Source organism: Lontra canadensis, unplaced genomic scaffold (genome assembly GCF_010015895.1).
Source record: "Lontra canadensis isolate GAN:19392208 unplaced genomic scaffold, GSC_riverotter_1.0 scaffold16, whole genome shotgun sequence".
Taxonomy (NCBI): domain Eukaryota; kingdom Metazoa; phylum Chordata; class Mammalia; order Carnivora; family Mustelidae; genus Lontra; species Lontra canadensis.
In genome coordinates this window covers 4495780-4637142 of record NW_022631010.1, presented here as the reverse complement: position 1 = coordinate 4637142, position 141363 = coordinate 4495780, and the positions used below count along the sequence as shown (strand labels likewise).

The 141363-nt window shown below is 51.2% G+C and overlaps 5 protein-coding genes, 1 non-coding gene and 1 pseudogene across 7 annotated transcripts in view; 4 read left to right on the top strand and 3 right to left on the bottom strand.

Annotated features, from left to right (window-relative positions):
* Nucleotides 1–5299, top strand: part of SLC52A3 (solute carrier family 52 member 3) — an 11086-nt gene extending 5787 nt beyond the window's left edge. For both annotated transcript variants that reach the window (XM_032858991.1, XM_032858992.1), the window contains exons 2-5: nucleotides 137–888; nucleotides 2131–2636; nucleotides 4313–4436; nucleotides 4908–5299. In XM_032858991.1, the coding sequence (XP_032714882.1) occupies nucleotides 322–888; nucleotides 2131–2636; nucleotides 4313–4436; nucleotides 4908–5120 (1410 nt within the window). In that variant the 5' untranslated portion in view covers nucleotides 137–321 and the 3' untranslated portion in view covers nucleotides 5121–5299. The remainder of the gene's footprint in view (nucleotides 1–136; nucleotides 889–2130; nucleotides 2637–4312; nucleotides 4437–4907) is intronic.
* A 21580-nt stretch (nucleotides 5300–26879) lies between these two features.
* LOC116868781 (atherin-like) lies at nucleotides 26880–96626 on the bottom strand. Its single transcript, XM_032859421.1, has 2 exons — nucleotides 96356–96626; nucleotides 26880–26968 (listed from the first exon to the last, which is right to left on the bottom strand). The coding sequence occupies exons 1-2, from the start codon at nucleotides 96624–96626 to the stop codon at nucleotides 26904–26906; spliced, it is 336 nt and encodes a 111-aa protein (XP_032715312.1). The 3' UTR covers nucleotides 26880–26903.
* On the bottom strand, nucleotides 32182–32957 carry LOC116868553 (annotated as a pseudogene).
* On the top strand, nucleotides 71627–83957 carry SCRT2 (scratch family transcriptional repressor 2). Its single transcript, XM_032858988.1, has 2 exons — nucleotides 71627–72217; nucleotides 83078–83957. Exons 1-2 carry the CDS (start codon nucleotides 72085–72087, stop codon nucleotides 83869–83871), a joined length of 927 nt encoding a protein of 308 aa, XP_032714879.1. The 5' UTR covers nucleotides 71627–72084; the 3' UTR covers nucleotides 83872–83957.
* On the top strand, nucleotides 96519–102747 carry SRXN1 (sulfiredoxin 1). The gene is made up of 2 exons (XM_032858990.1): nucleotides 96519–96846; nucleotides 100536–102747. The coding sequence occupies exons 1-2, from the start codon at nucleotides 96625–96627 to the stop codon at nucleotides 100737–100739; spliced, it is 426 nt and encodes a 141-aa protein (XP_032714881.1). The 5' UTR covers nucleotides 96519–96624; the 3' UTR covers nucleotides 100740–102747.
* A 15499-nt stretch (nucleotides 102748–118246) lies between these two features.
* LOC116868809 lies at nucleotides 118247–118353 on the bottom strand. The gene has a single exon (XR_004382891.1). It is a non-coding gene; the product is annotated as a U6 spliceosomal RNA (small nuclear RNA).
* Nucleotides 118354–132369: 14016 nt separating this feature from the next.
* Nucleotides 132370–137901, top strand: TCF15 (transcription factor 15). Its single transcript, XM_032859375.1, has 2 exons — nucleotides 132370–132963; nucleotides 137495–137901. Exons 1-2 carry the CDS (start codon nucleotides 132430–132432, stop codon nucleotides 137567–137569), a joined length of 609 nt encoding a protein of 202 aa, XP_032715266.1. The 5' UTR covers nucleotides 132370–132429; the 3' UTR covers nucleotides 137570–137901.
* The last annotated feature ends 3462 nt before the right edge of the window (nucleotides 137902–141363 follow it).

Here is a 141363-nt window from a genome sequence, read left to right as displayed (position 1 = left end):
TTTATCTGTTTTAATATTTATGCAGTTACATATGTTGGACTTTTCTTTGGCGGTCTCTGGAATTATGAGCCACCATTAGGGAAGCTCACTCCTCTGGAAAGGTTAGTTATAAAAGAATGTGTCTGTGTTTTCCTAGCATAAAAAGCCAACTTGCTCATGAGAAGGGAAAAAGATCAGGGGAAACCTGGGCTCCCCGACATCATGTTTTGACAGTCTTCGACCCTGACTTTGCTCCCCTGGCGTTCTTCTCCACTGGCTCCACTGGCGCCCCCTGCAGGCTGATCTGGGAGGTGGCGGCTTCCGCACGGGGCAGACATCACCATGGCTCTCCTGATTCACCTCCTGGTCTGCACCTTCGGGATGGGCTCCTGGGTGGCCATCAACGGGCTGTGGGTGGAGCTGCCCCTGCTGGTGGCGGAGCTGCCCGAGGGGTGGTATCTTCCCTCCTACCTCACAGTGGTCATCCAGCTGGCCAACGTCAGCCCACTCCTGGTCACGCTGCTCCATCACTTCCAGCCCGACTGCCTCTCGGAGGTGCCCATCATCTTCGCCGTGCTGACTGTGGGCACCCTCGCCTGCACGCTCTTCGCCTTCCTCTGGAATGTCACCTCCTGGGTGCTGGATGGCCACCACAGCGTCGCCTTCATGGTCCTCACCTTCCTCCTGGCGCTGGTGGACTGCACCTCTTCGGTCACCTTCCTGCCTTTCATGAGCCGGCTGTCCGCCCACTACCTCACCACCTTCTTTGTGGGCGAAGGACTCAGCGGCCTCCTGCCTGCCCTGGTGGCTCTTGCCCAGGGCTCAGGTCTCACCACCTGTGTCAATGTCACTCAGCCGTCAGACACCACCCCAAGCACTGAGACCACCGGGAAGGAGGTTTTCCTACAGGTACCTGGCATGATCCATTACGGCTCCCCATGCTTGGTCATGGAAAAGACCATGCAGAGGGCTTGTGTTTCCCAGATGTTGGGTAGACCGCTGTTCTTGACCTGACTGTGTGTCAGATCCCCTTCCTGGGGGAGCTACTGAAATACAGCGGGGGTCCCCACTCCATCCAAACCAATGGAATAAGACTCTCTGGGGGGTGGGGCTTCTCGGAGACCCTTGAGGTCCCAAGTGTGTTGGAATCTGGAGTTTCGGATTTTAGAACCCGCCTGTCCTGATATTTAATAGCACCTGTGACGTCACTGCCTACAGCCCTGGGGGGGGGGCATTCCTGCCCAGGGGCCACATTAAGGCTATAAATAGACGACCTCCATTCAAGTGTGACTGCCAACTGAGGCATGAAATAAATCCAAAATTTCAGAGCTTTTTTGCATTTTCAAATTGCAAAACAGGGATGGTAAACTTTTATTTATTCAGAAGTCCTCAGGTGTGGCTAATGTACTGCTGGGGATAAGAACTGTAGACTTTGGGCGCCTGGGTGGCTCAGTGGGTTAAGCTGCTGCCTTCGGCTCAGGTCATGATCTCAGGGTCCTGGGATCGAGTCCCGCATCGGGCTCTCTGCTCAGCAGGGAGCCTGCTTCCCTCTCTCTCTCTGCCTGCCTCTCTGTCTACTTGTGATCTCTCTCTGTCAAATAAATAAATAAAATCTTTAAAAAAAAAAAACTGTAGACTTTTTTTTTCTTTAAGATTTTATTTATTGAGAGTGAGATCAAGTATGCGCACGAGAGAGCACAAGCAGGGGGAACTGCAGAGGGAGGGGGAGAAGCAGCCTCCCCACTAAGCAGGGAGCCCAACACATGCTTAACCATCTGAGCCACACAGGTGCCCAGAACCGTAGACTTTACACATTGCTTCAGTTTCCTTAAGAAGCAAGTGGACTGGCTTTCCCACGTACTCCCCGTGAACCTCAAGGAAAACGAACCATTCTGACACTCCCCAATCCTCCAAAACGGAGGCTAATGGTGCCCACTGCACAGGGCCATGAGGAGGCATGCATGGGCTGACCTGTGCAAAGGGCCAGTGCCCAGTGAGCACCATAGATCAGTACCTGAGGAATCCTGTGTATATTATTCGGCCCTTACTAGCAATGTATGCTACTGATTGGATATGATTATTCATATTGTTGTCACCCATGTCCTGACATCTCCCAGGGACCAGACTGACCCTCGTTTTGTCTTTCCCCAGGGAGCTAATGTCACCTTGATGTCTGACCTGACCGGGACGACACAGTCCGCCATCCATCTGGAAAGCCGCTACCTCCCAGCCAACTTCTCGCCCTTGGTCTTCTTCCTCCTGCTCTCCTTCATGATGGCCTGCTGCCTCACAGCTTTCTTTGTCCTCCAGCGTCACCCCAGGCCCAGGGAATCTTCCATAGAAGACCTCCTCACCTCCCAGGTCACCCTCCACTCCATCCGGCCACGAGAAGGGGAGGACCTGGGCCCCCCAGACCCAGGGGCTTGCATCAAGGCCCAGGGGCATCCAGAGGAGAAAACAGACTCCAAGCACCCAGGCCAACTGGCCTTCGTCTACATCCTGGTGGCCTTCGTGAACGCACTCACCAACGGCGTGCTGCCCTCCGTGCAGACCTACTCCTGCCTCTCCTATGGGCCTGTGGCCTATCACCTGTCTGCCACCCTCAGCTCCATGGCCAACCCTCTTGTCTGCTTCCTCTCCATGTTTCTGCAGCTCAGGTCTGGCCCAGCTGGCCCTGGGTTGCTCAGAAGGCAGAATTCCAAACCCCAGCTGTCAGGCTCTGTGTATAGAGCCTGGTTTCTAGGGTTGGACCACCTGGGTTCGAATCCCAACTCTGCCACTTCCTGGTTATGTGGTCCCGGACAAATCACTAACTTCACCTCTTTGTGCTTCAGGGAAACTTATCTGGAAAATGGGGATAATAGGCATTCTGCCTCCTAGGGTTGCTGGGAGCACAAATGAGCTAATTTGGTAAAGATTTTAGAGCAATATCTGTGCATATGGCAGATCTAGTGTAGGTACTGACCGGCCCCTGGCCCTTAAGGAGGAAAGTGCAGGCAGGAGATGGTGTTCCCATTTACAAGGGGGAACCCCGGGGCTCACAGAAAGGGTCAAATCCCACGGTCTAGTTCCCAGGACTTCAGCCCTGTCCTCCTGCCTCCAGCTCACGTTGGCTCCCTTATGGCTGCAGATCTGGAAGAATGGCTAGGCAAATTGATAAAATGCAGATTGAGCCAGCCTAGATTGGAACCTAGATCTCAAATGTTAGTAGGCAAGTGAAGCGGTTCCTCTTCAGGGGTTCAGAGCTTGGGAGGAGAACCACGGACTCTGGGGTCATGACACTGGAGGGCCCACAACCTCCCAGCCACCACTATGCCCTGTCTGCCCTCTCGGGCCTCTATGACCTGCTCACACCTGCTCCCTTCCCCCAGCCCAGGAAGGAGGGAGAACAAGGAGAGGAGAGTCAGATGGAAAATGTCACATTGCCAGAGAGCTGGATTTTCTCCCTTAGGGCTTGAAACTGGAGACTGGAGATTTCTGGGGAAGCTGGAGATTTCTGGGGAAGCAGAAGCAGAGGCCACCGATGTGTGGAACAGGAGAAGCCCAAAATGTTGGACATAGCCGGTCTGAGACGCAGGGACTCCAAGGATCTTGGAGGAAAGAGTTCTTAGAGGCAGGGACAGGCCCTCCGCCCCCACCCAGGACCACAGGCCAGTCTTGGTGTTCGGAAGGGTGTGCACAGGGAGGCCCTCGGGGGTGACGACCTCTAATGAAGGACAGGGTCCTCCGTTGTCACACCTAAAGCTGACATGGGAGGCCACCGGTGGAATGCATCCAAGCCAGCTATCAGAGCCCCTAGATCAGGTAGACCTCATGTCGTAGATGCCACCAGAGGGGAAGGGGTCGACTGAGGTGGCCCAGCTCAGCCTGCAATGCCAGGCTCCAAGCCATCTTGTCAGCCCAGCCTCCTGGCAGAGCTTGGGAATGTTGCAGGAGGAAATGGAAGCAGACAGAACACTGGGTGGGGCCCTGGGCAGGCCCCACACACTCTGTTCCACAAGTCCCAGCAGCCATGCAAGGCTCCTAGTGCCGGTGAGAAAGCAGGCTCAGGGACCAGTCTTGCAGCTTCAGTGGGAATTGGGATCTGAACCAGGTCCCCATAGCACCAGAGTCCATTCTGTTTCACCTGCCGTGAATGCTCAGGGTGACTTAGACCAGTATCGCCCCTCAGAAACCTCGTGGACCCACTTAAGGCAGGTGGCCTGGAAGCTTCCACGTGGATCTGACCTCTAATCCTGGAGACGCTGACCATCATTCTACGCAGTGCCCAGGGTAGGGGAGGCTGAGGTCAGGCTGCTCATCTCCTCCATTCTCCTCCTCTTCTCTGCCCTAGGTCTCTGCCATTCCTGGGGATCCTCACCGTGCTCGGGACTGGCTTCGGGGCCTACAACATGGCCATGGCCGTGATGAGTCCCTGCCCTCTTATGCAGGGCCACTGGGCTGGGGAAATCCTCATTGTAAGTATCTGGCCTGTGCAGCTGCCTCCCTCCCTACCCTTCACCTAGCCAAGGAGCTTTCTATTAGCCAAAGTCTCATGTTTGCTCCAGAAGGAAGCCCCAGGTGGGGCTGGGCAGGGGAAGGGATAGTTCTCATTTGGGAATGGAAGCTTAGGAAAGTGAGGTGGCTGGTCCAAGGAGACATTCCAGCCTCTCCCGTGAATGTGTACCGCAGCCCTGGCCTTCTCCCCGATGCCCTGGACTTGATCATGGGGGCCACAAAGGCTAATGGGTTCTCCTTTGCCCTGGAGGTGTGTGTCAACTCGTGGGGCCCCCTTAGCCCTAGGGAGAAGCCCCCAGATACTATTGAACATAAAGGTTATTCCATGGGGTTCCCTTAGCCCAGTTTGATCACCCTACAGGCATCCTTCTCCCTTGGGGCTCACCCCAAAGCCGCCTTCACTCTGCATCTCTGCCGCCCGGTATCCGCAGGTAGCCTCGTGGGTGCTGTTCATTGGCTGTCTGAGCTACGTCAAGGTGATGCTGGGCGTGATCCTACGCGACCGCAGCCGCAGCGCCCTTTTGTGGTGCGGGGCGGCGGTGCAGCTGGGCTCCCTGCTCGGAGCTCTGCTCATGTTCCCGCTGGTCAACGTGTTGAGGCTCTTCTCCTCGGCTGACTTCTGCAGCCTGCAGTGCTCCGCCTAGAACACCTGGCGAGGTCCAGAACAGGGTCCTGACCCGCTGCCATTACTAACACCTGGAAACTTGAGCAGGGCACGTGCCCGAGGCCACAGGGCAAGGGGCAGGGAGCTAGGAAGCAGAGGCTGGGTATACCCTCAGGCACGGTGGAGAACGCCGCAAGACCTCCCACAGGACCTGGAACTGCAAAGCACAGCCCTACTCCGGTGCTGAGTCACAGTGCCCGCAATCCCATTGCAGAGCTCTTTCGGACTGTTGAGAGCTGGTTTGCAGCCCCAGCTGGAGGCAGGCTCAAGGGTGTCAGAAGGGAGACCGCTGAGGGGGTGAGCAGCCCTCACAGACTGTGTGACCTTGGGGAAGTCACTTAACTTCTCTGTGCCTTCCTAAAATGGGGATTATGATAAATAGCGCCTACCTCATAGGCTTAGCACAGGGATAAAGGGGAGAAGTGCCCAGGACATAGCAAGCCCTCTTGGGCCATTTCCTGATCTGATGCCCAACAGAAATAACAAGGGACAATTTACACAACCTGGAAGTGGCCAGGGTGGTTGAGAGAGGACCCTTCCCCCATTTCCTTTTTCCCACCCTCCTTGAAGAGAAGCTTCTGGGACCCTTGTGGAACCATGGGAATCCTGACTCCTCGGTTCCCAGTATGGATGGACATTATACCCCACACACCCCTTGCTGTCACCCCTCCTGACCCACGAAGTCCTGCTCCTTGGAAAGTGAGTGACCTCCTGGGAGGCAGAGAGGTGGCGGGCGGGGTGGCGCGCTACAGCAAACCTCGGGAAATGAGTCCCATCCCCTCTCCCACTCCCCAGGGCCAGGATTGGACCCTGAGGACCCTGGGAAGTCTGGGAAGGAGTGCATTCACTACCCGACTGTTACTTTGTTCTCTTTTTTTCTTTTTCTTTTAGATAGACATTCCCTGCTTTTACACTAAGATCAGCCCTCCCACAAAAATGTCTAACATGAACCCCAAAGTCAATATCATCAGTCTTCAGTTAGTTCTAAGGTCAAGGCTAAGCTCAGAAATGAACAGGTATCAAGTGTTCAGAGAACGTCTGGTCCTGGGACTTCTTTTCTTCAGTGTTTGGTTTGCTTGCCACCAGCCCTCCTTTAATTTATTTTGAAGAGATAGTGTAGTCGCATGTTTCAAAAATCAGAAAATATAAAATGATGTTGGGCAAAAAAAAAATTCCTTCTCTCCTGTCCTCCATCTGCCCAGTTCCTCTCAACACACACAGATACGCACGCATAGACACGTACACACACACAAGGACTTTTATCAGTTTCTTGTTCACTCTTGGAGAGATTATGCAAGCACAAACACAGGCTCTTTTTACCAAACTACCGTGTACCTTGCACTTTCACTCAACAATGAAAGCAGAGAGAGGGTTCTGGGTCTTTGTCATGACCACATGGTATTCCATGGTGGGAAGCTACCAAGTTTATGCAACCAGTCTCTGGTAGAAAGATAAGTGCAGGTATTAGAGACAAAATCTCCTGCCAACCAGGAAACCCCTCTACAATAGTAAAAGAGAAAGAAAACCGTCTTATACCGAGTAGACGTTAAAGTGGATTATAGGTCGCGGCACAGACAATCCAATGATGAGCTTGCAAAGGCAGAAAGAAACCTCACCTTTCACATCGTCCAGCAGATACAATCTACTACATCCGTATTCCCAGTTGGTAGTTGGTCCTCAAGTGAGGGTCACATCATTCTTCCTGAATTCACCTGGTAATCGGGCTGGCTATCTGGGTTAGCCAAGTGTCTTTGCTGCAGGAAAAAGAAATTCATCTTTTTTTTTTTTAAGATTTTATTTATTTACTTGACAGAGAGAGAGAGCCAGGAAACACAAGCAGAGTGAATGGCACAGGGAGAGGGGGAAGCAGGCTTCCCACTGAGCAGGGATCCTGAAGCGGGGCTCAATCCCAAGACCCTGGGATCATGACCTGAGCTGAAGGCAGATGCTTAACCAACTAGGCCACCCAGGCGCCCTGAAATTCATGTGTTTATATGAGGAGGCTTTTTGCAACTTGAAGCCAAACACTGAAGTTAGGCTCCTGCCCTCCCCCAGAGGCTGGCTGATGGGGACACTGACTTTCTTCCCATTTACGTTACAAAGAGATGGCTTCTATGTCCTTCAGAAAAGTGATTCTGGGAGGTAAAACTGGCTAGAGGCTTATTCCGCTTTTTTAAAAGACTTGAATGCACCTGAAAGGAGCAGGGAAAGAATTTACAAGTTGTCTAAAGTAGATGCTCTAAGAAAAGGAAGAGGGGATTTCTCCCTTTTCAGCACCAGGGAGAAGTTTTATTTGTATTGGCCCTGACAAGGGCATTTGGGTTGTTTTCAATTGTTCCCTCCCAGACAGGATGCTGGAGTAGATAATAAGCAAGGAGACGATCTCTCTGTTCTGATGTGAGAAATGTTCTGAGATTAATTACACACGCAGAGGAAGGAGATGCAGAAGAGCGTGCAGAGTATGGAGTTCACCATGCTGATGTGTTCTGTCGAGGACTAGGGGAGAGGGTGGCAGGGTGGCAGGGAATCTGGAAAAAGCACTTCCATGAATGACGATGTTGAACTTCTTTTCACGAACCTGTCAGCCACAAGTATGTCTTCCTTTGAAAAATGTCTGTTCAGGTCTTTTGCCCATTTTTTTAAAAGATTTTATTTATTTGAGAGAGAAAGCAAGAGAGAGCACAAGCTGCGGGGAGGAGCAGAGGGAGAGGCAGACTCCCCATTGAGCAGGGAGTCTGATGAGGGGCTCGATCCCAGGACCCCATGAGAATGACCTGAGCCGGAGGAAGACGCTTAACCGACTGTGTCCCCCAGGCACCCTCTTTTACCCATTTTTATTTGTGTTTGGACCTCTCTTTGGTTTTACTTTCACCCACCATCCGTGGAGGCCTTTCTGACATTGACAGCCTTTAAGCGAAGGTGCATGGGTCCCCTCTCCGCAGTCTCCTCCGTGCAACGGGGACAAGAAGAGCATCTCCCAACCAGGGTTGCCCTGAGGGCTGGTCAACTTTATTAGTAAATGCAGCGAGCTTAGCACCACACCCGCAAACAGCAAGTGCTCAATAAATGTCACTAAAAGCTTCCACTCTCTGAGAACATCTACTAAGGACCCTGGACAGCCCTTCTGCTTAAACCCGGTTGCTAGGGTGACCGAGTCACCTGCTATCTCTGCCCTCCAACTAAATAAGTTGATGAATGAGCTCAGGACTTTCGATTTAGCCTGGGGCAGGCAGCAGGTGGGCGGGTTCTCCTAAGATGCCCCTGACTGGTATCTCCAGGTGGTGGGAGGGAAGGGGGCAAAGCCAGAAGGAGGATGCATTCCTGTCCGTGGAAACCGTGCTTGCAAAAGCCATGGGGTGGTGGGCAATGGGTTTCATTCCAGTCCCCCACTCCACCGCGGGGGAGGCCAGCCTGCTGAGCCCAGGTGCAGCCTGTGGAGGGAGGGACCTTAGAGGTCAGGTGGAAGGTTGTGTTAGCCTGTGGGGGGTCTGCAGGGGTCTGGTGAGTGACACTTCAGGGACCTCAGCAGGTGCAAACAGAATCAGAAGCTACTGCAGCTGCCCTGGGCAAAAAAAAAAAAAAAAAAAAAAAAAAAGCCAGCATACCACACAGACTGAAATACATGATTTGTCCTTTCTGCGGGTCTCCTTGGAATTTTTTCTGGAGATGGATGACTGACTAAGGATAATGTCTGTATAGAAAAAGGACAGAATGACCGTCCTTCCACCCTAGGGCAGTGAATGGGAGCTAAAGGGGTAGGAACATGAGGCGGGGTTGGGGTCCTAGCCTCTGCCCAGAGAACCAGAACCAGAGCAAGAGGGACTTCTCTGCTCAGAAGCTGGCCACCCAAACTTCTGAATTGGCGGTGGCGGGGGGAGGTTCCCGGGAGAAATTCCCTCCCATCATTTTTCCGGAACATTGTACCCTGAGACACATTTACCATGGGCCTCCCAGACCCCAGCATAGAGAGTGCCTCTCCCTAAGAAGGGCTCAGCAAATATTAGGGGTGAGCGGAAGGGCACCTCCAAGGATGCATACACCCCAATTCCTGAGACCTGTATATATGTTATATTGCATAGCAGGAGGGACTTTGCTGATGGAGTCAAGGTTACAGACCTTAAAACAAATTATTTTGGATTACCTGGGTGGGCCCAGTCTAATGACATGAGACCTTAAAAGCAGGGAATTAGAAGAGAGTCAGCAAAAGGTGGGAAGAGAGAGACAGGATTATACAACGCAATATTAAAAAAAGAAAAAGAAAGAAAGAAAGAGAAAGAAAGAAAGAAAGAAAGAAAGAGAGAAAGAAAGAAAGAAAGAAAGAAAGAAAAGAAAAGAAAAAGAAAAAAATTAAAAATGGGCAAAAGACTTGAACAGCCATTTTTCCAAAGAAGGAATATTTATGGCTGACGGGTTCATGAAAAGAAGTTCAACATCATTCATCATCAGGGAACTGCAGATCAAAACCACAGTGATTCAGCACCTCACATCTGTTAGAATGGCTCATATCAAAACGACAAGATGGGCGCCTGGGTGCCTCAGTGGGTTAAGCCTCTGCCTTCGGCTCAGGTCATGATCTCAGGGTCCTGGGATCGAACCCCACATCAGGCTCTCTGCTCAGCAGGGAGCCTGCTTCCCCTCTCTCTCTGCCTGCCTCTCTGTCTACTCATGATCTCTGTCAAATAAATAAATAAAATCTTTAAAAACAACAAGAGATGACAAGCATTGGCGAGGATGTGGAGAAGAAGGAACCCTCGTGCACTGTTGGTGGGAATGCAAACTGGTGCAGCCCCTGTGGAAGACAGTATGGGGGCTCCCCAAAAGGTTAAAAATAGAAATGCCATAAGATCCAGCCATCCCACTTCTGGGTAGGTATCTTAAGGAAACAAAACACCTCTATCAAAGAGATCTCTTCACTCCAAGCTCATCGTAGTGTTATTCACAATAACCGAGACACAGAAACGATCCCACTGTCCATCCATAGATGAATGGATAAAGAAAAGGTATTATGTATATGCGAATATTATTCAACCTTTAACAAAAGGGAAGTGTTGCCGTTCGTGGCAACATGGATGGGCCGTGAAGGCATTCTGTTAAGTGAAATAAGTCAGAGAGAGAAAGACAACTACTGTATGATCTCACATGTGGGAGCTAAAAAAAAACAAACTCTCAGAAACTGAGAGTTAATGGGTGGTTGCTGGGGGCTGCTGGGAGCAGGGGCGGTGGAGAGCAGGGGAATGAGATGTTGATCAAAGGATACAAACTTACAGTTATAAGATGAATGCTTTCTAGGGATGTAATGTACAGTGGGGTGACTATAGTGAACAGTACTGTATTGGATACTTGAAAGTCGCTAAGAGAATAGATCTTAAATATTCTTAACACACATGCGCACATGCACACACTCAAACTCCTCCCCCTTTGGAAGTGAAAAGAAGGGACAAGGAATGAGAGATTTGTAGGCAGGATAGGATTTACCCATGGGCAGACTAATGGTATCATTTTAAGAATGATCAGCAGACAGAGCGAAACCTGCCAGAGAGGGGCTATGACACACATCATCATCTTACGGCTCTGATGTATGAATGGTCTCTCCTGATTCTCTTCTTGATGTCTCTGGGGAAAAGTCTGGAGAAAGTGCCTGGCAAATGTTGATGTTGCCAGGACTCTGCCTTTCATCTGGAAATGGCTTTCGGTTGAAAATGTGCCAAGGCAGCTGGCTTCCGGCTGTGCCTTAACAAAGACAGTCTGCTCTACTATGACTGGCAATTTGGCCCAAACCAGCATCCTCCTGCAGGGTTCAGTGGTTAGAATGTAAGATACAGAACTGTCTTGATGGAGGAAGCTGTTATTATTGAGAGAATGAATTCCATGATGTCCATCCTCTCATTTCTCTCACGGTCCTAAAACCCATGACTTCCAGCTGGGTGCATGGCAGCCCAGAATAAAGACCACAGTTCCCAAGCTTCCCTGTAGTGAGGGAGGGCCATGTGGGATGTGGGATGTTACCAACAATGATGTGCCCAGCTTCTGATTGCATACTTAAAAGGAAGAGGCAGGGCCTCAATTTTCCATTTCCCCTTCCTGCCGCTGGTAATGCAGATGTGATAGCTGGATCTGGAGCAGCCATCTTAGACCATGAGGAAGAAGACACAGGATGAGATAATATAGCAAGATTATAGAAGGAGATTGCAAGCTTGATTATGGAACCACCATTCTACCTAGGACCCAGATTTAATTTGGCAGAGAAATAAACTTCTATGTTGTTTACGCTTCTACAATGTGTGGGACACTTAGAACAGCAGAATTCTCATATTCATATGGATGTTTATATACATATGTATATGCTTACACACACTCACACACACACACACGGTCACACACAGAGAGGACTGGAAAGACATATACCAACATGTTAGCCTAGTTAATTCTGGAGAAAGGGATTTCTGGTGATTTTTTTTCTTCTTGACACATTGCTATACTCTGAATTTTTTCTTTGAATATGTGTTATCTATCTCAAAACTCAACAAAAATAAAAGTCTAAAGAAAGGGAGGGTCCTATAAATAGATCCTATTGTTTAAATCACCTTCATCTGCTTCATATGAGCCTGTATAAGTCTCTCTCTCTCTTACACACACACACACACACACACACACACACTCACTCACTCACTCTTAGATTTTATGGAATATTTGGCTTTGTTTCCTGTGGGTTATGGAACTTTTTCTTCAGGTGTTCTTTTTACAGAACAGAATGTCTTGAAGACAGTTCCATGTCCCTGTGTATATGGTGACCTCGTTTCTTATACCAGCACAAAGCACTTCCTGACTTGGCATGCTAGGGTTTACGAACAGCTGCTGTTGGTGGGGCATCGGCACTGTTTCTGATTTTAAACAACACAATGACGAAAGACCTTGGACCTACCTCTCTGGGCACTGGTGTGAGGCTTTGAAGTCTAACAAACATGGGTTCTGATCTGTCTCCCCTGCTTATTTGCTGTGTGACCTCAGGCAATTTACTGTGCATCTCTGAGTCTCTGTTTCTTTACTATATAATAAGGAAAGAAGCTTGTCCCATAAAATTATTGTGAGGATAAGAATAACTGAAACTTGGGCCACCTGGGTGGCTCAGTGTGTTAAAGCCTCTGCCTTCAGCTCAGGTCATCCCATGGTCTCAGGGTCCTGAGATCGAGCCCCGAATCGGGCTCTCTGCTCAGTGAGGAGCCTGCTTCCTCCTCTCTCTCTGCCTGCCTCTCTGCCTACTTGTGATCTCTATCAAATAAATAAATAAAATCTTAAAAAAAAAAAAGAACAACTCAAACTTATCACATGCTTACAGCATACCGAGTACTTTTCCAAGTGCTTCCCATGAGTTCACAAACTTAACTCACAAAAGGGTGATGTGAAATCATGCTTAGACACATGCCCTGAAAGTGTTCTAGAAACTTCCATCTTCTTTAACTTTTTTTCACCTTTTTTTTAAATGATTGCTTTAGGCTTACCATGTACATCTTCACATGTCAGAATCTCCTTCAGATTTAAACTACTTTAATGCCAGGTACAGAAATGTTACTCCGATAGAGCCATATTCCTTCTCCTTTGTGTAGTATTCTTGTTAAATACATGACATCTCATATGTCACCAAACTCACAACATCCTTCTAGCAGTGCTCGCTGGCAAGAAGGAAGGGGAGGGGAAGGCAGGGATAATTGTTGGTTAGATCACCTGTCTCTCCCCAAAACTGTCCAGACTCAAGAACTAACAGCAACCCTCCCCCGGAAGAACTGAAGGAGGTCCTTGTCTCCTAGTCGCCATGCACATAGCCTGTACTGGCTCACAGACTCAAGTGCTCAAGACTCCATCCATTAGGGCCTCAACCTGAGATTTCACATTGCCCTTGTCTGAAGTTCCCCTTTGACATTGCAAATCCCGTCTGCATCACCCCCTTTCCTCAGATGGGGAAACAAGCACCTTCCCCCACCTTCTAGGCTGATTTGGAATATTCATAAATAACATTCATTGAGAGAGCATTTATATGGATGCTTGCATTGAATCCCTAATGAAGAAGAGAATTGTCTTCTGGATGAACGAGGCTCAGAGAGGTTAAGTAACTGAACCAGATCACACAGTTGGTAGGTGATAGAGCTGGACTATGAACACAGGTGATTCCAGAGACAATAGGTGTGATCACTCCACCATGCTGCTCCCTGGAGGTGGTCCCTAGAGGACCCATTTTCTCCTGGCTGCAGTAAATGTTTAACGTCTCTAAAGGGGAATCGTCCTGGTTGTACCCTTGCCAATTTCCACAGTCAAATACTCTCCCTGTTGCTGATTTCAATGACTATGGTGTTGCTGAAAGCAGAGTTGGCAGATATGCACACCATCAGCTCTCCCAGATTGGTGCACCTCTCCGTATGGGGCAGACTGAAAGCCTGAGGCAGAGATGAACAGGAAGTGGGTGAGGGAGAATGGAGGGTCTTGAAAGAGAGCTTGCCTGCTGACAGTTCGCTGGGGCCTCCAGCGATCAGAAGCACTGTGACTCCAGTCTGACAGAGGAAGACTCTGGGGCTCAGTGAGCCATGGGCATTTGTCCAACAATTACTGAGCACACACCCTGAGTGGGTCCTGGTGGGAAGAGACCAGCTTTGGGGACATGCAGATGACACAGGAGAGGTTCTAGCCTGCCTGATGGAGTTTGTGGGCTTACAGCAGACCCACAGACATATACACATGCCTCTCATGGGTTTTCCATTCAAGTGAGTAACAGGACAGTTAAGAGTGTGGATTCTGGTCCTAGACTCCTTGGCTTCAAGTCCAGGCTTTTCCAGTCAAAGGCTGCGTGACCTTGGGCTAGTTCCTTAACCTCTCACTACCTCCATTTCTCCATCTGTAACAACAGTACCTACCTCAAAGCATTTTAGAAGGATGATAGGAATGAAGGCAGGTAAAGGGCTCAGAACTTTACTTATTATGATGCATAATAAATGTTCCATAAATGTTAGCTGTTTTTATTATGTAACTTCAGAAATGCAACCGTGTGTGCCCAGAGAGAGGGAGAGGAAGGGAGAACAATGTACATAGTGTGCGTGATTCTGCCTGGACATAAGCCCAGCAGGGATCAAGGGGGTGGGGGGAGCGGGCAGAATCCCGCACATCTGAGTGAGAGCTGAATGGAAAATCAGAGTTTGCAAACCTCTACAATCGCGGCCACACACTGTCCGTCTTTATGTCCAGGGTACTTATTACTGCAAAGGACTCATTCAAAAAACTGTACTTTATGGGCGATTTAAAGGATTTTTTGGAGTTTTAGAAAATTGCCTATTTTTATCATTTTCTCCACACATTAGAACATAATGCCCTTGTTAAATGCTCACCCTGCAGTGACTATATTAAAAATGATAAGGGCTAAAATAAATGGGTAAGGATTTTCCAAAGGTTGCTCTGCCGGTGTTTGGTGGAGCCAGAGTGACAGGGGATTCCCTGTCTAGTGCACTTCCTTCTTCAGTCTGGGTCCTGGGGGACAGCCCTAACATTCTCCCCAGGACCCCAACCTCAGCTCCTGGCTTCTCTCTAAGTAAAGGGGTAGAAAGGTCCAGAACTTGAACTTGCCCTGGGTGGGGGTCTGGAGTGGGGGGAGAGGGGATGTGAACCCCAGCTGCCCAGCTTCACACCTGGTTCTGTGTGGCCTCCTTTGAGGCTCAGTCTCTACAGAGAAAGGCTGATACCTACGTCCGTGTCGTGTGTGTGTGTGTGTGTGTGTGTGTGTGTGTGAGTGTGAGTGTGTCCATCTGCCTTTTTGATGAACACAAGCGCCCAAGACTATCCCTTTCCTTTCAAGCAAGCAAATGGCTCTGGATGCAATGCATCTTTCGGCCAGAAGGTGGCGCTGCAGTCCAAGAAGCGGAAATACGGGGCCAGAAAGGAGTGTGCCTGGAAGGGGGATCTTTTGGGGTCCTGCAGGAAGGGGCGCCGTTCAGAGTGGTGTAAGAGTCCAGGGTATAGGAGTGTCTGCCCATGGCCACATAGGCAGCTCCCCAGAGGCTCCCATACTTGCATAACTAAGGACCAACCTTGAACCTGAGGGAGGCCTTCCCATATGGCATCTCCTTGAATCCTCACAACGGCCCTATGGATAGTGCCAATATGATCCCATTTTACAGGTGAGAAACTGAGACCAGAGAGACAAAGTCACCTGCACAAGGTCACACAACCTGTCCATGGCAGAGCTCGGATTCGATCTTGGCCCATAATAATATTAGGAGACAGCCCTTATGTAATTCCTTCCTGGCTAATATTGTCCTAACCATTTTGCGCGTATTAAGCCATGAAATCCTCATCAGAGCCCTGTGAGGTATGTATTAGTATTTTTAGTCTCCTGTTATAGAAGAGGAAATAGAGGTTAGACAAATTGCCCATGGGCACAAAACAGAAACACAAGAGCTGGGCTCTGGACCACTACACATGCCCTGCCCCGGCCCTGCAGGGAACCCACACAGGCACACTCGCTTCCCGCAAACGCCTAGCCAGGAGGTGCTCCAAACTGTACCAAGTCCAAGGCCCCTGAGTGCTATGAAGTGGCCAGGACCACACCTGGTGTCGACATCACCCTCTCTGTTATGCCGCTTCAGGAACCACTCCTCCGTGTGGGGTACAGGAGACCTCCCCTCACAAGGTCTGTCATAAACATCCTGTTTCCCCAAGAAGCCCTCCTCCTCAAAGCCTCTTGTAGCCCCCCAGGGACCAGGGGGTCACCTCCCTTGGTTGTTCCACCCATGCAGTGATGGGCAGGAGGGAGGCAGGGAGACCAACAGGGAGGCTTGGCAATGACCCAGGAGATACCGATGGTGGCCACGGACAGGGTGGTGGCTTTGGAGGTGGGAGGAAGTAGTCCGATTCTGGATATGTGTTGAAGGGTGAGGTAACAGAATCTGATGAACCCAATGTGTGGGTGTGAGAGAAGTTGTTATTATATGTAATAAAATGTATTATATACATTCCATAATAAGGTACTCGTTGTCAGATACTGTGAAACAAATTAACTCAAAATCTAATGACTTTCTCTGCAAATAAATACCCTGCGAGCCGAGACAAGTCCCCCAGTTCGGCTCTCCTCTCTTTCACTTTCTCCTCCTTCTTCGACTCATGCCAAGCCCTGCCCTAGGCTGGGGATGCTGTGGGGAGCAAAACCCAAAGGTGCTTGCCCCACAGAGCTCATCGCATGGGGGACTGGACACCAACATGGTATCAGATGGTGACAGAGCAGCTTTCACACCAGGGGACATCGGCAGACACACCAGGGGACCACCCAGCCCTTACACCTGGCATGTTAACTCCTTGAAGCATGTTCTAAAAGTCTCCAAGAGTTTCCAGCCCTTTCAAAAAATGAGGAGACAACGTCAACATCTAGATTTACAGCTAGTTTTGAAAAATGGAAAGCTCTGACCACGTGGGCCTCCTTCCCGCCATCGCCCCCCAGCAGATGTCACCTGGATCAGGGGATCAGACCCTACATGCCTTCAGCGTTGGCTGCTGATGGTTGGTTCAGGTGAAGGGGCTGCTCTACGTAAGACTTCCCCTCCCCCAGGAGCAGTCACTCCAAAGCCGGTCAAGGCAGGGTGAAGAAGCCTGAACTCCCCGTGTCACAGTGTGACATCTCTGAAGGCTGTCCCAACTCCAGAGCAAATGCCCGACCCCGCTTTCCTCACTCCCCTAAGATCCTAAGGGCACTCCCCGAAGAGCCACCTGCGCTCAAACCTCTACCTAGCTGTTTCCTGCAGACCCCGACCTTCAAGATGGGAACGTGCCTGCCAGCTCCCCAGCACCCCTGCCTCACCCACCTGGCCCACCTGGCCTTGGAGTTTTGCAGCCCTGGTTCTGTCCTGGCCTCCCCGCAGGGATAACAGAAGAAAGAGCTGACATTTCTGAGGCAGGAGCGCGAGCTATCGTGCGAGGCATCCTTCTCTGCAATAGACTCGTTCAGTCCTCGCGAGAACTCTGTGTTCATTGCATGCTTATGTAAATGACCAAGATGGTTTTTTTCATCTGACAATACTAGGCGCTGGTGGGAGTGAGAACTGGTACAGTCCCGTTGAAAAAGTTCATCGGTTTCTAGTGGAATTATAAATATGCTTACACTATGACCCAGTAATTCCATGGTTGGATACCAACCCTAGAAAAGGGACACGTTGTTTCCCCGAAAAGACCTGAGTGCACAGGCTCATAGAAGCATTACCTGTAATCGCCCCAAATTAGAAATGACCCAAATGCCTTTCAACTGGTGAATGATAAACAAGTCGCTGTGTCTCCATACGTTGGAATACTACTGGGCAATGAAAAGGAACGGACTTCTGAGAGATGCAGCATGAATGACTGCCAAATGCATTATGTCGAGGGGAAGAAGCCAGATTCAAAAGGCTACAACCCATAGGGTCCCGTTTATCTAACATTCTTGCAAAGGCAAAACTATGCAGACAGAAAACAGGGCGTGGTTGCCAAGTGTATTCAGTGTTTAGAGCTACTCTAACAGAGTCCCACAAACTGGATGGCTTAGAACAACAGAAATTTATAGTGAATTCCCAGGCTGAAAGTCTGAAATGACAGTGTCTGTGGAGCTGTGCTCCCTCGGAAGGCTCACAGGAGAAGCTTTTCCTTACCTCTTCCAGCTTCTGATGGCTCCAGCCAGGCGTTGGCTTGTGGCCACATACCTCGCTCTCCGCCTACATGGTCACCAGTCTCCCTTTCTGCAAGTCTGCCTCTCCGTCTCTCTCTTTCTTCCTTTCTTTCTTTCTTTTTTTTTTTTTAATAAGCTCTATGCCCAATGTGGGGCTTGAACTCGTGCCCCCAAGATCAAGAGTCGAATGCTCTACCAGCTGAGCCAGCCAGGCATACCTGCTTCTCAGGGGATGGCACTGAAAGTCCACCTGGAAAATCCAGTCATCTCATCAACCCCAAGATCTTTCATTTAATATCATCTGCAAAGATCCCTTTTCCAAATAAGGTAACATTTACAAAACTCAGGGACTAGAACTCCATGTCTTTGGATTTGGGGGGCCAATATTCAACCCGGGATTAGGGAAAAGAGTATTGACCCCAGAGGTGATTGAGGGAACTTTCTGGAGTGAGGGGAATGTTCTATAGATCAGTTGTGGCGATGGTTGCATAAGTGAGACATTTGTCGTGACTATCCCCAACGTGCCCCCATTCTCAGGGGCAGGACTGGGAATGATGAATGATTTAGACTGGCACCCAGGATGCTCTCAGGGTAATCGACACACTATTTATTATTGGCGGAGAAAATGAGGCAGGGGTGGGGGCTCTGGGTTCTGATGCTAATAATTAAGCAAAAAAAGTTTGACAGCGACAGGAATAAATGAGCTCCCCCGCCCCGCGGTGACATTTCATGATTCTATAATTCTTTGACTTTCAGACTGTGCTTCAGAATTCCGTGAGGCTTAAGATGCTGCCCACTTTGGAGCCCAGAGGGCAGGTGCCTAGGATGCTCTAGCTGGGAGGGGATGGGAGAGGAAGGCAGAGGAGGGGAGGATGGGGACGGATGGAAATAACAGCAGGGGGGAGGGCTCTGACCCCTATCCCCACAGAGTACTCCGGGGGTCCCCAGGGACAAGGCCTCTGTCCCCTCCATTCACTCACCCCAGCTGATGCCACACACCCCCACCAGAAGCCCCCCCCCACCTCCCCCTCATTGTTGAAGGGCTCAGATGGAGGGGCAGCCCATTAACCCCTTCCTGGCCTCATTGCTTCACTCTGCAGCTGTCACATCCGCAGCCTCAGGCCCGAGCAGGGAAGAGGACCCAGTAGTTAATCACAATTACAGCGCCTGAGTGTCAGCTGGGAAGCTGGCCTCCTCCATCAGCTGCCAGCCGGCCCCGGCCAAGGGGTGACCCGCATCAGCCCCACAGCAGGTTCTAAGACCTAAGGAGGCAAAGACAGGACAGTCCCTTCCTACTTCAGTCCTGGGGACTTCCCCCAAAGACCACTGACAAGGTGTCTGCCATTGTCGGGCCTGCATCCGGTAGCTTTAAAACACGCCAAGACTCTTGCCTGCCCCCAGCACCTCCGCCTGCTCCTCATCTTGTCTGTCTCCATTGAAACATCACCTCCTCCTAGAGGCCTTCCCTGACCACCTCAACTAAGGTGAGACTGTTCCCTATCACTGCCTGTCATGTGCCCTGTTTCCATGTTTTGTTTTATTTTTCCAAAGTGCTCATCACTACCTATAATTGTCTTAGGTGTTGACTGGTTTAGTTGTAAAGTTTCCTAGGAGTGAAGTCACACATTACCACAAACTGGGTGGTTTAAGGCAACAGAAATGTATTCTCTCCTAGTTCTGAGGCAGGAAGTCAGACATTGGGCTTTCGGCAGGGCCTTGCTCTCTCTAAGACCTCCAGGGGAGGACAAATCCTGGCTCCTTGCAAGGGATGCCTGTGGTCCTTGTTGCACAGGGGCCTGTAGACCCGTCACTCCACTCTGCCTCCATCACCACAGAGTCCTCCCTGGACGTCTGTGTCTGTGTCCAGATTTCCCTCTTATAAGGAGGCCAGCCCAAGGATTAGTGCCCACCCTCACCCAGTCTAAGGTCATCCTTAGACTTCACATCCGCAAGGACCCCATTTCCAAAGGTCACATTCACAGGAACCAGGGGTTAAGACTCAGACATATCCCATAATCCCACAACGGTGTGTTTTTTCTACATGTTCCAAAAGGCCCCATTGGTCTTGTCATGAAACGTACTCCCTGGGCAGCAAGCACTTACTTTTAAAACAACACATTTTATCAAGGTCTCTGCCATGGCCAGAGCTGGGCCTGGGGAGAGGAGACTCTGTTAGAATCTCTGGGCCAGAGAAGCCCTCTATCTGGCGGAGAACAGACATGGAAGCAGGTTTGTCCCTAAAGAGGGCTTCCATCTGTCTCCAGGGATCCCAGGGGCCAGCTCACAGTCAGCACCAATAAACACAGTAATCTGAATGGAGGAGGAAGGAGTGGGGTGAGTACAGCAGGACCATGGGGGACAGGGGAACCCACTCAGACCGGGAACTGGGGAGAGCTTCTCCAGCAGCTGAGCCTTATGGGAGAGGAGCAGTTGAGGGCACAGCATGGTCACAAAGGACAGAGAGCCTGGCGCTGAGCTGTCTGTGGGTAGTGGTAAGTAGCTGGAAAGGGTACTGTCTGGGGGCGGTGTGGGGGGGGAGGGAGAGATGGGGGCGGCTCAGGCCAGGTGAGGCAGGGAGAGCTCAGAGTCTGAACTTTGCCCTGATGGCAAAGGGGAGCCACTGAAGGATTTAAAGCAGGGGCTTATCGATGTCAAATTTGCACATAACCCATCTCTTCCTTTTCAGTTTCTATTTACATAGTACATTCACCTGTGTCTTTCAGGGTCAACAGTTGCAACGGGACATGGGGAAAAGTCTCCCTCTTTCTCGGCCCTAGCCACCAGTTCCCCTCCCATAGGCAACCACTGTTACCAGCCAGTCCCAGAAAGTCTAAGCAGATACAAGCAAATTTCTAGTCATTTTAAACACAAAGGCTATCATAATTTACTTGCTGTTCTGCACTTTGCTTTTTAAAACTGTTGACGTGTAATTTACATACAGAGGAACACATTTGTGTAACCAAGACCCAGTGGTGATATGCAACATTTCCAGCTCCCCAAGTTTGTTTATTCCCCTTCCCAATCAAGCCCCACCCCACCCCACCCCCGCCATTCCCAGAGGAAGCCACTGATCTGGTTTCTGGCACCATGGCTTGACTCATTTCACCTGTTGTAGAATTTGACATAAATAGCGTCATTGTAGCAAGTTGTTTTTTGTGTCCAGCTTGTTTTTGCTCAGCATGCTTTGAAAATCTTCCTAGTTGTTGCACGTGTCAGTAGTTCACTCATTTATCCTGCAGTGTCGTATCCCAAGATACAGATCCATCAGTTTGCTTATCCCTCTACTAGCTGATGGACCCTGGGCTGTCTCCAGCTGTTGTCTATTACAAACAACTGTTATGAACATTTCCAACATTTGCGTTTAAGTCCTTGTGGGGAAATATATTTTTATTTGGTGGGGGGTGGGGAGCAAAAATCTAGAGATGAAGTTACTGGGTCATGGGTAAGTGTATGTTTAACTTTATAAGAAACTGACAAAGTATTTTCCAAAGTGGGATATGTGAAATACCATTTCATATCCATGCATCGTGAGCTCGTTCATTTGTGTTCATGGCTGCATAGTGCTCCCTTGTACAGATGTCCCCAAATTTGTTTAACAAGTCCCCTATTGAAGTTGTTTCCAGTTTTTTGCCATCACCAACAATGCTGCAGTGAATGTAGGTATGTATTGTAGGTATGCCCATGGCTGAGTGCACCTGTAAGACACACTCCTAGAAGTGGAACTCTTGAGTGTGACAGAGACAGATAGTTATCTCCAATATCCAGGCTCCATTTCTTCCTTTGAAAGAAAACTCCAATTTTTTCTGGACACAAGATGCCTGGAACCACACCGTATTTCTCAGCCTCTCTTATAACTTACCGTGGCCATGTAATCAAGTTCTGACCAATAGAATATAAGTAAAAGGATCATATGTGACTTCCCTCCCTTCTTGACCCCTTTCTCCTTTCTGATGACTGGAAGGCTCTCCATCTGGGATGCAAATGTGATGGCTAGTGTTTGAGCAGCCATATTGGGCCATGAAATGGCAGTTATATACTGAGGATGGCGAAATAACAAGACAGAGTCCAGTTCCCCAAACTATGGAGCACCATGCCAGCCCTAGACTGCCTACCATCAGACTTTATTGACATGAAAGAGAAATGTCTCTACTTTTTTAAAACAAATTATTATTAAGGCTTTTGTGTCACAGCCACCCGGTTATAAATGTTGTACATTATGACTTTGAAAAGTAGTGCCACATAGTTTTGCTTTTAGAAAGGTCTTTTTGGAGAATAGAGTGCAGGCAGATTGAAGAGCAAATTGAAGGGAGTCATGGAGACAATGGGACAGTGGTCACGGGAGGATAATGTAAGGTCTGAATCCATATGGGAACAATTTAGATGGGAGTAGGGGCAGCCAAATTCTCCCCAAACATAAAGGAGAGAATGATAAACTGGAAATGATCTGATAGGTGTTCCGGGGCCACCTCAATAACAGCGCACACTTTCATCTGACCCCAGCCCACTTATCCACCTCATTGCCCACCTCCACCCTCGCACAGTGAGTTCCAGAATCCTCCCCCAGCAAGCTGGTCTTCCAAGAGTGCACCTTACTGGCTCTTTGCACAATGGTCCTGCACCTGCTGAATCCTTTACCCCGCAAGGCCTTAATCTCCTATGCCCCTCCACTCCCTCACTGGCTAATTTCCACTTGTCACTCAGGTCTTATCTGAAACTGGGCCTCCTCCAGTAAGTCCTCCGGGATTCCCTCCTTTCCCAAAGGTTCTCCTCTGGAGCCCTCACCCCGCGATGCTGCCCTTGCTTTAACATTTGCCAGGCTGCCTTATAATTGTCTATTTATAAGTCTGCCTCCAGCACCAGGCTGGGAGCCTTTCGCTGGTGAGAATGGAACCCAGAGGGGCCCAGATCAGGACACGGCATTAAAAAAAAAAAAAAGAGTGTCCCACTTGCCACAGGGTCCTGTTCTCAGCTTAAGAACTTAACGCTCTTACAATGCTCGGTAGAGCAACACAGCAATTGAGCGAGGGAGTGAACTAATGAATGAGCGAGGGAATGAATGAATGAGGTACCCACCAGGGGGCGATGGCGCTTTGCCACGGAGTCCCTGGCTGCCGAGACTGGGAAATGCCGCTTTCCCACCGCCCCCCTCCCCTTCGGGTCTCGCCACTCCCCCTACCCCAACCCACCCCCAATCCCAAGAGGGAATCGCCAGGGCCCTGCCCGCCCCCTTCCCGCCTCAGATAATTAACTCGAACCAATAAAACGCTGATTGCGGCGCCTTTGTACGCGCCGCCTTGGCATTGTCATGGAAAACGGGGTCCCCTCCCCATCCGGGCTGCTAGCCCCTCCCCGGCCCCCGCAGCTGGCCCACAGTCCGCCCGAGCCACCTGGACGGGACCGGGGGACCCCCGAGCCGTCGGGCGCCCCGTCCATCTGCTCCCCACCCCCACCCGCACCGTCAGCTGCGGACCCGGCCCACCCAGGGGGGCCGGCGACGGCGCCCTGCGAAGCCAGCACCCCTTCCTCCCGCTCATCCCGCGGGACCCCAGGGGGGCCGCGTCCGGAGTCCCCGCCTGAAAGCCTGGGCTCTGTCCCCAGAGACAGCGCGGCCGGAGTGGTGTTCACGGTCGGAAATAATAACGATGATGAGAAGCCGAAGAGTAGGGAGGAAACCGGTGGGAAAGCTCACCCCTCATTCCTAGTCCCTGGGACAAGCTTCCAGAAATCTACCATACACGTATCCGTACATATATGGATATATTTTAGAGCGCACACAGGAGAAGAGTAACAGGGAGACAGTCGGGGGGGGGGGGGTCACCCTTCATCCTCACACCCCCACACTGTGAGCTGGGGAGGGGTGGTGTTTGTCCAGAGAGCTTTCTCTACATGCACACTTAAAATCAATGTATCTGTGCTTGCAAGTACAGACACATTTATACTTCTAAACCTATGCACACCACGAATGCACATACCTACATACACAGACCTACATGGGATCACCCCTACTTCTCATCTACCAGCTGCTTTATTTTACTTGAGTAGTGATCTGCTGGAGATCTTTCCATGGCATGGCTATTTACACAACAACCAGGGCCATAGGCCCCTTCTGCTGACCCCCATCCCCACCCCACTTCAGCCCCGGTGGATCTGCTGTCTGGCCAGTGTTGTCCCAGACTCTCAGTTGTGGGCGAGGGCTCTGCCCTTCATCCTCTGTGAAAGGGACGGTGGGGTCTGTGTGTTCCTTCCAAGGAAACTGCAAGCTCTGTGAGCTGCCTTTCTGCAGAGAGAAGTCAAATCATAATCATAGTAGGAGTGGGGGTGATAACAGATGTAAAGAAAAATATCCAAAACAGGAACATAAGACAAAAGGAAGCCAGTGTGCCCTTTCGAGGTCATTCTAAGACACTGATCAGCCTGACTGGGTCACCTGATTCTCTAGGAGAGGTAGCTTTGTTTGACTTTGCTGTTTGTTATTGATCAGACTTCCCACTCGGGGAAGTTACACTTTAACTTTTAAAAGATGCGCAGTTGCAAATGATTTTTGCCCTGAACTAAAAATAAAGCTGAAGCTTATGGTTTTGTCCCCATGTAAGACCTTAACTGGTTTTGTATCTAATTTTGCCATCTTGCCCTCCAGTGAACTGTCCGGCTGGTTCCGTCATTCATGAGTTAAATAAACCTTTGACCCATGCTCACTATATTTCCATAAGATTCGTGTTTTCAAACTTTCTGAAGGAATGCTTTGACTACGTCCACCCTTCTGGAAGGCTCACTCTGTGCCAGGCACCATCCTCATGGCTTCACGTGGAAGGAGTGGCTGAAAAGAGCCCCTCGGTGAGACAAACCTGGGAGGGAATTCTTCCTTCTACCACTCACCTGCTGTGAGACTTCATGCCAGCCTTTATTAACCACCAACTGTGTACCAGGTGCATTCACTCTGTCATCTCATATTCAACTCAAATTGCACAAGAACGCTGCAAGATGAGATTTGCCTGCATTTCTCCAGTTTTGTGCACCTCCCTCGCGCACATCTGTCCTCGTTGAGCCTCGGGGTTTCCGGCTGTACGATGGGTTGGTAACAGCGGTCTCCCAGACCTTCGTGAAGATGTAGTGTGACCTGCTTGAGAAGGCAGTTCCATCATAAATGTGTCTTGTTACATATGTTTCTGCTAACGGGTTGCTCAGGAAGGGCGATTCATGTACCCAAAGTCGCAAGGTCCCAAAGCCTGGGCTGTCAATCCTGCTGCTTTAGTCACTTAAAATCCCAGAGCCTCCATTTCCACATCTGTCAAATGGGAATAATAAAACCAAGAGGAGCTGTGGCCAGAGGAAAGCAGATCTGCCTGGCAGTGGGATTGGCAAACTGTCCCCTTTGTGGTTGGGTGACACTCTCGAATGTGCTGGTGTCAATCAGGGTCATCTGCTGAGGTACCTTTTTGGTTCTTGCTCTTAGAACTGGCATCAGACAAATATTTTTCTGTCTCCCACCCCCATTAGGGCGAGCATTTGGGCCCCAAGCTCTGGGCTTTTGCTGGGACATCCTCGGCCGCTTCTCTGTATGTCCGGGGTTTCTCTCCTGAGACGGACCCCACCCAAGTGCAGGGTCAAAGGTGGCAGATCCCAGACCTCAGGCTTGGATGCTGCATTTGTTTTCTGGGGCTGCTGGAACAACTTACACAACAAACTGGCTTAAGACCACAGAAACGTATGAGCTCACAGTTCTGGAAGCTGGAGGTCTGAAATCGAGGTGTCAGTGGGGCCCTGTGGGGGTTGCCAACAATCCTTGGCACTCCGGCTTGTAGGCCCGTCACTCTGTTCTCTCTCAGTCGCCACATGGCATCCTCCCTGGATGCCTGTGTCTGTGTCCAGATTTCCCTGTTCTCATAAGGACACCGGTCATGGGACTAGGATCTACCCTCGTCCAGTATGACTTTACCTTCACTTGATTACATCTGCAAAGACACTATTTCTAAATAAGGTCACATTCTGAGGTTTCAGGTGGACATGGTTTGGCGGGGGGGAGTTATTCAATCCAGAAGAGACTTTAAGCATCTCCCTGAGCTCCTGAAGGGAGCCAACCTGCCTCACATTTTCTGGATTGCAAAAATCCCAGGATTCCTGTGTTTCGTCCCTCTGGATGAAGAATATCAGCTACCTGGCCATCTTGTCCCCAAGGAGCTAGGAGCTGTGCTTCCTCTGATCGGACAAATAAAGCACCCATGTGCTGGGGGACATTGGCAAGTGCCCACTGCCCTGATCTCTCTGCTCAAAGCATGTGCAAAGGTACCGGGCTCTGAGATGCCAGTGGGCCAGCCTCCCCTCTCTGGTCTCTACATAACTCATCAATCCCATGGGCATGATGACGACAATTGCACTTATCTGAATTTTGAGAACAAGCAAACTTTACGATGACAAAAATCAGAACAGTGAACAGCAGGACCTAATGTAATATTGTGAGTCAACTGGGTGAATCAAGGGGTTCGGCCTCTGCCTTCAGCTCAGGTCATGATCTCCGGGTCATAGGATCGAGCCCCACATCAGGCTCTCTGCTCAGCACAGAGCCTGCTTCCCCCTCTCTCTCTGCCTGCCTCTCTGTCTACTTGTGCTCTTTCTCTGTGTGTCAAATAAAAAAATAAATAAATCTTAAAAAAATAAAATCAGAAGAGTGGTTACCTGGGGGATGGGCAGGAGAGACTGCGCTGGTGCCCGAGAATGTTCCTCGTCTTCATCTGGGTGGTAGTCACACAGCTGTGTACTTGCATAAAAATTCACTGAATTGCACACATTAGATGTTTGTGCTCCAGGTATTTTATTGTATTTTATATCTTACTTACAAGTCAGGTAGCCAGGCAGGTAGGAAGGAGGAAAGAGAAGCGAAGGAAGAAAGGTGAGTGCAGTGATCCCAGTCAGGCCTGGCTTCCAGCACGAAGTGAAGATGTCTGTGCTTAGGCCTTTCTGCAAATGGTGGGCAGAGGGGCAGCAGGGTCAGAACTTGGCAGCAGAAACAGAACGGAAGAGTGGCAGCTGGCATGCCCCTGTCTTCACCACCCCCTGCCCCAGGCCTCCACAGTGGAAGACAGAAAAGTAGAACTTCAGTCACATGTACTGTCCGTGTGACTTCAGGCACGGTCTTCGCCTTCCCTGGGCCTCGGGCTTCTCGCCTGGAAAGTAAGGGCAAGCCTCTCAAAGAACTGTGAAGACTGAGACACTGGCAGGAGCCTGCTGCTCTTTCCAGCCTCGCCCCGCACAAGGACGGAGACCAGCCCGGCAGGGCTGCCAGCTGAGAGGGACCAGAGGATCCCCCGCCTCACATCGTGGACCCGGACTCATCTTGTTTCCTCCTCAGAAAAATGCCTTCCCTCCTGCAGGTGTCCTTTCCTCCCCCCAGCCCACCTCGAGTAATCGATCGCCGCTTTTCTTTGACTCGGTTTGCTCATCTCTAAAATGGGCAATGGTACCAGTGCCTGCCCCATCCGGTGGCTGTCAAGATGCAAGGAATTTGCACTCACGGCAAGGACAGGAACAAAGCAAGGACTCGGGGGTGCTGATACAGCTATCCATGCCTACCCACTGCCCGCACTCCCACCGTGTGGCACCCGGGGGGGCCCTGTGGCGCTGGGCACACCCTTTGTGCAGGCGAATGGCAAGGGCACCCCAGAGCACCCTGCCTCCTGAGGCCACTGCCTGCCAGGCTGAGCAGCTCAGCTGTACCAGGGCCAGATGCATGGTTCTGCCAACCACGCCAAGAGAGGCTGTCACTCGGTGGCACAAAGGCAGCTCCTCGCGCTCGTGGTGGGCGGGGCCCAGGGAAGCGCTCCAACCACCTGGCTGGGCAACTGCTCCTGGGGCGGCCTGGCCCCACGCCTGGGCCCCCCCCTCTCTGCGCAGTGGAAGGATGGGGGGAGCAGGGAGGGCAGCAAGATGCCTAGTGGACAAGGAGTAAGCAAGGGCCACAGAATCTGGAGGGAGGGTGGGAGGAAGACAGGGAGATAGCATGGACAGTAGGAGAAGAAAAGGAGAGAGGGGAGAGCATTAAGGGGAAGCAGCAGACACCTAGCACCTGCAGGGGCCGGGCCCTGGCCTCACCTATTCCTCAGAGAAACTTCCAGGACAGATACTGTTAGGATCCCATTTTACAGCCCAGGAAACCAAAGCACAGAGAGCTTAGGTAACAGGCCCAAGGTCACACAGCCAGCAGGTGGCAGAGCTGAGATTCGAACCCAAGACAGCCAGAATCCAGGCTTAGTCATCATGAACGTGAAGAGGAGGGAAAGGGGGGAGGGCAGGAAAAAAAAAAACAAACTGTGAGAAGAGGAGAAAAAGGAGAGGAAGGAGAAAAAGAGAAACAGAAGGAAAGAAAGCAAAGATGGAAGAGAGACATGGGGGCGAGAATTAAGGAGGGAGGGAAGTAAGCAGCGGAGGGGGAAGGAGGCCTTCTTCTGCCCGCCCTCTCCCCTCCCCAGCCTCCCTCACACCCTCTCCTCAATGGCAGGGGCTGTTTCCTGGGTCACACACGGGGCTGGGAACCACCCCGACCCCCACGTCAGGCCAGGTTGGTCCTCCGGAAACAGCAGCCTCCCTGAGAGGGGGTCGGGTCCAGCTGCTGCCCCAAGGCTGTGTTCTCAGACTCACACCCTCTGGCTTCTGTGCACCTTTGTGAGGCGGAGCCCTCAGCTTCAGCAGCAGGCAGAGCCGGGCCAGAGGAGTGGGCCTGCACACAACCGAAAGACTTTCTTGCTCTTCCTCTTAAACCTGTCTCCCAGGTGGGGCCGCCAGAGGCCCACTAGGCCCTCACAGGGGCAGCCTGCTGAGAACACAGAGGAGAGGAAGGGAGAGCCCAGGCCCAAAGCTCAGCCTCCACCAAGCCTTCTATGTGGGCTACATTATCTAGAGAAGCGAACAGCAGCTCCGAGCCTGGGGCAGTGTTGACTCCTCACTAGGAATACATGTCCATGGGGGCCCAGCTGGGTCTTTGGAGTCTGGAGGTCTAAGGTCTGGTCTGGGATAGACTGAGATCCCTCTGAGATTGTCGCCCAATTTAATTCTGTGTGTACCTGAACTTCTCTGGAGAAGACACTTTGGTTTCCATTAGACTCCAAAGAAGTTAGATCTCCCAAAAAGTCATTCCAAGACATTCAGCTCGAACAGTCAAACAGTGACTTAATGAATTGAGAAAATCACAGAACAGGGGGCCTGAATCTTGGGACTCTGACGGCGGGGGCCTGAAGTGTTATAAACTGTTTATCTCTATGGCTTGGTACATAGTAGGTGTCCAGTAAATGTTTGTGAATGAATGAATGAGAGAGAGAGAAGACAGAGAGGACAGAGCAACAGGAGCCAAGAAAGGATGGGAAGATGTCCTCTTGATTTGATACTGCAGAACAAATCACCCTCAAACTTAGTGACTCAAAACAAGAATCATTTAGTAGGTCTCATGCTTTCCCTGGGTCAGGAATTTGGGACCTGTTGGGCTGGCTGGTTCGGGGGCTGCACTCATCTGAAGGTTTGACCGGGACTGCAGGATCTGCCTCCAAGGTGGCTCATTCATGGGACAGCCAAGTTGGCCCCAGCTGGAGGTGGGACTTCAGTTCCTTGCCATGCAGGCCTTTCCTCCGGCTGCTTGAATGACTCCATGGTGTGGCAGCTGGCTTCCCCAGAGTGATCGAACCTGAGACCAGGACAGAAGCTCCAATACATTTCATGACCGAGCCTTGGAAGTCTCACTCTGCCATTAGCACAAAACCTTGCTGATTACACGGGTTCACTTTATTAGAACTGAACAAGGGCTTGAAAATCAGAAGAGATCATGGGGCCCTGGCAGGGGCTGGAAGTCACAGAGGAGTCCAAGAAGCGAGAGGGAACCCTGAGGAAGTCAGATCCCTGCAGGCGACAGCTCTCCCACAGACAATGGCCCTGCTCTGCACAGAGCTGGGGTCAGGTTTCAAGTCCAGCACTTGAGCACACCGGCCAGGCCAGATTCCACTTTCCACGTCAGTCCTAGCCACACCTTCCCCTACAATCGCAGGATCCAGACCTGCTAATTCCCATCAACTCTCTAAAAGCAGTATGAATTCTCTTACCTGCAAGACTGTTTCTGCTCCTTCCCCTGCCTTGAATGCCCTTCTCACTTTCTCTCCTCTCAGGCTACCTCCTCCACGAAGTCTCCCCGAATGCATCCTTAAATGTCTCAGCCACCTGCCCCAATCCCCAGTGCCACCCCAATGTCTACGTAGACCGCCCCCATACCATGTCTGCCTCCCCCCCCTGCACCGTAAATGCCCTGAGTTGGAGGGTGGACCCACAGGTGCCCATCGCTGTGCGCTGACTGCATGAATGATGGCTGGATACATCCCACACACAACAGGGAGATCCCTTGGGCCTCAGAGAGGCACTGAGGCATGGCTGGGCCTTGGTGTCCCCACTGGAGGATTGTTTAGGAGGCTCCTTCCAGGCCCAAGATTCTGCTATTGTATCTCCCTGGAAACATTCAACACATGGCACCTTGAAATTAGAAGAGATGGGTCAGCGCAGGGTTCGAATCCCAGAGCCTCCACTTACTTCACTTGTCTGATCCGGGAAATCATTGACCTCTCCATACCCGTGATTCCTCGGTTATAAAAGAGGCTAATGGTCTTCACCTTTCAGGGTAGTTGGAAGGGATGAACCCTAGGGCGTGAGAGGGGCTCAGATCCTGTCTCCACCAAGGGACTGATCACCTAATCTTTCACTGCCTCAATTTTCCCATCTACTAAATGGGGCCAGCTATATTTGAGTTCTTAGGTTGGGTCAGAAACCGCATTCATCCAGGTAAATGCTCTGCCCAGAGCCTGGCACACAGCAGACGCCTGTGGCAGCCATGGATGGGGCACTCAGTCTCCCTTCCTGAAGAACGTGTCCTTCAGGTTCAGGGTCAGCAATGGCAGCACCTTCAGGGTCCCCCTCTGCTTTTGAGTCAGGCCACACCCAGGCAATCTCAGCCAGTGTCCGAGCCAGCACAGGAACCAGGGACTGGCCATCGCTGCCTGAAGATAGCAGGCTCCTATAGGGGGTGAACTCCTCTCTGGAGCTCCCTGCTGGTTTCCCATCAGCGGTTGAGGCTGTCCCCTCTGTCCTTCCGCAGGAGCCCTGGCCCAGCAAGCCTCTTATCGTGCCAGCTCCATCTCAGTGTCCGCACCTAGGGGCACCCAAGCGGACCGAGCACACAATGCAGTGGTGGTTCTCAAAGTGTCCCTGGGAGGTAGCAGCAGCAGCATCTCCCGGGAACCGGCTCGACCTCGACGCGCACACGTGAGGACTTTGAGCACAGCTGTCGTGGAAGGGAGCTACTGTTCAGACATCACAGTGGCAGGATGGCCAAAGCGGGGCTGTGTTTTGTGGAAAGGGGAGAATGCTTGATCACAGTCTCACCCCCCCAGGTCCCTCCCTCCCCCAAATCCAGAGGAGTGAAGGAACAGGCCCCTCTCCCTACCCCACTCGGGGGAGGGGTCCAGTCCAGGCCTCCAGCTGGAGACTTCACAGGCTCTGGGTTTGTGAGGCTGCCTACAGCCCTGCCTTCTTCCCCCCTGCTCCCCACCCCTCCCTTTCCCTTTCCTCCCCAGGGGCACCCCAGCCCTGCCCGCCTGCCTCCTCTTTGTCTGCCAATCTGTCTCCATCCCAAGATGAGCCCTGGGCCTCCGCCAGCCAGTCTGTGCTCCACCTCAGGACCTGGAAGGAGAGGCCTCTGGGCTCCCAACTGCCTCTCACTTACCCGGAGAGAGGTCCAGGGATAGTTCGTGTTACTCCCAACTGCCTCTCCCTTACCCCGGGGAGAGGTCTGGGGATGGTTTGTGTTACTGGCCTCCCGGACCCAGCCTCAGTCAACAATCACCCCTCCCGATCAGGAGCCATTCTCTCCCCTCTAGGCTGCTTAAAGCCTCATCATGTGACAAGTAAGGAACTAGGGAACAGAGACGTATAGAGGCTTGCCTGATGTCACACAGCAAGAAAGGGGAGCGACCAGGATTTTGACCTTGCTCTCTTTCCACCTCAGCACCCCACTCTCAGGTCCCAGTAGGTGGCAAGTGACAACAGTGAGGTGGTCATATGTGACAGGGATTCTGTTGGCCTCAAGGCCTTTGTGAGCTTGTCCTTCTCCCTGACGCCACAGCCCATCAGAAAAGGCTTGGAGACAGGCGGACAGAGCTGCCTTTTCTTTTCTTTTCTTTTCTTTTCTTTTCTTCTTTTTTAAAGAAATAAAACATTTTATTTAAAAAATTCCAAGTATGCTTCAAATGGAAACTGCCCATTTATTAAGCACCCACAGAGTTCCAAGCATTGTACAAAACATTAAAATGTTTGTTCATACTCTTTTAGTGCAAAATCACCTATTCTGTTGCATTCATTTTTGCATGGCATTGACATTTTAGTTCCACTGTCAGAAAATGACCAGTTCTTCAAGACTTGCTCAAGAAACAAGTTTCTGATCCATAGAAGTAGTTCATGTAGAAAATTTCTCTGCCAACTGTTATACTTAATGTCCTCTCCCTCTGAAACCACCACCCACCCTTCCTCCTCTGAAGCCTCCACCTCCTCTTCCACCTCTGAAACCACCACCTCTGCCACCTCTGCCACCTCCGCCTCTTACTCCTCCTCAACCTCCCCTGCCACCACCTCTTGGAGGGCCCTTCTCACCTGGAGGTCGAGGTAAAAACCTCTGCAGTGGTAGCAGTTTATATGGGTCTATATAAAACTTCTGCAGTTTTTTAAAGGAAGATGCCTTCATATTTTCTGACAATTTAACAGAAAAATAAAAATCTCTAAGTTGTCCAAATATTTCATCCACTCTACCAATCTGTTCTTTGTTCTCCAAATAAACTGGAGCATTGAAATAAGGCACCTTATTTTCATCTGTAGGACATTTACAAACTATGTCATCTTCACAGGGATGCAGGAACTCTCCTAATAAAACTACACGTTCTGGAGGTCCTGGGTCCTGGCCTTTGTTAAAGCCTCCGCGGCCACCTCCTCGTCCAAATCCTCCTTGGCCCTTGGCCGCCACCGCCGCCTCTGAAATTCCCGCCTCCGCCTCGGAAATGGTTGTTGCTGCCGCCGCGATTGAAGCCCCCCCCACCCCCGACCTCCTCCTCGAAAAGACATGCTTACTTTACCAGCCTCGGCGTCCCCGCTTAGTACCTCCTCCCCGAGCAGGCAGTAAGGTCTTCACAACTGATTCTCTTCCCCCCGCCCTCCACCATCCCACAGCTGGGTTCCGGGACCCTTCTGCTCCCTACTCCAACTCACCGAAGCCACATGCACCTCCAGCCCCCTGCCTTTGCTTTTCTAACCTGGCAGGAGGGTGATGGGTTGGGGCCTTCCTTAATGGGTACCCAGCATATCCCCTGTCCAGCCCTGCCTCAGGGAACCCTGGAAGGCGAGGGCCAGAATATGAGTGGCACTAAGCATGGGCACGTTTCCTGAGCACTATGTGGCAGGCCTGGTTGGCACAGCATCTGCAGACACCGTCCTGTGCAACCCTCAGCAGGATCCCACGAAGAGATGTGCTTATTCATGGATTCAGTCACGAGCCTCAGAGAGGCTAAGAGTCTTACCCCTAATGGTCCTAAACTCACCTGTCCATTTTACAGATGGGAAAATTGAGGTCCAGAGCAGTGGTGTGATTTCTTCAAGGACACACACCTAGTGAGTGTCAGAATCCGCCTTTTCTGGGAAGCTTACTTAATGAGAGCAATCAGAGTCCATCCATACAGCACGTCCTGGTTTGTGACTCTCATCATGTCTCAGGAAGGCAAGGGTTTCCGTTGTTCAATGGTTGTTTGGGGATTCCTATAGGATGTGCCAATTTAGTTCTAAGAGCTTGATAAATATTCGCTCATTTAATGCTCACAAATACCTTACAAGGCGGGTGTATTGATTATCCTGCTTTTGCAAACAAGGAAACTGAGGGAGCCTAAGTAATCTGCCTAAGGTCACACAGTCAGGATTCAAATTCGGGCTACTTGAGGTTTTAAGCATTATTATGTCCTGTCCTTTAACAGCTGGAAAACCTGAGGCTTGAGGAGAGGACATGACTTGCCTACAACCCCTGTCTCCAGCCCAGGGCTGGCCCCCATCTCAGCAGTATCCTTTCTGGTCCACATTTGTCGATTAACAAATGCTGACTGGAAACCTTTTTTGCAGGAACAACCCCAGCAGCCGCCTTGCCCAAAACACACCCACAATACAGAGGAATGAACAGGTTCATGAGGGCACCAGACGTGCCCATGGGGGCACCTGGCAGGGCACTGACCTACCCTGGGAATAAGGGAAGACTTGTAGAGGTGTGATCCTTGAGTAGAGTCTCCAAGTTCAAGGGCAACTTTGCCAGGAGGACAGGGAGGAGTGAGGTAGCCCAACCTGAAGAAGCAGCATGTGCAAAGGCCGGCAGCATGAGAGAGAAGGTAGTTGTCAGGAAGAGTTCCATTCAGCCCTGAGTGAGGGTGAGGACAGAAAAGTCTAAACAATGAGGATGGCAGGAGGCCCCTGAGCGAATCAGGACACTGCAGTCCTGGCCACAAATCTGCCCCTGTGTCACAGAGTGACCTCAGTATCCCCTCCATACAATGGTGGAGGGTCAGCGCCTAAGCGCCCTGCCAGCTCCCAATTTCAGCTGATGAAGTCAGGGTGGATTTGAACAGGAGGACTGTTTGGATGGGAAAGCTGGAGGCAAGGAAAGAAGGGCATTCTAGCCGTGCCTGGGTGGCTCCGTTGGTTAAGCGGCTGCCTTCAGCTCAGGTCATGATCTCAGGGTCCTGGGATCGAGCCCCATATCAGGCTCCCTGCTCAGCAGGGAGCCTGCTTCTCCCTCTCCCTCTGCCTGCCACTCTGCCTACTTGTGCTTTCTCTCTGTCAAATAAAAAAAATAAAATCTTAAAGAAAAGAAAAAGAAAGAAGGGCATTCTAGAGAGTCCCCTAGAAAAAGGTCCAGAGGAAAGAAAGTTCAGGGCAGGTGTTGCAAAAGGACAGGAAATGGCTTCTATCAAGTGTCCCCAGGATAGTGTCCATAGAGGAAAGCATGCAAAGAAGTCATATCAGTCTGGACTCTTCAGTCACAAGTGAAAGAAAGAAAAAGAAATTATTGATTTATATAACTAAGAAGGCCAGGTTATGGGCTTCAGGCATGGCTGGATCCAGTGCTGACATTTTTTGTGTGTGTGTGGGGGGGGTTTTAAGATTTTATTTATTTATTTGAGAAAAAGAGAGAGAGCACAAACTTGGGAGAGGGGCAGAGAGAAAAGGAGAAGCAGGCTCTCCATGGACCAGGGAGCCTGACGTAAGGCTCGATCCCAGGACCCCAAGATCATGACCCCAGCCAAAGGCAGATGCTCAACCAACCCAGGCACCCCCAGGTGCTGACATGTTATTGTGAAGACCCTGTCTCGCCCTCCATCTTGATTTTGATTTCCTTTTTTTAAAGTTTATTTATTTATTTATTTATTTAAAGATTTTATTTATTTATTTGACAGAGGGGGAGACAGTGAGAGAGGGAACACACACAGCGGGGGTGGGAGAGGGAGAAGCAGGCTTTCTGCTAAGCAGGGAGCCTGATGTGGGGCTGGGATCACAACCCAAGCCAAAGGCAGACGCATAACAACTGAGCCACCCAGGAGCCCCTATTTATTTATTTTTAGAGAGAGAAAAAGCATGTGCAGTAACAACTGAGCAGGACGAGGGGCAAAGGGAGGGAGAATCTCAAACAAACTCCCCACTGAGGGCAGAGCCCAACATGGAGCTCGATCCCAAAACCCTGAGCTCATGAGCTGAGCCCAAACCAAGAATCAGATGCTCAACTGACCGGGCCACCCAGGCGCCCCTTGACTTTGATTTCTTCATTGTTAGTTTCACTCTCAGGGAGACTCTAACCTCATGGAGGCAAAGGTGGCCACCCATAACTCCAAAATCCATCACACGAACTACACTGGTGGAAAAAAAAAGATTCTCAGACCCTCCCATGATATTATTCTGGACCCTTTCCTTTCCCTCCCATCTACCATTAGAGTCATCAGCAAATCTTATTGGATCTGCCTATAAAAGACATTCAGAATCTACTCACTTCCTCCCACCTCCACTGATAACAGCCTGGTCATGCTCTTCTCTATTTTATTTATTTGTTAATATTTTTATTTTATGTAGGCTCCACACCCAGCACAGAGCCCAGTGGGAGCTCAAACTCACCACCTTGAGAGCATGACCTGAGCCAAAACCAAGAGTCAGTTGCTTAACCGACTGAGCCATTCAGGCCCCTGACTTCTATTTTATTTTTTAAATTGAGGTATCATGTTCATGTAGATGAGACCACAACTGGACATGTACATCCAGATCAATGAATCTTCACACAGTGAGCACATGATATAACTTCCAAGTGGATCAAGATATAGAAGCCTGAGAGCACCCCAGGAGCCCCTCTCAAGCCCCCTCCTAGTTACTAATGCACTAATGGTATATCCCAGTCAACATCCTCTGTGGCTAGATTTAGTGCATCAGTTCCCAGCTGTCTCAAGCTTTCAGTCTTACATCTCTCCATTAATGCAGTTACTTCCATCAATTCAGAGATCTTTTAAAATGTAAGTCAATAGATGTTTCTTCTCCTCTCAAAACATTTGCATAGCTCCCATTTCATTGGGTATAAAAGTCAAAGTTCCTACCACAGCCTGTAAGATCCTACAAAAGCTGGCACCTCCACTCCCTCTCACTCCCCCACCCCCACCACATCCCCTGCTCCATCTATACTCACTTCCTTCTGTTCCTCAAACATTCCCAGGCACATATGCACAGAGCTGTTGTACATGCTGTTCCCACTGTCTAGAATCCCCTCCCCACCCACTAGTCCCCATATTGTCACGGTTCCTTCCATCACCTCCTCCAAGTCTGTATTCAAATGTCCCCTTCTGACAGCTGCTCCCACCCAAGATGGAGTAACAGGGACTGGATTTACTCTCCCTCTTGAAACAAACAAAGCAAACAAACAAACCAGGCAAAATATGAGATGAAAGTTTTCAAGACACCAGGCATCAGGCAACAAAGTGATCTCTGACAGATGGGAAGTAAAGAAGATAGGCCCTATGATGGCCCCAACGTATTGCCTGGGAGGAGTTTCCAGATCCTAGTACAGGGAAGGGGAATGTAGGTGAAACCCAGAAGACTCCCTGAGTTAAGGAAATTTAGCTGAGAGTCCAGGAAGACCAAGGGGAACTGAGTTTGCAGGACAGAATATCAGAGAGTATAGAGCTGATGATCCCAGAAATCTGCAGAAAGTATTAGGCTGAGCATGAGTTGATGCTTTTGTCTGATAATACTACTCTGGGTTGGGGAAAAAAACATGGGCAAAGACTAGATAACAGTATCCAACAGTCACACAGGACCAAAAATAGAGCTAAACAGAAAAAAATCATAACCCATGGGGCACTGGTTATGGTATTCAGGAAGGTCCTTTCTCAGTCTTGGTAAAGAATTATCCCTTAACAGAGCACTGCTCTGAACCCACCCGACAAATCATAAAAGCAAGAATTGAAAGCATCAAATATTTCCAGGTAACATAACTGAATCTCAGAGCAAAATTCAAGAAAATATAGAAATATAAAAATATATAGCTTCCAACAAAGGTAAAATTCACAGTGTTTAGCATCCATACAAAAATTACCAGGCATGCAAAGAAACAAGAAAATGTGATCCATAACGAGAACAATAATGAATTACTGGAAACTGACATAGAAGTTGTAGACAAGAACATTAAAAGAATTATTAAAACTATATTCTGTATGTTTAAAAGTTAGAGACCCATGAAAGACATTAAAAGATCCAAATGGAATTTCTAGAAATGAAAACTACAATGTCTGACATGAAAAATATGCTGAGAATAATGGCTGACTAAACACACCAGAAGAAAAGATGAATGAATCTGAAGACATAGCAAATAGAAACTTCAAAATGGAACACAGAGAGAGATAAAAATAATAACTATAAAAAATGAAAAAGAAGAGCATCTGGAGCTTTGGAACAACTTCATGCAGCCTAATGTGTAACTGAAATCCCCAAAGGAAATATTTGAAAGAGAATGGCTGAGAGGTTCCAAATCTGATATAAGGTATAAAACTACAGATCCAAGAGGTTCAACAAATCACAAGCACAAGAGACCGAAACTGGGGCTCCTGGGTGGCACAGTCGTTAAGTGTCTGCCTTCAGCTCAGATCATGATCCTAGTATCCTGGGATTGAGCCCCACACTGGGCTCCCTGCTCGGCAGGGATTCTGCTTTTCTCCCTCCCCCTGCTTTTGCACTCTCACTTTCACATGTTCTTGCCACATGCACTCTCTCTCTCCCTCTCAAATAAATAAATAAAATCTTTAAGTAAAAAATATCTTTAAAAAGAGACAGAAAATTATCCATCTTGATCAAATTACTCAAAACCAGTGACAAAGAGGAAAATATTTTAAAAACAGAGAAAAAAGGCTTGTTAAACAGAGAAACAAAGATCAGGATAATAGCAGATTTCTTGTTGGACATTGGATAGGAGAGAAAATAGTGGAGCAAATCTTTTAACTCAATGAAAGAAAAAATGTGACAACATAGAATTCTATACCCAGTTAAAATATCCTTCAAAAAATGAAGGCGAAATAAAAACATTTTCAGACATACAAAGTTGAAATAATTCCTTACCAACAGATCTGCACTACAAAAAGTGATAAATGAAATCCTTTAGACAGAAGAAAAATGATACCAGATGGAAATGCAGATCTATGCAAGTGAATAAAGAGCACCACAAATGTTAATTACATGAGTAAATTTTAAAGATTTTTCTTATTATTTAATGTCTTTAGAAGATAATTTACTGTTTCAACAACAACAATAATATTTTGTGGAGTTGTAACATCTACATAACTAAAATATAGGACAATAAAACCAAAATCAGGAAGAAGGAAGTATAGTATTATAAGGTCCTAATATCACTTGACAATAGACTGAGGGCAGTTAGAGGTATATACTGTAAATTTTAATGTAAGCCAATGAAATAACAAAATGAAAAATTACAGCTAATAAACCAACAAAAGAGGTAAAATAGAATAATAAAAAATGCTCAATTAATCAAAAATAAGGCAGAAAAAATAAGAAAAAGGGAATAAAGAGCAGATAGGATAAATGGGAAACAAATATGGAGCAAACAAATAGACTTAAATCTAACCATATCAAGAATCACATTAAATGCAAATCGTCTAAACACCCCCAGTTACAAAGTAGAGATTGCCAAGACTGAATTAAAAAAAAAAAAAATACGTACCACCTACAAAAAAAAAACAGAACAAAACAAAGAAAACATAAAACCACTTTAAATATAAAGACACAAGTTAAAAGTACAAGGATGGAAGAATATATATACCATGCTAGAATAATCAAAAGAACACGAAGTAGCTTAAACAACAGAAACTCATTTCCTCACTGGAAGTCCAAGATCAAAATATTAATAGGTTTCTTTCTTCTGGGGTCTCTCTCTTTGACTTGCAGCTGGCCACCTTCCCACTGTGTCCTCATGTGGTCCTTCCTCTGTGAGCACACATCCCTTGGGTCTATTTGTGTATCCAAATTTCCTCTTGCCTTTTTTTTTTTTTAAACATTTATTTATTTATTTATTTGAGAGAGAGAGAGACCTCTCATGCACGCAAGTGGAGGGGAGGGGCAGAGGGAAAGAGAAAATCATAAGCAGGCTCTATGCCCAGCACAGAGTCTGATGCAGGCTGGATCTCACCACCCTGAGATCTGAGCCAAAATCAAGAGTCAGATGCTTAACTGACTGGGCCACCCAGGGGTCCCCAGATTTCCTTTTGTAAGGACACCAGTCAGATTGGATTAGGGACCATCCTGAAGGCCTCATTTTAACTTACTTACCACAATAAAGGCCCTGTTAACAAAATACAGTCACATTCTGAGGCAATGGGCATTAGACCTTCACGTTTTAGAGGGACACGATTCAGCTCATAACAGGAAGGGAAGGGAGAAAGGATGGGGGGAAAAAACACTCACAAATACACTCAGAAAAAGAAAAGCTGACTTTGAATACCTAGTCTAGAGAAAGCCAATGTTAAATCATTGTGAAATTTTCATGATCCAATTCCTAAAAGGATCAGAATATATATTTGAGGGGAAAAAAAACATTGGGGGGGCTGTTTAATATCAAACAAAGGTTATTTCAGAGCAAAGAATTTTACCAGGGATAGATATAAGGTTATTTCATAATGAATAAGAGGTCAATTAATCAAAAGCATCTAATATTTTAAATGTTTATATCCCTAATGGGCAGAGATTCAAAATACATGAAGCAAAAACTGATAGACTTGCAAAAAGAAAGAAATCCACAATTACAGACTGGAATTTCAAATCTCAGTAATTGAAAGAACGGAGAGAAAATCAAATGTCACCTTCTTAGTGTGCCCTACCTTGACCATCAATTTTAACTACAACCCCTCACTCCCTGCCTAACTCTCCTGTACACACCACCTTCTAACAAAATATTTATTTTAATTAATTTATTTGTATAGTGCCTGGAACAGTGTCTGATTTTTTTTTTAGAAAATTCTCAAAAAAAAATCTGTTGAATAAAAACAATTTGAAAGACTGTTCATTGCTGATATTATGACTAGTATTCATGTGACTTTGCATGTAGTCTTGTTTAAAAGATTTTATTTATTTATTTTGGAGAGAGAAAGCGAGGGAGTGTGAGCGGGAAGGTGGGGGGGTGCAGAGGGAGAGGGAGAGAATCTCAAGCAGACTCTGTGCTGAGCTCGGAGCCCAACACAGGCCTCAATCTCACGACCCAGAGATCATGACCTGAGTGGAAACCCAGAGTCAGCCCTTAACTGACTGAGCCACCCAGGCACCCTGCGACTTTGCATGTAGACTTTATTGTGATTTCAAAGGTCAGAACCCAACAAAATCAATATGGGAGCCCCATATTCCTAGAACATAGGGGCGGGATTCCAGAATGTTTGAAGAAGATGCATAGAATGTCAATAGTCTAAAAAATCATAAGCCTACGATGTTAGAATTTGGGGATGTTCGGAGCCAGAACATCAGAATCAGGGATGAGGGTTGACAAGGGATCTAAACCTGGGTGGAGGGGGGGGGAGTGTGGTTTGGAGGGGGGTTGTTCAGAGTCAAACAGCATTTTTTTTTTCCTCTGCTGGTTCTGAGTGTCTCCTAATAGTACCCATACAGAGGTATATACCCAGCTAACTAACTCAGCTCAGCAAAGGGACTGAGACGCTAGCCACCCATGGCCTCAGGGGCTGTGGGAATGAGGGGAGTGAGGGGGGCGGGGTGGGGAGCGAGGCTGTATTTCTTATTTCTCCCTTTTAATTCAGCTCCTGCTCACGGGGCCCCTTCTGGACAGTGGGCCCGTGAGGCCTTTCAGTCACGCAAGACTGGAACCCGTCATTATCAGAGGGAACCACCACTTCCCGCTCCTTGGGAATAAGGGGGAGAGGCCAGAGCCTACTGAGGCCTGCCCACCCTCCCAGGGAACCCTGCCCCACAGCCCCAGGCTGGCTAGGGAAGCTGGGTCCTAGGGAGTGGGAGATACAGTGCAGAGGGTGTCCATCTCTGGGCCCAGGAGGATAGCCTTCAGTGCCCCGGCAATGTGGCCTTATGCCAGGAGTCGCGGTGGGAGGGGTCCAGCAAGGGGAGCCCGAGTCTGCACACATCCTCAGTTGTTCTGCTTTGTTTTTATCCACACCTCTTATTACCCACCAAACCTCAGGTCTTCTGTGTTTATCTTACTTCTCATTCCTCTCCCAAACCAGATCGTGAGTCAATGAGGGCCGCCAACAGCTTCTGCTTTGCTCACGCTGCCTTCACCTGGTGGGGCAGCTATGGATTCGGCCCACGGCAGTCTTCCATCCCTATTGCTGGTGGACTGCATGGAGGAAGCAGCTTCTTCAGCCCCCATGCACAGGGATTCTCCCAACACTGGGTCGGTCACAGCCTCTGTGAGCAGAAGTGAAGACTGAAACCCCCGCCCACACACTGGCATGCTGGGGCGGAGGCTCCCACTCCCCCACCCCCACCAAGACCCCCAGCCCCAAGCTCTTTGGAGATCACAGATTTTGAGCCCACACCCAGGCTCTACCCCGATGCCCAGGAGAGAGATGAAACTCAAGGGCCTCTTAGCAGCACCATCTTTAACCCATCCATTTTCAATTGTGGCCCTGTGCCCATCCCGGGAAAACCACAGAAAATACTAAGAACCAACACTTGTGAGCACCTGCTCTGTGCCCATCCCCTCTACCACGCCTGCACACAGAGTCCTTCCCTGACACACAATCTCAGGCAGTGAGTGGGGAGCATTTTTCTGAACCCCATGCTGAACCCCTTGCCATGGGCCTCTACAACAGCCCCGGGTTTACCCTCCATTAAGGACCCTGCTCTCAACATTACCGGAATCAGGCTGCCTTTTTGAGGCTGGGTCAACTGCTGGCAAAACCCCAGGAAAACGCACAAAGAGGCACGATTTATCAGGCAAATTCCCGGGGACTCTCCCTCCCACCCCCCCGCCCCCCCCCACACACACCCCCATCCACCACCACTCTTGCCATTGAAGCCTGCAGACCCCCAAGCCGAGAACCAGGCGTTACACACCTGGGGTACAGGATGGGTAGCAGGGTCCCCTCTTTTTTGGACACTGCTGGGAAAGCCCTTCCCCATTCCTCAGACTACTGCTGTGCTTCGCGGCCCCCCTTCTTAATTACTACCGCGCTGCTTAATTGGGCGGCCCCCGGAGCCTGTGCGTGTGTGTGTGCGTGTGCGTGCGCGCGCGCGTGTGTGTGTAGGGGGCTCGGGGGGGCGTCACTCCTCACACATGGGGCGGCCGGGTGGAGTAGGGGTGCTGGCTCCCTGCCCAGGAGCGAGACCCCTCCCCCAGCCCCCCCGGCCGCTGGAGGATTGTGCAGCTCAAACAGATGGACCGAGCCGAAGGGGCGGGGGCGCGCTGACGGGGTGCTAGACGGCAGCGCGGCGGCCGGGCCTCCCGGCGGCCTGACAAAGGCGGGGGCCGGCGGCGCGGGGCGCCTTATCAGCGCGAGCAGACCGGGCGGCCGGGCGGACGCCCGCGGCCGGCGTGCAGGCGCACAAAGGCCCCGGGTCGCGCGGGGAGAGGGGGGCGGGGGGCGCGAAGATTAATTGCCCAATCAAGTTGTCGGCGCGGGGCGGGGGCGGGGCCGCGGCCCCTGGGGACGCGGGGCGGCGCATAATGAAGTGTGCAAAAAGTTAATTTGCTCTGCGACTCGCTGCTCGCCACAATCAAAGGCGGGCGGCTAGGAGGGGAGGAGTGAGGCGTGTGCCCCCCCGCCCCAGCTTGCGATCCGGGAGCGGGTGGGAGGGAGGAATCGGGCACCCCCCAGCTCGGGAGGGGGGTGGAGGTCTCCAGACGTGATTTCGACCCCCCACTTCCGCCTGCCGTGTGTCCCCCGAAGGCCCCGTCCAGTCCCCTTTCCTGCACGCACAATGGTTGACATTTCTGGAGCGCTCGCTCTGTGCCGGGCACCGCGCCAAGCGCTTCCTGGTGTGATTTTCTTTGGTCTCACAACCTGAGGAGGTAAGGCTAGTGAGCTGAGCATCCCGTTTTGCGGAGGAGGAGCCGGGGGCACAGAGATGCTAAGGAAGTGCCCCAAGGTCACACACAGGACCCTTACAGAGCCGAAGCCGCAAGTGGAAAATGCCACTGTGGCAAGTGTCAGAGACAAAATACACCAGACAATGCGGGGGATGGTTTTACTCAAGCTACCGCAGTAGGGAGCGCAGGGGAGATCCCAAGATCAGATGTCCAGGCAGAGGGCGTTTGCCGTAGATGGGCGGAGCCCACAGGTTACAGGTGGGGAATTCAGAGCTGGGATTGCTTTGCAATCAGCCAAAGTCTCCTTGGTCAGCTAAACAGGAAATGTTTGCTTCTCCTTTCAGATAGGACAAACAGATCTAATCTCAGCTGATCAGGAGACAAAGAATGGGATGAGGGTCTTCTGCCTTAACAGCAGGTTCAGGCAAAAGAAGAAAGGTCACAGGCGAACAAGGGAGCCAGCCATCCAAGTCTTAGAAAGTCAGGAGAAAGATAGACAAAAGTCTTATCTAAGTCAGATGACGAAGGTGGTTGCTGGTGGTGCGCCATTTCTCTAAACATAGAAGAGTAGTAGGATTTCCGAAAACAAAAGGTTGGAGAGATTTCTTAATCATCGCTGTCTTCTAGGAGCACGGAAGGGCTTGGGTAAAGTTTAACATTGTCAAAAGGCTGGCTGATAGCCTAGGTAGAGGCCTGGTACCCTGTTAACAGGAGCTTTGCTGAGTGGCTCTGAGCCACTGCCTGGTGAAGGACTCATCCCCCCTGGAATATAAATGCCCTTTTAGTCATTCCCCTGGGCATGCGACTGTGGACAAGTCATTTAACCTGTCCTCCGTAAAATGGGCCTTATAGTATCCCACCTTATAGGATACTATTATCAGTGAGAGCTCAAACAGCAGCACAAAGCAAAGCACCTGAAACGTGGTAGTGCTCAATTAATGTTAGCTGCGAGTACTATTTTCTCCAAAAGTAGTGGTGTCAGGATTTGCAGTCAAGCTGCATGCGTTTCAGAGACAGCAAGCTCACCACCGGGTACACTGCCAGATCTCCACATACTGATTCAGTCCTCAAACTCCAAATACATCCCAAACCAGTAGCCCTGGTCCTGGGCATCCTGAGAAGTAAAGAGACAAAACAGCCTGCCCCAGGCAGCTCGTCCTGTGAGGCAGGGCAGCCCTAAATGGACAGTGGCACAGAAGACACGGTGGCCATGAGAGCTCAGGGGAGGCACCAAACATGGGTTTAGGGACAGTTTGGGGGTCCTGGAGGTTGTGTCCCAAATGTCTGCAGACAAGCTGGCACCAAGGAGCAGCTGCCCCAGCCCCTCGCCTCTTTGGACTCCTCAAGAAGTGACTTCCAGGATGGGTTCACTGCCTGGCACCAACTGGGAGCTCCTGAGTCCTGGTTCTGTGACCCCACTGCCCAAGCCTGTCTCTGGGCTGAGGCAAGATCAGGGGATTAGGCAAGGAGCCCTTGAGGATGACAGGAGCCCGGCTTGCAGGAAAGAAGAGGCAGGGTTACAACCAAACCAAGATTTATGGGCCCCGATCATAATAATGAAAGAAAGAAAGAAAAAAGGGACGCGTGTTCGGCAATGCCCAGGGACCAGGACTGCTGCCCTGTTACCAAAAATGTCGAAGCTCTCGACTCTGCAAATTAGCATAAAACATGCTGTTTTGCATCGATTTGCATGTCATTTGCATGCTAATGACTTGACGCCACAATGCACCCAGTCCCCTAAGCAGCTTCTGGTCCTTGCTTTTCTCCTAGCCCCTGCCCCTTGTCTTGCATTGAGAAAACCAGGAAATCTGGGTTCTAAGTTAGGCTGGGCGACTCATCCCTGTGGGGCCTGTGCTAGTTCCTACCTCTCTGTGAGTCTTGGTTTCCCTGACTGTTGAGCCGAAGGAGACAAACTGAGCAAGGGTTTTCAAATTATGCTCCAGTAGCCCCCTTGGGGGCTGCAGACACAGAGACGGGGGAGCAGGTGGGGCGGACACCCCCCCCTTCCATCCCTTCCGAACAGCTGGGGCTCTGAGTAAAATTTCTCTTCAGCAATGCAGAGCTTCTCTCTTAAAAACAAAGACCAAAAGTTTACAAACAAATGGACTTAGTTATCTCCAGCAAATCTTTTTAGTACAACATTCTCTAAAGACTTGAATAGCACTAAAAATTGGAGTTAAAATACACAGCACTTAGCATGTGGCGGACCCTGTTCCAAGCAACAGCTACACATAGCTCTACCTTGACACAACCCTGGACATACACACTATTATTATATCCCCATTTTATAGGTGGGTAAAATGAGGCACCAAAAGGCTGAGTAACTTAGTTCAAAGAGGAAGCCTAGTTCTAGAATTTACATGGTGAGTTTAGCTGGGTCAACTCTTCCATTATACAGATGACATTGAGGCTCAGAGACGGAAAGGGCATTTCTAAGTATAGCAACTGAACTGGCACTTGAATCTTCCTTGCTGCCTGAGCCCTGGGTTCCTTGCCAGGGGAAGGATGGCAGGAGACGGGAGGTCCGGGATTTCAGAGATGCTCCGGACCCTTCTCTCTTGGTCCAATGGACTCGCCAGGATGAGGGGTGGTTTCTTCCCTGGCCACCCCCAGAGCCTGCTTCCTCCTCCTCGGCCAGCCTAATACCAGCTGCTAGACTTCAGGGACTAGGCTCCAGAACCAGCCAGGATGAGCCCCTAAATCAAGGCAGCCAGCAGGCTAGTGAGAGCACCAGGTGTGCCTGTCAGAGCTGGCGCACAATGCCCTGCCCGGTTGTGCAGGTGGAGGCAATGCCAAGGGGGCTCCCCTGCAGGGGGCTGGGGGTTCTATCTCCATGGAGGCAGGTGTGCCAGGCCAGCAGGTGCTCAGCCCCCACCCCTTGGGATCCAGCTGGGAAACCCCCAGATGCAGAGATGACTGGCCTCCCTGAGCAGTGCCCCACGGGGGGGCCAGTCTCCCTCTCTCTGTTTAGTGTCCCTGGATGGCACCCTGGCCTTTCTCAAGCCCCTTCCCCACGGCTAACCTCTCCCTCTGATCTGCCATATCCCACCCTGCTCCAACCACCCTGGCCTTCTCTCAGCCGTTCCTACACCCCAAACTCCAACCTGCCTCTGCACCCTTGCATGTGCTGTTCCCTCTACCTGGAACACCCCACTTGGCCCCTTCACACCCTTCGGGTCTCAGCTCGGGAGCCCCTTCCTCAGAAAGGCCCTCACCAGATCACCCCATCTAAAGTTAACTGCCACTACCTCCCCCCACCCGTACTTAACCTTGTTTCCTTTTAACCCCCCACCCCGCCATGCACCCCCCCTCCCCGTACTTAACCTTGTTTCCTTTTCAGCCATTATCACAATCTGAATCATCTTGTTTATTTATGTGCCTCCTCGTGTAGTGCAGGTCTCCACCGCTAGACTCGCACTCCAAGAGAGTCAGGACTGTGTCTGTCTTCCAGAAATATAGTTCTCAATAAATATTTGTGGAAGGAATGAAAAAAGAGGGGGAGAATAATAGCTGCCGCTGATTTATTTGGTGAGTGTCTGTCTCCCCCTCCCCCACCCCGCCCCGGAATCTCAGCTCCATGGGAGGTAGGGATTGGTAGCCTGGTACACGGTAGGTGGTCAAGAAATATCCATTGCATGAATGAGCGAAGTGTGCAATGTCTCTGCCCAGGGAGGCAGGAGACCTTGGTTCCTGTGCGGCAAGCCACTGATGGGGTATAGGACTCTGGGCAATTTCCTTCCCTCCAGGGACTTCAGTTGCCCCATCTGAAAGCTGGACTTTGGAATCCCTGCCACCATCACAGGGACTATGGAGTGTTGGGGGCAGCCCACCTCCCTCACTCCCCAGGGGAGGCAGATGGGGCAGATACCAGGAGGCAAGGGACCAGCAAGCCTGGATTCTGACCAAGACATGGCTACCAGGTGGCTCTGTGACCTTGGAGGAGTTACTGTCCTCCTCTGAGCCTCCATTTCCTCATTGGCCCACAAGAGTACTGCCCCTGCTGCGCCGGGGACTGTTGTGAGGATTAAAGTAAGAAAATGTATGTGTGGACCTGGCACATAGTAGGAGATTTAGAACCACAACCCTATTAACTGCCTCTGTAGCTAATCCTGTCCCATTACTTGGATTTCCCGAATAATCAGAACAGAAGGGAGACCTGGGATGAGGGAGGAGGGATAGGCATGGTTTGAGTTCAGTGTCGGGACCGACGGGGAGGATGAGGCTGGAGAGGTGGGCCAGGGTGAGATCAGGCAGCCAGCCCTGGGAGCTTAATGGAGATGTAGCCTTCATGGTGGAAGCAGAGGGACCTACAGAAGGGTTTTATGCAGCAAAGTAAAATGATCTGATCTGAGTTTCAAAACACTCCCTCTGGCTGCCAGTTTGCCACTACAGCTGGTAGTTTCCCATGCTCGCTACCTCCCTTTCCCTTGGTATTAGAACCCTCAGACAGACCTGGGCACGTGGACCCCAAGATGAAAGACCACAGTTCCTAGGCTCTCTCCGCAAGGTGGCCATGTGTCTCCATTCCAACCAAGAGGAGGTAAGGAGACTAACATATGCAATTTCTGGAAGAGGTCTTTGTGGATTGCGGGGAACATTCTTTGCATCTTCCTCCTTCCCTTTGACTGGAATGTGGACATGGTAGCTGGAGAATGTGCAGCCATGTTGGACCAAGGTGTTGGAGATGGTGGAAAAATAAGACAGAAGAAGCCTGGATCCCTGGGGATTGAGGAGCCATCTTGTCAGCCTAGGGCTGCCTGCCTCCAGACTCTTCATAAGAAAGAGAAACCAGTGTCTGTCTCCTTAAATTACTCTTCTCTCGGGCTTTCTGCCACACACGGCCAACTCCAAAACAAACAGGTCCAGTTAGCACAGATGATCTTGGAGCTCTGGAGCCTACCTTGAGGTGTGCGAGGCAGAGGACTCTGCTGGTCTTCTACTTCCTGCTCACATTAGCCCTGAAGCTCCTGGACCAGGCTGACCAGCTCAGCCCCCCTGGCTGGCATCCCTGACTAGACTCGGCTCTAACAGGTGCTGAGCTCCCCGGGGCCTGAGACCAGAGATCTCACTGCTGTCCTTGCAGCTTTGAGGGGCAGGGCAGAGAGGACAAGGGCAATGGCAGGATGGCATTGTCTGTCCTCATGGCCCACCTCCAGCCCCTGGTCCCCCACCCTCCACATGACACCCAAGAGACCTTCTCAGTGTCCTCTCCTGATGCCACAAATTCCACCTCGGTGCCTTCCTGTGCCCCCCACCCCGCCCAGGACCTTTGAGATGATGTCCAGTCACCTCTCTGGCACACCAGGTGTTGTAGAATGTGGCCTAATTCTTCAGTGCACAGCGGCGAGTCAGAATCACAAACACGAATCCCAGCTCCGCCTCTTCGGGGCTCTGCAACTGGCACGCAACTTGCTAAGGCGTTTTAGGTCTTCATTCCCTTATCTCTGAAAGGGAGATGATTACAACAGTGGCTTCCTGTTGTCGTGGGGCTTCAGTGAGTCAGTGCAACACTTCCCGGCATTCACTGCTGTGTAACAAGCTTCCCCAAACAGTGTCATAGTCAAGTTCCTTGTGCTCACAGACTCAGAGGGGCCAGGAGTTCAGGCCGAGCACCCTGGAGATTATTTCCTTCTGTGCTACAGTATCTGGGACCTCAGCCGGAGAGAATCGTTGGTTGGAGGCCAGAATTATCCAGAAGTGTCTTCCCGGACATGTCCGGCTAGTCCTGTCAAGACTAGTTCAGCTGAAGCTGTCGGCTGGAACACCTACATGTGACCTCTCCTTGGGTCCTGGGCTTGCTCACAGCGTGGCGGCTGGGTTTCCAGGGTGAGTGTCCTCTGAGACCCAAGCAGAAGGGACATGGCCACTTCTGACCTGTCCTCAGAAGTCACTTCTGCCACATTTTGTTCCTGGAAACAATCACAGGAAGAACATAGACCCCATTTCTTGACGAGAGGAGCATCAAGGAATGTGGAAGCATCATTTCAAATGGCTTACACAATGCCTGGCTCATCATAAGCATCCAGGAAATGTTATAATTACATCAGGGCTCGGTGTTCTTTGCGTTGAAACAGTTGTATCAGCTGACCCTAGGCATAAAGGGGTTAGTACAGGAGGCACCAAGAGAGGTCTCTGGAAGCTGACAGCCCCACTAGGTCAGAACCTGCCCCAAAAGATAGAGCTTGGATAATAAGAACTAACATGTCTTGGGCACTTACTAGATGCCAGGCACTGAGCCAGAACTTTCCATGCATGATCTCATGTAATCCACAAAGCAATCCAAGGGGGTAGATCCTATCGCTATGCCCATTTATTGATGAGGAGTCAGAGGCTCAGAGAGGCCAAGGGTCTTGCCCAAGGCTGCACAGCTAGGAAGATCCACTGGCAGGATTTGAACTCAGGCAGCATGCTGTCAGACCTAGTCCTCCCTTCCCAAGATGAAGCTGGGCAATAGCCAGGCTGCCAGGTGGAACAGACCGTCCTGACTGTTTGGTGACAGACAGGGAGGGCTTGTATTGCTGGACAGAGAGCCAGGACCAGGAGGTTTGTCAGCTGTAAGCCCACAGTCACAGGCTGGGGGAATGGGGCCAAGACCTCCGTCTGGAGGGACAGAGGAGGGAGGAGTAAAGAGAACCCAAAGAGCAAGGCAGAGTCCCCTCCAGAGGCAGCAAAGCTCAAAGGGATGGTCACTGGTCCCCCACCTGGAGCAGAGCTCAGCTGGCTACTGGAGGTCAGGAGGCCTCAGCTGCAGGGGAGGAGGAGGGCAGGGAGGGGAACACCACTCAATGTGACAGCCAGGAAAGGTCACAAAGGGAACTCCTAACAGCACTGGGTCTGTAATGGCAACCCACACACCTGCAGGGGCTCCAGACGGCTCTCCCTGGCGCCCTCTGGCCTTGACTTTTCTCCTCTTTTTGACGACTCCCTATCCCCCGCTTGTCTCCTTATTTCCATCCACCCTCCACTTCCATTTCTTCCTTCTTTCCTTCTATCGCTTCTTCCATTCCTTTCTTTCGTATTTCTCTCCCTTCTTTCTTCTTTCCTTTCTTCTTCCTTCTCTCCTTGCCTCCATTCCTGTCCCATTATGAGATCTCCCAGGCAGGAGCTCCCCCAAAGGCACGGGGAAACCCAGACTTCATCTAGTCATGACCATGGACTTCACCAAAAAATGAAACATGACTCATAAGCCATCACAAAACCAGTCCTAACAGCACCACAGGTCTGTGATGACGTCCTTTGTCTCTCCCGAAATCAGATGAGGGATGTCCACTCCTCTCTGCCCCAAGTCAGGGGGGTTGTCTCCCAGAGCACTTGAGTGTTCCTGAGTATTACCGGGACGTGGCTTCTGGGGCACTGGATTCCGAACCCGCTCACTTTGGACTAAGTGCAAGCCCTTCTGAGCCCTGGTTTATTTGGCTGAGCAACCTCACGGGTTGAGCACAGGGTAAGACGGACGCCCCCCACTGGCACTCCGTCACAGGAGTGCTTCCGCCCTGCCTAGTCCCTTGCTGGCATGGGCCTCTGACCTTTCTCCCAGGCCCGTGGGGCAGAGCCAACTCCCAGCTGATGTTGGCAAGAGGCTGGGAGGTGGACCGGCAGGCTGTCAGGGCCGGCCTTGTGCCCAGAGAACCTTCTGTGCCACTGTTCCTCGGCCAGGCAGGCCCAACCCACCGGCCACTTCCCGTGCCCCTGGCAGGACAGGGCTGTTGGCCCCTCCCCTCTAGCATCTCGCTCAGCTGACCACGGTGGCCACCCTCCTCCCTCCAGGCCCTGGAAACAGAAGTCTCCAATATAAATGCAAATTCACTGCAGTCCCCAGTCTCAGGCTGACAGCTCCAGCAGGTGCTGCAGACTGGGCACAGGAGCAACACCGGCCCAGAGGAGATAAGGCCCTTCTGGGCCACCCCCGCCCCCGGGCCCTGCCCACTCCGCAGCCTGTCGGCTGCCCCATAAGGCCTGTGATGAGCATGCATAGCCCATCCCACCGCCCCCCGACCTTGCTGCAATCAGGGAGGGCCACAGCCATCCTCAAATCATGAATGTGTTCCCCCCTCCTGCCCTCTCAGGAAGCAGGCTGGAGAAAGCGCAAGTGACACAGCGGGGACGGGGGAGGGAGGTAACTTCTCCCACCATCCTCCAACAGGCTCAGGGCCTCTCCTAGCCCAGAGCGTTCCTTTGTGTGAGTTAGAAACAGGCAGCCCTTCCCAGGACTCCTGGCAGCCTTTTCCTCCCCAGCGGGGCACCCTTGAGCCCAGCACAACCTGCTCGTCCAGAAGGACAGCTCTTGGCTGGACCCATCTCCTCTTTGGGACATGGTTTCTCCTCTGGCCCCGGGAATCACCCAGAGAGACCTCCAAGTGTCGCACAAATCCACCAGGTTGAGCCCCCAGAATTGGACAGGGCAGTCCCTTGGGTAAGACCTCTTCCAGCTACAATATCCTCTTATCCTTCCATTCCTGGGTCCCAGACCTTCCGACCCACAAGCCACAACTTCAAGAATGCTTAACAAGGGAGCAAGGCATCTCTGGCTGAAGCAGCCTATGATCCACAAGAGACAGAAGTTGGGGTAGGTTTGGGGTCATGAGCAGGGCTCTCGAATGGCCCGAGGTCCAAATCCAGTACATTCTGGCTCCAGATCTAAGATCGTCTTCTCAGAGAAGCCTCTATCGATGGTTTGATAGGGAGCAGTCCCTTCCCTACCTCCAGAGACCCTATCATACTGCTTGTTGGGGTTTTTTTATGGCGTTTGTCATTATGTGAAATTGTCTCATTCATTTATGCCTCCCGTGGCTACTCTGTCTCCCCTCTCCCTCTTTAGAACTCAAGTTTCTACAAGAGGAGACGCTGTCAACTCCTTCCTCGACACTTTCTGGGAGGGGGATCATGATGGATCCCCTGACACAGGATTAGCCTAAGCATTCAAGACAGCCAAAGAGGCTTAGCAGAGAGCGGGCGCACCCCCAGCACTCAATAAATGCAAATGGCTGTTGTTATCACTATCGTGATGGGCTGTGGGCGCCCTGGCCCCAGGATTTCCAAGTCCTGACACACCCTCCCACATATCCCAAACCCAGCCCTGCGGCCAAGTCGTCCTCGCCCAGGCACTCACCCCAAGACCACCAGCAAACAGCTGCTTCTCTCTACTGCTCAGTGTCCCTGTGTGCCACCAACTCGCTATGAGTGTCTAGTGACATCAAGAGGGAAACACACTTTTTGTCCTAAATATGATTTTAATACTATGAAAACCTCTGACGGGCCTCTCCGGATTACCCTGTCTCTGAATGGGATGGCCACACCCTCCAGAGCCCCAGCACCCTCCGCCTGGAATCCAAAGGCTCCCCGCCCCCTATCTCCCCAACTCCACCCACCCATGTCTTAGGGTTTTCGAAGGAGGCATTTCCATTAAGGCAGAGTTTCTCAAAGTTTCAACTTTCCCAGCCCACATCAGTATTCTGTCTATATTTCATACAGTTTCTTAACATATTTTCTTTAAATTGCCTCATTAAAAAATAAATAAATAAAGCCAATTCACGCTAATGGGAAACTCTATAGCATGGCCGTTAATAAAAATTAGCATCAGGGGCGCCTGGGTGGCTCAGTGGGTTGAGCCTCTGCCTTCGGCTCGGGTCGTGGTCTCGGGGTCCTGGGATGGACCCCCGAGTCGGGCTCTCTGCTCGGCGGGGAGCCTCCTTCCTCCTCTCTGCCTACCTCTCTGCCTACTTGTGATCTCTCTCTCTCTCACTCTCTGTCAAATAAATAAATAAATAAATAATCTTTAAAAAAAAATAATTTAAAAATAAAAATTAGCATCAATTATTATTAAAAGAGGATATGTAATTGATCATCGCTAAAATAAATGCTTAAGTATTAAAAGTCTGATACCCCCAGCAAAATGGGAGTGCTGATCTAAAGTTTTCAAGTTCACAAGATGACGGTTCTCTGGGGGACTTTTTAAAAAATTATTATTTCTTTGTTCACTGGGCACACGTTTCCTGAGAACCTTACGTGCCCAGCCCAGGTGGCAGCCACTGTAGGAGACAGCATTTCCAGCCCAGCACACAAAGGTCTACTTGAGGCAGCAAGTTACAGCCTTCCAAATAGAATTAATTCACAGAGATTTATCACCCAGAGACTCATCACCCACGCTGGCTTCACGGGGGGCATCTCTTGGCTCTTTTCTCTCAATACTACCTAAAACAGGTGTCTTACCTATAGGGGTGTTGGAAGGAAGAGAGTAAGTAAGGTCTGCATCTGCCAGGTGACCATCTCCAAGCATGCTGTTGAAATCAACATGCCCATGAACTACTCCCGCTCAAAACACAGTCTCCAGGATCCCCTACTCAGTGCCATCCACCTACCTTGCGGATTCTGCACTCTTGGGAGGGGCAGTTTAACACACTGGCATACTATTTTCAGGGAAGGAATCAAAAGTGAGACCTCTGGCAAATTTGGTAAAATGTATCCCTTCAACTGGATGGGCAATTTCTGTCCTAGGACTTGATCTAGAAGAAATCTTCATGAATGTGGACCACAACAGCTACAGGATGTTCTGGGCAGCATTGCTGGTAAGAATGAAAAGTTTCAAACAAAGTGAACGTTCATCAATAGGGGAGTCCGTAAGTAGACAGGATTGTCCACGTGACGGGAAACTGTGCATCCGTTTACCGATGATGCTGTAAAAAGGTTCATGTTATAATTATTAAGTAGAAAAGTAGCTCCAAAACAGAATGTACAATCTGTCCCTTTTTTAAATGTATATACATAGGCATTGTAGAAAGATTGGGATGGATTTGGGCTGGAGAGGATTTATTTTTTTTTAAACAATTTATTTTTTTTTAAGATTTTATTTATTTATTTGACAGAGAGAGAGATCACAAGTAGGCAGAGAGGCAGGCAGAGAGAGAGAGAGAAGGAAGCAGGCTCTCCTCTGAGCAGAGAGCCCGATGTGGGACTCAATCCCAGGACCCTGAGATCATGACCTGAGCTGAAGGCAGAGGCTTAACCCACTGAGCCACCTAGGCGCCCTGGAGAGGATTTCTTAAACAAGAAACAAAAAGTCCAGACCACAAAGGCAAAATATTAACACATTCATCCACATTAGAATTAATACTCTGTTCAAAATTCACAATAAAGGGGCGCCTGGGTGGCTCAGTAGGTTAAGCCTCTGCCTTCGGCTTGGGTCATGGTCTCAGGATCCTGGAATCAAGCCCCCATCAGGCTCTCTGCTCAGCGGGAGCCTGCTTCCCCCTCTCTCTCTGCCTGCCTCTCTGCCTACTTGTGATCTCTCTCTGTCAAATAAATAAATAAAAATCTTTTAAAAAATTTTCACAATAAAAAAGGGAAATGATAAGCCACAAGCTGGGAAAAGTTTGTAACAGTCTAACAAAGATTAGTATCCAAAATATACAAAGAGCTCCTACAAATCAGTAAGACCAAGATAATCAAAAAGAAAAATGGCTAAAGGTTTGAACAGACATGAAGAATAGAAAACATGAAAAGCAAATGAACACACACAAAGATGTTCAACATCTTAATAACTAGCAAATTCCAAACTAAAGAGTTAGTTTCGTGTCCATGAGATTGGTAAAACGTACAAAGCGGGACAAATTAAAATTTGATCACTTACGTAGAACAAGGATTCCTTGGCACTGGCGATAGGGGGTCAATTTGTACGACCACTTTGAAGAACAACCTGGCATTATTTTGTACTTGCTCTACAGCTCAGTGATCCCATTCCTGGGGACATTCTAGAGAAACTTGTTTGTGTGCACAGGGGACGTGGGCAACAAGGCTCAAACTGGCCAGACTGAGCCCTTCCCTCAGCCCCCTGTCCTTGGGTGCCTGCTAAATTCTTCTTCCTTCTGCCCCGTCCCCTGACTTTCTATGGATGAGGTTGGACAATGCCTGCCCTAGGGCTGGGGCTTTAACTCTCCCACACTGCTGGCTGGTGTGACCCAGCCCTGTTGGCCAATCCCTGGGCAAGCCAGAGCCCATGCTCATCGTCTGAATGGAAGCAGTGGGATAAGCTAGAGCTATGGGGTCTGTTCTGGGGACCGGGGAGAAGCCAAGAGCGCTCAGGGTGTTAGGAAAAGAGGTGGCAGGGTGACAATTCGTCCAAATAATAGACTCCTCTGCTTCAGTACAAAGAACAGGCAGCTCCATATGAACCAATCAGAAGCATCCAAGATACTCGCCAAGGGGAAAAAAGCAGGCAGAGCAGCTACCACTGCGAAAAGGGGGAAGTAAGGTGTGTCCATACTTGATTACTTTGTATGTGTATAAAATGCTTCTGAGAACAGGAACTTGGCTTTGGAAGAGGGGGGGGGGGGGGGGGGGGGTCGGGGGTGGGGAGAAGCTTCACTGGTCCCCTTTTGTACATTTTTATTTTGTATATTGCCTGTAATCCTATGGAAGATAAATAGAGTAAAAAATGGAAACAAGACACAGTCACGGGAAATACAACAGATATGTGACTATGATGAGAGGTCATCCGGTGACATAATGCTACTTCCGGATGATTAAATCAGATTGGTCTCAATTTCAGTGAAGTCTTTTATTTTTCTTTTCTTTAAAAAAAATGTTCCAGCCAAGTTTTTCCAGTTTTAGACTTTTCCTTGACCCTTGAAGAGCCAGTGGCTTCTTGCATTGTGCATGCTGGGCCAAACGCGTGGAGTAGATCCGTTCATCACCCACGCCCAGCAGCCCTTGGTTCCCCAAGGACTACCCATAGGTACAAACTCCTTTGACTTAAATCATCTATTGAGTTCTACCCTGGGGCTGCTCTTCAGCTCGAGTGAGTCTGAGGGGAATTGGCATGACTCTCCCCTTACCCAGGAGCCAAAATGACAAGATCACTTTCTAGACCTCAGTTTCCCTTTGGGCCACATGGTGTATATGTGTCTCTCCACCTAAGCTACTCTGCTCTGTCCTACCCCTCACTCCCTTGATCACTCTTCTCCCACCACACTGATTCCTTATTCTTCAAAACCCCCACTGTGGTCGGCAGAATTCCATTCTGTCTCCCAAGATTTCCAGCTCTCCTTTCCTCCCCCTGCAGGTGTCTGGGTCCAGCAGAATGCCCTGGACTGTGGATGTGATGGTGTTTACTCCCGTGATCAGGCCATAATATACGGCACAGGTAATCTGACTTGGGACTTAGAGAACTGTGAGCTAAATGGGTGCTGTCTTAAGCCACTAAGTTTATGGTAATTTGTTACATGGTAATAGAAATTAACAGACACACACAGCAGGCCAGCTCCACTCTGGCTTTTGTCTGATGGGTCCCTCAGTCTGGATCTCGACAGGCCTCACTCCCTCCCCTCACCCAGGTCTCTGTTCAAACCTCCCCATCCAGAGAGACCCACCTGATCACACCACGTAGAGGAGGGCCGCCCCTCCTCTGCAACTCCCCCTCCTGCGTTTTTCTTCTGTATGTCTCTTATCACTACCAGACATTACATGGCTTCAGAGTCATCGGAATAAGTTTTTTCCGATGCGGGGCTCGATCCCAGGATCCTGGGATCATGACCTGAGCCGAAGGCAGATGCTTTAACCCACTGAGCCACCCAGGCGCCCCCAAATTTTTTTAACTTTTTACTTTGAAATAATTTAAAACTTACAGAACAGCTGCAAACACTGTACAAAGAATTCCTGCATCTTCACCCAGAATCTACAAATGTTGACTTTTTTTTAAGAGCGGGAGAGAGGGGTTGGTGGGAAGGGAGAGAGAGGATCTTAAGCAGGATCCATGCCCAGCTCAGAAGCCATCATGGGACTTCATCTCACAATCCTGAGAGCATGACCTGAGCCGAAATCAACAGATGCTGAACCAACTGAACCACCCAGGTGCCCCCCAAATACTGACACTTAAACACGTTTGTGTTATCATTCTGTCTTTGTAAAGAGAGATTTTTTTCTGAACCACCTGAGAGTAAGTTGATGACCCGATTCCCCCATTGCCCCCAAATATTTTAGTCTGTAATTCCTACAAACAAGGACATGCCCCTGCCTGAGCACAGCAAAATCGTCAAACTCAGGACACTGAGGGGCACCTGGGTGGCTCAGCGGGTTAAAGCATCTGCCTTCGGCTCAGGTCATGATCTCAGGCTCCTGGGATCAAGCCCTGCATTGGGCTCTCTGCTCAGCAAGGAGTCTGTTTCCCTTCCTCTCTCTCTGCCTGCCTCTCTGCCTACCTGTGATCTCTGTCTGTCAAATAAATAAATAAAATATTTTTAAAAAAAAATCAGGACACTGACACTGATACGTGACCACCATGCAATCTTCAGATCCCAGTCAAATACTGCCAATTGTCCCAATAATAACATCTTTTACAATAAGCCAAAGATTCATCCAGAAATCCTCACTGTATGTAGTTGTCTTATCTCTTTCGTCTCCTTTCATCTAGAACAGTCCCTCAGGTTCCCCTTCCTTTTCATTAGCTTGACCCTCACCAGGATCACAGGCCAGTTACTTCGCAGAAGCTTCCTCCTTTGGAGTTTTTCCAGTGGCTTCTCCTGATCAGGTTTAAGCTTTGCCTTTTTGGCAAGAACATCGCGGAAGTGATGGGCACTCCTCTCTGTGTCTCTCTCCTGGAGGCATAAGCTAGTTTGCCTGTCACAGATGATGCCACTTTGGTGCTCTCTGATTAAGGTGTTCTCTGCCCTATTTCTCACCAGAAAGTTACTCTCCTTCTCTTTGGAATGAATACATTATCTTGTGGGGAGATGTTTGGAGACTACGCCGATACTCTGTCCCCAGCAAATTTTCACAGAGTAGTTTTCCTTTGAGCAATAATTCTTCCAGAGTCAATTACACCATAATATTTCCATCCTTCCTTCGACATTTGTTATTAGACATTCTACTGCGAGAAAGCGCTTTCTGTTCCTTCACGCGAGTGTATATATGTATGTAGAGGATATCAGCGTGGATCCATCAGGTCCTGTTTTTATTCAACGGATTATAATCTGCTATCATCATTATTTATCAGGATGCTCAAATTGTCCCAGATTTGGCCAGTCACTCCTCCGCTCTTCTGACATGTTCCCAAGCATGACTGGAGCCCTTCTACTCACTTCCTAGCACGAGGAGATGTTTCGGGCTCCCTGTCTACCTTCCAGAACCCATCCCTCAAAACAGCCTTCTTTCCAAGGAGCCCTGTATCCTTGCAGTGGAGGCTGCCGTACTGACACGCCAATATCTGGGTGCTGGGAGCACTCATTGCCACATGGGTGGGCGTTCTCCTGGGCTCTCTTTGTGGACAGAGCTGGGGATTAATACAGACTGTGTGATGCCCCAACACACACACACGCACACACACGCATGTGTGTCTGCCGATCTGTTTGTACAGGTCCAAAGCCGGGAGTCTACCCCGATCCCTCCCACTCCATTCCAGCACCACAGGGTCACCGCAGCCTATGCTGTTTCCATGTTTGTAATTCCCTTCTCTGACTATGAGAAATCTGGCTCTCGTTTTCCTTAGTATATTACTTATTTGCTCATCCTCCCATCCTACAGAGCCACAGCCTCACTCAGCTGCCTTCCCTGCTTGGCCCCACACCGGACCCTTCACCTTCAACAAATACTGAGAAACCGAAGGAGGAAGGGGGAAAGAAGAAGTTGAATTTGTTTTGAACGAGTGATACATTCGCTTGGGTCAAGATTAAAAAAGTATACAGTGAAAATTCTCCTTGCCTGGTCTGGCTCTCATCCCAACCTTGCTCCTCCTCTCCACAGGAGACGAGTATTACTGGTGTGTTATATACACAAGCTAATATAAACTATGTTTTAGTTCTCCTCTTTTCCACACAATATTCCTCACCTTCCTTTTCCTTGTCAATACTTCTTAGAGATCTTTCTGCATTCATACATGAAAAGCAGTCTCATCCTTTTTGTGGCTGTAGAGTATTTTCTGGGCTACTTCATTTATTGAATCAGTTTGCCAATTACAGATCTTTGGATGACATCTAAGATTTGGTTAGGCCAAACAAGACAGCAATAAGGAAACTTGAATGTCTTCATTCCACAAGCGTCTAAACACATCCATAAAATAAATGTTCCGGGGGCGAGTGGGTGGCTCAGTGGGTTAAGCCGCTGCCTTCGGCTCAGGTCATGATCCCAGGGTCCTGGGATCGAGCCCGCATGGGGCTCTCTGCACAGCAGGGAGCCTGCTTCCCTTCCTCTCTCTGCCTGCCTCTCTGCCTACTTGTGATCTCTGCCTGTCAAATAAATAAATAAAATCTTTAAAAAAAATTTAAAATAAATAAATAAATAAATGTTCCGAAGTGGGATCATTGATGTGCTCTTATGCGTTTAAGTTTAACGCTTTCAGGTCCGTCTCCCCTCTTAGACCAGGAAAGGGACTCTGTTCGAGTCACTGCTGTTTTCCCAGCACCAGGAACCACTCGAATATGGTAGACACTCAATAAACACGTGTTCAGTAAATGAATGAATGACCAATGTTCTTGGATTCTGCAGCTGACTGTCTCTAGAACGTGTGGGGCCCTGGCTGTGTGCTCGGAACTAGGCATCATTGTGCCAACTTCCCTGGGACGAAGGGACTGCTTTGACAGCCCCACTTTACAGATGAGAACTCTGAGCCCCAGAGAGGGAGCGCGGCTAAGCTAATGTCACACAGCGAGTCAATGGCCAAGCCACAGTTACCTCCCAGGGAGCCAGACTCAGCAGCCACTAAAAACCTCACCTCCTGTTCTCAATATGTCTCTTCTCTCCCCACACACAGCTCGGTTGTCCAGCCGCATGCACGGACCCCTCGTCTTGCCCCATGCGCTTCCCTGGAGCTATCTACCTCTTCTCAGCCTCATCCCCAGCCAAAGGCATCTGCTCCCCACCCTCGGCCCACACAGGACAGGACCAAGGAGAGGAGCTGTCATTTCCATACAGCTGTCCCTGGGAGCCAGCCCTGCCTGAGCCCCCCCAGTTTCCCTGAAAAGGTTGAATTGTCTTGGCTGTTTGGGGGGGCACCTCTCGGCACAGGCCGGGCTGCCTGGGCAGGGCCTGGCTGGGCTATTATCCTACATTATCTCACTCCCCTGCTCCTGAAAAGAGCCAGTGACTGCTCTTCCCCCTCAGCCCTCCCCTGCTCGCTCCTGTCTTTTACACTTAATTACCTCACTCATTACCCCGAAGCCTGCAGAGGCCGGACCACAACTGGGGCGTGAGTAATCCCCGCATCACACACCCAGCCAGCCGGCCAGCAAGGAGCAAATTGCTCACACTGCCCATAAATAAAGGAACAGGGCCCACTCAGGCCTTCGGAGCAGAAGGACTTCGTGGCTGCTGCCGTGAGGGGCAGGCATTGGCCGCAGCTTCCCAGTTGGCCTTTGCCAGCCCTGGTGAGATGGTCTCCACCTCCCCCACCCCAGACGGTGACCTTGAACTTCCTCAGGCCACTGAAGACACAGCTCAGTGCCTCTGACAGATGAGACAGCAGGGGCCCACACCCCTTCTTCACCACAGCCAGGAAACTGTCCAAGCACGGCTTCCAGGCTTCCTATGGGACATGACCCCTCCAGCCTGGCCTCACCACCTTCACCCCTGGCAGTGGATCCACTGCCGGTCCCCCGTGTCCTCTTTTTCCCCCAGCTCCTCTGTGTACACACTACCCCTTCTGCTTCCCGAACACTCTTCCTGAGCACCCAAGAGCCTCCTTAATTCCTACTTTCTTGAAAGGTCACCTCCTCTGGAGAGCCTTCCCTGATTCCTCTGGGCTGGGTTAGGGACCTCATGGACTTCTCCCATCAAAGCATCAAGCCATGACGTTGTCACTGTCTTTTTGCTTGCGTCTTTGAAGGAAGGATTGAGTCCTCTCCATCTTTTTGTCTCATGCCCGGCCCAGGTCCTGGCATGTGCCTAGGTCAATTACTAAGCACTAAGTAAATGTGAGTGAGTGTGTGAGCGAGTGAAGGAACAAGTGAATGAATGAGGTGAGAAACGGTGAACTACACCCGCTGAATGAAGGAGTTGGGTTCCTGGGCCCTGTGGTGTGGCCTCCTCCCTCCGACACTCAGGCTCCTATTTTCCCCGGCCTCTGAGCACATCAGGTTGGATGAGTGGGGAGCTCTCTGGGGCTGAAATGTCCTTCCCTCAGACTCCTCCCCTTGAATTGCCCTGGAAAACACCAGCTTCTCACCTCTGGCATGAGATGGTCCAACCTCGGCCCAGAAGTAGCCTGTACCCCCTCTTCTCCATCCACTCAGAGGCCTCTGCTGATCACCACCGTGTACCACCGCAGGGAGGCGGGCACAGGGGCGGGCAATGTGGTGCTCTTCTCCTGTCTGGAGGACTTCGTCTCATCCTCTGGGTGCCCTCCCAGATCCAGGACACAGGAGGGAACTTGGGAAGGTGGCAGGGAGGGAGTTCCCCAAACCTGAGAGGCCCGAGTTCCCGGAACCCTTTGCTATCTGGTAAATCCTATGGACCCTTTCTCAGAATAATGCCTTTAAATTAATAAAATAAAATGCACAGTCTTACAAAGGAAACCAATTCCATTGAACAGTTATCAAAATATGAAAAACAAGTTTGCATTACAGTAATCTGTGTACTTCTTTGTTACACATTATAACACAAGATCTGGCAAATAACTTGTCATTTCCAAGTCATTATGAGTGTAAATAATAATTCAAGATATCTGGAACATCTGTAATGTGATAAGAAAATATCTGTGGTTTCCATTAGTGATAAAGTCACTGGTCCTGCTAATACCACTACATTCATCACTGAAAGAATAGTAAGTTTCAGAAGAAGGCTAGTGGAATTAAAGATGTAATACTTTTTCTATCCAAGTTCACGGCAGACCTCCTGGATTCTTTCTCTGGAGCCCAGGTTAGGAGTACCTGGGACAGAGAATGACAAGCATGCCAGGCACATGCTCCATCTTCCCTTCCTGTATCTTGGCAGACATCCTTAATCAATTTCAGCAGTCTTTCCCATGTACCCAAGCTCAGTTCCTGAATCTATCCCAACACCAGACTCCAGGCAACTGCTGCCAACCAAAGTGGGCTCTTGAGCTGTCATCGATTGGTCATTCCTGGGGGGCAGGGGAGGGGCAGTGCTCTTGGGAGCAGGAGATGGTGGAAGAAGGGGTAGTGACAAGAGGTCTAACAACAGTAGAGGGAAGGGGCTTGATGGCAGCTTCGTATCGGTTCACATCATGAACATGTATTGAGACTTCTTTCTGAGCCACATTATGCTAGGAGCTGGGAACACAAATGGGAACAACCCCAGACCCCTGCCCTTGGAGTGGAAAGAACTGAGTGTCTGCATATCCCCGAGGGGCCATCCCGGGCCAGATGGATGGAGTCTGTGGGATTTCACTCAACCTGAGAAAAACATTACAACTTGAATTTCCAGAAAATGATGGGCTGCTGAATCATCCAGGATCTGTGGCAGCAAACATGCTTGAAGAATCTCTCAAGAGGGTAAGAAACCAGGACTGAAGGCTTCATAACAAGAAAAAAAAAAAGAAAGAAAGAAAGAAAATCCCCCCAGGGCGCCTGGGTGGTTCAGTCGGTTAAGCCTCTGCCTTCAGCTCAGGTCATGATCTGGAGGCCCGCTGAGCAGGGAGTCTGCTTCTCCCTCTCCCTCTGCTACTCCCCACCCCATATTCTCTCTCCTTCACTCACTCTCTCTCTCTCTCAAATAAATAAATAAAAATCTTAAAAAAAAAAAAAAAGGCCCCAAATTGGGTCGAAGCCCTGATCCAAGGGAAAATTCAGTGGAACACTGGCGGGGGTGGGGGACAGAGGGCAGAGAGAGGTGGAAGGGGGCCTGGAGGCCAGAGCTCACACTGCTGACTCTAACGCTGGATGCTAACACTCAGACCTTTGTCCCTGCTGCTTTTGGACACTCAATGTAGAGGATGCCACATTCCAGCCAGAACGGCATGGGGCTTCCCGGGGGTGTCCGAAAAGGTCACCCCTCCACTCCAGACAGCAAGAATCAGGTGCTTCTGGGGCCCAGCTCTGCGCTCAGGACTTCCTACGGATTGTCTCCGTCAATCTCCTCTGCTCCCTGGCAGGCGTGTGCCATGTTCATCAATGCCCATTTTACAGATGAGAAAGGTGACACTAGGAGAATCTAAGTCAGTTACACTTTATACCATTCTTTGTGCTGTGCCACAGAGATGGGCCAGTTGGATTCGGAGGAGACCATTATCCACTTTGAAGCTGACGAAGGCAACTGAGCCCTAGGTACCACCAGCCCTGGGATCTCTAGGATTCCAGACTGAACCTGCCACAGTATTGCTAGAATGGGTTCCCTGTGTCCCGAGCAAGGTGCTGCTACATTCTGGATTCTACACAAAAGTCATTTCTGTGACCACCCTACCTAAAACACCCCTACCCCATTCTATCTTTGCCCCGTGTCACTTGTCTTCTCACTGTTTTGCAGATAGGAAGCTGGCATTATCTGCCCACTTGTTTATTACCTGATGGCATAGTAGGACATGAGCAGTGTGAAAGCAGGTCTGTCTTGTTCACTGCTATGTCCCCAGCCCTTAGCACAGTGCCTGCACATAGTAGATGCTCAGTAAGCCTCTGCCGACTTACTAGCTGTGAGCCACTGGGCAATTTCTTAACCTCTCTGGGCTCACTGTCCTCCTTTAGAAAATGGTTCTGAACATACGGTATACCCCCCCCCCAAAAGTAGTTGTGAGGGTTCCACGAGCTCATGTACAATCACAATCAAGCGCACCTTTTAGACAGGCCCTACTATGCGCCAGATGAACAGGATTTTCCTGTAGGGCCTTGGCTGTTAGAGACACAGAAGTCCGAGAGAAGATGCTCCCTGGGGCTAGAAGAGAATGAACTTGGAATTAACAATGGCTGGCATTACTGAGCACCAACTCTGCCAGCTGGCATCTAAAACACCTCTCATTCCCCACCTGCTCCGTAAGGTAGGTCCCCTTAGCACCAACATCCCCATTCGACAGTCAAAGAAACTGAGGTCCAGAGAAGATAGGTAAGTTGCTCAGGGTAGATAACTTGCCAGTAAGCAGCAGATGTGGCGTTTGACCCCAGGCCATCCAAGCTTTGAACCCCCCTGCTCCCCAGCCCTCCCGCAGCTGGGGTGAGTTGGAAGAGAGGCTAGGAAGGTATGCACTGGGGCACATGGGTGTTCTGAATCCTTAGGAGTCTGTCCCCCCCACCAAGTCTGGGGTCAGGCACAGGCCAATACGGAAAGCCCCTGGCCTCCGCACACCTGGGCCACCTCCTGGCTTTCTCCAGAAGCTGATGGATCACAGCTGGTGTATAAGCAGAGGCAGGGAGCAGGAAGGCAGAACTGGGGGTGCTGAGAATGGCCGATTCCTCTGTGCCAGGAGCCCTGGGAGCCTGGAAATGCCAACTCGGCAGATCCAACAGCAGCCTCAGCATCTGCCACGGAAGGTTCTGGGCTCGGCTGGTGGGGAAGAGAGGGAGGCAGACAAGGCCACTGTAGGGTGGGGGAGGTGGCCTTGATGTGGCAGGCAGGAGCCTGAAAGTCCCAGAAAAGGAAATTCCCTGCCCCATGCTTCAGACGGGGCACAACTTCTAGACGGGGGTGGTGAGGGGATAGTGCTGATATCCCAAAGGCTCTTCAAGTAGAGCTTCCTATTATGCTCCAGGCCTCATACTACCCTATTTAACAGGAGCTCTCACTAGTTTCAGTTTACAGAGGTGAAATAGAGGCACAGAGAGGCAAAGTGACTTGCCCAAAGCAACACAGCTTGAAGAGTTAAAACTTGGCTCAGGGTGACCCAGGCCCAAACTCTGAACCACGTCACTTGCTTTTATGTGGGGCACAGGTGTAGGGATCTCTTAGCCACTCCACTCCCCTTCTAGAGGTTTCAGGGAGCCGCTTAAGGTATGACCTTGTCAGGGACAGAGGACAGCATATTAAGGAACATCTCCAGCTTTAAGAAAAGACACTTTAATGAGGGAATGGCGAGGCCTGTGATAGGATAGGCACTCGATTATCCCCAAAGGCAAAAGGAAATCTTGAGGGCTGACAAATCAACCCAACACTCAGGCCGGAGAGGACTAGGGTGAGGAGGGGGTCATGAGGAGGTTTTTCACTCAACAGTCTATTCATTCATTCAAGAGATAGAGTCATTGAGCCCATTTATTTGCCCAGCACTCTGTAGATGATGGGGTGTGTCAGTAAAGGGAATGGATCTGGGGTCCCATTTGAGGAGCATTTGGCCCTGGAAGGGGAGGAAGAAGGAAAACCCCTTTGGAGGGCCCTCCCCTACCTACCCCAGCATTGGCACCTTTAGCCCTCTTAGAGGGAAGGACTCTATGGTTTAAAATCAGAGCTTTGCAGCCAGATCAGCTTCGTTTGAATCCTGACCCCTAGCTGGGTCTCCTTAGGCAACCATCTTGCCTCTCTGAGTCTTGGTTTCCTCTTCCGTAAGATGGGGACATCAGTAGGGCCCCATTTGGCCCTGGGTGTTGTGGTTGAGGTGATGGTTAAATGAAGTAATCCACACAAAGGGGTGGATTTGGCTCCTGGCACATAGTAAGTGCTCAATAAATGTCAGCTAGCATTATTATCACGTGGTTCTCAGAAATGTGCTCCTTCCCACCACATGTCATGTCTGTCCTGGGCTAGATCCCAGGGTCAAGCGGAAGGGTGGGGGGAGTGATAGCAGAAAGGGGAACTAGCCAGGAGGGAGGAAAGAGTGCTCTAGACAGCAGGAACAGGTCTGCAAAGGCCTTGAGGTGGGAGGCTTTGAGGGAAGAGGGTAGAAGCTTCAGGAGGGTCTGTGACCTGGCCACACACCCGACCTCTCCAGCTGGCCCCTTCCTGGAGCCCACTGAGGCTCTGAGCTCCTGCACCAGTGAGGAATGAAGACTGAAGGCTGCCAGGGCCTTGGCCATGGGAGGGCCAGCAGTGGGGCTAAGCGGTCGGAGGCCCGCCTCTGGAGCAGACCGCACTGGCTGTGAGACCTCAGACAAGTCACTTAGGGGCTCTGCTTCCTCCTCTGTAAAATGGGGCTAACCATCGTGTCTGCCCAAAAAGACGAGTGTTAGGATTCACTCAGGTAATATTTGGAGAGTGTACACATCAGTACCTGGCCCAGGGCCCAGAGCCGTTAAGTGTTCATTAAATGAATAAAATAAAGAAAAACACGTGTGGCTGTGATAAGAGGCCTGCCACTGGGCCCTCCTCTGGACTGCAGGCACTGAGAGCGGGGAACCTGGGCATGGCCATTCTGCCCAGCACAGGGCTCCTCCGCAGAGGACCTTTGCCCTGACCAGACTGCCCTGGACCCGCACCGCTGCCTGAGGCTCTCGCTCCACCATCTTCCTTTCTCCCATCTCTCCCTTCACAGGGGCCAGACCCACACCCTGGCTGAAGGCAGCCCTCTCTTCTCCACAGGTCTTAGCGCCCATCAAAGTCTGTCCCTCCCGCTCCGTGTTCACACCTGCTTCCCAGAGAACCAAAGTGGCCCAAGAGAAAACCCCACACCCATCAAATTCCGGAGGACCTGCTGTGTGCCCTGAGGGCAAGACCACTTCTGTGAGTCTTGGGGTGCAGAGCTTCACCCTTCTCCTACCTTCTCCCCTCTGGCCCGGAGGAGGAGGACCTGGATAGAACACACTGGAGAAGCAGAGCCGCGTAAGTGACGCTTACCAGAAAAAGGGCCCCATCAGCGTGCAGTGAATGCATTTGTGGCCACTCTCCTCCTTGGAATTCATACAGAATTCCATTATCGGCTCTGGACAGCAGCTCAGGGACTGCCTTGTCTCATGCCCATTTGACAGATGAGAAAGCTGGAGCCCAGGAAGGGGGAGTGGAGGGAGTAGCGCCGGGGCTAGAATCGGGCTGCTCCTTCCCAACCACAGGCAGTGAACCCTGCCAACAGGAGGCCTCAGTCCCTCTACAGATGTGCAGAGGGAGCCACAGGCGGGGGGCCCTTTTGCCAGCTCCCTGGACCAACACAGCCCTGAGACCCATACCCAGACACTAGTAGCTACCCTCCCTCCTGACCGGCAGAGCAAGGCTGAAATGTGGAGGATACCAGCGCAGACTAAGGAGGGCAGGAGGGCCGAGCCTGCAGTCCCCACTAGCAAGACCCATTACATCAAAGCCCAGGACTCCTGGGGAGGCAGCCAGCAGGCCACATGGATCTCGGACCCTCCCCAGCTCCTCCACACGGCGACCTTGTGGTCTTGAACCGGTCACTTCAGCCTCGTGTGTAAAATGGGGCATAACAGAGTCTTCTCTCATGAGGCCATGGTGAGCCTTAGATGAGTGAAGATGTATAAGTTAAAATAGTCAACAATTATCAAGTCAAGTTACTGTGGAACTGCTCTGTGACAGGCACTGCTTGTAACATTTCACAGGTACATTATTATGTAATCATCACCCTTGTGAGACAGGACCTGTTAATACCCCCATTTTACAGATGAGCAAACAGAGGCACTGAGAACCCCACCACTAGTGAGTGGCGAGAACTGAAAACAGCCTGTCTCTGAATCCCTCTAGCTAAAGCCCCTGGCGAGGCCCACTTCTGTGGAGGGCAAGCGTTTAGAACAGTGCCAGGCACACAGAGCTACCCAGTGATGCTGCTGTTGGTAGAACAATAATTATTATTGTCACAGGGGAAACTTGCCACCAGCACTGCTCTCTTCCCAAAAGTCAGAAGAATGACTATCCTGATGTGTTTTACAAAATCTATCCGTTCTTCTCCTTAGAAAGGAGTAGTTAGCAAGTGCTCAAGGTAAACGTTTGTTGAACTGAAACATTTAATGGTCTTTTTAGAAAACATGAAAAGAAGGGGGGAGAAAACCCACAGGCCTCCTGTCCTTCTTTCACTTTTCTAGGCATGTTTATTTTTATTTTGGTTCTTAGTTGCAAACAGGCTATGAGAGATTTCTGGATTCTACGTCCTTCCCTTAACATGGTTCCATGAGCCCTTCCCTCGTATGACGATTTTTACTGACTATAGAACAGTCCATCTCACATGTGTCTTCTTCACAGCCCCCTCTCCATTTTCTCCTGTTTGGGGCTTTTATTCTGGTCTCTGATGCTGCAGCGAACATGCCGGAGATTAAAGTTCTTTACTTATTTGATGTGATTTGGAGACATTAGTTTCTCATAGTGGATGTTCTGGAACCAGGAAGCCAGTGTTAGGGGAGATTTAGAGGACCAAAGTCCCTTCTTGGTGTCCCAGTGATGAAGCTGTGATAGCCGTTGTGTATTTCATCCGTTTCAGGCCTCCCTACCCTGTAGATATTCTTGAACCTCAATTTCTGGGCCGAAGGTTTTTTTCTTCTTCTTCCTCTTCTTTTTTTTTTAAAGATTTTATTTGTTTATTTGACAGACAGAGATCACAAGTAGACAGAAAGGCAGGCAGAAAGACAGGAAGGGAAGCAGGCTCCCTGCCAAGCAGAGAGCCTGATGCGGCGGGGCTTGATCCAGGGCCCTGAGATCATGACCTGAGCCAAAGGCAGAGGCTTTAACCCACTGAACCACCCAGGTGCCCCAAAGGTTTCTTCTTATCTGCTAAAGGTGCCTAAGCCACCATCCAACCAGAGGACAGAGACCTGGAATCTTATGCTCAACCTGGCACTGGTGGTCAACAGGACCTTGGAGAAGCCCTGATGACAGAGTGCCCAATTCCAGCTCTGTCCCTAAGCCACTGTGAACCCTCAAAGTCTTGGAAAACTCCCTGGGTTCAGTGTCACAGTCTCTTTGTAGGAAATGGGAACAGTAGGACTGACAGGGAGGCAGAGATGAGCTCATGGGCACCCAGGTGTCTTTTTTTTTATTCATTTGAGAGAGAGGGCCCACAAGCAGGGGGAAGGGCAGAGGGAGAGGGAGCCCAAGGCAGTCCTTGATCCCCAGGACCCTGCGATCATGACCTGGGGCCGAAGGGGGCCGAAGGCAGATGCTTAACTGATGGAGCCACCCAGATGCCCCTGACCCAGGTGTCTTATCTACCACACTGGACTAAGCACGTCTAGAAGCAATCTCAGCACAGGTGTCACCTCTTCCAGGAGACCCTTGCTGGCCACCCTGGCTAGGTACCATCATTCTTCATCCCCTCACCCAGTATTATGTTCCTCACAGCACTGAGCAACTATTTGAAAGGATATTGTTGATATCAGCGTTTCCTTCTTCAGTGACCCGCCACAGTCCCTTGAATGTCCCCTCCAAGATAGAAGGGATGAGGACCGTCACCACTTACTCCACAGAAGCCCACAGATAAGTGGGGTGCTCCAGGCACAACCATAAACACAGAAGCCACATGTATTGAGCACCACTATAGGCCGCATTCCACTCCAAGCCTTTTATATATAGCAGTTCTGGTAATGCCGCCAAGCCCCTGAGCTGGCAACAGTTATTATCCCCATTTCATAAAGGGAGAAAGTGAGGCACAGAGCAGTTGAATAACTCGCCCATGGTTCCACAGCTGGTAAGGAGGGAAGCAGGGGTGTCCCACTGCACACCGTAAAAGTATGCTGAGCCAAACATGGGACAGAGTCTCTGTCCCCACCAAACTCAGAGGCTAAAGAGCAAGCTGGGCTAGTCCACCATATAGGAAGTCAGGATACTTCCTAGAGGAAGTGATCCCTCAGCTAAGACCTAGGGGTGTGCTAGGATGAAGTGAGGAGAAGGACAATCTGGGGAGAGGAAACACTGGCCAAGAGATAAGCCAGTGGGCACCAAGCCTGAAGAACTAGAAGTGGCCCGTGTGGCTGTAGTAGGGAACTCAGGGGTGTGCCATGAGTCAAGGGGTACGATCATCTCAACCCTCAAAGACTAAGGTTAAAAAAAAAAGTCCCAGGGAGCAAACTGTATGAGGCAGTATAGCTGGGAAGATGGGCAATGCACACGCCACCCCCAAGACCATGCAGGGCCTTGGCAAGCTCAAGGGCCCAAATTTTATTCCAAGATTCTACATCATACCTCAAAGACTGTGCAAGCCCCTCACTCATTGGTGCCCAAAGGCCATACAAGGGTTTCTGGAAATTTCTGCTGACTCATTGTAGGACCTCAGGCACCTCCATACCCTCTCCAGGTCTTAGTATCCCAACTGGTATTGAATGACCCAGTCCCAAAAGCACATCCCCACTCCATCAGCCTGGCATCCCATAAACAAAATGCTATTGACCAGTGAGATCCTGGCATTCCTGGAGTCCGATTCTGGGACTCTTGTGCACAGGCCATCCCATACTTCCTGAAGCCAGCCCACCACCATGGCACTTTGCCAAGCAGTCTCTGGGCAGGGGGTTGGGTTCTCCTGCTCCTCGTTCCTCCCAGATATAGCAGCTCCCCCAGGTTTTGGCCGGATGGTGGGGTGGGGGGGATCTGCTCAGATCCTCCTGGAGACAAAGAAGCTGACCTGCAAAGAGTTCCAGCAGGAGCCCCGCTCCCCCTCCCTTCCCCCCTCTCCCTTCCCAGTCCACGTGTCTCTATTGTCTGCTCCCCGCTTCAGGGAAAGACACAGCCTCGGATGTGTCAAAACCACCACCCCCCGGCAGCAGGGAAATTAATTACTGGACGATTTTCACTTCCTCTTGCAGCGCCTGCCTGAGCTAGGCACCGGAACAGGACCGAATGAGTGGGGCCAGCATCTGCATGGGGGACTTGCTGCCCCCACCAGTTCTGGGAGAAGAAAGTTGAACCCCAAACCCAATAGGGCACTTCAGTGGGAGGTCAAGCTGGGGTGGGGGTGACGACTTCCTCTAGTTAAAACTGAGTGTCTACACTGGCCACTTCTGAATTGGGGGAAAGGGAGAGGACTGGAGGCAGGAGGGTCGCAGCTGGGGAGCTCACACTCTTTTCTTTGCATCCCCTTCCCTGTGTCCCCATGTGCCTGAACCCCACCTGCCCAGACCACTCTCTGTCCTCTCCCCTCGGCTTCTCCCTCTATCTTACACTTTTCTTTCCCTTTCTTGGCATCCCTGAGGGGCTTTCTTTTTGTGTGTCTGGATCTCTCTCTTTCTCCCATGGATGTGTGAGCTTGTGTTGCTACTTCTTTTCATCTCTGTTTTCCTATGTTTCTCTCTTGTGTCTTTTTGTCCTTATCTCGGTCTCTATTTCTACCTCTTTCAGTGTGTGTGTCTCTCTTTCTCTGTATGCCTCTTTCTGTCTTTCTCTGTGTATCTCCTCTCTCCTCTCTCCCTCTCTCTCTCTCTCTCTCTCCCTCCCCCCCGCCCCACTCCTCTTTCTCCGTCTCTCTATATCTCTGCGCCTTTCTCGCCCTCACTTTCTCCCCTCCTGCCTGCCCGCTGCTCCCTGCGCCTGGCCTGCCCCCACCGCTGCCGGTTCAGGGGAACGTGTGCGGAGCGATTGTCCTGGGGGACATTTGATGGATTAGAGCGCTGAACAGTTCCATTGCTAGGGGACCACCTGATCTCCTCCAGCCTGCGTCCCATATAAAGCCGGCAGCCGGAGTGCTGAGCACAGCTCCAGCGATCGCCCGTCTGCGCGCCGCCGCCGCCAAGCCCGAGCGGGAGCCCGAGCCAGAGCCGGGGCCGCCGCCACCGGTGCCGGCTCCGCGCTGCCGCCCTCCCGCCCGCTGGGAGCTGTCCAGTGCTGAAACCCCGCGCAGACAGCCAATCGCGCCCGGCTGGCCGCCTCCCCCCACCGGGGCCCCACGCAAGTGCCCCCGCCGAGCCCCCCGCCAGTCGCACCATGCCGCGCTCCTTCTTGGTAAAGAAGATCAAAGGGGACGGCTTCCAGTGCAGCGGGGTGCCGGCCCCCACCTACCACCCCTTGGAGACCGCCTACGTGCTGCCTGGCGCCCGGGGGCCGCCCGGGGACAACGGTGAGTAGGACCCGGCGGGGGGGTGGGGGGGAGAGGGAGGGGAGTTCGGGCCCTCCCCATCTCGGGCCACGAGGAGGGGTGCGCGCGGCAGGGAACCCCGGGAGGAGATTTCCCTGGCTGTGTGCGCCTCCCGGGCTTCCCGAAGGCCGGGCGGGCGGGGCAGGGGCTAGGTCCCTACAAAGGGAAAGTCGCAGGGTCGATCCATCCCACAGCCACGCGCCAGCCCAGACTTTGAAAGTTGTGGCCCTAGAACGGGGCTGGAGTGAGAGGTGTTGAGAGAATGGAAAGAGAGAGAGGCACCCACGAAGGGCTAATGCTGGGGGGCTAATGCACAAGGCAGTCTGAGGGTCCTCTCTCCCTGGTGGAGGGAAGGAGGCTGGCTGCCTGAGTGTTCTGCCCTAGTGGGGAAGATAAGCAAGCCAGGACTACCAGTCCCTGGGGAGATAGGGCTGGCTCCTTGGGTGTAGCTGGGGGCACTCTCCTTCCCTTCAAGCCTGCTCCCCCTGGCGATGCCAGACAAGTGTACCCAGGCCCCCTCTCTCAGCAACTCTTTTGTTACCCTCAGCCACATGCCTGCCAAAGGCTGGGCCTGTCCTTGGGGCTGCAAGAAAGAGGGGATTTCTAGGTGTTCCCCTAAAGTGGCTCTTGATCCCCTGGGCTGAACTCCTTCCCCACTCCAGCTTCTCCACCCCCTCCAGAGCCAGCCCTGCTGTTCCTTGTAAGTCCCCCACCCCCAGCACACTCCATCTCTTCTCAGAGCAAGTTCCTGCAGGGACAAGGGTTTGAGGGACAAGAGAGGTCATTCAGCCTGAGAGAGGGGTGATCTCTGAAGGGTGTGGAGAAGAATCAGAGACTGCCTGTGTACACCCCATCCCCCATCAAGGGGATCACAAAAGGGTTCTCCTCTCATGGCCCATACCAGGCAGGTGCCTGGAGAAGAGACATCCCTTTGGCAGTAAGAAATCTGACATCACATGTGGCATCAGCTTTTGGGTGTGTGTGGGGGGGGTGAGGGAGGAGAGGAGAGGGGAGGGGAGAAAAAAAAGAGAAGAAAGGGCTGTGGGGGGTAGGTGAGGTGGTGAAGGCAGGGGCCAGGGAGGGTGGGAGTTTTCACCTTAGGGATTTCCAAGCACTTCACCCACATTCCATCACTCTATCAAGCCAGGTAGCAAGAAAGCGCTGGGCAAAGGGCTCTGTGACCTCATCAAGGTCAAAGAAATTAGGGAGTGATCAGGGATACAGCTATAGTTCCTCAGCCTTGTGCCTCCCCCAGAGAACCAACCCCTTTTTCCATTGCCTATATGTCCCCTTATTCTACTGTCCTCTTTTCTTGACCCCAGGGCCTCTTGGGGTCAAGGACAGAGGCCCAGGGATATGGCTGGGCTTGTATGAGTGCTGGCAGGACAGAGGGTAGACCTGGGACCATGCCAGGGCTGGGAAGTGCGTGTGCTAGGATCTGGGTAGGAACTGAAATGCGTGCAAGATGAGGATGTGGATCCCTTGGGGGACTGACACAAAGCCCCGGGCTCCCACCCCCTGGAGCCCCAGTGGCCCTGTCCCCAGGCCAGTTGAGGAAACCCAGAGAAGCTTAGAGAATTTCTCTTGCACAGCCCAAACCGCAAACTATTCCTCAGGAGGGTGACAGGAGCGCCTTGCTTTGAATTCAGTCTCAAAAAGCTTTGAAAGGAACCCTTGAGTGAATGATGGGGTCAAGGCAAAAGTTGGAGCAAAGCTATCAGCAAGGGTGTTCCTGTGGGGGTTCCACCGGGTTTGACACCCTAGAACCTCCCCTGTCTTTGGCCCTTTCCCCCAAAGGACCAGCTCCCTAGCCTCCAGAGAATCCTGAGGCTGTCGTGATAGTCTGATATCTGGCCTGGAACTGTGGGAGACTAGGTCTCTGACTCACTGTGTGACCTTAGGCAAGTGTCTTCCCTTCTCTGGTCCTGTCTCCCCAGCAGCGAAAGAGTTTGGATACTGAACTAAGTATCCTTCCAACTCTGACAAGCTCAGCTTTTGTGAAGGTCAACTGTGAGATGGGAGGCACTGGAGATACCTGGATGAGGGTCTAATGGACTGCAGGGGGCCATTGTCAGGCTCTCTGTAGGATTCTGTTCGCCATCCAACGCCTGGCTGAGGATGGCAGAGTTTCTGAGACCAGGTATTTCTTAGCTTCGTTCTCTGCAGGATGCCCCACAACGAGGACAGGCACCCTGGCCTAGCTGCTTTGGCAGTGCCTGCTGTAAAATGCCTGTGCCAGAGACCGGGGGTGACCCTTCAAGCCTGGGTATGGCTGGGAAACACAGGGTCTGCCTCATCCTGTTTTCAAGGGCCTCTCCTACCCCTGGGGTGTGGCTAGACTGGACAGTGAAGGCTCCCTCCTTCCATGGGTGGACAGGGTGCTGGGGTTCCTCAGAGAGCCTGCCGGCTAGTGGCCCGTTGTCTCCGCTCTGCCGGAAATAACCTTGCTGAGCGTTTGAGGGAAGTGTGAAAAATTGCTGAGCCGACGTTTTTCTCTCCCAGCGTGTGTAAGTGTGCTGGGTAAACAAGGAGAAAGAGAGGAGGGGGGGAGGTGAGGCGATGGAGGGGGGGAGGTGAGGCGATGGAGGGAGGGAGGGAGGGGGAGGGAGGGGGAGGGGGGGAAGGGCCTGGGGCTGGAGATAGTTCCAGTTATTAGAAAGATCCTCTTACAAGCCATTCCTGCAGCAACGGCCACAGGGTCAGGATGAAGCTTGTGGGAGGGGAAGCTGGGGAGGGGGCCTGTGAATGTGGAGGTCAGAAGAACCACAGGCTCCTAACTGATGGAAGATGCAGGGCCCCAAATAAAAGAGGTGTACTCCCAGTGCAGGGAATGCCTGGGAGTGCTGAGGATTCCTGGAGGACTCCTCCTACACACACACACACACACACACACACACACACACACAGGGATGCTCTTCTTTGCCTCCCTACTCCCTCCCTTTTCAGCCTCTGAGGGCTGGGTAAAGGGTGCGGCAGGTGCATTGGGGCTCCAGGCCGCCCCCACCAGCCCAAAGAACCCCGAAATAGGGAAGGGGAAGCCTCCCAAATGGAAAAAATCTCCAGGCCTTTCTGCAGAGCTCCCCAAAGAAGGGAGACCAGATTTAATTCCACCATCCTGTCCAAGACAATGCCTCATTTCTCCCCCTCCCGCTCCTCTTGCTCCACTGTTTTCTGTCTTGGTGCAGCCTCCCCTTCCCCTCCTCTTCCCTGGGTGATGCTGAACACATATTCAGTTTTGTGAGATGCCAACTCACATCCCCCTAACCCTCTCACACCCTCATCCTCCAACTCCGTCAAGCCCGCCGCTTTGCAGGCACTGGGCCCCCACCCTGGGGAGATGCTGGGCACTCTGAGCCATCACAGAGCGGGCTGCTGCTTATTTATCTGCACAGCAGTAGTCTCCACGGACCCAAGCCGAAGACAGCTTCATTCCCTCATACACTCACACCCTAACTCGGAACTCCAGCCGGGCTCCCGGTCCCCCTTTCTCTGTATCCCCAGCCGAGTCCTGCCTCCATACTCCTTCAGAGTGCATCTGACCCAGGCAGATGAGGGATCAATGCCAATCCAATAACACAGTTGTCTGCCCTCCACAGCTACATTAAGCCTCCCCAGCAGGCCGGGGAAGCACTCCTACTCTTGCCCATGGTCTTATCTAGTTGACCACATTATACCAGCACCCACTTCCTCTCACTCTCTCTGATGGCGCCGGGGAGTCGCTCCAGGCCAGGCCTGGAAGCCTGGCTGAAAATCCCCGACACATCCACCCCACACCTCAGAAAGTCCATCTTGAGAGCAGGGATGCAAAAGGGCTGCCCCAATCCCTTGGCAGAGGGAGTCCAGAGAAGACTGGGGAGGTGCCCAAGGACACACAGCAGGCCCATCTGGCTCTTCTTTAACTACCACTTCCCTGGCATCTCAGTCTTGGTCTAGGTCCATGATACAGGTTAGAGACATGTCAGAGGTCCAGGTTCAAAGTCCAGGTCCAATGTCTAGTGTAATGTCCAGGTCCAGATCTGAGATCCAAGCCTAACATCCATGTTCAACCTTAAGTCCGAGGTCTAGGTCCAAGGTCAATGTGCAAGGTTATAGGTCCTAACCAATATTCAAAACAAATTCATGTCCAAGTTCAAGTTTCAATGTCTAAGATCAGGTCCAGGTCAATGCTCAGGTTCAGGGTCCAGGATTAAGCCCCAGGTTGAATTTCCAGTCCAAGGTCATGTCCAGGTCCATTCTCGAGGCTTCCCAGGCTCAAGTCTTAGACCTACCATTAGTTTTCTCTGTGGCCTCGGACTAGTCTTCCCCTACTCCAGCCTCGGTTTCCCTTTCATGAACTCAAGCAGTTGAACTTGCTCTCAGCTCTAACCTTCTAGGGATCCAGAAATTTGACTTTCCTAAGAATTAGTCAGTGGGAGTATAGAATAACAGGGCCCATAGCCTCCCCAAAAACCTGGGGTCACAAAGGGGATATGAAGGCCTGGAGCTGAGCATCCACTCTTCAAACAGTCTCAGTTTGTGGTTCCTGAGGGAGAGCAGAATACATCAAGTCCCTATGTCAGCAGAGCAATTTACATATCCCAAAGACCCCCTGCACCCCCAATCTCCCCACACGCTGTGGGCAAAGGGCAGTGAGCACGGAGTGGGGGGTGTGGGGGGGGGTAGAACTATCTCCAACCTACAAAGACAAATGAGGCCAGGGAGGCCCATCACTCGCACGAGGTCACAAGGCCATAAATGGTGGACCCAGTCACAACTCCCTGTTGAGCGCTTCATCTATACATTCTAGGGACACTCACAGCCTAGAGGTCCTCTGGGAGGCACAGTGAGAGAGATGGGGTCCCTGCAGTCCCTGACCTCCCTCCCAGCTGTCTCTAGCTACCAGCCTTTGGTAGGAAGGGAGGTTGGAATAGGCCCTCTGATGGCACCTCTCTGGAGCAGAGAGGGTAGGGCAGAAAGCGGGAGGCTTGGAGAGCCTGCATGCATTGTGCAAGGGCCTGCTGAGATTTCCCCAAAGGAGCACGAGGCTGCTCCACCAGCCAGTGCTAGGCAATTCAAGACCCTTAGCCACCTACTCCTATCTCCACAACCTCTTGAAAAATCTTTCCTATTGATTCCTGCAGAGCTGTGGACCTCCCTGTGGGCCACAGGAATTGGGTCACAGTCAGGAAAAAACAGAATATGTGGGGTTTCTGGAGGGGAGAAGGTGGGGAGGGACTCTGGAATCCTCTAGACACTCCCTGGGCCTGGGTCAGTGGGCATCAGCCCCACACCCTACAGCCGTGGTCACGTTGGGCCAGACCTCATTCTGTCCCCTGATCATCTGGACTCAGGGACCCCTCCCCAGTGGGCAGGTGTACCAGCTGCCAGGCCCTTGGAGGAGGTGGGTGTCATTTCTGGTCCAGTGCCCAGGGAACAGCTAACAAAGATGCTATAATAAGGGGAGGGGGAGGTACCAGCCCCTTTGCCCAGCTCTGTGAGCAGACAGGAGAAACTATTTTTATCCCGCTTTGCTGCTGACAGACCTGGCTTTCTGCTCAGCTGGCTGGAGCTGATTCTCGAGGCCCGAGGCCCTGGCACAGCAAGCAGCAGCTCTAAATATACCCGTGCAGCAGCCCCTCCAGCTCCCACCACCAAGCAGGGCTGGGCCCTCCTCAGGAAAGTGGGCCACCTGGAAAGCTGGCCCACCACCAGGCCCCTCTCTTTTTCTGCCCATCTCAAGGCAGGGAAGTGGGACAGGGGCTGGAAATTCCCGGCAGGAAGTTTGGGACCCTAGGAATCTGGGAGAGACTAGGAAAAGGAGTCCAGGACTAAGAGGCAGAAGGCTGGCCTAGCTCTTACGAGAGCTTGTGACCAGAGAGCTTGCTTTGTGACCTGAGGTGGGTCAAGGCCCCTCTCTGGGCCTCAGCTTCCGAAGGGCACTGTAGGAAGTGACTATCAGGTTCCCTCAGACAGGAGCTAGTGTGCACAAAGCACTGAGCAGGGCACCTTGTATACAGTAAGTACTCAGTGTCAATCACTACTTGTACTACTTTTATTTGCAAAAATTTACGAGGGGCAGGAACATTTTCCCAAGCAGCTTCTCCACAGCCCCAGCCCCTCATCAACCCATCAGACACACCAACTAGGTGATGTTATCTGAAGAAACCCACTGCCCCTTTCCCGCACCAACTGTAAACTTCCCACCACCAGCAGTCTCCATCCAGTTGGGGTATTTTGGAAAAAACACAGACTCTGGAGGGTTGTAAGCCTAACTCCTCTGCCAGTGACCTTGGGCAAACCTTCTCCCCTCTCTGGGTCCCCAGGCCTCTGGGAGTAACATACTGCCTGGCACAGGGGGAGGCTGACGGGAAGCAGTGTTAGGTAGCAGTGGTGGTATTTACTCAAGATGCCCCCTGCCCTCACCCCAAGGGGCCAGTCCAATGAGACTGTGTCTGTGGAGCACCCAGCACCTTAATCTCCATGAAATTCTCTTCCCACCACTCCTTTGAGTGCAGGATTTTTAATTTTTTAATCAATTCTGGACTTTCCATCTAAAGTATTAAGACTCGTAGGCAGAGAACACCAAAAGTCATTCTCAGGTGACACGTGTGTGATATCGCTGTATCTCCAAAGTGTCCCTCCAAGTGGCAGGGGTGGCTCTGGTCCCTATCCCTCAAATAGGGGATTTGAGCCTAGAGAGGCTGTGTGACTTGCTCAAGGTCACACAGCTAGGATATGGGTAAAAGAGCCAGGATGAGTGTGTCCCTGGTCTTCTCTCTGGGTCCCTGGCCATTCCTGCCTCTATTGTGACCCAAACAGGAGAGCCCTGTCTCACCCTGTCAGGTGGAGGACAGGCAGCTCAGCCATCTCCGGTCACCTGTGGAGCAGAGGAAAGCACCCAAAACCCATCTGGGTTCCATGCAGTTAGAGCACAACTTAGGAGTGTCCTGAAGGGTTCTCCAGGGTTGAGGACCAGAGAGGTGAGGTGCTTTGCCCAAGGTCCCATAGCAGCCTGAGACACCCGTGTGTGTCTCCTTCTACTCCTGGTAGATTAGAAGGATATCACCAGAAATGCAGGGATGATAATGATGACAATAATAAAAGCAGCTTGAGAGGCTATTGTGTGCCAAGCATTGTACTAAGCACTTTATATGCATTAACTCATTTAATGCTATTATATGCTATTATATGCTCCCTTACACATATGTGGCACAAAAAGGTTAAATAACTTGCCAAGGTCACATAGACAGGGAGAAGTCTAGGCTGATCTGAGGAGGATGAGGTAGAGTTGAGGGGGAGTTGAGGGTGTTCGTGGAGGACAGGAAAATGGGCATCCCTAAGGATCTATTCAGCCATGGGGCAGAGTGAGCCTTTAAAGCATACCAGTCAACCTTCTTCCTCTACAGACCAAATCCAGAGACGTTAAGTAACCTGGCCAAGGTCACAAAGCAAGTTAGAACCACCTAGTCCTAATGTGACCATGCAAACTCTCAGAGAACCCCCAATCCACCCCACCCCACAACCCATCTGAGCTCTACAGATGCGGGGAATCAGGTGTGGCCTGCAATGCCCGGCCTGAAGCCAGTTATGCATCCGTTCCTAGGCAGAGGACCAGCCTTTGTTTGAGGAACCCCTATTTCTATGTAAAGAGCCCCACAGCGACAGGAGTACGGTGCTGCGGTGCTGCAGGCTGCCACCAGAGGGCACCACGGGCAGGAAGCCCAATTTGGGTGAGGACTTGCCTGGTTCCCTGAACTCCTCCTAATACCCCACCAGAAGTTTCCTCACCCTGAACATGATGTAAAAATTACACATCCTGAGGAAACAGAGGCCCAGAGAAGAACATCAAGATGTGTCTTGGCAAGTGCCAAGAAAACTGCAGCACAGAAACCCAGCTGGGAAGGTTATTATTATTACTAATAATAACAGCACACATGGATCAGGGGTTTGCAATGTGCCCAGCACTGGGGTGGGATCCTGGCTCTAAGTTACTTGCTGGGCATGTTACTTAATTACCTTGTATCTAAATTTCCTGATCTGTAACATGGTGCCAACTGGAGTCATGAGGATGGAATGCATTCGTGCATATAAAGCCCTCAAACAGCATCTGACATGTTAAGTGCTCTAAGATGTTCATCATTATTTCTTCATTTTTCACTCACTGTTTGTTTACTCATGGACTCCTTACTACAACTGTATGCATGCTTACATTATCCCCCATTTTAGAGCTGGGGCAAGAGAGGCACAGAGAGGTCAAGCAGTTTGTCTGAGGTCACACAGCTGGGCACCGTAAAGTTGGAACTCCATTCAGGCAGCCTGGTACCAAGGTGGTGCTCTTAACTAGTATGCCCTTCTTATTTCATAACAACATGCAAGGCGCTGGTCACAAGATCAGCGATCCCCTGCAAATGGATCCTGTACTATCTATCCCCTGAGGCACAGAGAAGGGCGTGACTTGCTCAAGGTCACCCAGAATCTCTGCGGGGAATCAAGCTGTCCCAAGAACAGCCAGACAGAATGGCTTGCAGCAGATCCTGCTGGGCTGGGGAGTAAGGCTGGCCTGGCAAATCTTTATCACCATTTATCACCCATTTCACAAATAACTTACGTTGTGCCCACAAGATGGGGCACCAGGGATAGGAAGTGAACCACCCAGCTGTAGCCCCTGCCTCGGGGACCTCTGGGGGTGTGGAAAACAAGGGGAGGAGGGCAGTAGATCCCAATCCTGGCTCCATCCCTTGAACAAGTACCATCACCTCTCCATGCTTCCATTTATGTGTCACAGAGGTGGTTTTGTGACATTTGGTCAGGCGAGGGGAGTGAAGCGCTTAGCACAGGGTCCGGCACGCAGTAAGTGCTCAGTAAATATTAGCTATTGTCATCATTATTCCCGTTACAGTGGAAATATAGGAGAGAGGAGGTCTGGGAGTGTCTTAAGGTATTTAACTTAGTCTGAAACAATAATCTCTCTGAATGTTTTGGGGCATGAGTGCGAAGCCTGATTCCTGGACTGGGGGGGGGGGACCTCCAGACCAAAGGCAGGCAGGAGGGGAGGACTGGGTGCTGAGAGGCTGGGCAACCTTCCCTCCCCAATTAAAAAAACTGCCTGCACCACTGCCTTCTCTGCAACCAGAGCCCCTCCCTACTGAGTCATCCACCCCCACAATCCCAAACCACGTCTGTGTGCAGCGGGTCCTGTGCCAACATCTGAAAGGAAAGAAGAAAAAAATAAGGGGCCTAACCTTGTCTTCAGGGTTGGGGGACAGTCTGCACAGACTTTACTCTATTACCATCCCAGATCCCAGAGGAGAGGAAAAGGTACAGAGGCTGAATGAGGCAGGATGTTTCAAGGAAGGAAGGCTCTGAATCCAGTTCCCAGCTTACAAAGTCCTCTTCCACCTGCTTTCTTGAGTTGGGGATGTTGAAGGTGAAATGTGGGGAGAGCAGGTCTCAAGGTCAGAAGGAGAGGGTCAAATCTCCTACTTTGCCCAGCTTTCCCCAGCTTGAAACCTCAGAAAGGGGCCTAACCTTCACTGTCCTCCTGGAATCGAAAGACAATGGACACACAACCTTGGTGCCAGGTTGATAAGTTTGTGCATATCTGCCAGAAATTCTCCTGGGAGCCCAGACCCCAGGGTCCTCTTGGGAGGGTGCTAGGTACCAGGCTAGGTCTTGAGGGGAGAGACAAATCAAGGTGGCCCCTGCAGTTGGGAAGCCTCTGTGGAACCCCCTGGGAGAGCCTCAGTCTGCCTACCCACCAATCACACAAACCCAAGTAGACAGGATTTCTGGTCCGACTATGAAGAGGAGGGAGGAAGAGGGGGAGGTGAATTCCCACAGGGAGACTCCAGAATGCTTCTAGTGGAGCTGGGAGCAAAACAGGCTTGGGAGCAAGGACAACGAAGTCCCCTTCCTGGACCACCTATAACATGCCCCACACTTGACCTCTTAAATCCTCTAGCATCCCTGGGAGGTGGGTCTACCAAGATTTTTAATTCATTTAATTCATTCTACTTATTGCACACCTTTTTTAAGCCGGGCACATGCTGGGCACACAGAGTCAGCCCTTGGAAGCTCATAGTCGGGTGGGAGAGGCAGACAATTAAATAATCTTCAGTGAAGTCACTTTTTTAAGCAAGCAAAAAGTGTAATTATAATAGCTAACATTTATATAGCAATTGCTGTGTGCTCCCTCCCTCCCTCTCTTTCCCGATTTCCTTACCCGGAAAATGGGGATGATAACAATACCAACTTTGCAGAGTCTACTAAGGGTTGAATGAGTTAACACACATAAACCAGAGGCAGAGCCTGGTGCACGCTTAACACACACTTCTTTTCACACTTAACACAAAGACTCTGGGAGGTAGTGTCCAAATATAAGCTCCATTTTGTAGATGAAAAAACAGATTCAGAGAAGTTATGGCAAGCACCAAAACAGCAGAATGTTGTTAGAATAAAGACAGCACGGCCTTTGGCGTCAACCTGCTAAGGCCCGCATCTTGGCTCCATCACTTACTAGCTGCGAATTTACAGACTCTTTTTTGTCTTTATCTGTAAAGTGGGTGTAATACCAGTAAGAGTTTCACTGCGTGGTTGTGAGCACTTCAGAAAATAGCGCACAGCCAGTAGAACCGTGGGAGCACCGTGCTCCGAGAGGGTGGTGCAGGGGTTGTTTCCATCGTGGCACATAGAGAAGGAATCTGAACCCAGGCAGGGGGAAGATGCACGGCAGGGACCACTGTCTTACCCGCAGCCAGTGTCTCCCAAGCGCGAGCACGGGGACGCCATGATGGGAGGGCGCGCGGAGTGACTGGCCCTCTGCGGCGCCTCACCTTCGTCCTCGCTCCCTTCCCTCCCCTGCAGGTTATGCCCCGCACTGCCTGCCTCCCAGCAGCTACGATGCGGACCAGAAGCCGGGCCTGGAGCTGGCGCCGGCCGAGCCCGCCTACCCGCCGGCGGCGCCGGAGGAGTACAGCGACCCCGAGAGCCCGCAGTCCAGCCTGTCCGCGCGCTACTTCCGCGGGGAGGCGGCCGTGACCGACAGCTACTCCATGGACGCCTTCTTCATTTCCGACGGGCGCTCGCGGCGGCGGCGCGGCGGGGGCGGCGGCGGGGACGCGGGCGGCGCGGGGGACGCCGGGAGCGCCGGGGGACGCGCGGGGCGCGCGGGGGCGCCGGCGGGAGGCGGGCACCGGCACGCGTGCGCCGAGTGCGGCAAGACGTACGCCACGTCGTCGAACCTGAGCCGCCACAAGCAGACGCACCGCAGTCTGGACAGCCAGCTGGCGCGCAAGTGCCCGACGTGCGGCAAGGCCTACGTGTCCATGCCCGCGCTGGCCATGCACGTGCTCACGCACAACCTGCGCCACAAGTGCGGCGTGTGCGGCAAGGCCTTCTCGCGTCCCTGGCTGCTGCAGGGCCACATGCGCTCGCACACGGGCGAGAAGCCGTTCGGCTGCGCGCACTGCGGCAAGGCCTTCGCCGACCGCTCCAACCTGCGCGCGCACATGCAGACGCACTCGGCCTTCAAGCACTACCGCTGCCGCCAGTGCGACAAGAGCTTCGCGCTCAAGTCCTACCTCCACAAGCACTGCGAGGCCGCCTGCGTCAAGGGGGCCGAGCCGCCCCCGCCGCCCCCCGCCGGCGCCGCCAGCTGAGCCGCCCGCTGCCCTCGGGGCCCCCACCTCCATCTCCGTCCTCTAAGCGCCCCAGCAGCGTTTCCCTGCCCACGCCCCTGGGAGGATGGGGGGAACAACCCTCCCCCCCCCCCCCCCCCCCCCCGGACCCTCCCCCCCCCCCCCCCCAGACCCACCCCTCACATCCCGCACTGGCTCCCCGCGCCCCCCCACCCCCGCGCCCTCACCCCGACCACATGACCACATCGTCCTTTCCGATCCCCAGACCCGGACCTTGACCCCCTGTACCCGCCCTCAAGGCTCCCAACTCAGGCACCAGGTCCGCACCTCTCCCGGGCCCCAGAGCCGGAACGTTCTCCGTCCTCTCCCTGACCTCGCACCTCTCCCCTATCAACTTTCAGACCTTTCCTCTCGATTCTCCGCTGCGTCTCTCCTACTATTCCTCTATCGGAACCCCAGTCTAAAGCCCAAACCTACCTTTGACTCTCTCGTCTGTCCTGGTTTCCCCATCCACGCGGTACACAGGCCCTGCAGCTCCCAGGCCACATTTCAACCCCAGACCCTCCTTCGGCCTCTGCTGAGTCTTGCTGTATGTGTGCCCATCTAGGGACTGAATCCCTCTTTGGAGTCCCCCAGTCTGTCCCTGATCCCCTCTGTAACCCGGCCTTAGGTCCAGTCATTCACATACCCCTACACTTCGCTCACATGTATTTCCCACTCTCTTCAGTCCTGGGGCCTTCTCAACCACTCCCACCCCCTATTCTCTCCAGACCCCTTCATCCCTCCAGTAACTCTCACTGCTTTGAGTTCACCTGACCTGGGGCAGACTTGAGGGGCAGTTCAGGCCCTGCCCCCTAATGTAGTCCTCCTCTCATCCCAGGACAGCCCCTCCCTGGGCTTCCAGCCTCCAGCTGCCCTCTCCCCAGATTCTCTGAGCACTTTCCCCCCACCGCCAGGACTACAGGTACCCCTCCTTATTTGTTGGGGGGGGAAATCTGGGGCGCCTCACAAATGCCCTTCCCCCTGTCTGGCTGGGCCTCTCCAGTTATTTATTTGTTTATTTATTATTTATCTATTTATTATTATATTTAATCTCTTGGCCTCACCCAGGGATGGTCTGGCTTCCCCAGCTGGACTGGGAGGTCAGGGAGCCAGGCAAGGAGAGGGACAGCAAAGGCCATAGAAGGCTGTCCCCCACCCTACACACACACACACCCCATCTGGGGAGTGAGGGAGGAGCCTCACCCTCATCAGAGCCTGAACTCTCTGGGGAAGGGGGCACGAGAATGGGAGGGATAGCCTGCTGACCCTACACTTGGGGGGGTGAGCTGTATGAGGAGGTCCAATCATGGGGCAGGTCCCCGCCCTCCTGAGCCTTCCACTCCCACTCCAGGGAGACCGCAGAGAGGAACCTCCTCAATTCGTTTCCTATTTATTCCTCTTCTTGAGGGACCCCAGGTTCCAGGGACCGACTGAGCCCCGGACCCCACTGGGGCCTCCGGCCCACTCCGCTCCCGGGAGGAGCGCTCCCTCCCGGCCATGTCTATGCAACTCTCCCGGGCAGAGGGGCCGGGGCTGCCAGCCGCCCCACGTTGGCCGCCACTACCTCCCCCACCGCGCTTTTGCATGCCCGGGCGAGGACCGAAGCACACACCTCCACGCTCACAGGCCCTGGCCCCCTCTGCTTTAACTAAGCACACGCCTCTGCCCCATCACTAGGCGCCCAGCTCTGGGGGCAGGAGTCCTGGACTCTCCTACCTTCCCTCTCTCCCCTCAGACACAAAGGAGGGTGGAGACTGGAGGGGCCGCTGGAGCAGGGGCACTTCTCTAGGGCTTCTCAAAGCTCCAGGCCACCTGGGGAAGGGAGGCAGCAGGGATGTGGGGAAGGGAGATGGGTCGCAGAAGCAATTACGGAGGGTGTTGACCCTGTAAATAGGAACTTCCGACAGCAATAATTTTCCATGCATGCTAAGCCTTTTGGCCATATTTTGTATGAGCGCTTGGCGCTCCCCCTCCCTCCTCCTCCCCCATGTCGCACCCCAGACCCCTGTCCCTTCCTCACCTCCAGCAGTATTACTTGTAACGCAATTCAGGGATATTAAAGGGACTTTGGCCACTCACCAGTGCCTCTAGACCTTGTCATTGGGGAGGAGTGTGGGCAGGGGTAGCATCTGAGAGGTAGCTGGATTTTTTTTCCTTTTTTCCTTTTTACATTTTTTTTAAACATATTAATCCTGTTTGTTTGTTTTCTATTAATCTTGTTGATTGCAGCTAGATTTTTTTTCCACTCCATTTCCCTCCCTCTAGCCTGAATGCCCTGTAGCTGCCCCCCCCCAACCCCCACAGTGGGGAGGGGGTGGGGAGGGTAGGGGGAGGGTGTCCTTTGACATCCACAGACTCCCAGGCATTCCTCAGTCCTAAATATTCCTCAAATACTGGCGTTGCAAACTCAAAGATTTCAAGAACCAGATTAATAGTATGAATGAAACAGTTTCCTTTCATTAAGGACTGCTGGAAACGGTGACTAACAGGAGAGACTGTGTCTCACCTTAAAGAATTCAAGTTAACTCTACCTGCCAAACGAATATAACAGTGAGCTAGACTTGTCTCTTGACAGCCAGTTTACAACCCCTATTTGTTCCCCCACTTCATCCTCTGCTGCTTCAGCTGAGTCTCTGGCCGGCCCTTTTGGTCACACCTGAGCAAGTACATGCATGCCAAAAGGTCAACTTTGGCTCAGCAGGCAAAGTTGCCCCAAAACAGTAAACTGTCCCTAGAGCCAGTGAATGGCTTGTCTTCAAAAGTGTCCACGAAGATGCTCAACAGCCGATCCATCCTCCTTGCCAGCTGCCTTGGTGTTCTTTCAAAATACACATAGGTCCTTGCCTTACTAAAAATCTCACTGGGGACCATCACAGCATGCTACTCAACTGCATCCCCCCGCCTGGACCCATGGAGAGGTGAGGCCCATGTGCTCTGGGGACTGGATGTCAGGCGACGGGCCTGGAACTCCATCTCCCCTGGGGCCACCTTCTGGGATTCCTCCTTTTGTGGGCAGTACACTCAACTTTAAGACCCTCAGCCTGATGCCCGTCTGCCTCTCCGTTCGCACACCCCTGGACAGGTGGCTATAATCTGAGCAATGTGCTTTGCGACTGCAGCAATGAGAGTGGTTTGGGCCCCTGCCAGATCTCCAGTGGGGCCCTGAGGGGCCCAGGCACGTGTTGCCTTCCTTTGCCGGTCACACACTGTCGTCTGTGGCTACACACTGCTTCTGACCCAAAGTTGCATCACTTACGTCTGCTTCAGATCCAAGGGGCAGAGCCCACTCTAGACCCACATTTTATAAACATCTCATTCCCTATATTAAATCCCCTTAAAGCAGAAAGTGTTTGACACAGGGAACTGGCTGCTGAAATATTTGCTGAAAGGACTGAAGGGGAGAGCCCTCCGCTAGACCCCTAGAACATCCCCACAGAACTGGCCCACCAGAGGAGCTGCCGCCTCTTCCAAAACCAGACACGGGCATCCGGCAGCTCATGGAACTACCGAGCTCAAGAACACAGCACTATCCGTGAGACCCAAGGATCAGGAGGCCCCCACCACTGCCATTCTTTTTTTTTTTTTTTTAAGGTTTTATTCATTTAACACAGAGATAAAGAGTACAAGTAGGCAGAGCAGCATGCAGAGGGAGAGAGAGAAGCAGGCTCCCTGCCGAGCAAGGAGCCGATGCAGGACTCGATCCCAGGACCCTGGGATCATGACCCAAGCCGAAGGCAGCCGCTTAACCCACTGAGCCACCCAGGCGTCCCCCCCCCCCACCACTGCCTTTCAAACTGTCTCCTGTCTCCCACTGTGCTGGCGGCTCAACGCTGGTACACGGTTACAGAAAACCTGGGGCCTCCATGACCACCGTGCCAGCAGCCACAGACAAGGCTCTAAGAAAATGGCACCTGCCCACTTCCACCACCCACAGGAAAGCATCTAATTGGCTGAGCCGAATTCACTGTCATTATCCTTGCTGCAGGGAAGTCTGAGAGATGTAGTTTTTAACTCAAACATACAATACAGAAGGCACCCTACAGGGAGGTGGGGATGGCTGCTGGGTACCCACTATCTAGCTCCCATCCTTCCCTCCTTGACAGGCAGCCATACAATTTGGGAACCGAACATCAGCTTAAGGGGTGGTCCGGATCGGTCGAAGAGTAATCCTGTCCCCCGTGGGCTGATAAATGGGTCTCTGACTCAATTCTGGCCAATGAAGCTTGAGGAGAGGGTCACTGGAATCTTTCAGGAAAGTTCACTTCTCCTTCTTCTTTAAGAGAAAGGAAGCCAAGTCTCTCTTCTCCCTGAACTTGAACAGGGAAGCATATCATCTTGTGACCAAGAAGGCAACCAGCCTTAGCCTGATGCCCACACCCTGGACAGCAAAGCAAAGGGACGGAAAAAGCCCACATCCCAGATGACATCCCAGAGTGCCGAAAAAACTGCCCTAAAGCGCACTCGGTATGCTGCCTCGAGACTTCATGGTGTGTGACCTGAGTGTCTTTACTGTTTAAGTCAGCTGGACCAGGCCTGCTACCCATGACCCTTAGCACCTCAACTGGCCACACATTCCAGGCTGCTTTTCATAGTTCTCTCAGGGCCCTCCATGACTCAACTCTGGTTCTCCTCATACCTGTCTGGCTGCTCCACCTAGCGTCTTGGCGGACTCATGTTCCTACACCCAAGGAAGGAACCCCGTTCCTGTTCCTTCTTGTATCCTTTGCATTCCACAAGGTTCTCTCCTAGACTCTCCTCCTCTCACTGTACTCTCGTGAAATCCACGGCTTCCATTTCCACCCACAGGCGGATTAGCAGATTTACATTTTCAGTTCTAACCTCCTCTCCAAGCCGCAAATCCGTATCTGCCTGCAGGCCACCTCCTCTTCGATATCCCAAAGGCACAGACTAGCCAAATCTGAGGCTGCGATGTGCTTCCCCCACCTCCATGGATAGCACCAGCACCCATCCAGTCTTGCAGCCCAAAAACTCAGAAGTCATCTCTCCCACCTCTGTCTCCCCATCCTAGCATCCAGTCTGACACCAGCTCCTGCTGTTGTTCCTCTCCATGTTCTCAGTCCCCATCCCAGTCCACAGCTCCCATCTTCTCTTCCCTGGACCAGCCTTCTCACGGGTCTCTCTGGATCCATTCCGCCTCCCCCACCTCTTCCTCTCTTCACAGCAGCAACAGGGTTCTTTTTAAAAATGCAGGAATTTTTTTTCTGATCATTTCACTACCACCACCCCCACTTCCCTGCTTAAAACACTTCAATGTCTTCTTTTGGAGGGAGAGAGGGAGTGGAACACACTTAGGGTGACTTTTAAAGCCTTCTCTGGTGTGACTCTTTGCATCATTTCAGCTGAATCTTCAACTATGGGACCAGGTACCTCTTTTCCACAGTTTTACTCTCTCCTGCTACAGGGCCTTTGCATAAACTGTTCTCTCCACCAGTAATATATACTCCATCTGCACCACTGTCACTACCACCCTTACTAGTTAATGCCTTTTCCATCCTTCATCTCCCCTCAAGGGGTCACATGCTGTTCATCTGCAGCACTTACCATCAGTGTACACTTTTCCATTAATCCATGTGATTATTTGGTCATCATCTGTCTCCTCCACTAGACTGTAAACTTCATGAGACTGAGAGCAAAGAGTCTTTTTGCTCATCACTAAATCCTCTAGATCTAGCACAATGCCTAGCCAATAGCAGATGAATGATAATTATTTTTTAATGAACTATATACATTTAAGTCATAATCAATAATGGTGGCTTATGCTTTAAAAAAAAAAAAATTGTCTCTGTCCCTCATGGCCATAGCTGATTGGTTCAAATGTGGGCCTCTGGCTAGAATTTGGAAATTTCCTGTCTTCATCTCTCTGAGTCATAAGACCAGCTAGTTATTCATCATTATCCCTTCTCTCTTTCCTTGGTAAGAGCACTCCAATTTTAGCTAAGCACACTGCCACATAGAATGAAAACTACATATCCCAGCTGCCTTTGTGGCCAGGGGTGGCCATGGGACCAACTTCTGACCAAACACATGCCAGGAAAAATGTTATATGGGACTTCTGAGACAGCCCCCTAAAAGGGGGGAGGTCGTGTCCTCTTGCTTTTCCATGTTTCTACCCCCTTTCAGGTGGGCACTTCAGCCTCAATCTTTTCCAGAAGGTGACTTTGAGAGTAAAAGCCCGACTCTAAAAGGATGGAGTAGACAGATAGAAAGGGTCTGTGCCCCCAGCAACCATGAAGCCACCACCCAACCCCAGATTTCCTGTTTCCAGACTGTTTTCCATGAAAGGTTACGCTTTAGTGTATTTTAAACCTCTCTTGTCAGGCTTCTCTTGCTAAAAGCCAAATATAATCCCCACTGACAGCCACGTTCCTGTCATGTGGAGGTAATCCCTCTGCCAAGTGAGGGACACAGTCTCTGAACCCACTTTTCCCTGAGGCCCAGATTCACCTTGCTGTCAAGAGAGCCAAATGTCCCCATTTTTATTAAGCTAATTCACATTGGCTTTCCTCACTTGCAAACAAGAATCTTGGCTAATACATCAAGATGAGTCTAGAAGTGCAAGCACGGAGAGACCTTCAAGATCTATTATTAATTCAAAATGTAATCAAATGGCTCATATTTATTGAGCCTTTACAGCATGTTGGGCACTGTTCTAAGGACCTTACCTACATCATCTGTTTTCATTCTTCCAACAACCCTACGAATTAGGTGCCCTTCTTTTGGCCATGTTGCAGGTTAGGAAACTGAGGCACAGACAGACAACTGGCCCCAGGTCATGCATCTAGCAAGAGATGGGTCATTTTAACCCAGGCAAGGGGCAGAACTCTTGGGGATGACCTGTGAAACTGCCCCTTTGCCGTGGTTTTGCCCCCTTGTCTCCTCGCCCACCCCCCAGCCCTGGTAGCAGAGCCGGAGACTTGAGTGCAGGCCATTCCTCTGGGAGGTGATTCCAGGAACCAGGAGCAAGAAGAATAAGACAGAGCGGGTGTTAGTGAGCTTACCACTGCAACAACATGGCTGTGGACTGCTGGTCTTTAAAAGGGGTCTGGAAAGTTCCAAATGGTCTGGAACACCTCTCACAATTGTCCGCCTGTGACAATGGAAAACTGGCTTTACTCACCAGCTCTTGTCCCCATCAGTGAACACCTTAACATCTCTGGAATGTGCTTGTGAAGGAGCAAAGCTCCCACAGGGAAGGAAAATGTGGATGACACAGGGGCTGGGGCTGAGAAGCCAGCAGAGCTTGGAAAGCACCTCCCACCACAACATCCGTGGAAATCAAAGGTGGGCCGAGAGGACTGGACACTGACACCCAGGCTTTTACTCCCCACTTTCCTCATCAACAAACCTCACATCTGTCCGGATGTCCACCCACCCCTGAGCGCCTCCAGGTGGCTCAAAGGAGGCTGACCTCAGGGATGTGACTGACTGGTCTCCTCTGGGCCAACCCCAGTCGTCATCCCAGTGGGTGACAGGCTCCAGCACCCATGCTTAAACAGCTCAGACACGGCCTGTCCCTGGAGAACATAATTAACCCTGACTCAAGTGATCCCAATCAGACTGGAGAGAAAAGCTTTAATTCCATCATTGCTGGAAGGAAGTGGGTGGGGGTCTCTCTTCTGGATGTGAACTGCTCTGGACTGAGATTGTGTCCCCCTAAAATTCACATGTGGAAGCCTAATCCTCAGTGCGATGGCATGTGGAGGTGGGAGGCAGGGCCCTCATGAATGTGATGAGTGTCCCTACAGGCAGAGAGCCCAGAGAGCTCCTCGACCTGCCCCCACAGGAGAGCAGCAAGAAGACAGCAGTCTGTGAACCAGGAAGAGGTTCACCACTCCTTGATCTCGGACTTCCGGCCCCCAAGACTGTGGAAAATAAATGTTTATTGTGTAAGCAACCCCAGTCTATGGTATTTTGGTATAATGCCCCAAGCTAAGACATAAGCGGGGAAGGAGGTTGCCGCGGTTGGCGCCGGCAGTCATCTTGTGACAAGGAGAAGCAGTTGAGGTGTGAAGCTGCCTCAAGACCCCACGGAGAGGGGGTTTCTTCAGCAGGCACTGAAGCTGCAGAGGACAGAGGCAAAGTTTCTGTCTAAAATAAGAACAAGAAACTCAAGGGTTGGTAGAAATGACAAAGAGAAGATGAAGAGGAAAACAGAAAGAGAGAATGGACCAAGCAACATGGCAGGATCCTGGACGTAGAAATGGACAAGAGTATTTCAGGGGTGGGGGAATCTAAAATGTAATGTTCCTTTTTTTTTTTAAGATTTTATTTATTATTTATTCAACAGACAGAGATCACAAGTAGGCAGAGAGGCAAGCAGAGAGAGAGGAAGAGAAGCAGGCTCGCTGCAGAGCAGAGAACCTGATGCAGGGCTCAGTCCCAGGACTCCGGGATCATGACCTGAGCTGAAGGCAGAGGCATTAACCCACTGAGCCACCCAGGCACTGTGTAATGTTCCTTTTATGGCACAGAAATCCTTTCCTCTTCCCAAACACTCAGAAAAGTCGTCCGTAGACCCAAATGCCTGCTGAATGAAATTCTTTGTCAAAAATGAAAGGGGAGGAGTAGAGAGCCCAGGGGCAGGATGGGGAGAGCAGGTAGTCAGGGACTTTAGCTGCAGACAACAAACCTGGACTCTGGCTGGTGTGGACAGAAAAGGAATTTATTGATGTCCTGCCCCTAATTCCCTTGGACCACCTCTGAGTTCACACTGAAAGCAGGCAGCTTCATCTTCTGGGTCCTCAGATGATGCCTTAGTTTGAGCACAGAGCAGCCAGTCGAGGGGGAAGTGTAACAACTCAGGCCACCCTCCACCAATGAAGGACAGGAGTCAGTGAATATATACCCAGCCCCTGTCCCTCGGGGGGACAATTCTGATGCACGATGCATAATGCTTCTTCAGAGAAGCCCTAGCAGGAGTGAGCCCCACTTGCCCACCACGTTAACCTGCTCATCAGTGTACCCTTTATTGGCATTTCTCCCTTCCCCAGTACTTCCTGACATCGCCTCCTACAGTGATGTGTGTTCCAAAGATGGCCACAACAACACCTCCCACCCACAAGCTCTTTTAGAACCTTGCTATTCCTTCCATCAAGAGACGGAGTTTCTGTCCCCTTCCCTTAAGCCGGGGGGTGGGGGGAACACTTGTGACAGCTCCCTCAAATAGAACACTGCAGAAATGATGCTATATGACTTCTAAGACGAGACTGGAAAAGGCCATGAAGTTTCTGCCAGGTTCTCTTAGGACACTCACTCTTAGAAGCCAGCCGCCATGCTATGTGGAAGCCCAGGCCACATGGAGAGGCCACATGTGGGCGTCCCTACACCTACCGACCAGGCAGTACCAGCAACAGATAGGTAACGGAAGTCACCTCCAGATGCTTCCAGCTCCGGCCATCAAGTCACTCCCCACTGTTGAGTCACCTGGATGATGGCCCAGACATTGTGGAGAAGAGACAAGCTGTCCCCACTGTGCTCTGTCTGAATTCTTGACCCACAGACTCTGGGGGGATAAAGTGATTATTTTATGCCTCTACATTTTGGAGTGGTTGGTTCTACAGCAGTAATAACTGGAACTTTCTCCAAATAAACTACCTGCACACAGTCCCTGTCTCTGCGTCTACTTTTGGGAGAATCCAAATGAAAACACAAGGATATTGCATAGATGTCAGAACCTCTCCAACTTCCAGTTCCAGGCTTCCATTGGCCCCCGTGGAAGGTCCTTCATCTTACCTCCAGGGAGAGGCTTGTCTCCATCATTGGTGAAAGGACAGATGGGCCAGTATAAAGGAACTGCTGATTGGGCAGGTCTGGCCAGATCCTCTCTCCTCCATCTACACCACCAGGGCAACTGCCCCCCAACAGAGTTCTGAGAGTGGGGAAAGAAGGTTCCCCACAGGAAAACTAGGCTACAGTTAGCTTTGGGGCAGGGTGTTTTTGGGTTTGGGGTTGTTTTTTTTTTTTTATTTTTTGTTTGTTTAAGATTTGTTTGAAATTTGTAAGAAGATTTGTAAGAAGAAGAAATTTGTAAGATTTGTAAGATTTGTTTGCATGAATGTGCAAGGGGAGGGACAGAGGGAGAGAGAGAGAGAGAATCCCAAGCAGACTCCCCACTGAGTGTGGAGAGCCTGCCTGCTCCCAGGGGCTGGATCTCATGATCCTGAGATCATGACCTGAGCCAAAATCAAGAGTTGGATGCTTAACTGACTGGGCCACCCAGGCACCCCCAGACCTTGCTAGTTCTGCTCAGCAATCAGGGGCCATGAACTTCAGGGGACAATAGACCCTCCTGAGCACAGAAGTTAGTGCCAACTAACCTAAGTCAATTATGTTTATTCCACTCCCTGCCCAAGAGCCTTTTACTCATATCTCTTTGGCAAGAATTATATCACCTATCCATGCTCAAAATGATCCTTGGCAAGGGGAGTGGAGGGGTAAAGGATAATTGGTTAAGCTTTCTTCACTCTTAAAAAGAAGCACAAAGGGATGTCCTAAGTTCTGCTCCGAACGTTGTTGTACAGCGATGTGATGCTCAGTGCTACAGCAGCCATCTTGGGACTGCAAGGGGGCAAGCTCTAGGATTAAAATCGAAAACACAGAGGATGAAAAACTAAGAACCTACCGCCTACAATGGCAGATGGGACATTATACAAAGCACGGAGCACTTATACAAACCTTCACAATTCACACCCATACCGACTTTGGGTGACAGGTAGTATTGCTCATCAGAAAGGGTTATGAGTTCAGGTATGGAAAGTATCAGTAACTAGCCCATGTCGCAGCCTCCCCTCCCGACAGTGGGTACCATCTCTGGCTTTCTCCAGCTAAGAGGGTGACAGGCATTCCCATGCAGATGCCAACCAGGGTGAAGAGGAGGAAAACCAAACCAAATAAACCTATATTTACCAGATATGCCTGTTTTCAACCAGGTATGATGCTGTCCAACCTCCTTGCCTTTGTTCAAGCTGTGCTTGTGTCTGGAACGTCCTTCATGTCTACCTTCCATTCAACACTAACCAAGTGCCACGTACCTTTCTAAACCCTAAGTGTGTTACTCTCATTTACTCCCCCTGGCAATCCAGAGAAGAAACTGAGGCAAGAGAAGGTGAGTTACCCCCCCCACACGCGCACACACAAACACACGCACACCCTCTCAAGTCACATGATTTAGTAGGTGGTGGAGTCAGGATTCAAATCCATGCCATTTAAGCGACTCCAAAGCCTACACCTGCTTCTTTCCTCTCCCTTTCCAGGACCAAGCCACTTTCCAATTTGAATCCCTCTCCCCAGGGAGTGTTTCCTCAGGCTCTCAGTCAAAAAGGGCCTCTCCTTCAGCACTCTGGGTGTTCATGATAAAACCAGTCACTTTCCTTGGTTACTGGTCTTGGAAGCACGGATTTGTCCCCCACTCTGCCCTCCATCAGCCATTATCTCCAAATGTTCCACCATCTCCCCACACCTTCTTAACAGAAGAGAACGCTGAGGCTCAGAGAGGTTAAGCAACTTGCCTGAGACCACACAGCTAGGAAGTGGCCAAATGGGATCCAAACCCTGGCAAATCTGTGCCAAAGTCCTAATGTTGCCATAGATGCTGATAAACACATGGAATTTAAACCAGGAGCCTCTGCCTACCTCCCCTTGGCCCCAGAGGACGCTGGGTGCTGAACCCCGGCCTCAGAGGACTTTGAATGGGAGAGACTGGGGCTGGCACTCAGTATATCTGGACCCAAGGCACCACCACCCACCCCACCCCACCCACTCCGCAGCCTCAGTGTCCACATCTGTAGGCTGGGTTACAGGCTCAGATGGCTTTCATTTTCAGCTGCCCTACCTTGGACAAGCAGTTAAATAATTCTGTCCCTAAAACCTCCGTCTTAGTGGTGCTACGAGGATGCGATGTGTGCATGTTTAGGGCTGTGCCCACACATTGTCAGCAGCATTCCAGAAGGCTCCCTGTGACAGTCACTTTGGCTGAAAAGAGGCAGCCAGCAGTGAGGTACAGAATGTACTTTGAAGTGAGACACCCTGAATTTGAACCCTGCCTGGCTCAGCCACTTATTAGCTCCGTGACCTTGGGTGAATCACTTAAAGCTCACTGTGCCTCAGTCTTCCAATCTGTAAAAGGGTAATAATAATCACACTTATCTCGCGGGGTTGTTTGGAGACTGAAATAAGTTAATATACACACAAAGGCTTCCGAACAGCGCCTGACAACACAGAATCGTAGTTTTAAATCACCTCCTTGGCTCTTCCAGCTACTGTTCCGACGGACGGCCGGGGCAGCCGAGCACCGCGGGTTTTGCCAACTCATCCTCGCTGGGCAGGTCCGGCCGCCCCTCCCCGCCCCCCCCCCTCGTCCCCGCCCCCGCCCCCGCCGGGGGCCTGAGTCACCAGGGCCTCCGCGTCAGCCGCGCCCCTCCCGCCCCACAACCTGCGGACTCACCCTGAGTCAGCCCGCCGGGCGCTTCCACTGCGGGACGCGGCGCGGTGGAGGGGAGGCTGCGGGGCGCCCCCAGGCGGACAGCCCGAGTCCCGCGCGGGCCGCCCCGCGCAGGCCGCGGGGAGCGCGGGGCCGGACCACTCCCGGGTGGAGGAGACGCGCGCTCGCCCCGGCTGCCGCCCCCGCCGCCTGCGCGGAGTGGTACGGCCCGGCCCGCGTTAAAGCTCGCGGGCGGCGCGGCGGCGGCGGCGGCAGCTGGCGGCGGAGGAGCCATGGGGCTGCGCGCGGGAGGAGCACTGGGCAGGGCCGGGGCCGGGGCCGGGATCGGCCGAGGGGCGCCTGGGGGATCCGGGCCCAGCGGCAGCTCGCAGGGCGGCAGCATCCATTCGGGCTGCATCGCCGCGGTGCACAATGTGCCGCTGAGCGTGCTCATCCGGCCGCTGCAGTCCGTGCTGGACCCGGCCAAGGTGCAGAGCCTCGTGGACACGATCCGGGTGAGGCCCCGGGAGGCGGGCTGGAGGGAGGGCTCCGCAGGAGGGAGGTCACACTGGACGCGAGACCGCACTGGTTCCAGGCGCTGCGCCGGAGCCCGGCATTTGCTCTGTGACCTTGAGCAAGGGGCTGGTCTTCTCTGGACCTCTGTTTCCTCTATTGGACTGGCAGGAGATTGGTGGAGATAATTTAAAAAACGATCGCTAACTCTATTTATAAAGATAGACCTTGCAGTGCCCAGGAGCTGTTTCAAGTGCCTAAGCTTCATGCCAGCCCTGTGAGGTAGATGCTACTACTACCCCTCTTTCACAGACGAGGAAACTGAGGCACGGGAGGGTTTTTTTGTTTTGTTTTGTTTTTTTCCTTTAAGTAACTTGTCCAAGGTTAGGTAGTTTGAAAGTGGCAGAGTGGCTCCAGCGCCCAGCTGCATGGCCACCACACTCTGGAGTTAAGCCGTGCTGTCATTTCTGGCAGTCACAGTTCGTGGCAGTGGGACTGGACATGTCATGCCTGCTGGGAGGCACTTGCTGGAACGGGACCTGGGAAAGGACAGGGGTCAGCCTCATCATTGAGGGAGGGTGTTGAAGAATGGGGAAGTGATCCTGGCAGGAACTTTATGGGGGAAAAGAACGTGTGTCCGCTTAGGCCTGCATGGGATCACGTCACCTTTCCCCATCAGACCCTTGGTGGCTCCGTGAGACTCCCAAGTCCCCTCCGGACCCCTCTGCAGCTCCCCAGAATGGTGTTCAGCCCTAGGGTTTGTACCACTGTACCTTTTGCGAGGAACTGCTGCCCCAGATAGCCACAGGGCCTGCTCGCTCTCTTGGTTCAGGCCTCTGCCCCCTCTCTGCCCTTGCTAACACTGTCCTGGCCTCTCAAGATTTCCCCTTGAACCCGAGCTATTTCTCCATAAAGCACTTCTGTCCACCTGACCTATAGATTTGTGTTTTATTGTCTGTCCTCCCCACCTCAGGTCTGCTGCACAAGAGCAGGGACTTTGGTCATATCCTGGCTGTTTCCTCAGCACTGACTAGCGTGATGTCTGGCTTTTCCTGGAGGATCCACCCCTGAGCCTTTGCACAGGCTTCTGCCACCCGCCCTGCCAGGAACTCTTCCATCTCTTCTTTACTGTTTCTAACTCCTTCTTGGTCTTGCTGTCCAGTGTCAGTGTCTTCCCTGACGCCCCCTACCGGGTTAGACACCTGCATGCTCCCCAGCACAGCTCTGATCCCACTGGGTTTGAATGGCCTGTTTAGACACCTGTCTTCCATGCTTGAACCATATGCCAGGTGAGGGCAAGAACCAAGCCTGCCTTTGCTTAACCATATGTATTCATTTTCTATGGCAACTGTAACAAATTACCAGGAACCAGTGGCTTAAAACAATACAAATGTATTAGTTCATAATTCTATAATTCAGAAGTCCAAAATGTGTCTCAGGGGGCTAACATCAAGGTGTCAGCATGGGCCGCATTCCTTCTGGAGGCTTTTGGGGAGAATCCCTTTCCTTACCTTTCCCAGCTTCTAGTTCTTTGGCTCATGGCTTCTTTCCCCCATCTTCAAAGCCAGCGACATCAGACCTCCTCTTTTGCCTTTTCCATTTTCAGGGATGCCAGTGATTACATTCAGCCCAGAATAATCTCTCCATCTCAGAACCTTAACTTCATTCCATCTGCAAAGTCCCCTTTACCTTCCCAGGCTCCAGGGATTAGGATGTGGACATTTTGGGGGGGCCATGACTCCACCCACCCACCACTGTCCCCCTGGTGCCCAGCACAAGGCCTGTCCAGCACCGGCCCCTTGTTCATACCCCGCTGCCGGACAGGCTGTGCTCTGCACCTCACAGGCATCAGCTCCGTGACTCTTCACCTGCAGCCCCATCGAGCATCCGCACCTATTTTGCAGATGAGGAGTGGTGCTCAGAGCGCTGAGCCCATTTGCTCTGGGTGTCCCGTGGCTCAGCGGAGGAGCTGAAATTTAGATGCGGGTGTTTTGGGGTCCAGAGTACCCTCCTGTCCCTACTGGGCCTTACTGTTTACTCATCATTTCTGGAATAAATGGATAAATGAATCCATCAAATAAGCATAATAAAAGAGAACCCCGGGAGGGGGCTGCCTGGTGGCTCAGTGGGTTAAGCCTTTGCCTTCGGCTCAAGTCATGATCTCAGGGTCCTGGGATCGAGCCCTGCATTGGGCTCTCTGCTCAGCAGGGAGCCTGCTTCCCCCTCTCTGTCTCTGCCTGCCTCTCTGCCCACTTGTGATCTCTTTCTCTCTGTCAAATAAATAAAATCTTGAAGAAAAAAAAAAAAAAAGCGAACCCATGGGCCAGTGGAGGGAAGCCTTCTAGGCAGCTCTCGCCTAATGTGGTCTCCCCACTGTGCTCCATCCCCTACCCCGCCCTACCTCAGGCTTTACCCACCCTGTACCTGGCTGCTTAGGCCCCTGACAGGAAGTCAGCCTAGATTCTCTTCTTTCTCTTCTCACATTCAGCCTTTCTGCCAGTCTTCTCAGAGTTGCCACCATGTTCCGAACCTGTCTGCCTCTCCCCGTCCTGTCCACATCCTCATCCAGGACCAGCATCTTCTGCCGGATACCTTCGAAGGCCTCACCTTGGTTTCCCCTTTGTCCATCCCATCAAACTGCTCTCTCATGACACCTTTCTAGAAGGGTCATCAAATCATGTCACCTTTTCACTGTTTAAAACACTCCAGGGCCAACCCACTGCTCTTAGAAACCAACCTGCACAGCGTGGCTCCTGCTGACGTTTCTGACCTCTTACACTCCTCAACCTCGAGTCCAGTGTGATCACAGTGGCCTCCTTGCCCTGCCTCCGGCGTGGTGAACTTGTTCTGGCCTCAGGTCTTTCGCATTTGCTCTTCCCTCTGCCTGGAATGCTGTTCCCTCCGGTAGTGCAGAGCATACATTATTGAGCACTTTCCATGTGCCAAGCGTTGTTCAGAGTGCTTTACATATGTTAGTTCATGTAACTCAACAGCTCTATGAGGTGGGTCTCCTGTCTTCGTCCCTATTTGATAGACGGGGCAGCAGAGGCACAGAGATTCATTGTCAAAGATCACGTACCAGTTAAGTAGCAGACCTGAGATTTGAACCTAGGCAGTCGGGGTCTGACTCTAAACATTCCACCTGTCTCTCTTCCCAGGCCGACTCCTCTGCGTTCGGTCTCTGCTTCCTTGTCACCTCAGAGAGGCCTCATGGACCCCCATCCCTGGCCCATCAGCCTGTGTCACTGTCCTCATAGCATAGATCACTCCAACTCTCACTCTTTTCATTCCATCTGCCCCACTGGACCGGAGTCCCATGAAGGCAGGGGCTGTGTCTTTCCCATTCTGCCTCTGCTTTGTTCCCAGAGTCTAGAACAAGGCCAAACAGATAGTGTGTATATGGTATAATAATAAACTGATAAATGTTTAACAACCTGGTCTCTAGGGGGAAAAAAAGCCCTGATTGGTAGCATCTGCTCATTTCCCTGATGTAAATCACCATGGCTGATTTTCAAGCTACCGAGTTGATGAAAACCAGCACACAAAATTCCTGAATATTTAACAGTTGCCTCTCACAAGCCAGCGGGAGCTGGCAAATACCCTGTAGGAGCTCAGCGCAGGTTAACGGAGTCTGCGTCACAAACTGCCAAGCCTTGTGCCGTGCTCACTGACACTGTGCCCTCTTCTCCAGGAGGATCCAGACAGTGTCCCCCCTATTGACGTCCTCTGGATCAAAGGGGCCCAGGGCGGTGACTACTTCTACTCCTTCGGGGGCTGCCACCGCTATGCAGCCTACCAGCAGCTGCAGCGAGAGACCATCCCTGCCAAACTTGTCCAGTCCACCCTCTCGGACCTCAGGGTGTACCTGGGCGCATCTACCCCGGACTTACAATAGCAGCCTCCTAGGCACCACCCAACACTCCTAAGAGCCCAGAAGACACACCCAGCCTCTGGGGGGGCTGGACCATGCAGGAAGCAGTCAGGGGCGCCTTCTCTGTGCCCAGGGGGAGGTATGACTCTGAGCACCTGTTTCACGAGCTGCAAGACCTTGGACTCGTTCCTGAACCATGTGGGAGCCCCAGATCCCACTGCTGTGGAAATGGGGTCCTGTCTTTGCCCTCGAGGTATTCTTGAGAGAATGAAAAGGAAAAGAAGTTGGGTTTGGAGAGCCACCTGTTCCTGGCTCCAGATTCCCAAGGACAAGGCTCCTATGTTTTCATCCGTGTATTTCCCATTATGTGGAACACGTTCAGCCACAAGTAAGGGAAAGCCTAGGTTACAGTGGCTTAAACAAAGAGAATTCTGGAGACAGGTGGTATTGGTTCCGCACCACCAGCGAAGGCAGGGCTCATATCTCTGATTCTTTTTGGCCTTCCCCTCGTTGCTTGTTACTTCATGGTCAAAGATGGCTGCTATGCCTCCAGGAATCCTGGATGTGTTCAAGGAAGAAAGGTGTGGGGACTGGGGGGGAGAATGGCCAAGCCAGCTGTCGACTTCTATCATGAAGTCAGTCCTTTCTCAAAAGAGCTATTTCCTGTTCTGTCCCCCTGCATATTTCTACTTAGGTCTCCTTGGCCCAAACCAGTTATTGCCACCCCTGGCTGCAAAGAAAGCTAAGGTGGTAGGGAACAGAATTGTTATAATTAGTAGACCATTCATCTCCTGGGACTGACACACCACTTCCTAAAATAAAATTGGAATCCCACTACCAAAAGAGAGAGAAGGAATTGTGTACCGGTTAGTCTTTGCTGTGTAACAGACCATCTCCAGACGTGACCACTAACGGCACGTCATTCATTTGCCTACAGTTCTATGGGTTTGCAATTTGGCCTGGGCACACTGGGACAGTTGTGCTGGTTCTGCCCAGTGTCACTCCCAAGGCTGCATGCACTCAGCTGTTACCTCGGATAGGGCTGGATGGTCTAAGGTGGCCCCACTCGCTTGTCTGGCATTTGGCAGGCCTAAGGCTGGGTGACTTGGTCCTTGTCCATGCAGTCTCTCCAGCAGGTTTACTCAGGCTTATAGACATGGCTTCAGAATATCACGAGAGAAAAAGTAGAAGCTGCAAGGTTTCTTGAGTCCTAGGCCCAGAATTGGTACAACATCCCTTGCAAAGTTCTTTTGATCAGAGCAAATCATACAGCTGGCCTGGATTCAAGGGGCGGCAAAACCACCTCTTACTGGGAGAAACCACAGAGAATTGGTGGCATTTTTTCATCAATCACAAATGGTTGCATAGAGGCAAAATACCGTTTCTCTCTTTTTGCTCCGGGCCTTGATCTGACTGAGCTGAAGTCACTAAGACATTGTCCTGGCCCTTAAATCTACAGGAGGAGGTGATGGGGCAGGTGGATCTCTCCCAGAGCCGGGCCTGGGCTCTACCAGGGGCATCTGTCATGGTCTGTGTGGTGAGATAGGGGTAGGCCAGATGAGACATTCCAAAGGGGTTTCTGGAAACAAGAGTCCTGGGTGAAGGGAAGAGTGACAGGGAGGGTGCAAAGTGACACAGGCCTTGCTCTCACTGTCCTGCTAAGGGACCTCCGTCCCTGGATGTTTTCCAAGCCTCCGTTTCCCCAGCTTAGTAACCAAGACAACAGCTTTCCCACCCATTTTCTGTCCCAGGGAAAGATGACTGAGGTGACCAATTTAATGTAAATGAATGTAGTCCTAAATGCAGCGTTATATCCAGGACATCGTTGGGAAAACTGGAGATCTGAATAAGGTCTGGATTTTACTTAATAATAACATAAAAATGTCAGTCTCTTCATTTTGACAAACGTACATGTAAAAGGTAAAGCGATGGTGGGGTAGGCTGGGTGCAGAATTTGCACTCTTTACTCTCTTCGCAACTTTTCTGTAGATCAAAAATCACTCCCAAATAAAAGCTTATTTAATAAAAATGAGGGAGTGTAATTGCTTCAGACTGCCGGTTTAGGTTCTCAAACAGGTTTGCTAAAACACGGACGGCTGGGCCCTACCCCCAGAGTCTCTAATTTAGCAGGTCCAGAGTGGGGCTTGTGGATTTGCTCTTCTAAGGAGTTTCCGGAGCTGCTCCTGCTGCTGCTGTCCAGGAACCACAATGCAGACTGAGGCCATGATTTTCAAATATGGTGACACCCCCTCCACCCATATTGGGCTGAGTTACAGGATTAGCCCATGTTACAGGATTAGCTTGTGCACCCACCTGTTCGTTGTAGGACATTGGACAAGCCCCTCCCTGGAGGTTTTTTCCAAGCTGTCAAATGGACTGTCTACCCCTGAGATTTGTACCAAGGGTCAGGAAGCTGAGGGCAGGTTTTGTAAACTGCCGTCACGAGATGCCACTGGTTCATGTGAGTGATTACCTCCTCCTGACCCACAGGTCTAGGGTACCAGAATGGTCGCCCCTTCCTGAAAAAGCTTTTCCTTCTTACAGGGAAGACCCAAGCAGGCAGCACTGGGGCCTGCATCTAGACAGGGAGAGGGCGGTGCGAAACAGACTTGAAGTGGGAGGGATTGGTCATTCTTTTATTATTATATGTTTTTTTTTTAAGATTTTATTTATTTATTTGACAGATACAACAAGTAGGCAGAGAGGCAGGCAGAGAGAGAGGAAGGGAAGCAGACTCCCTGCTGAGCAGAGAGCCTGCAGGGCTCGATCCCAGGATCCCGGGATCATGACCTGAGCCGAAGCCAGAGGCTTAACCCACTGAGCCACCCAGGCGCCCCTATATGGTTTTTTAAATTTAAATTCAATTCGCCAACAGAGAATACGTCGTTAGTGCCGGTTGCAGATTTCGGTGATTTCATCAGTTACACATGCCACCCAGAGCTCATCATGTCATTGCCCTCGTTAATGCCCATCACCCAGTTACCCCATCCTCCCACCCACCTCCCCTCTAGCAACCCTGTTTGTTTCTTAGAGTTCAGAGTCTCTCATGGTTTGTCTCCCTCTCTGATTTCTTCCCGTCGAAGAGGAGCAGTGTTCTGAAACCCGCTGATGGCTCTCGGTGGAGGCTGGGAGCTGCATTTTTCTCTTGCGCCAGGAGGTGGCGCTGCTTTCTGGCCGGCCAGAGCGGGGCGGGGCCTCCAGCCGGCAGAGCAAGTTCTGGGGGAAAGGAGTGGAGGGAAGGGCCTGGCTGCGAGGGAGGTGCATCAGGAGCCCAGAGAAGCCAAAGGCTTGAGGAGACCTGGCTGAGAGTTTTAGGTTCTATTTACCCTGTCCCCTACTGCTCTGTGGTCTTACATCATGGCCTCTCCTCTAGTCTACACCGTGGGGGGGAGGGCCTAAGCCAGATGGTCTCAAGTTCAGCAAAGCTTGTACCTCTTGCAAGCTTCTGGATACTTCAGGCTAAGCCACATGCCTCTTCTGGGCTTCCCAGTCTGTGTGACCCCTACCCAGACAAACCACTGCCCGCCGCCCCCAGGAACTCAGGTCCAGTGAAAGTGTGTAGGGACCCCTTAGGCCCCTTGCTGCCCTGGAACCCACCCCCAGTCACCACAGAAGACTTAAAATGGTTTTTAATTTCACAAGTTAGATGTGTGTGATTCACCTTTTAAACACTGAGATATTAAAATGCTAAATAATTAAAAATTAAAATAAGAGAGGCAAGCTGAAACACACTGAGTCCTAGTCCTGGTGGTCCCTTTGCCCTCCCCACATTTGGGACAGTTGCCTTCGTGACTTTGGCATATACCCTTCCAGACCTTTTTCTAACTTTGTAGTAGTGTAGTGTGTAGAGTACAATAAAGCATGCTTTTCTTTTTTACATTATTTTGCAAATTGCCTTTCTCCCCCCGGCACTCTGCCATTCACTCCATTATTTGCCACTATTTGCCGTCCACCCCATTAACTCTCTTTGCTCTTCTCCCAGAGTCTCCCTCATTCTGGTCACTTCCTCAGAGGGGCCTCCCCTGACCATTCTGTCTAAACAGTCTCCTTCCCCCATCATTCTGTCACCTTCCTCGGCTTTATTTTCTTTGTGGCATTTATCACACTCTCTGAAATTATCTTGTGTCTGTTTCTGTCGATCTAACCAGCTAGAAAATATTCTCCAGGCAAAACTTGATCTGTCTTATCACTGTAGGCCCACCGCCCAAAACATAGTAAGTGTTCAATAAATATTGGTTGGATGACTAAGTTCCATGGAGGTGTGGCTCATTCTTTTTTTTTTTTTTTTTTTTTTTTAAGATTTTTCTTATTTAACAGAGGGAAAGAGAGATCACAACTAGGCAGAAAGGCAGGCAGAGAGAGGGTGAAGCAGGCTCCCTGCCGAGCAGAGAGCCCGATGTGGGGCTCGATCCCAGGACCCTGAGATCATGACTTGAGCTGAAGGCAGAGGCTTAACCCACTGAGCCACCCAGGCACCCCTCATTCTTTTAATTGATATGTGGCATCCCAGGGTCTGAATATCAACTCTTCCTACTCACTCTCCTATTAATGGAAGTTTGAGCTTTCCAGTTTTGCTGCTGCAGACAACCTCTGATGTCACTCTCAAGTTCTTTCTCAGCGGTATCGCTGGGAAAGGGACTGCCTGCTGACCCATAGCTCAGATTCTGACTTCTAAGGTATAAGCAGATTGCTCTGCAGGGTGCCTATTGCAGGGGTGCTTTCCTCCAGCGGAGCTTGGAGGAGCTGCTTTCCTTCCCTGCACTCCAGCCAGTGCTTCTTAACCTTTTTTGGGTCACAAACATGGTTGAGAATCCAGAAAAAGCCACAAGCCCTTTCTCCGGGACACACAAATACATTGGGCCATTTCTGGGGCTCCTTGGACTTGATTGTCTCATTTCGCAGCAGACCCTGTATGGAATGTTCAAAGTCCAATTATCTAATGGTAGGTACGGGAGCCCTGAAGCACACACAGGTTGGGGGTGTGAATGAATGAATAAGTGGGATGTAGCTTTGTGGGGTTAGAGAAAAGGGTTCAGATCTAATCTGCCTCCAGTCAGAAAAAACACTTACTGGGGGGAGACAGGGAAAGATTCTAAGGGGCTAGGCTGCTCCACCTGTCAGCCCTGAGAAGCCAGAGAGCCCCAGTCTGGCATCCAGGGTCAAAGTGGGGAAGCAGGCAGAGGCCCTGACTCCCCTGGGCCAGAAGAGGCTGCAAGGCCTTCATCCTTGCCTCCCGCACGCATGCGTTTTTACAGCCATAGTTGCTTGCCTGCTTGCCTGCTCTGCCCATGCGGTCCCATCCAGACCCCAGCGTTCCCACAGAGCAGGAAGGTAGGGAGAGCTCATCTCAGAAAGGCCATCATCAGAATCCTGACTTGCACGCTTGACAAGGTGGTCCCGACAGGTGGACAGGGCAGACATTATCTTCCGTCTGGGAAGGATGGGTAAACTGAGGCCGAAGAGGCGCGGCGACAGCCCCCAGAGCGGTTAACCGCCGGCCCGCACACACGGACCCCCGCCGGCCATCCGCCCGGCCCTCCCTCGCGGCCCCTTCCCCGGGCCTGACCCCCGGCGCTGCCTGACGGATGACCTCAGCTGCCGCCAATCCATTGGTTCCAGCTCCCGGGGGGGCGCGCAGAACAAAGCGCGCTTTGTGGCGGGGCCGTCCCCTTGCCCGGCGCGTCCGCCGCCGGGACCCCCTCCGGAACTCCGAGCGACGCCCCCCGGCCGACAGCCGTGTAATGTCTTCCAGGCCGCGCTGCTCCTGCTAGAGCCCGAGGGCCGCGCTCGCCTCCCCCACACCCGGGGGGCTCCCTGGGGCAGCCCAGGGGCCCCGCTTGGCCCCCCAGGCTGCGGGATTGGGGGGTCGCCCCCAGCGGGAGGTCCTGCTGGCCGCCAACCTGTCCTTGCGGAGGGAGCCAGGGGACAGGAAGACTCGGCGCCCGTGGCCCTGGCTGTGGCTGCGGGGCAGGTGCTGTCCCCTGATAGCTTTCTGCTCTAACCCCCGGAGCGACCCTATGGGGTGGAAAAGGCTATTAATGGTGGTGGTGTCGTCCTTGTTTCAATTACTATTATTGTCATTGTTTCAGGGTTGTGAGGCGGCTAGTCGCTTTAGATTCCTACAGACCTGGGTTTGAACCTTGACTTTGCCACCTCCTGGCTGTGGACGGATTCACCTCGCAGGACAACTGCTGTAGCAGCCAGCATTTCTTGAGCACTACTGTGTGCCAGACACCACTGAGAGCTTACAGGCTTTATTTAATTCATTTAATCCTCCAACGACCTTAGGAGGGAGGAGGTATTATCCTCCTCTTACAGAGGAGGGAACACCCCCCCCCCCGCCCAGATTCATTGCCCTGAGCCTCAGTCTTCTTGTCTGTACAATAGAACTTCAAGGGTGGTCTACTCTCATCACTTACCTCCTTCCAGGTGAGGACACAGGGGCTGGGAGCAGGGTGGCCCAGGACATCCAGCATGTTCTGCCCCTAAGGCCCTCTGTCTTTTGAGGATTTTCCATGGAAGGTACATCTGCTGTGGCTGTGCCTCCCCACAGGCTTGGAGGGGAGGGAGAAGTAGGAGGAGGGTCTGCCTGTAGCTGGAAACCCTTCCCAAGGGCAAGTTTCACTGTCCCGTCCTGCGCTTAAGGGGTGATGGGGTGATGGCAGAAAGAGAAGGAAACCATGCTCAGGGAAGAGACCAATGGGTCACAGACAGAGCTGGGCAGGGCTGGGGCTCACTGCCCCTCCAACCTTCACACACCTCCCTGGACTTGCATCCTCAAATTGGTGTCAGAAACACACACCAGCCAATGTTCCAGGCGCTGGGTCATCAGAGAATAAAAAAGATGGAAGTGCCTGTTGTTTTGAGGTCCATCCAGGGGAGATGGGCAAGAAACACACACGAAACATGTAAAAAGTGTAAAATGTAGTATCTGGTAGTGATACATGCTATGAAAAAAGAGCAGCAGAGGAAGAAGAAAGAATGAGATTGAAAATATTGACCTCGTTAAAGTGGTTGGCTTCTCTGAGTTGGGGGCATTCACCTGAACAGAGAGGAAGGAAGCCCCGCAGACATCAGAGGGAAGTGTGTTCTAAGCAGAAGGAACAGCATGTACAAGGGCCCTGAGGTAGGAAACTGCTTAGTGTGTCCAAGAAAAAGCAAGAAGGTCACTGTGGTAGGGGGCAGCCTGGGTGGGACAAACAGATGCTGGGGTTGGACAGGGGAAGAGGTGGGAAAGATGGGCACCATCAGCTTGAGAAGGGCATCTCAGGTGGTGAAACTTTGATTTTTCCCTCTAAGTGATCTGGGAGCCATTTGAGACTTTGAGCAGAGGGGAGACTTGGGCTGGCTCTGGCTGCTGAGTGAAGCAGAAATGGGAAGGGGATGGAAGGGGAGTCTTCTGCTGTCACCAGGGCAAGATGGTGGCTGGTGAACTGGACCAGAGTGCAGAGAAGGGATCAGAATCCAGATGTAACGGGAAGATGGAGTCCCAGAATTTTCCAGTGGATGGAACTGGATCTGAGGGATGAGACAGGAAGAACCTCAGTAACCCCCAAATTTGAGAGTCCACCAGCCCTTTCCAGAACCTTCCCTGCAGACCAGAATGTAGACAGAGTCTCCGGAGTGAATCCCATTCCCTCTGGTGCCCTGGTGGACTTGGCCAAGCCCAGAACACACAGTAGGTCCTCTGGTTCCCCAAGAGCACAGTGAGGAGCTGAGGTTAGAAAAACATCTGTCAAAACCCATCAAGAGCCTCCTTCACAATATGGGCCACTTGGGACAGGCGGGCTTCATCTCATCTTCAGGGACCATTGTTTGTGAATCATTAAATCTATTTGCTTTTGTTTTACATTAAAAAAAATTATTTTAAGGAAACTTGAGACAGCCAGACTAAATGGAAAATCAGTAGCACATGACATAAAGAAATGTGCCTATGAATACAAATAGTGTAAACACAAGAGCCTAACCGACTTCTCCAGATCCGGCTGAGGCTGCTTTCTCTTTGTAGCCAGTGTCTGAAAGACCCATGTCCACCGACCCAGGGCTCTCTTCTTGCAGGAGTCAGAAGTGAAAGAGAATGAGAAAGGTTTCATCCTCTTGCTTTCTGTATCCTGACCTTTTTTTTTTTCCGTTTTATTTAACAACCAGAAAGCCTTTATGATATTATTTAAATGTTTCCCAAACCTGAAGCCAATTAACACAACATGTAGGTATACTTATTACCCCACTTTGCAAATAAAGAAACTGAGGCTCAGAGACACGAGGTCCCTTGCCCACAGTCACACAGCTCAGAAGAGGAAGAGCCAAGATTCAAACCCTCCTCTCATTGTGGAAGCCATTCATTGGATCACCACGCGGTCCGTCTCTTGAAGGCATTTCTTTATCACTTGGGAATCACTGAACTACTGGAACCAGAAAACCCCTCAGTTAATTTTAATTCAGTAAAAATGTCTACTAAAATATAAGTATATCATACCACCCCTTGCTTAAAAGTGTTTGAGGATTGAATTTAAAAACAATCCTAGACTCCTCACTGTCAACGCCCTGACAACCGGCAGGTTGTCCTGTCCAAAGCCTGACTGCCTTTGTTCCCAGTTTCTCTTGTTGCAGCCTGGAATGCCTTTCCACTGGTTTTTCTGGCTCCTTCACATCCTTCAGGAATGAGCTCAAATGTCAGCTCCTTAGAGAGGCTTTCCCTGTTTCCTCATCCTCCCATCATCTCCCCGATATTCTCACCCTGTTCTTTTTTTCCTTTACAGCTTGTAATTATTTTGGTTATTCATCTGTGTACTTGTTCTTTTTCCTGCTGCCCCACCATAGTACAAGCAAGCAGGATCTGGTGGTTGCAGCAGCTGGGCATCTGAAACAAAAAACTCAGAGTAGAGCAGATGGGTGGCATTTGTGCTGTCCCCAGATAGGGGAGTAGGTGTGTCTGTGGAGTGCAAAGGGTAGGGGACCACAGGAAAATGAACTTAACATGAGAAAAGGTCTTTCTCACAGTCCTAGTGTTCCGGCGATGGAAAGGACAATGTCAAAAGGTAGTGAGCGTCCCATCACAGGAGCTATGCGAGTTGAGATAGGCCAATACCTGATCATGACCGCCTGAGATATGGGGATTATGTAGAATGGACTCATTACCATACATGGGGGTAAATAATCATTCACTTGCTCATTTACTTCATTCATTCATTCATTCATTCTGTCTCGTATCTATTTATTCATTGACTCCATGTTTCCCCAGCTTTACTGTGTGTTAAGCAATCATCATGGTTTTGGGCACAGCCACAGAGGATCTGCACTTAATATCTTAAGTACATATATATTATGTACATAATATCTCCCGTCAGCCTTGGGAGGCTGTCTGTGCTCTTAAATCAACTTTATTGAGGCATAATGTACATACAACAGAATGCATTCACTTAAAACATACGGTGCAGTACATCTTGACAAATATACACACACCTGTGTAGCCACCACCTCTATCCAGACTCCACCACCACCACAAGTTCCCTCATGCCCCTTTGTCGTCAGGCCCCCCATTGCCACCCTGGTCCCAGACTGTCACTCTATCAGAAAGTGTCAAACACTTCAGAGTTTCCCGAAGACCAGTTAAGCACGACTGCTCGCCCCAGCAATACCCAAACAAAAATGAAAAATCAGAATTCCTTCCCACAAATAAAAAGTAACCGACCTAAATGAATAAAACAGAAATGAAATAATATTCTCAAATTCTAGCTGGTACCATTGCCTGCAGACTAGCTTCCTCCGGGTTATAAAAAGAAAGACACAGCGAGACAGAGATCCACAGGTGTTAGAAAGGTGCGCTTGGCATCCCTGGAGATGCTCCTTGACCTGTGGGAAGGCCTGGCAGATAGTGAAGAGAGAATGATTTTCCCACCACGGATGGGTTATTTAAGACCCTGCTGCGGTTCACTCCTATCCCCTTCTGTCCACTCCCACCCTCACCACAGTGATGCAGCTTCCACATTTGGGACACATGGCAGCTCCTCATCTCCTCTTTTATCCCTGCACTCATTCATGTGTTCCCCTAACAAGGGCTGAGTAGCGACTGTGGGCCAGCTACAGAGAAAAAGCTATGTTCTGGTAACCATGTCAGCCGTGAAGGTGGCATAGTGCCCAGTGCACAGGAGCTGCTGAGCAAATCTATTGAATGGGTTGCTGTGAGAGGAAAGACACAAATACCATATTCTTTCTGCTACTCTAGGGCTGTTGCTCTAACAAAATCTGCATGGAGCAATCAAGGAGGACTTCCTTGGGGAGGTGGCCTTTGAACCCACACTTGACCACCTCCTTCCACTCATTCTGCTTCCACTCACTTGACAGGTGCAGAAATGGGGACATAGAGGTAAAATGACTTGCTCAAGGCCACACAGGAAAAGAGAAGGAAGATGGGCAGAATCTAGGACTCAGGATCCCAGCCTACAATTTCCCCCAAGGGCTGTGCCAGGTCTCAGGCCAGCAGACAGGAGAGCAGGCCTGGGGAGGGGGCTTCTAGGCCCTGAGTCTGGAATCCATTTGCTCTGGCCCAGTAATGTTTTCCCAGGGAGAAGTGGGAGGCCCTGGCCCTGCCCCTCTCTGTACCCCCCCTCCCCACCATCTGCTCCCTGTTTATTTATTTATACTTAAGTCTCACCTCCCAACCCTGCCGGGGGCACCAAACATACCCGGCATCCCTGCAGAGAGGGGAATGAGGGGGAGAAAGGCACTGTCAGCCCCCATGGCCAGGGGAAACCCAGGTCTGAGCACTTCCCAGCCCTACTGCCCCTATGGGGATCAGCTGGGATGACGGGGTTCAAATCCCAGCTAGCATTTGACTGCTCTGCTCTTCCATCTCCTCATCTGTAAAATGGGGTTAATAAGAGTAATCACCTTGTGGGGTTGGTAGTGAGGATTCAGTAATGTGCGTGGACAGGGTCTAGCACAGACATACGCAACAAGAGTGTCTGTGTTGTATTGTGTGACTTTAAGTAACAAACTATCCCTCCGGCCTATCCCTTGTCTCTGCAATGCGCAGCTAGCCATTCCCTCCGAGGAGCTCCAATGGCATGTCCCAGGACTTGCCCTGTCCCCTGTCCCCTCCCCAGAACCCACACCCCTGGTGTTGGAATCATTGATGCCAGCCCCCTGCCTCCAGTCCATACTGCCCTCCAATAATCTCATTTGCAGGGAAGGCAAACCGACACCTTCTCTGCCCAGCACAAGGCCAGGGCAGCACTTCCAGCAATCTACCTTGGCTCCCTGGACGGCACCCTCCAGAAGGCTTAGCTGCAGGGTGCTGACACACGGGCCATAGCTGTGAATTCCAGCAAACTGTGCCCAGCTGCTCCTTAAGGACCATCAGCTCAGGGTCTGCTGGGAAGGAGCTGCTGGCCCGGGCTGCTCCCGGGGCTCTGTTCCGGACCACCCCCCACGTAACAGCTTCCTCCTCCACCCCGAGCTACCGTGGACTGTGTGCAGTCCTCCTTCTCTCTGTGCCTCATTCTGCTATCTGAGCCTTTAGACCCCAGCCTAGTCCCCATTCCCCTCGCTGAGTGTGCAGCCCTCAATCTGAGCCCCACCCTCCCTCTGCTCTGCTAGTTCCTTTTCTGGGCCCCCAGCCTCCCTCTGAGACCCTGTCACCCTCACCAAGTCCCCTGTTTCCCTGAACCTCATTCCTCTCTCTGTCACATCTCCTCTGAAGGTCCTCTTCCCTCACTGAGCTCTACTTCTCTACCCTCCCTCCCCTCTCTCTGAGCCCCCATGTGTCCACAGCCCCTGACCCCCTTGCACACTACACAATCCTTGGGAACCCCCACTTGAGATGCACATACCATCTAAAGGCTGTTCAGGGGTCCCAGGGCATCTATGCCAACTCCCCATTCTGGGGACCACACTGCCCTGAAGAGGCCATGGTAGGGGTGTGGGGGAGATTTCTGCAAAAGAGAAAGGAGAACAAACAGTCAGAGCTCAGGGGCCACCCAGCTAGGGAGGGAGCACCCATCATCCCAGGACCAGGGGCAGAGACTAGCCCGTGGCTGTGACAGGCCTCACCCAGAGTGGAACCCAGAAGCTCCAGGCACCCCATTCCGGAAACCCTATTGGGTCAAGAAGCCTGACCCCAAGTGCTGGGTTCCTTCTGGGGTGGGGAAAGTCAGGGAAGATGGATAGGGCTTCCATACTAGAGAGGGACTGAGCAATGCGAGGGTTAAGAGGCCACTGAAGGGCCATGGAGAGATATACTGGCCCTGTCCCACTGCCTGCTAAACCTCTGGGAAGCCTGTTTCCTCCTCATCGCCCCAGGGAAACTGAGGCTCAAGAAGAAATACCATCTGCCTGACTCACAGGAGGGCCTGGGCTGCCATTGGACCAAGCAGGGTACATTTTATATCTTAACTTCTCTCTGCTACACCCCAGACCTCCTAGGCCAAGGGAAAGGAGAGGGCATGGGGGAGCCCCACCCCACATGAGCGTGGGTGGCAGGGTGGGGGGAGCCGAAGTTCCAAGGAGGGTGGGAATGGTGGGAGAGGCGAAGAGGAGGCAGGTGTCTCTGGGATCCTCTATCCTCCCCTTCCTCAGTCCTCTATCCCCCACCCAAGTGGGCCCCTGCCTCCCCCCAACTCTGTTCTCATCTGGCCTCCATGTGCTCGGCCTGCACCTGAATACACACTCCCCAACGATCTGTCTTGGGCTGTCAGAGGATCAATGGGGCTCCCAAGGCCTGGCCCAGCAGGGAGCTGGAGGGAAGTCCCTAACAAGAGCTAAGAAGGGGACCCCGGAGGTTGGGGATGCAGTGGGGAGAAGCCCAGCTGGGAACAGAGATGTGAGCTTGGGTCTGGCATCTTGTTGGGACAAGCCCCTGGAAGGCCTGATGCCCCAGTGGGGAGACTTGTCAACTCCCTTATCCAGGGGTCCTGGACAAACTTCCAAGTCTGTTTTGCCTTCTAACTTTGGGGACCTGGCCCTTCACCACTCTGGGCCTCGGTTTCCTTATCTGTGACCATGAAGGGATCGCATCTCAGGTGGACATAAGGTTCTAAAATCACTAAGAGATCTCTCTTTATGAGCAAAAGAAAATGGCCTCCAAAATGTTAAGTGAAATAAAGCAAGAGGCAGAGAAATGTGTATATTCACCCACCTTCCATGCGCATAGAACTCTAAAAGAGGATACAGGAGGGGCGCCTGGGTGGCTCAGTGGGTTAAAGCTTCTGCCTTCAGCTCAGGTCATGATCCCATGGTCCTGGGATTGAGCCCCTCATCGCATCGGGCTCTCTGCTCAGCAGGGAGCCTGCTTCCCTCTCACTCTCTGCCTGCCTCTCTGCCTACTTGTGATTTCTGTCTGTCAAATAAATAAATAAAATCTTAAAAAAAAAAAAAAAGAGGATACAGGATGCATGTGTGTAGCAGCCTCCCTGTGCATGGAACAATCTGGAAGGACACAAGAAATCGCAAGAAAAGGGATGGCACAGGGAAAGGGCTTGGGCGGCTGGGGAGAAAGTAGGAGGGAGACTTGCCTTACATTTCTTTATATTGTTGAATTATTGGCCCATATTCATGGATTCTTGGTCAAATAATAGTTCCATTTAATGCAAAATATATCATCCTGCTAGGAAGTATGTGGGTAGGAAGTATGAAGAGAAGCAGAATATTTGCAGAGTCTTATTGTATCTCCACCACAGGTATTTATTCATTAGAAAGAGAGAACAAGAGGGGTGCCTGAGTGGCTCAGTCGCTTAAGCCTCTGCCTTCGGCTTAGGTCGTGATCCTGGGGTCCTGGGATCGAGCCCCACGTTGGGCTCTCTGCTCAGCAGGGAGCATGCTTCCCCCCCCCACCCCACCTGCCTCTCTGCCTACTTGTGATCTCTGTCAGTCAAATAAATAAATAAATAATCTTCAAAGAGAGAGAGAGAGAAAGAGAACTAGAGCCTCTATAGTGGAGAAAACTGGCAGAAGGCACCTTACCAGGTGATCAAGGTGAACACCACTAGCAAGGGGGCAAATTGACATCTTGTCTCCCCAGCAGGACACACTGCAAAGTCCACAGCATCACTGCTGTGACATTGTAGCCCAAAGTGCCTGATCTGAATCTAATCATAAGGAAATAACAGAAAAGCCCAACTAGGGGGACCAATTACAAAACAACTTGTCTGGGGCGCCTGGGTGGCTCAGTGGGTTAAAGCCTCTGATCATGACCTCTGTCATGATCCCAGGGTCCTGCAATCGAGCCCTGCATCAGCTCTCTGCTCAGCGGGGAGCCTGCTTCCTCCTCTCTCTCTGCTTGCCTCTCTGCCTACTTACGATGTCTGTCTGTCAATTAAATAAATAAAATCTTTAAAAAAAAAAACTGGTCTGTGCCTATGAAAAAATGTCAACTTCATAAAAGTAAAACACACACACACACGCACACAAACAAAAACAAACACATAAAAAACCCTGAGGAACTATTCCAGATAAAAGGAAACTAAAAAAAAAAAAAAAAAAAAAAAAACCTAAAATGCAAAACGTATCCTGGATTGGATACTGGATCAAAAAAAAAAAAAAAAAGTTTTCTGTTTTTTTGCTATGAAGGATATTAGTAGAACAATTGGCAACATTTCACTAAGTCTATAATGTAGACAATAGTATTGCAACAATGTTAATGTCCTGATTTTTGTATCTGTACTGTGGTTTTATTAAAGAGTGTTCTTGTGTTTAGAAAATATACATGGAATAATTTAGAAGAGGTATCCTGTCTGCAATTTACTCCTAGCCAGACAGAAATGTAAGCAGAATATAAATGTAGCAAGGATAGTAAAATGTGAACATTTGAGGAATCTGGGTGAAGGTATACAGGAGTTCTTTGGATTATGTTTGCAACCTTTCTGTAAGCCCAAAATTGTTTCAAAATAAAAAGTTCAAGTATAGATAGAGGTCGCTGGCCTAGCTAATATCTAGTAGGTATACGTGGTGTCCAGATGCTATCACAGATGTGAGGATGAAATTTGACTGTGTGTGCCAAGCACTTACACACCACATCTGCCTACTAAATGGTAGTATTGTATATTAATATAATGGAATATTATATTATAACATTATAAGATACAATATTATTAATATAATAGAAAATAATATTATAAGATATAATACATTATTAATATAATGGAATATTATATTAGCAAAAAAGAACTACAGCTGCCTGCCTCAACAGACAGATCTTCAAAGCATATTGTGGAAGAAAAAAGAAAGTAAGATAGGATACACATTATAAAGACAAATGTATCTATTATATCATGAGCATTCTATACTTCTCAGAACGAAACACAGTTCTCTATATTGTGTAAGGATTTCTTTTTTTTTAAGATTTTATTTATTTGTTTGAGAGAGAGAAAGAAATCACAAGTAGGCAGAGAGGCAGACAGAGGGAGGGGGGAAGCAGGCTCCCCACTGAGCAGAGAGCCCGATGCGGGGCTTGATCCCAGGACCCTGAGATCATGACCTGAGCCAAAGGCAGAGGCTTAACCAAATGAGCCACCCAGGCACCCTGTGTAAGGATTTCTATGTATGTAGCAAAGTTAGAACATTCAGGGGAATAATAATCAGGATAGTGGTTTCTCTGGGGTGGGGAGGGGAATTCCTGTTGGGAAGGGCTGCAAGGCCCTTCTGTATTAGCTAGCTTTCCTGTGTAACAACCCGGCAGCATGATGCTTTAGAACAGTGACATTTCTTAGTCATCTTAGTCACACTGTCTCATAGTGTCTGAGGGTCAGGAATTTGGGTGAGTTCTGAACCAAAACTGGGCAGTTCTGGTTCTTAGGTTGCGTTCATAGGTCAGCTGTGGCTGTCCTCATCTGAAGGCCTGACTGGGGCTGGAGAATCTGCTGCCGGAGGAGCTCATCTGCACAGCTGGCAGGTTGATACTAGCAGTTGGCTAGGGGCAGAGGGCAGGAGAGAGGAGAGGGACTCAGTTCCTTTCCACGTGGGCCTCTCCATGGAATCTGAATTCCATCACATCTTGGTGACTGGATTGCAAAAGTGAGCACTGACAGACTGGGTGGGTGCCCTCTGAAGCTCTCCCAACCCTTCCTATCCTCCAACACCTGGCTCCTTTCCCCAGAAGCATCCACTTGGATTCATTTCTGGAATATTCTTCCACAGAGATACCACTTGTTTATAAATGTATAAGCAGGGGCACCTGGATGGCTCAGTTGGTTGAGTGTCTGACTCTTGGTTTCAGCTTGGGCCATGATCTCAAGATCATGAGATCAAGACCTGCATCAGGCTCCACGCTCAGCAGGGAGTCTCTGTGAGATTCTCTCCCTCTCCCTCTGCCCCTCCCCCTACTCATGCTCTCTCTCTCAAATAAGTAAATCAATCTTAAAAAAATAAAAAACAAATGTATATGCAAATACATACACTTTTATTCCCCCCAATGGAAGCCTATTATACACACCCTTTTATATCATTTCTGCCCCCATGCAAATATAGTTTGCAGATTCTTACATAGTCATACATAGGAAACTTTGACATTTGTTTTCATGTCTTACTAAGTACACCGTCATGTGGATGAGATGTAATTTATTCAACAACCCTCCTTTTATGGACATTCATTTTGTTTACCTGTTATCACTTTTTAAGCTTCAAATGTACAGGGTTGAGTTAAAAAAAAAAATGTCCTCAGTTCACAGCAGATTATCATTGTTGACCCCTACATGCCTCTCCTTTTTTTTATTTTTCTCTCTATATTCTCTCTTGTCCCATTTCCCCTTCTCATTTTCTGCTTCTCCATAGACCTGTTCAAATGGGTCCCGTGTGTTCCTTGTTGTGTCAGTCTTCCTGAAAAACACAGTATGCTTGCATGGCTATTGTTGCTTTCTGGATATGCATTTTAATTCATTTTCACTCTGGTGCTCATTCCCTGCTTAATATCGGTCTGGGTTGTGGCTTGACTTATGGCTTCTAGATACTGACTAGGACTCCTTGGTTTGCAGTCATGTGTTTTCCTCTCTACTACGCCAGGAATGAGCACCTGGCTGGTCTTTAAGTCTCTGCTGCCACACCGTCACTACACTGGCGTGTCCTGGTCTGGGTTTCCATGAGAATCTTACCTGGACCAAGAGTCAGGAATACAACTGATGATTATCTTTTCCACTACAATCACTTATCCTCAACTTAGAAGCTTACAACAACACTTTGTTTTATTCACGACTTTGTGGGTCAGGAATTCAGTAAGGGCTTGGCTGGGTCACTCGTCTCTGAACCATGTGGGGTCAGCCGAGGCAGCGGGGAGTGGAGGTTCCCTTCCAAGATGGTCGGCTTCTTCACTCATGTCTGCAGCCTTGATGGACCTGGTCTTTCTTTCTCTCTCTCTCTCTCTCTCTATCTCTGCCTCCCTCTCGTGCTGTCTCATCCTAGAGGACACCTCTCCATAGCTAGCTAGACTTCCTCCCAGCATGGCAGTCTCGGGGTGCTTGGATTTCCTTCATGGCAGCTGGCTTCCCTCCAAGTGATCGTTCCAAGAAAGAGGAAATAGAAGCTGCTAGTCTTTTTTTTTTTTTTTTAATATGGAACACTTCACAAATTTGCATGTCATCCTTGCACAAGGGCCATGCTAATCTTCTCTGGATCATTCCGATTTTAGCATATGTGCTGCTGAAGTGAGCACAGAAACTGCTAGTCTTTTGAGATCTGGGCCTCGAAGCTGTCACAGCATCACTTCTGCCATAGTACTGGTCACAGAGCAGCCCAGAGGCAGAGAGTAGGTGCATAGAACTCACCTGTTGCTGGAAAGATGATCAGAGACTCAGTGGTCATCTTTCATACATTCCCATGTATATTTAATGTGACAGCTTGCTCTCCAGATGGCTGCTTCTGTCCCCACTTCCGCAGCAGTACCTCCACGTCCCCACCCACACTTGGCTCCATCCAGCCTGTTCAGCTCCCTCTTTGCACAGCAAGAAGCATCCCTGTATCTGGGTCATCTCACACATGCGTAAATGTAGCTGTAGGATACAGCCCCAGATGCAGATTTGCTAGGTGAACGGCTATGTGCACTTGCAGCTTTGACAGACACTGCCAGCTTCAATCACCTCGCAGCTCCATCTCTCTGTGATGGGTGGGGAGTCTGAGCACCCCTCCCCCCCTCTACCCTCCCCACAGCAGAACAAGTCACTGTCCCCAGGCTCCCAGCTTTTGCCCTGGACCCAAGAGTCCATTCTCTATGTGCCGCCGGATGCAGTCCCCTTAACACCTGAGTCAGAGCCTGTCCCTCCTCTGCTCAGAAGCCTCAGATGATCTCCCGCATGACTCAGAGTAAAATATTCTTTTTTTTTTTTTTTAAGATTTGTTTATTTGACAGACAGAAATCACAAGTAGGCAGAGAGGCAGGCACAGAGAGAGGGAGAGGCAGGCTCCCTGCCGAGCAGAGAACCCGATTCGGGGCTCAATCCCAGGACCCTGGGATCATAACCTGAGCAGAAAGCAGAGGCTTTAACCCACTGAGCCACCCAGGTGCCCCAGAGTAAAACATTCTTAAGAAGGCTCTGAAGCCCTGTGTGTCTGACACTGGGACCTCTCTCACCTATTCCTCCTGTCTTCCCCTTCTCTGTCCCACCTGGGGCTCCTGGCATGAGTTTGAACCTGCCACGCGCATGCTCCCACCTCAATGTCCCTCTACCTAAAAAGCTCTCTCCCTCTGTGTCCCCAGGGCTCATCCTAGCTCCATCTGTGCCTCCAAGCAAAACACCTCTCCCCACTCAGGGTCTTCTCCCTACTCTGTTTGGCTTTCTTCCGAACACTCCTTCCCCAACATGTGATCGATCAAGCTGTATCTTCATGTATTGTCCATCTCTTCTCCAGACCATAAGCTCGGGGCAGAAGGATTTGGTTGGATTTCCACACCAGCTTTCATTTAGGCTCTACAAATATATCTTGAGTATTTGTGGAATTCCATCACTGTGCTAGTTTGCAAACCACCCCCCAAGCCATGTCCAGACCTCAGTAACATAAATGAAACCAAACACACTGCCAGATTCCTATCCTTTAAGTTCACGGTTCTCCTGCTCAAGAGCCTTCAAAGCTAAGTGTTCCCCCAGCTTTCTGAAAAGAAGTTCATGCATGAGATTTCCCCAATGTTAAGTTTTTCCCCTTATCCATTAGTCTAACCTTATTGGCAGGGACTCCATACAACAAAAACAAAACAAAACAAAACAAAAAAACAAAAAACAAAAAGCAAAAAAACAACAACCACCACAACAACAAAAAACCACTAAGAGGAAAAAGGAGGTCTCTCACAGTGAGTTCACGTTCACTGGCTGAGGCTTCTACTGGTGTAATGAAACCAATCCCAGCTCTGGGACAATAAACATGACAACTGATAACTTGAACCACGTTCTTTACCCTGGCTAAGCCTCAGTTTACCTATTGGTGGAACGAAGATAGTTACACTCTTCCATATGATATGCAAGCTACTTGCTAAATGCCAGGCACAGGACCAGGCCCTGGACACATTTTAATTCACTCAACCCTCATGGCAACTGTAAGAGGTTGGAGCTATTATTATTCTCTCTTCTCAGAAAAGGAAACTGAGGCACAGAGCAATTAGCATGTCTTAGTTTCCATAGCCTGGGAGTGGTGGGGCCCCGATTTGAACTCGCAACTCACCCACTCTGAGGCTGGCTTCAAAGCAAGCTAGTTACTCTTGTAGCATATTTTAGGGAAGAGGTGTGCTCATGGGTATAGATTGCTGAGGGCAATGAGAGGAGGTGACCTTGTCCATGGGAAAGAGTCTCTAGGACCAAATGTACACAAAAGACACAGGGCTGAAGTTGTGCTGTGTGGAGTCCATGGTCATGGTTCCCTCTGGGCTCTAAACTGAGGCTCCTGGGCTCCCAGATGACTTCTCAAGAAGATTTTATTCTCTACCATTATTAGAATAATTACCATTAATAAAAACAAACAACTGTTGCATGTTTGCTGCATGCTAAGAATTTCATTTGCATTTTGAATCTCTCAACAATACTAGGACATTAGTGACCACATTCACCCCATTTTGCAGGCAATGAGACTGAGCTAGGATTTGTTCCTTGTGTCTTTACCTCCTAATGGGTCCATGGAACATCTCCATATCCCAAGGACTTTCATTATCTCATTCAACTTCACGGTCATGTCTTGAAATCCATCCTCCTAGCATTCCCATTTTGCTGACAAGAAAACTGAGGTGCAATGTGCTGCTCAGGGCCACACACAGTTCTTTGCCACAAATCTGCCCTGCCTTACCTCCCCCAGCAGCATCCAGGATGTCACAGAAGGAAGGGGGCCGATTTATAGCACAGGAAGGAGCAAGTCAAGGCCTCTGGGGCAGTAGGCAGTGTTCTCAGGCAGTTGCCCAGAGATCCTGTTTACTGGCAGGGCCGGAGGCACACAAGACCCAGAAGGAAAGCCCAGGGAGATGCCCCATGTTTGTATCTTCAAAGCCTTGCCCCCTTGCTCTCCCATCCTCAGGGTTCCCCTGGAGGAGGGCGGGGGTTGGTGGTGAGCAAGCTGTCAATTCCATGGAATGTCCTCCAGCCCTGGTGCACTGGCTCAACCCAGCCTCTCCACTCCTGTTCTTTCCTGACCCCCATCTGCCTCCCCACTTGGACATCCCCACATTTGGGCTCCTGTAGCTCATTCATTCAGCAAAGCATCATCGAATGTCAGGTGCTATTTTAGGCACTTGGGGTTACATTTGAGAATAAACAGTGATCCCTGCCCTGAAGTGTTGCTACTCTGCAGCAGGGAAGGGACAATAAATAATAAATACACTAAGTAAAGTATATAGGGTGTTAGACAGTTATAAGGGCCATGGCAAAATAAAAAAATAAACCAAGGCAAGTGGTTTGAGAGTGAGGAGGAGGGCTCATGGGGTTAAACAGGGCACTGAGAAGGTGACATCCAAGCAGGAACTGAAACAAGATGAGGCAGTGAATCAGGCAATACCAAGAGGAAGAGTGTTCCATCCACAGCAAGTGCAAGGGTCCTGAGGCAGAGTGTCTGGTGTATGAAGAGTAGCAAGGAGACCAGTGTGGCTGGAGAGGAGTCAGTAAGGGGAGAGGGCGGGAGAGAGGACAGAGGGGTGATGGGGTGGCTGAGAGGGCAGGTCATATGTGGGTCATCATAAGGATCTGGCTTTTACTCAGGGTGAAATGGGAGCCAAGGGACGGTTTGGTCCAGAAGAAGGACATTGTCTGATCTGTGCATTGCAAGACTTTTCTAACTGCTAGGTCAAAGGACACACTGTGGAGGAACCAGGAGATTGAGATGAGAGGAGACGGAGAGATCAAGGAGCCCTGTGAGGAGACCGCTGCAATAATCCTGGGAAGAAATGAAGGTGACCTGCCCTGGGTGGAAGTAGTGTTCCAGTTAGCGTGGCTGTGTAACAAACTACCTCAAAACTCAGCAACTTAACACAACAACCATTTTACGATGCTCATGACTTCAGACCAAGTGTGGTGGGGATGGCTGGTCTCTACTCAGGGCTCAGGGTCAGGGTCTACTCAGGCTCAGGGTCCTGAGCCTCCGTTGGAAGACTCCAAGGTTGGATGTGAATCAATAGCCATGAACGGGAATCATCTGGAGACTGCTGGACTAGGATCACCTGGGACCTGTCGGGGTGGCCTGGACTTCCTCACAGGATGGTGGTCTCAGAGTGCTTGGACTTCTTTCACAGGATCTCAGGGCTCCAAGAACAGGTGTTCTGGGGAACAAGGTGAAGCTGCACCACCTGTTATGACCCAGCACCGGAAGTCACGCAGAATCATTTCCGCCAGCCTCCCATGATGAACATGGTCCCAAGTCCACCCAGACTCAAGTGGAAGGCACGTGGACCCTGCCTCTCAGTGGGGCCACGTTCCAAAACTGTTCCCAGCACCTTGGATCTTCAAGGCAAATACAAAGTTTCCTTTGTTGGCTGATGCAGGAGGCACAGGGAAGTTTTAGAAGTGGTTCTGGTCACCTGGGGCTCACAGCCCACTAGCCAAAACAGTCACCTTCTAGGCATGTACAGCCAGAGAGGAGACCCAGTCAAGCTTGACTGCTCAGGGCAGGCTTTCTGGAGGAAAAATTGCGTGAGCTGAGTCTTAAAGAGTGAGGGATCAACCAAGAGAAACGGGAGAGGGCACCTGAGGATAAGGAGAACTAGGGTCACTCCTGTTGGGAGGCGGAAGGATGAACACTTGAGAGATGGGTTCTGGCACCAGCTGTCTGGGTTTGAAGCTTCCCCTGCCCCTTCAAGTGGGCAACATTGGGCTAGCCACCTCACCTCTCTGTGCCTCAGTTTACTGTAAAATCGGAGTGGTGATAATGGCTCTGCCTTCAGGGGAGGAAGTGCATGCAAGGGAGCTGCTAGATAGAAAAAAGCCTCAAACTGTCAGTCAGCTCTGACTAGGAAATTACAGATGGTGGTCATCTCATTTCAGCCCCCTGGGCTCTCAGAGGAGGAAACGGGAAGAGACTTGGCTAGCCTCACCAAGTGTAGAAGGGGAAGACCTGAACCATACCCTACTGACTGACCAGCCATGGCCAGACCCCTCCCTGCCTGGACTCACTCCTTACCTCCCAAGTTCACTTGGGGGGAAGGGATGTCCTTCTTCCTTGAAAGCCTGTGAGGCCTCCAGAGGGGATCCCCTGACCCAGAGGTGGAGCCTTGAAGATGGAGTGGTCTCTCCCCCTGATAAGGGCTTCCCCCCCCCGCGCCTCCTGCCTGCTTTCTCCATGTCGCCGTTCAGCAGGAATTCCTCAGTTCAGCATGGAGTTCCGGTAGATTTTATGGGCCAGCCACAGCAGACAAATGGAGAAGAAAAACATCCCTCTGGAGCTCTGCTCAGCTCTCAAAATCTGATTTCCGCTCAGCCGGAAGGAGCCTGGGCTGCTTTAACCCTCTGTGGGAGGGGAGCACGGGGTCTGATTCAAGATTCTCCTAGCTCCTTGCCCTGCCTTGCTACCACACAGGCTCCTTCTTTCCCTATGGCTCCTACTCTGCCCCCCTCCAACCCTGCCTGGGGCTCAGCCTCCCCTCTCCCTTTACAGAACTGCCTCAAAGGCCCCAGATCCCAGTTTAGGGTCATCAGCAAAGCGTTTCCACATACTTTGAACACACTCTATGCCAGGCATCTTGTAAACAGGGGCTCTGGCGCAGTCTGGAGCAGTGTGGGAAAGGACATGCGTGTGGGACTCAGACAGAAATGGGATCCAGCTTCATCTGGTCTAGTTTGTAAGATGTGGGGCAAAGTCCCTTGACCTGGCTGGGGTTGCATTTCCTCATCTGTAAAATGGGCTTAATAATGGGATCTGTCTCATAAGGACTGTGGTCAGGAGTTAATGAGAACAGGCATGTCAAGTGTTCAGCATGGAGCCCTCCATAAATAATAGCTGATGTTATTGCTATCACTCCCTCCCTCCGCAAACCGGATGGGGTAGGCGTCACCACTCACATTTCACAAATGACAAAAGCAAGGCACTTGGGGTGCCCCCTTTATCTGCTCCATACCTCTCACTTCCTCTGGTTATTAACCAGGATTGCAAGCCCTGAACGTATTAAATAATACCGTCAACCCTTATTATTCAAAGACTGTATTAAGGAATCTGCCTACTCGCTGAAATGTATGTGTAATTCACAAACAAATACTCCCAGTGCTTCCATTCTCTCCCTGAGTCTCTAGACACACGTTCTCAGCTGAGGTGGGTCAAGCTGTCATTCTGTCTTCTTGTGTCCACTCTCATACTGTAAATGGGGGTCCATTTCTGTGGTCTATTTAGTGCCCCACTTTACACATCCATGGGCTTTTTGTTGGAGATTTTGCTATCTAAAATGTCCCCAGTAATAGTCCTGAAACACTGCCTAGTGTTTGTAAGCTCCAGAAAGCTGTGACGCGCCTTAGGGAGAAAAGACACATGTTAAATAAGCTTTGCTCAGGCATGAGTTACCTGTTGTCCAGGATTCAAGGTTAATGAATCAACAGTATATATTAAATAAGGTGTCCTTCAACAGAAACACACATAAACCAGGGGAAGTATTGATCAGTTGATGAAAATATGATGACCTGAGGCTCAAAGGATCCTCACCCTGTATTTCCCTCTTAGGAGCTGTCATTCAGTTAACTGCTAATTCAGTCTTTGTGGTGACTTTACAGAATATAATTATGGCAGATAATCAAAAATCAACTATACTTTCAGGCTTTGGGTATTTTTAGATGTGAAGATATTTGGAAGGCGCTGCGGTGAGCTACAGTTACAATTAGTATTGCTGTGGGACAATTTACCCTACAGCTTGGTGTCTTAAAACAACCATTTTCTTATGCTTACAGATTCTATAATTCAGGATTCGTCATAATGGGCACAGCAGGAAAGGCCTGTCTCTGCTTCCTGAAGTGCACTGCACTTCAACTGGGAAGACCCACCAGCTGGGGCTGGGGTCTTATGAAAGCGTCTTTCCTCACATACCTCTCCCCTGGGCTGGGAGGACGGGAAGAAGAGTACAATCCATCAGAGGCACCTTTGTGTAGCCCTCCATGTGGCCCGGGCTTCCTCACGGCATGGTGGTCTCAGGGCATTTGAACTTGTCACATGGCAACTCTGAGTGCCAAGCAAAAGTGGGTTCCAGTGCATCACCTTGTGTGACGCAGCTTCAAAAGTCCCAGGTCACTTCGAAAGTCACTTCTGCCAAGTTCAACAGGTCGAAGCAGTCACAAACCTGCCCAGATTCAAGGAGAGAGGACATAGACTGTGTGCCAGGATGGCTCTACTTTCCTCGCAGCTACCCTCTGCAGGCGGGCTCTAGGGGGATCCTTGTTTTACAGATGAGGAAACTGAGGCACAGAGAAACTCGGTCAAATGTTCAGGGTCATACAGCTTTGGAAAGCAGCAGAGGTAAACCCAGGCAGTCAGGCTCCCCGTTGGCAAACTCAACCACATGACGGCAGACATTCCTGGTTGTTTCCTGGTATCCAGTCTTCCCCTCTTTTCTCTTAATAAAAACGTGTGTGGCCACCTGCAGTGAAGACTACATTTCCCAGCCTCCTTTTCAGTAGCATAAGGGCCCATAACAAGGTCTGGTCAAGGGGACAAAAGTAGAAGTATAATTATAAATCCCAGACAAGTATCCTTTAAAGGGTGAAGCATGCCCTTCCTTCTTCCTCTTCTTTCTCCTTTTTGCCAACAGAACCACCCCTGCAGCCATTTTTGTCTGAGACAACTTAGAGGGTAGAGGCCACATACGATGGAACAAAAAGATAGAGCCTGGATCCCTGACACCACCTGCTTTAGTTGTCTAAGGTGACACAACCAAAGACACTAAACTTAGGGGCTTACAACATCAATCATTATTCATTATCTTTATCTATCTCTGCTTTTTTTTATTATCTTTGCTCTTCCTAACAGTTCCTTTGGGTCGGAAATTCAGGACCCACACCCAAGGAGGCTCACCCACAGGGCTGGCCAGCTGGTGCTGCCTTCAAGCTGGGGGACCTCTCCACAGGATAACCAGTATATCCTCATCATGGGGTGGCTGCTGTCCCCGGAGTGGGTGATTCAAGAGATCGAGGCAGAAGCTCAATGCTTTTATCAGCTATTATCTCTTCTTCCAGGTTCTTTTGGTCACACAAGCCAGAAGTGATTCGTTGGGGGAAGGGTCTGCACAAGGGTGCAAATACTGAGAGACAAGGGTCATGGTGGGCCCTCTTTGAGCCTGGATACCACAGCACAAAGTGTAGGATCTGTAAACGCTCTGAATGTGACATAGAAATATATTTTCATCTTGCCTGACTGAACATGAGATGGCAAGTAATAGATCAATGAGTTCTTGACCCAAACGAGGCCCTCAATAAATACTTTCATGAGTCTTCTTCTCCAAGCAGATTAATGTGTGGGACTTTGTCCTTCTGCTGTGTCCCTTATCTATGCCCAAGATATATACATGTGGTATACAAGATAGAGACGGATGGTACTCTATACCATCTAGGTACAAAGTAGGGGTGGGAGGTTGGGCACCAGCCTTTTCATGTCTTCATTCACTCAACAAGTATTCCTCATTGCCCACAGTGTGCCAAGCTCTGGCCTAGGATACTAGGCTCCATCCCATGCCCTGGAGAACTCACAGTCTAGTGGAGGAGGCAAGCACAATGAGATGGAAAACAACCCATTTCTCTGTCATCATAGAGAAATGCAGATTAGAACAAGAAATCAGATCATTTCAAGTGCCAGGGATGACGTGGGGCTGAGGGTGCCTCAAGCCCACTAGGCATGTGGACTGGAGCAGCCATCCCAGAGCACAGTCAGACAGAGCTTATGCTAAGTGTGTGCATTATCTCTGCCCCAAAAATCCTGTCCTTGGGTGTCTATCCCAGAGAAACACACACAGGAGTCTGTGAGAGTCATGCACCAGAGGTCCATCATAGCTGCGCTTAGAGAGGCGGAAGTCAGAGGCGGCCATAGGATCCATCACTAAAGGCAATGGAAAAGGAGGCCTGGTAGGTGCATGTGCACCATACGTACTAAGCAGCGGTTAGAAGGAGTGCACTTGAGTTAGAGTCAGCACACAGAGCACAGTGTCAAGTAAACAAACCAACCTACCAAACAGATCTATAGAGACAACCATTTGTGTTCATTAATAACCCACTCACATGAATCAGCCCCACATAGTTTATGAGGACATAGGCATATTCAAAGACACACATCGCCAATATTTAGTGGACCCAGAGGAGCCAACACAATATTGAAGGAGAAGAACAAAGCTGGAGATTGATTCTACCCAACTTCAAGACTTACGAGAAAACTATAGTTAGGGGCACCTGGGTGGCTCAGTGGGTTAAGCCGCTGCCTTCGGCTCAGGTCATGACCTCAGGGTCCTGGGATCGAGTCCCGCATTGGGCTCTCTGCTCAGCCGGGAGCCTGCTTTCCTCTCTCTCTCTTTCTGCCTGCCTCTCCATCTACTTGTGATTTCTCTCTGTCAAATAAATAAATAAAATCCTTAAAAAAAAAAACTACAGTTATCAACACAGCATTGTAATGGCAGCATAATCGACAAAAAGATCAATGGAACAGAATGGAGAGCCCAGAAATAGACCCTCATAATTATAGCCAACTGACCTTGGACAAGGATCAAAGGCAATATGATGAAGTAAAGATAGTCCCTTCAACAAATGTTGTTGGAACAACTGGACTCTGGGCATCCATAAGCAAAAACATGAATCTAGACACAGACCTTACACTTTTCACAAAATTTAACTCAAAATGGATCACAGACCTAAATGTAAAACACAAGACTATAAAATACCTAGAAGACAGCATAGGAGAAAACCTAGATGACCTTGTATGTGGTAAAGACTTTTAGATCCAACCCCAAAGACAAGATCCATCAAAGAAGGAACTGGAAAGTTCTTTGAAGCTGGACTTCATTAAAATCAAAAAAGCTTCTTCTCTGTGGAATACATTGTCAAGAGAATGACAAGACATGCCCCAGACTGGAAGAAAATATTTGCAAAAGACACATCCAATTAAGGACTGTTATCCAACATATACAAAGAACTCTTAAAATTCAACAATAAGAAAACAAATCATACAATCCAACAATCATGCTCCAAAGGAGTGGAAAACTTATGTTTGCACAAAAACCTGCACACAATGCTTACAGCAGCCTTATTCATAATAGCCAAACTTTGGAAGCAGCCAAGATTTCTTCAGTAGGTGGATGGCCAAATAAGTGTGATACATCCAGACAATGGAATATTATTCAATGCTTAAAAAATGCATCTTCAAGCCACAAAAAGACATGGAGGAAACTTAAATGCATATTTCTAAGAGGAAGAAGTCAATCTGTCATGGCTATGTACTGTATGTTCCCAACTATATGACATTCTAGAAAAGGCAAAACTACAGAGATGATTAAAAGATCAGCAGTGGCAGGCATGGGATGTAGATGAACAGGCAGGGTATAGAGGATTTTTAGGACAATGAAAATGGTCAGTATGAGACCATAATGATGGTAAGATAATGATGTCATTATAAACATTTGTCCAAACCCACAGACTGTACAACAGCAGGAGTGAATCCCAAAGTCACCTATGGACTGTGGATGATGATAGGTCAATGCAGGTTCATCAATTGTCACAGATGCACCACTCTGGCAAGTGGCACTGATAATGGGGAGGTTATTTGCGGCAGGGCAAAGGGAATAAGGGAAAGCTCTGTGCTGTCTCAATTCTGTTGTAAATCTAATACTGCTCTTTAAAAAAAAAAAAAAATGAAGTCTTTAAAAAAATATATTAGAGTGGATGTCCTGTGTGGGGAAGGAAAGGAGAGTGAGGAATCAGGGACAACGGAAGAGAAGTCAGAATACAGTGTGATCAACACGCCAGATTGCACCAAGGCAGGAAAGCAGCAAAGCGGGCTTTACCATGAAGCTGCACCTAGGGGTGTCTGGGTGCCTCAGTCAGTTAAGAGGCTACCCCGGGTTGGGATCCTGGGGTCCGGGGATCCAGCCCCACATTGGGCTCCCTGATGATCGGGGAGACTGCTTTTCCCTCTCTGACTACCTCTCTGCCTACTTGTACTTTCTATCTCTCTGTCAAATAAATAAATAAAATCTTAAAAAAAAAAAAAAAAAGACTCTCCTCTTACCAGACAGACTCCTTCTCAGACCTCCCACACCTCTGGGCTGCTAGAGAGGCCCTGTGGCTGGGGAAGAGTGTGACTGACCTGAAATCCCCTTGGCCCACAGTGCAACCTCAATTGAAAAAGTCACTCCCCGCTCTTAGGACCTTGGGGGTCTTCATCTGTAAATTGGGAATAATAACGATGCCTACCTTGGAAGGTTGTGATAGAGAGGAGATGAGATGAGCAAAATACCGTGCCCTTGCCCCATGACGCTTATGTTCCAGCGGAGGGAGCCAGCTAATTATGTAGTACGTTCGCTGCTGTATGCCCCAGACCCAGAACTGTGTCTGGCATATAGTAGGTGCTCAATTAATATTTGCAGATGAAGGAAGAGAAGCAGTAACAGGTGCATGGAAAGAAGGAAAGCAAGATGAAGTGGAGAGGGAGAGCTGTGGGGGGTGCTAGCAGGGATGAGGGGGTAGGGGCCGTGGTGGGGGAAGGCCTCTCTGAGGATGTGAGATTTAAGGGAAGACCGGAAGAAAGTGAGGGACTAAGCTCGGGGGTATCCAGGTGGGTGCACAGCAGACGTGGGCTCCACAGGCAGTAAGGAAGCAGTGTGGCTGGAACAGAGACAGAGGACAGGGAATGGAAGGAGGTGAGCTCCTCGCATGGGTGAGCTAAGAATGTGGCAAGGAGCTCCATGCCCACTCCCAGGGATGGGACTGGGAACAGAGTCAAAGCTGCTCAGCCTTTGGTGGCCATGGGTCTCTCCTCCACCTGCAGCCAAACTCTAAGAGATTCAGCACAAACACCTCTTATGTGTTGAGTTCTCGATAGGTGCCAGGCCACGGCTTAACAGGCATGCCCTCTAGGAACCATCACTAGCCCTAGGGAGGGGTTATTATTATCCCCAGTTTTCTGAGCAGGAAACCGAACTCCATGAGGCAGCTACCCCTGGGCTGGACCCCAGCTCTAGGAGGCAGGCTTACGGCTCCCATCACATTGTCTTGGAGTTCTTTGTTTACAGCTCGCTTTCCAAAGGCCCGACTCAGTCTCATTCATGGTTTTATTTTACTCCCAGGGTCCCCAATGTCAAAGCCTGCTTGAGGAGCGAGTGAATGAATGAGCCTAGCAAGTAAGCCCTCCCCAGCTTCCGGGCCCAGTTCATGCCCTGTTTGGCTTCTCCAACCTGGAGCTGGAATGGGGAGGGGGCCGGACAGAGGAATTTCAAGCTGCCTGAGGACTGAGAGCAGAAGAGAGGGGGAGAAGGGGGAGAAAGCGAAAGTGAAGGGAGCCCGGAGCCCCTGTGAGGAGGCGCCGACAGGGAAGGAAATCTCCCGGTAATAACTCATCGGCTCAGGAAGCAGCAGCCTGGCCTGGGGCTGCGTATGGGACTAGCCTTGTGGGGAGGGGGGCTGTGCAGGCTCCTTCTCCTCTTCCCCAAAGCCCAGCCTGGCTGGGGTCACGGTCAAATGAGGAGGAGTGGGGGAGCCAGGTGTGGGAACAGAAATTCCCACAGACCCTGGGGCTTGAAGACATGAGGGGCTGCTCTCCAGACAGCCAAGGGAAACCCTCTAGCTCCCTTCCCCCATTCTGCCCTGGGTAGGAGAAGCCAGGAAAGGAGTGTGACAGAACTGGGAGTCATCTTCAAAAAACCTGAGGCCCAGAAAGGAAAACAAGCCGAAAACACATCTAGAAACCCTTTGCCTTCACTCCCTGTGCCCTCTCTCGACCACATAGATGCATTCAGGTTGAAGAGAGTTATTTTCAAATCCTAGGGATACTGGTTGGACCATTCCCCAGGATGGAGCTGGGGGGGGGGCACAGCGTGGGGACCCCAGCCGCCATCAACAGCTTAGTAATTCTTCCCAGGGCCCCCAAGAAGGAGAACATGTCAGACTGAACAATCTAAGGTTTCCCTAAGGAAGGAAGAAAAGAAGGAAGGCAACGAGGAAAGACAGTCACACCTTTCTCTCTCTCTCTCTGGTGCCATTCCGAGGAAAGAGAGAGCCGTGGATTTGGAGCCAGGGTGAGATTGTGGAGATTACAGGAAAGTAATCTGTGTTTTATTGGTGGTGAGGGTTAGTAGGCCACGGGTGATGGTGAAGTCAAACAGGCTGTGGCTAAAGCCTCCACTCACCTCTTGTAAGACTGAAGGCTAGAGCTCTCTGATCTGTAAATCGGGGATACTCCCCCACAACTTCAACAAGGAGTAGTAAAGATCAGTATAGCCCTCAGCACGTGGCTGGCACACAGTAAGGCCTCAACCAAAATGTCAATTCCATGAGGGCAAAGAGTTTGTCACCTTTCTATTCGCAGACCTAAAACCATTCCTGACATCGCAGGGTCCCAAGAAATATTTGTTGGATGAATAAATGAATGAATGAAGTACTGGTTTGTGTGTGCTGTTCTTGTCCCCCACCCCCACCCCCGCTTTTTTTTAAGTTTGCCAGTTGAGGATGTGACACTGTGTAATCCTTATTTGGAAAGATTAGTGTTTCTCTTAAGTGCTCTCCATGGACACCATCCAAATGCAGATTCCTGGGTCCCGTTCCAAACCTGCTGAATCAGAACGGGAGGAACCCGGGAATCTGTCATGCCAACAGCCCCCTTCCCCAATTCTTACACGCAAGAAAGCTGCAGAACCACAGTATCAGAACATGGGGGCGGGAAAACCCCGAGCTAGTTTCTCTGCAACCCTCTTACCGAAACAAGCCTTGAGAGTCTCCCTGCGGGTCTAGACCGAAGATAGAGAGTCCAGACCTGGGCACACCCCATCCCAGCCACCAGAACCCCCCCCACCCCCAAACTCCCCAGACACTTGCCCCGCTCGCCTGCGCTGCCTGGAGCCTTCAGGGCCGGCGGCTTAGCTCCCGGGCTGCTTTCAACCTGGGGAACGGGGGCGGCGGGCGCTTCGCCATTGGCCGGGGCGCGAAGGGCGCCTCCCCATTGGCCAGGGCGGCGGCCTCCGCCCCCGCCGGGGCGGCCTCGTGATTGGCCCCTCCCCGGCTATAAGGCGGCGGCCGGCGGGGCCGTGGGAGCGCGCGGGAGCGCACGGCGGGGCGCGGCAGACGCTGGGACGCGGCGCACGGAGAGACACGGCCCGGCGCCCATGGCGTTCGCGCTGCTGCGCCCCGTCGGCGCGCACGTGCTGTACCCGGACGTGCGGCTGCTGAGCGAGGACGAGGAGAACCGCAGCGAGAGCGACGCGTCCGACCAGTCGTTTGGCTGCTGTGAGGGCCTGGAGGCGGCGCGGCGCGGCCCGGGCCCCGGGGGCGGACGGCGGGCGAGCGGCGGCGGCGGCGGCGGCGGCGCGGGTCCCGTGGTGGTGGTGCGACAGCGGCAGGCGGCCAACGCGCGGGAGCGGGACCGCACGCAGAGCGTGAACACGGCCTTCACGGCGCTGCGCACGCTCATCCCCACCGAACCGGTGGACCGCAAGCTGTCCAAGATCGAGACGCTACGCCTGGCGTCCAGCTACATCGCGCACCTGGCCAACGTGCTGCTGCTGGGCGACGCGGCCGACGACGGGCAGCCGTGCTTCCGTGCGGCCGGCAGTGCCAAGAGCGCGGTCCCCGCCGCCCCCGACGGCGGCCGCCAGCCGCGCTCCATCTGCACCTTCTGCCTCAGCAACCAGCGCAAAGGGGTGAGTGCGCGGAGCCCCAGGACTGTAGTCGCGGGTCGGGGGTAAGCGGGGGACGGGGCCTCCTAGGGAAGCAGAAGAGGAGCGGAGACCCCAATGAAGAGAGGGGGAAGCGACAGGAAGTTTGTCGGGGGCTGCGGCGCTCCAAGCCCAGGGTTTGATGTGTAACAGAACCACTCGCTCAAAATCCCCCAAACAGAGGTGGTGCAGGAAAGCCCAGAAAACGGAGGTGGCTCCTTGAAGGACACCCCTTTAACTGAAGGTGTGCTGGGAAAAGAGCGTGAGAAGTAGTTAGAAAGGCCATCATTTTAGTAAGCGCTTCCCAGGTGCGAGGTGCGTTCCTCCTCCTTTTTGACCCTCACAAGAACTCCCAGGCAGGTAGTTATTCTGCCCATTTTATCACAGATGAGGATCTGAGGCTCAGGGGGGTGTGATCGCATGCCCACATTTGCTCACCTGGGAAGCCACAACGCAAGTTCTGTTGCTTGCTGGTCCACGTTTGCCATGAACTACCCCCACCAGTAAAATAATTGTCCGCCATCCTAAGACTTGACCCAAAGGCAGGAGACTGAGAAGAGGAGACACGTATGTCCAACTAAAAATCTGAGGTGGCCAGCTAATGAGCAGTAGGAGTGAAGAAGGGGGTCTCCACAAAAGGGATAGAGCGTGGGGGCGAGGTCACCGTTGAGTCAGCTGGATGAAGCTGGAGCTGAGCTCCTGTGGTGTGTCCCCCCACATAAGGATGAGAACCAGCCTGATAGGGAGCGGAGGGGGCTGAGTAACTGCAGAGGTTGAAAGGGGGCTCTCCTGGTTGGAAGCGGGTTCTCCGCCTGCTTAGCCCCAAGGAGCCTGCTTCATCCCCCACCTTTCCCTCTCTTGTCCTAGCCTTCTCCTACAGTAGGGAAGCTGGTCTGCATGAGAGCTTTGGATTCCAGCAGCTATCATTTACATATGGAGGTAGTGAGACTGGGGGAGCCCCTGACTGGCCCACAGCCTTTTGGAAAGTGAAAGGGCACGGAGGATTAGAGTCAGTCTCTGAGTCCCCCACTCTTTGGTTCTTATAGCTGCTCTAGGCCCCCTGCTTCACTCTGTCCCGGGGAAGCCCATGTGTACTGGCCCCAGACTGTCTTCTTCTGACTCATCAGACTCCCAGCCTGGCTTCTCACCCCCATGGCTGCTTCAGATTCCCTGAGTCAGTCGTCTCAGGCTCTGCCTGACTTGTACCCTGCCAACTCTCAGCTGTGGGCCCCGGCTGGTGTTCCAGGTGGGGCGGGAAAGCCAGGTGGGCCTTCATGTATCTGGCCTGGGATGCGGAGGGCTGGCGGGGCCCTTGGTGATAACCCTCGGACTGCCCTTCACCTGCTCCTTCAGTTCAGCCAACATTATCCACCCAGTAGCTGCCTCTTGTTGCCTCTGAGAACCTTCCCAGAGAAGCAGGTCGTGGGGCCCCACCCACACAGTCTTGAACTCCCAGGGCCAGGGCAAGGAAATGGGGATGAAGACAGGGAGGCCACAGTCTCCTGGTGGGAAGGCAGAGCACCAAGAGACCGTGGGAGCCCAGAGGAAGCCCCCAGCCAGGGGCTGAATTCCTGACACATGCTTGGGAACAGAGGCCGGCAGATGAGTGGATAGGGAAAGGTGTTCTAGGAGCAGGGCACCCCAAGAGTTGGCGTCAGAAAACGTGATATAGAGAAGGAAGGGGAAAGACGTTGAAGGTGGCAGAGTACAGACGGGAGGCAGTCGTGATGGGCACTGATTTCCTGGGCTAAGCACTCGTCACCCATTCTGGTTAAAACCCCTTAGGGGCAGAGGTGTTCTGGTGGCCCCCACCTGCTTAGAGACGCTGTCCATGATGGAGTGAGGGTTTGAACCCAAGCCTGCCTGATTGGGAAGTGGGAAAGGTTATTGGGGAGGGAGGGCAGGGGGCTGGCGAGTTGCAACTGCAGGCCTGGCGGAGAAGGCACATCTGCCACGCACCCACACCCACAGCGGGGCAGGGTGGGGGGCCTTCTCTGCTGGGTTCAGCCTGTCCTTAGATCACAGGGATTTATTCGCCTGGGTCTGGCTGTTTCCCTGCAATCTGTCTACAGGACCAAGAACCTAGCCAAATTTGGCTGCAGAAGCCATGCTTTCCCCCACAGGATCCTCTGGGAGTAGGTGAGAGGGGTGATCCTGGCCAGCTCTGGCCCCTGGAAGGCTCAACTGAAAGAAAACGGACTCTCGTGGAGCCACTGCAAGGTCCCCCTTCCGAGCTCAGGGGGCCAGAGAGCTCCAAGGCCCAGACTCTACTGCTTAACTCTGGGCCACCCCCTCCCTCCCACATGGCTAATCTTAGGATGGGGTCACAAGGGACCACCAGGCTCTCTGTAGGATCTTTCTGTCTAAGGAGGGGTCAAGTGTGGTCCTTTAGAAACAGCAAGTGGGAGACGGAGGGAGGGTTCTTGTCTCTACTGTTCCCCCTTTGTCACCCGGAGTTGGGGGTGGGTAGGATCATCTTGGAAAGCACCCCCCCACACCCAGCTGGCGTACACAGCTCAGGCACAGAGAGGGGCACAGAGGGTGGGGGGGAGGCAAGGAGGAACCCTCACTGGCTGATGCTGATAATGATACTTGTGAATATCTACTTGAACGCTTTATCTGTGTGTCTGACGCGGTACTAAGGGCTTTAACTAGCTGAATGCGTACGATCCTCACCATGACTTTGCTTTACACACGGGGAGACGGGCTCAGTGCGGTGAAGTCACCTGCCCGAGTCCGATGGGTAGTCCATGGCAGAGCAGGGATCGAAGCCTGGATCCATTTCACTCAAGCCCGGCTCAGCTTCCCAGAGCCCTGGGCACTGACTTCCTCGGGGACAGAGAAGTGGGGTCCTGGTCAGGGTCCCTTCTAAGTGCTTTTGGCTATCTGCAAGCCTCTTTCACAGCTGCGTCTGCAACAGCCTGCACCCTGGGATGGCAGCAGAATCATTTTGACCCCATTTTGTAGATGAGGACACAATCTCAGGGAGGCGAACAGTCCCAGCATTAGCATGAGACTGGGGTCTCCTGATGACTGCCAGACTTGGCCGAGAGATGGCTCCCCTTGTCCCTGAGGTCATCGTGAAAGAATGGGAGGCGGGTTTTTTAATCCCCCAACACTACACCCCCTACCCCCCACGCCTGTCCCCACTTCTCAGCCACTCCTGCCAGATTTGTCTGAGAAGCCTAAGCCCCAGGCTCTGCTGGGACTGTGGCCTCAGCCCTCAAAATAGCCCTGCCTGTGAATGAACACGTTGTCCCTGGGCCCAGAGAGCCTCGAGGGAGGCTGGGCTCACATCTGGATGGATCTGCCCCAACCTGGGCCCAGGACGGAGGGGGCAGGGGGCAGAGCTCCCAGATGGTTGGCTATTTCTCTAGATGACTGAGAAGGAGGCCTGTCCCCCCATCTCCTAGCCAGGCTCGGTGGGGTGAGCATCGACAGTGGGATTTCAGACACCAGCAGGTCCTGGAGGCAGAACTGCTGGACAACATGGATTTCTGGCCCAGCTTTTTTTTAACCAACTGGCTGGGTGCCTCTGGGCTTGGCCTTAAGCGGCTGGAGGCCTCAACAGAGGAGTGCTCTAATGTCTGGGACCTCGCTGACTTACAGCAAGGACGATAGCCCCACGTCAGACCTCAGACCACCAGATAGGGATGGTCCCTACGGGCTGAGGGACAGGTGGCTTCAGGGGTGCCACCATGAGCTCATCTCCCAGTGAGCAGCACGGATTCAAGGGGCAATAGTTGGCACCCACTCATGTCAGGCTCAGGGCTGCAACCAGGATTTTGGAGTGAGGACGTTTCCCCTACTCCTCCCTCAGCTCCCAGCCTGAGCGGGGAACAAAAAGAAACTCTGTCTTCCCCTTCCAAGTTTCTCCCAGTGAAATGTCCCCGGAAGTGCTGGGTAATGGCAGGAATAGAGAAACCTTCCCGGGGAGACAGGACCAGAGTGCGTATTCCCGGCAGAGAGAACGCCCTGAATGAAGGCAGGGAGGCTAGAAATCCACAGTCTACTTTTGAAGGTTGATGAGTAAGCCACTGGGCATACAATCAGGCAGTTAGGAGGAGCACTGTGGGGTTCATTTGTTTTACCGTTTAATATTATTTTTAATGTATTGGGTTAAAAAAAAAGCAACAAATTACAAGAAACAAAAAGGGTAAAAAAGTACATAGCATTAAAAAGAAAGAACGAAAGAGAGAAAATCTCCTTCCCACCCGTCCTGCCTCGTCCCCCATGAAATCCCTGTCCTCTGAGGAAACCTGTTAGCAATTTCCCATGTACCCTTCTCTCCAGACATCTCAGCACATAGGAACATTCACTGAGTTCTTGCCTTTGTCCTTAAATGCAGTTATCTCTCCATCATTCCCTATCAGTCACAAAGACTCCCTTTGGCGTTCTGCTGTGGAGAACTTCATTGTGCGGCTGTGATTTATCAAGTCCCCTATTGCTGGACACAGAGGTTAGTTCCAGTGTTCACGGTGACCTGACCAAACTTTCTCTTTCTTTCCTCTTGCAGGGCGGCCGTCGTGACCTGGGGGGCAGCTGCTTGAAGGTGAGGGGGGTGGCCCCCCTCCGAGTGCCGCGGAGATGAGCCTAGTCCCCTGTGGCATTTGTTCCAAGCAGGACCCTGAAGAAGAAGGCCAGAGGCCAGCCACTGGTTAAACAGGGGAGAAGACCCCAGGAGCCCAATGCAAACCTCTTTCGTGTTGGGACCAGGGGACAATGGTCTGGGGCCATGACCCTGTGGGCAGGCTCCCTGGGACATCTCCACTGCACCCCAGAGAGCTATGAGGACCCAGCCAGCCAGCCCCAGCCCTGGCCGGTCAGACACAAGGCTGAACTTTTGGAAAAACAAAGACTGTTGGTGACAGAGGATATGTGCATATCTGTGAATGAGTGTGGGGATGTGTGTGTGTGTGTGTGTGTGTGTGTGTGTGTGTATAAGAGAGAGAGAGAATTGGTGGGTTTAAAATAAAAAAGTATTTTTAAATAAAAGATGTTCCCAGCTGAAGAATAGCGATGGGGGGTTGGGTGAGGACTAGGGACATCAGAGGTTAGAGGCGGCCCCTCCTAGACTTGGCAGAGGCCCAGATGTCACAGGTACTGCCCTCTGCCCTGAAGGGGGTGGGGCTGGGGGCGGGGGGCTAGGGGGGGTGCAGGAGGACCGTCTCCAGAAGACAAGATAACCAGACTTCATAGTCTTCTTGAACAGCCCTTAGCTGTCTGTGGCGGTTGGTCAAGAAATCTTAATCTGATTTATTTTTGAGTAAGGAATCTATTGATCCGCATGGTTCAGACTTCAAGAGGTAGGAGAGGAAATACAGGGAAGCTTCCCTTCCTTGTGCCCTCCAGCCACCAGCTCTCCCTTCAGGCAGCCTTAGCCACCACATTTTGTGATCGGTCCCATTCCCAATGAATAGCCAAGCAAGGACAGAAATATATGTATATGTTACCTTTCTTCCACTCTTTACACAAACAATAGTGTGTTGTCCATGCTTTCTGCCCCTTGCACGGCTCTCCCTGACCTAGGTCAGCTGTCATCCCAAGTCAGCACGCAGAGGTAAAGGGTGGCCTCGTCCGTTTAATAACTGTGTGTTCCGCCTGATGAATGTTCTATACTGTAACCTCTCCCTTGTCCATGTTTTTGCAGACAGGGCCGTGTAGGCACGCAGCTCCCCTACATGCAAGTGAATGCACTAATGGGATGTTCTTACCCCTGTTTTAGCTGAGATGATTTGGAGGACCAGTGTGACCCCCCAAGGCATATGGCAGGATGAGGTGAGATCTGTCCACCCCTAAAGCCTTCCCTGGCCCTGGAGATGCCCCACTGGAGTGCCAGCCCCCCAGGGCCCCGATGCTTCTCCAGCAGGCCTGCAAGGTGAGGGCTGGTGTTTCCCCCATCTCAAAGATTCAGCCACAATGGTGATGGGGACAGCTGGGCGGTACAGCCAAGTACCCTTGGCTCTCTGGCTGGAACAGTCCCTGTGAGGCCAGAATCAGAGAGGCTCAGGAGGCTGGAGGGAAGGAAAGGTGGCCAAGCCGGGCAGCCACCCTTGCCTCTGGGTACACTCATGCCTATTTGAAAAATGAATTTAACAAACACTTTTAATTAGTATTTACTGACAGACGCCTGGCCAGAGTCCATGCTTGTATCCACTCTGCTCTGCGTTTGACCTTTTGACTGAGCCCAAGGTGGGGCTGCCCTTTTCGCAGACTAACAGATACTGAGCACGTCTCCATGCCAGACCCACCCCTGTCTGCCTCACAGACGAAAACCGAGGCCCCGGGAGAACAAGGGGGTCAGTCCAGGTTGGAGTGGCCATGAAACCACCACATTTAACCTCTTTGGTGAGAAGTAGAGGAAGGAGGGCCCCAAGGGGCTGAGGTCCAGCCCGGGAGATCTTTCCACGCACCCTCTATCCCATGTCCCGTGTGCTCCAGGGACATGGGGCTTGCCTATCCTGTCCCAGTGTAGTCATGCTTCCCCCTGGGGGAGCTAATTAGGAAAGCACATTGTGCTCCCTGTGTCTGCCCAGGGCCAGGCAGCCCCTGGCAAAGCCATAGGAAAGGACTGTGACTTGTCAATGGCAGGAAACCCGGGAGCAGGGACAGAGCAGACACTTGGGTGCTGGGGGCTGGAGGCCCACTTCTGCCACCAGATTTGCTGGGTGACCCCAGAGAAATCGCATGACCTCCATCCCAGGCCTCCCCAGGCCAGTCCGTCACCAGCAAGAATAGCTGGGACAGAATGATAAGCATTTGTTTTGCCTTGTTAAATAGTTTTTAATAGATCATTTCTGCATGAGGTAAGTAATCCCATACCTCCCTCTGGCTCCTCCCCAAAGTCAGTGGCTGGAAGCCCTTTCCTGTGTGTCCTTCCAAAAGTGCTCTCTCCTGATCTCTGGTTCTGAAAAAGCAGCCATCGGTTTCTCTGCTTCTGTTTTCACTGTAAAACATTTCAGTGCTGCAAGACCGTAGAAATGGCACCCATCCCAAAGATCACCGCAGTTAGCGCTGTCATCCAGAGTTTTTGTAAAACGGACACCGAAACAAGCATTTACAGCGTACTCGGTTACAGCTTTCCCCTGAAGTACAACTCCCGTGCAAGAAAGTGCACCTGCCGGTAAGTGCGCAGCTCAGTAAGTTTTCACAAGCTGCACACACTCGTGTACCCCGTGTGCAGACCGGGAAGTGGCTGTGAGAGCATCCAGGAGCCCCTCTTGCACTTCTATTCACACCAGGTTCTTCCCATTGTATTTCCTGTGAAATGGATACACTTACAGAGCCCGCAGCTCAAGAGATACCAAAGAGAATAAAGCAGCCACACATCTCCCTCCTGCCCAGCCACTGAGTTCCTGTTCTGGGAGGCAATTATCTTCATCAGGGTCTCAGGGATTCCTGCAGGAACAGGCTTTGCCTCTATAGGCAAGCCACACAGACATTGTTTTCCCACATGAGCGGCGGCCTTGCACACACAGTTTCGCACCAAAAAAGAAAGCCCCTTCGGACTTGGTCACGGCTGCACAGTTCGCCATCTCATGCACTTTGCCGCTTACAGGCACCCCTGAGCCTCGGTCCAGTCAGGCCACCGGAGACCCTAAAGGGGAGGCTTAGATTTCTGGTTGCACTCTCTACCCAAAACTTCTTAGACACTAGGAACACTGACCCAAAAATGGTCTCCGAGGCCCCCATTTCACAATGAGGAGACTGAGTCAATCCAGAAGAAGCAGCCTCCCTCGGGTCTCCCAGTGAGTCCCTGGCCCTCCTGGGTCCCTAGGAACCCGGGTAGCCCCCATGACCCACAGGGCGCTCTTCCCAAATTTCAGAACCGCAGGTGGAAGACCTCAGAGGTTGCCCGTGGCAATGAGGGATGCCAAAGCCCAGAGAAGAACACCAGTGGGCCACCGTTGTGCAGTTTGGGGATCTAAGCAGGACTGAGAAGGCAGCACCTCTTCCTCCAGGCAGGGCTCCTCTACTGCCTAAACTCCCCTCAGTGGTCCTCCATTTTATTGGTCCTCCATTTTATGAGGCTCCTGTTAGATTAAAAAACACCACAAAACAAAATTCCAAAAATGTGTGGTAGATTTAGCAGGTTAACTCTTAAGCATCCACACACGGTCACAAATACAAGGCATTATCGTGAGAATATCAAATAGAGGATTTACAGGGGCACTGGGTGAAGTGTCTGCCTTCGGCTCAGGTCATGGTCCCCAGATCCTAGGATCAAGTCCCACATCAAGCTCCCTGCTCAGTGGGGAGTCTGCTTCTCCCTCTGCCTCTCCCCCTGCTCATACCCTCTCTTTCTTGCTCTCTCAAATAAGACCTTTTTAAAAATATATAAATTGAAGATTTACAAAACTATCAATTTACAGGACATACATGTTA

Bases quoted from the DNA above. Each gene is read 5' to 3' on its own strand.
- SCRT2 (XM_032858988.1), top strand. From the start codon at position 72,085: ATGCCGCGCTCCTTCTTGGTAAAGAAGATCAAAGGGGACGGCTTCCAG. The intron at 72,218-83,077 runs GTGAGTAGGACC...CCTCCCCTGCAG, and splicing joins GGGGCCGCCCGGGGACAACG to GTTATGCCCCGCACTGCCTG.
- SRXN1 (XM_032858990.1), top strand. From the start codon at position 96,625: ATGGGGCTGCGCGCGGGAGGAGCACTGGGCAGGGCCGGGGCCGGGGCC. The intron at 96,847-100,535 runs GTGAGGCCCCGG...CCTCTTCTCCAG, and splicing joins GCCTCGTGGACACGATCCGG to GAGGATCCAGACAGTGTCCC.
- LOC116868781 (XM_032859421.1), bottom strand. From the start codon at position 96,626: ATGGCTCCTCCGCCGCCAGCTGCCGCCGCCGCCGCCGCGCCGCCCGCG. The intron at 26,969-96,355 runs GTGAGTCCGCAG...CTTACTTTCCAG, and splicing joins GCCCGGCGGGCTGACTCAGG to GCGAGAAGCCCGAGGCCCAG.
- TCF15 (XM_032859375.1), top strand. From the start codon at position 132,430: ATGGCGTTCGCGCTGCTGCGCCCCGTCGGCGCGCACGTGCTGTACCCG. The intron at 132,964-137,494 runs GTGAGTGCGCGG...TTCCTCTTGCAG, and splicing joins TCAGCAACCAGCGCAAAGGG to GGCGGCCGTCGTGACCTGGG.